Consider the following 144179-nt stretch of genomic DNA (forward strand, 5'->3'; position numbering starts at 1 on the left):
TCCACATCACCAACTGAAACGATGCACAGTACAGAAATAGCAATGCGGATGAATCACAGGGTCTAAAGATGCAACAGGGATATGTACATGTTTAGGAAGCAGCAGAAGATGCTTCACAATCTTAAAAGGCAAGACAACCTTATGAATGTCTTAAGGTCACGTAAAATTGAGAAGAATAGGCTCATCTTTAAATATAGCATTGTTGGAGACTGGAACCATCTTATCCAGCCAAATTATCAAAGCCAATATCATAGCGTCTTTGAAAAACCCACCAGATGAGATCCTCAGGTCAATTAGTTGCTAAAACCTAAGTGCACTAGTGAGGCCAAATGGCTTCTTTAGGGTGCAAACATTTGTTTCTTCTTAAGCATGTCAAAGATGTGCAGTCCTGATCCCACTAAGTATACTAGCAGTGTCTGATAAAATCTTTACTTCAAATGTCTCACTCAGTTACCTTATAGGGACAAGTGCTTTTATTCTGAAATGACAAGGAACCCCTATTATTGCACATAGAGGCAATTCAACTGATTGTGTATTTTGTTAATGTAATTTTGGGCACCTGAACCTAGGTTTGTCACAGCAAAGAAGGTAAATACTTCTATACTCAACATATTTTAGTTTTTGGTTTTTCTTCACTGGCATTAAACGTTCACTCCTAAAAGTATTCCATTTGAGTATAAAAATATTCACTTTATTACGTCATTTGTAATTAACAAAAATCACTGGAAGGGGGTGAAAACTGCTACAAGTATCATCTTCTAATTATAAATGAACAGCTCAAGCCTTTTTTATTCCTATTTTAGAATCATACTAAACATAACTATACAAAAGACATGTACTGTAATTTCTCTACATAAACTGGAAGCATGGTTCACAATTATCATCTTCACAGCTAACTTACTACAGAATTAAATGGTCAGATGTAATCCCAAAAGAAAAATGTTTTTTTCTGTTCACTTCAGGAATTAAGTGGGACTACCTAATTCTCTTGACACATTACAATTACAGATTTTGTCAACAGTTATACAGCTGTACACTAAAATGTGTTGTGTTTTCTGTTTCACTGCAATAGCTGACCCAAAGTTAAAAAGAACAAAAACTTCAGGTAAGTAGGTGCTTTAGAATTTTACTTTCATATTTCTTACCACATTGTTCTTTCATCGTGCGTATTCTGCTTTGCCGTTCATGAATATATACAGCAGCTTGGACAAAGACCAATCAAACTGTGCTCTGTATGTACAGTAGCTGAGCCCTAAGGAGATGGAATCATTTATTGAAATTGTACTTGTCTGTGTTCACCGGGTATAGTATTGCTGTATATAATTTTTGCCAGCAGAGAAACAAAATTATCCCCTTAACTTTTGCGAACTTAACCCAGAAGACAACGTTTTACATTTACTGGTATTATTTTAAAAATCTTATTTTATTACAAATTACAAATACAATACTAAAAGTGTTTACTTAAAAGTTAAACCACCATTGGAATAATCTTGATTTCAAAACTCTTGGAACAGGTGCTGTATAAGCTCTCACAGCAGGTATAACATTAGATAGAAATGATCTTTGCAAGACCACAACATTATATTTAGAACATGAATTATTACAGTGTGTAATCCATAATTCTGGTCATTTGCTTTATTCCATATGATAACCATAATGTTTTCCATGCTTGTTCTGTTATTACTGCTAGTGCTCATAGTGCTGTTACTTCACACATTGCTTACATCTGAATATTAATTGTGCTTTTATCTTTTCTGCAAATTCAGATGCTTTGCCTTTGACTGTCATCTTTACCTTACTTTTGTGTGTCAGACTAAGGGACTTTTGTTCGTGTAAAAAATTCTCTGACCTTTTCACAAACCTGTTTAGTACTTCAGATAATTCACTGCCATTCCATGCATAAAGTGATATTTAAAGAAGATAATAGACGTTTTACCATTTCTGTGAAAAAGATATCTCTGTCAGCCCCAAGCAGTTTGCAGATAAGACTTCTAAATCTGATATAAGGCCAGCCTTCCTCCATGTTGTAGGAAAGATTGATTGCACAAAGTCCATTAAAATAGCAAAAATGCTTTTCAGACATTAACTGCGACATTAACTGTGTGTAAAATCTTTTATAGAACTATGTAGCGGCGCAAAAATAACAGGGAAGCTGTAGTGGAGATGATGAACGTGTAACGATCAGTTCTATCCGGACCGTATGCGGACGACACAATCCAGAATAGTGAGGAAGGAATACACTAGGGAAAAGTCAGGCAGGAACGGTGCTGGTGATCCGGGGAGGTGTGACTGAGGCGAACAGTCCAGAATAAATCCAAATGGGGGAATCCAAAAACGAAAGCAAAAGGTCCAAGGCTGGGAAATCCGTCCAAACAGGAGATTAAAATCAGGTGCCGGGTCGGGACCGGCAGGGGGGACAAGGACAGGAGTAGGAAGTTAAAAACATGACGGAACCAGGCACCACCAGGTCCCGGGCTCCCACGATGCGGGGATCAGATGCAGAACCCCGGTGAACTGAGCGCCTGGCTTTTAAAGGCGAACAGAAATGGGGAAGAAACAAGGAACAGGTGGCAGGAATGATACAAACGAGGAAGGGCTGGAGCGCCCTTAGGAGGAGGTGTTGCGATCGTGACAGAATGTAATAGACTTCAAGTGAAATAAAAGGATAATGTATAACACAGCTGTTCTGTTTGCAATTTTTGCCTCTAACTCAAGTGGCCCGATGTTGTTTTATTTGTTTTGGTATGATGTCATTTTAATTGTTTTGGTACGATTTAAGGCATCAGGCATAAAATGAGTAAAGAAAATATCATTTGACCTCACTCTGAGAAAAACCCAGGATTCTTGCAGGTAGCATCTAATACATTCAGATTACTGGGGTTAACACATTGAAGTTTGTGTATAAAGTCTTCAAAATGAAGCATATGGAAGCTATGTGGAAGTCCATTTAAATTGAGCATAGGATGCAGTTCTTTACCCAAAGGGTTGTGGGGGAATGGAACAAACTGCCCAGCATTACTGTTGAAGCTGACACCCTGGCTTCTTTCAGTAAACGGTTGGATGAGATGCTTAGATCAATTACCTCTTGTTTCTAACCTTTCTGATGTCCTTAAGTTCTTATGGTTTGGTTGCTTAGATGTACCAAACCATACGCTAGATGAATTTTGCAATGTGTAACATGCAATGCAATGCAGTGCAGTGCAGTGGTGCTGTGTGAATATCAGTGTATCTGTGAACTCTTTCTGCTCGATTATCAGTTGATTATCAGTTTCCGCATTTCAGACTTAAGTTAGCTGAAGTCTTGGGACCAATGGAGCGCGTTAAGGGTTGCCAGTCCTGAACTGTTAATCATAGACGTCCATGGTGCTCATTGTTGCTGTGCTATGCTCATGTCATGCTCTAGCAGTGAATTATTGTTTTGTAGTCCATTGTCAGCATTATGTGTGAAAATTAATTTTGTAAGAATAGTCTTGATTCTGAATTCCAATATTTAATGACAAAATGAATAAGGATATTGTATATTCCTACCAAGATACCCTTTTGCCTTCTTAAAGAAAAAGAACTAACAACACAAATTAGAATGAGATATTCTTAATTGAAAGAGATGATCAGGCTAATTTCTAATTTCCCAGGCTACAGTGGATATAAAAAGCCTACACACCCTTATTGAAATTGCAGGTTTTTGTAATGTAAAGCCAGAAATCAAGATAAATCATATCAGACATGTCAGACATTTTTCCATCTTTAATGTGACCTTACAGCCAACAAAATTCAAGAGAGAAACAAGTAGATAATTATTAGGAAAAGTAATTGAAATTAAGAAACCTACAACACCCTGGTTACATAAGTGTGCACACTCTTTTATAATGGGGGCTTTGTTTAGAGTTAACCAATCACATTCAAAATCCTGTCCAAAAGTAAGCAGCATACACCTGCCATCAATGAAAGTGATTCTGATTAACCCCAAATAAAAATCAGCTTTTCCTGTAGGATTTCCTTGAAACTTTCTTGGTTGCATCGTACTGGGATAGCCAGTACGGACAGTAGGGACATTGCCAAGATCAGGACAACCCTCCAAGGTCGATGACAGGACAATGAGAAAACTTATCAGGGAGGCTACCAAGAGGCCTGCAGCAACATTAAAGGAGCTGCAGGAATTTCTGGCAGGTACTGGTCACTCCTTGCATGTGACAACAGTCTCCTGTATTCTGCACATGTCTGGGCTATGGGGTAGGGTGGCAAGATGGAAGCCATTTCTCACAAAAAAGAACATCCAAGCCTGTCTAAAAATGTCTTATGGTCTGATGAGACAAAGGTTGAAAACGTATCTAAAAGATATGTTTAACGCAAAGACAACACAGCTCATCATCCAAAAAACACTACACCTTCTGTGAAGCATGGTGGTGGCAGCATCATGCTTTGGGGTTGCTTCTCTTCAGCTGGGACAGGGGCTCTAGTCAAGATAGATGGGATAATGACTAGCTCCAAATACCAAGATATTTTGGCACAAAACCTGCTGGCCTCTGTCAGAAAGCTGAAGCTGAAGTTGAAGAGGAATTTCACCTTCCAACATGATAACAACCCAAAGCACACATCCAAGTCAACCAAGGAATGGCTTCAGAAAAGGAAGATCAAAGTCTTGGAATGGCCCAGTCAGAGCCCAGACCTCAATCCCATAGAAAACCTGTGGAATGACCTAAAGAGTGCTGTGCACAGGAGATCCCCTGCTTGAATTTTTATGCAAGGAAGAGTGGGATAAAATTGCAAAGTCCAGGTGTACAAAGTTGATTGAGACTTATTCACAAAGACTTACTGGTCTAATAAATGCAAAAGATGCTCCCACAAAGTATTAGTTGGGGGGGTGTGCACACTTATGTAACCAGGGTGTTGTAGGTTTTTTAATTTCAATTATTTTTCCTAATTATCTGTTTGTTTTTCTCTTGAATTTTGTTGGTTGCAAGGTCATATTAAAGATGAAAAAATGTCTGACATGATTTATCTTGATTTCTGGCTTTACATCACAAAAACATGCAATTTCAATAAGGGTGTGTAGACTGTTTATATCCACTGTATGTTATAAGGAATTCAATTACCCTGGGTACAATAGAATCATATGCATTGAAGACATACAAAATACATTTTGAGACTTTTTTGTAGAAGAAAATGCTTTTTTTCTGTCTGCTCTGGTGCCTTTTAGATAACCCAACAAGCTTTTTGTGCATTTCCTTAAACTATGTATTGTTTCTTTCAAGCTAGTTGTTACCTCTTTCATTATCACCAGTACATTGTTAAAGAATTTAAATTATTTTGATTTTATAACCCCATTTTCATGTTCAGTATTGTCTTAAACGTTGCATACATTTATACAATGAAGATGAGGAAAGCCTACGGCATTTCTCATATCTGCACATACAGTGCCTTGCAAAAATAGTGAGACCCTTTCACAGTTTTTACATTTTGTTGATTTAAAGGTGGCAACTTGGAAGTAGCAATTAACATTTATTATAAACATACCCTAGTCCACACATTCAAAGCAAAAACAAAGAGAAAGTTAATAGGTACTTCATCTGGAAGATAGTTAACACGATAACAGTGGTTTACATGATTTCAGAATAAATACACCTGTTTCTATAACATACCTCAGTCAGGTAGAGAAGTTAAAAAAAGATTCAGCTGTGAAGACCAAGAAGCTTTTACAACAACTGAAAAAACACAGATCAGGAGAAGGGTATAAAAACATTTCAGAGGCCCTTAATACCTCTGAGCGTTTTGAAGACAATCATTAAGATCAGGAAGGTGCCCAGATACTGCCTAGATCAAGCTATCCCTGCAAACCGGGCAGTCGGTTAAGAAGGAAAGTGGTTTCAGATGGGCACCATGAGGCGATGTTGTAAGAGTTACAGAGTGGATGAGATGGGAGAAAATGTCCATGAGTCAACAATATCCAAGTCACCCCACAAAGGGGGTTTGTATAGAACTGAAAAAATCCATCCCAAAGCCCACATGGGGTTTCTAACAAAGCACCCAAGTGATGTGGCAAAAGATACGACAAAAAAAACCTTTTTGACCTAAAAGCAAAGGGTTGCATCTTGAACAAACTCAAAATAGTGCATCACTCAGTCATCAACATTACTACTGTCAAGAATGGTGACAGCAGCATTCTGTTATAGTACTGCTTCTCATCAATAGGGACTGAGAAGTTTGTCAAGACTGATAGGAGCATAGATAGAGCAAGATACAGGCAAAGTTTAGAGGAAAACCAGCTTGAGACCTTAGAACATTGATAGAAATTCACCATTCAGCAGAACAAGGATCCAAAGCACACTATAGAAGCTTACGAATAAGAAAGTGAATCTCCTTGAGTGGCCAAGTCAAAGTCTTGAATCCTATTGAGAATTTGTTGAAGTAATCCCAGAGCAACCCGAGAGTACTCAAGTACATCTGCCAAGAAGAACGGGCAAACATTGCACCAAGGAGGCGTGCAAAGTTAGTGTTGACTTACCAGAAAGACTTGCAGCCGTTATCACTGCCAGAGTTGCGTCCATTAAATGCTTATTTAATGGGCCTGCTTATGCAATCAATGCAGTGCATATTTCAGTTCTTCTCTCTAATTTTCTTCTGACCTTTACTGTAACTTACTTTACTGTAATGTGCTGTTTATTGGAACGCTGACTTTGCTGTAACTTAGCCTTAGAAGTCTTCAGTCTGAACATTCAGTTTTTTTTAATAAATTATGAAGTTTAAAAAAATGTGCGTGCATGCATCTGAAGGATTTCGCAAGGCACTGTATATTCCACTGTGAAACGATGAGTTTGATTGTATCTGAGATTTTATTCAGTATTCCTCAAAAAGCTTTTTCTCTGTCCTCCAAAAGCACCGCCAGTATTATCAAAGGCCTCAGTAACACCCACTGCAGTACACCCAGAAACAGCAAGTACCTATAGGACAACTCCAGCTTCAACAACGAAGGAGATTGTTCACTCTGAAACAACGTCTCCCTGCATGCCATCCCAAACCAACCCATTGCCCACAGAGCCCACAGTTTCAGGTACAGGTCAGTTTTCCTTTTTTTTTAAAGTAACCATGGAGATCAGTTAAATGTAGACAATTGACAAAGGGTAGAAGTAAAAGTTATAATACCATTGTAGCTTTTGTTAACATTATAACAGACAAAACCAGTGCCCTGAAATGCATTATATAATATACCAGAATCCTGTATACCTTTAAAAATGATGTACCTGAGCATAAAAAAACATCAAATACTTAATTTGGAAAGTGACCTGTATAGCTTTCAATAAACATTTCTAGACGACACTTCATACTGTGGATTTAAAAATTGAGCTGTATGCTATTGCCTTAGCGCTGTATGCTTCCCACTCACTGGTTTCATTCCTTAGATGACTGATGTACTGAGTTTAAGTCCATTTCTTTTTTAAAGCCTAAACTGTTCACAAAGGTGGGAGGTACACACACAGAACAGTGGTAGAGTCTTAGGTGAAAGTATAATGACAATACCTGGGCTCGCTGGGCAATGCCAGTGTACTGACCATCTCTAGCGCAGGAATAACCACGCTTTGTCTTGCCATTAATGTCCTCGTATCATTTCTCCTGCAAGGTATCCATTTGTGGGGATACCTGTAATTAATTGTTTTTGACTGTGCCTATTCATGTTTTTTTGTTTGTTTGTTTGTTTGTTTTTCTGTAAACAAATATCATATTTCACCTGACAATCAGAGCTTGAAAGCCAAACAACAGAAAAGACCTTAGAATCCAAAACTACAGCAGGAGCGGAGTTTAAGATTAAGGGTCCTTCCACCTTCTCAGTTTTAACGTCTACGTCACTGCCAGCCCACTCCCCATCAGTACTGCCCTCTTCACCATCCCTGCCCTCTCCTGGAGTTAAAAAAGGCTCTGTTCAGGGAGCAGAAATTACTACTCCGCCAGCTGGTAAGATTACAACATGTTCATCTTGGTTTTTGTGTTTAATGAAGAATTCTTGCTGCCACTAAAATTATCCAAACCAACACTTGCCACTAAGTTTTGCAGAGACTCTTTAGACCTGTTTTGTTTCTGCTAAGGTTTTGTAATATACTCTAGGAAGGCAGTATATTGCTCAGCTTTATTTTAGGCTCTGGACACTCTATTAAAGATTTTGGAAGATGTTATAGCTTTATTGGTCACATTGATTTACTGGTAACTGTTAAAGCTCATTAAAGTTTAAAATCACTCTTCTAGATCGTTCGTTGTCTCAGATTATGAATATTTATTTGTAACTTAACATTATCAAGGTATTTGTTTTGTAATTGAATAGAATCATTCCTGTCTCCTATCTTATTGTGGGAAGAGAAGCAAAAAGATTATAAGAGGCCAGATAAAAAGCTCAACTAGTACTGTCCATGAAGCTGTTCAGACTATTTCAAATGGATGAATCTGTATATGACTTTTCTACATAACATCCCATGCTGAACTTTCTTCACTCTAAAAGTACATTTTGGCCCTCTTTGTGCAAAAAGTTTGTGAAAGATGAAGACTACCTTCCTTATTTTCACAGAGGCTAAAGCACTGTTTCCCATTGATTATTTTAGAAGGAATGAACATTTTGATTTTCAGCAAAACCAGGACAAAGTTAAAATGGCTAGGTAGTTTGTTCCATGCTCCTACAGTTATTTCATTGTATTGAACTCACAAAAAAAACATTGAAAAATTGAATTTATCTCTGAAAGAAGACATCTAACACAGTTCTCTGTCACCCTGTCATATTCCCAGCTCTATTCCTACCTTACGCCTTGGGCTTAACATTGCTGGAGTCATCCTTGTTTCAGATGTGATGCTTTTGGCTTTCATCATTTCTGTTTCACCTGCATCCTTCTGGTTGTGATTTGGTGTGACTGGTTTGTTTCTGTCTCATCCATTCTTTTACGTTATTTTTAAAGTTTGTTAAAAATGTAAGTCAAAAAGGTCTTTTAATAACCACTGTATGAAATCAGTACTGCTGGTGTTTTTGTCCCATTAATTAATATTCTTTATAATACTTGTATTATGGTTCCTGGATTTTATTATCAACTCCATTCACCTGTCTCATCTGTCTCATCATCTCCTTTAAAATCTTCTAAGAGATTTGAATTTTGCATTTTTCTGTCTTTGTAAAGATAATTATGGATATCTTGTTTGGGCTATCAGCACAAATAAACTTATGCTTAAATTTGTTTCATTTTAGCAAAAGTAATTTATAGATCTGAGCTTTGTATCCATGTGGAGCAAATATTCCCACAGATTTAAATCAGCTCTGGGATGGCAGTGACTTCGAACACATCTTGCTTGTGTAAACAATCTGTCAACAGTTGGTAGTTACTGTAAATTAATCAGTGGTATACCACTCTAGCATAATAAAATGTTTCAAAAACATTATGATCATTGGTTACTCGGTAGATACAAACAAGAGCAAATAGTCAATAACATCACAGTTACTGAATTCCTTAATCATCACAGCATTCTTTCTGATATCTTCAACAACATACTTTAAAATGCATGTGGCTGCTGGGATATCTTAACTTTGCTTTGTGTTTTATTCACATGATGCTGTAGAGTAATATCGCTCCAGTTTCCAAATCAGATTTTGTTAAGTTGCAGTCCTAGAATACTAAGAAGAGTGAGAAATAACACTTGGTTATTTAAATCACGAACTGAGTCATTTTGACTCAGAATATTATTTTTGCAACCAAAGAAAAACAACTCAGGATGTTTTGGTTTTAATTTGAGTAATTATATATAAATGAGACACTGTCGCTTGACTGCATGTTGAATTGGTACAAACAGAGGTGAGGTTTCAGATACTTTTACACTGATTTTGGTTAATACGCTTGTTTCTGCCAGCTTCATCTGTTTTGATTCTTATTTTTTCAGAAATCTCTGTCTCCTCAGTTACTGGTGCTATAGCTGGAGGTAAGCAAAAACAAAATTATTTCTAGAGCAGCAAACGACTAATTATTGCTGCATTGCTGCATTGTTGGTTAGTAATTTTTTCTTTCATTGTTTTTTTCCCAGTAGGAACCACATTCATAGTGATCATTCTCGCATCCACAGTCATGTTTTATGTGTGGAGGATATACCGGTAAGAGAATTAATGTTGCATTACTATATAGGTCTTAAAGCTTCCGTGCAGCCTCAATAAGGGACCCTATTGCGTTATATCAGTTCAGACAACAAGCAGCTCATTATTTTCATGAGGTTTTCAAATGACTCATACACATTTGGTCACAGAAGGGCGAGGGTTAATAAAGTCAATCTGACTTAAACTGAGTCCTTTCAACATCCCATTTCACAATGGAAAAAGGCTCTTTCGGATGTAATATTTTCTCTTTGACATATACTGTTTTTTATATAATAAAATAAATTTAATAGAACTTGCTAGGCTCCTCCTAGTTTCCAGTGTTGTCAGTGAGTAATGCAGCACTCTTCCAGTTGGTGCTGATTTTCCTGTTAGGCGCAGTGGAGCTGACAGTGTGTCGAGTACTGAATGGCTCCATTGGGTGAGGGTGTTGAAAGACCGAAGAGATGTGAAAGATGGGTGTGGTGGGTGAGGAGTATCACACAAGATTATCTATCATTTTAAAACTGGGCACGATGTAATAATCAGCTGAGATCAGTTGCTCCGGTTCTTGAAGGAGACTCCCACTTGTCTACGATTAGTAACTTTTATCAAAAAGCTTTTATGCCGAAAGTGATTGGGCCCTGCCGCGAAAAACAAATGGGGCCACATTTATGCTTAAAACTAAATTTGGCAGCATCTGTATACCACTGTATCACAGGCCTGAATAAAATCGCAGGTACTGTATGGATCAAATGAGAGCTCCTCTTTCTTTTAAGCCATCCCAGGTCGAGGACCCCCGTCATGCCATCAGAACTCCAACCCATCTCTAAACCACTTAACAACAAAGACGTCACCTTGAACGTGCCAGAAAATGAAGATGAGGAATAACATATTCATTAAAACGGCAAATGTTAGTGTAACACATTGTTTGTAAATAATTGTGCTGCTGTCAAAACCCTTTTGTGATACGACTGCCTGCTCTGCATTAGTAATCATTATGAACTTGGAATATGAGAGCTTTTATTAGCTTGGGATGAGGGTTTACCTAAACAGCAATGAAATGTTATTTATTTTATATTTATTCAAAACTGTACTCTCTCTGTACAATAACCCCATATTGCATTTAATGGGCTCTTGCAAAAATATCACACACAGAGTCCCAGATAAAAGCAACATGGAAATATTTAGACTATTACCTAATATTGTAATGTGTGATGACAGTGTCATGACTCGTTAAGTTTTCTGCCGATCATGGTGCAGTAATAGGATCCCTTCTCTCAATTCCTATGTCAGTAGTCTAGTTTATTTTGGAAGGGCAGAATCATGTGTTTTGTTCATAGTAATTTGTGTCTTTTTCCACAGGTTGTACTGCATAAATACAAAATGAACTGCCATAGATTATATGAGCTTTCCCTGCTAAAATATTACTCAATGATATGAGGACAAGTCAATCTCTCATCCTAGCGTTAATCCCGCATCAGCAGGGTCCGCTTGTCGGCATGCCCGTCTCCATTTGGTGGTTTGAACCAAATCTTTGAGCTGACGTTGCCATTAAATGAGGACAAGTCAATAAATAAGTGAATTTTACTATCACTTAGAGTATGTAATACTCTACTGTCTATAGGTAGTACATAAGAAGTTGAAGTGGAAACTGTGAGTATCTGACTTCTCTGAATGTGGTACATGTACTGTAGTTGTGGAGTACAGTTGACTGCCCTACTACAAGAGTATGGAGAAGCAATGTGTCATTAGATTCTACTTAGTAAAGGTGCCAGAAGTGCTCTCTGTTGATCATAGACATTATTGTGAATCTGCCAGTATATTCTGCAGATCCACTGCACCAGGTGACACATCACCATTAATGAAACCCGTGTTCATCATTATGAACCTGAGAGTAAACGGCTGTAAATGCCATGGAAACACCAAAGAGCAGCACCAGAAAGGTCACTGTCAGGACAGTGACGATGACAATATTCTGGGACCCAAATAGATTAAAGGATCTTGTTGTCAGCTAGTCAACTACAGTAGTGTGACTTCTGCAAACAAAACAGAGCCCAGCAGGATGCACACAGAATCGCACAACAGTCACCATTAGTACCATTCTCCAGCAGGACAACACATGTCCACAGATGGTAAGGGGTACATTGCGATGATTAAATCAACACCTTACCCAGTTTGCAATCTACATCTCATACCATTGGATATTCATCTATTTATCTAAAGGATGTCAGAAGCTTATAACTATGTTAATTAGTTGGATAATTCAAAATGTACCTGTTGATTTACCCTTCAATTGGAAAATGTTTTACTTTTTTAAGAATTACCAAATTGGGTAAATATATTTTTTTAAATTGAGAAGTTCAGATAAGTAAAATCAGTATTAAGAATTTTGGTTTATATGAGGGTCGTTGGAGCTCAGAAAGAATTGTCCCTTCTTCATAGGTGTAACACACGTAACAATGCTTATTCTTTTTGTATACCAATAAAAGTCCAAATAGTTCTTCTTTTGCCTCCCAATTTTGAATGGTCAAAACAAAATTTGGTTACCACTAAACATCTTGTACTTTAGGTAGAAAAAATTGTAAGTAGAGATCTCAAGATTAACTGATGTTAAAATAAATGAACTGAACTGAATTTACGCTGTTGTCACATTTTGGGCACTAGCACACAGTGAACCACAGTTAAATATAGACGCCCATGAAGAGTGTGTTTATAACCATTTATAAACCAGATGACATTTGAAGATAAGATATACCACAAACAAGGAATGGTGCTCTTGATATATTATTATAATATATTATAATATTGTGATGCGAACCATACAAAGTGTGTTGAGAGCAACATTAACATCAATTTTCCAAAGAGGCAAAAACACCTCAGTTCCTACTTCTTGCTTTGAAGCTTTTGAGATCTGCAAATGTCACTATATTCTTAGACGCCTCAATAGCCACGTCCACTAACCATAACAGTATGAACACAGTTAATGCAATGGATTTCTTAAGAATCAACGATAATACACATGATACGAAGTAAGCGGAAACCTCAGGACTGTTGTTGTAGCCTACAATTCTATGTTTTTGAGGAACGGAACTACCATTCTATTTTTTTTACGCTGACAACTTCATGTCTTTCAAGAAATGGGCAGTAAAATCTTTGGCTCCATTAATTGCTAGCAGCCAAATGTGCAAGATTAGTATGACTAAACGTCAGACAGACACTCTGTGAGAAGTGTTATTGCTATTTTTTTTGCACAGGAAATGGAAATTATACATAGATGTCTGCCACCTCAGCATGGAAGTGATCACCATGATCACATATCATGAAAGAACAATCATTGATATTCATAGTATCAACAACAGATAGATAGCGTGTATTCTGCAATGCAACTGACCCAAGATATCAAACCCATGATCTGCCGTTTCAAACACTGCAGATAGATTTTACAAAACAAAAACAGACTACATAATATATAACAGACTCACAGCAAAGCAGTTTCAGTACTACAATCAAAATAGGCCTAAAAAACAGGATATGCATTGTACTTAAGTCCTATTAACAGAAAACTTGAACTGCATAATAAGAATGAGCATATTATGCATTCAAGAGGGTCAATACTTTTTGCTGTGATGTAGAAGTTAGCTTTGCTACCTAGTGACTATTGGGTCTTTGGCTTAGTTCTAGACTCAGGTGTCTTGTGTGAAACTTTAACTCCTTTCTGTGTTAGTACATTGTTTTTTGCCAGGTGTTTTCTGTTCTTTCTATATCCCAAACATATTCTGCTAAGTCTTAATGGTTTCTCTAAGTTGATCCTCTTGTATTTATCCTTCAAGAAGGCACTTATTCACCCCACGTCATCACCTGACCATGATCAGAGCGGCTTTGATTCCTCTTTTACATCCTGTACACAAAGTATGAGGATACACAAAAAGACACTACTCTGGCATTTTACCTTTGTAACTGATTTGACTCCAGCAGCACTTGTAATGGGAGCTACCCTCTCCTCTCTGTAGGCTGCAGTCAGTTTCACATAAGAAAATGATCATGTTTAGGTAGTGCGGATAGGGACTCATAACTGGAAGTAAAAAAAATGTGCTATGGTATCTCGCAATTGCGACTTAAAAACTCAGAATTACGAGTTCATGTCTCACAATTGCGACTTAAAATCTCTTAATTCCAACTTCATTTCTCTTATTTATGAATTTATATCTCACAAATGAGACTTCATATCTCACAATTTTGATGTCACTTCTGGCGCCATCAATGAACGTAGCCAGGCCAGGTTGCTCATCTGGCAAAAGAAACCCATTTACTTTTGTGGATGAAGTATTTCGCCGAAATAACTAACAGATTAATAATAAGAACAGATCCTTTATTCGAATCAGATCTTAATATACAAATATATATTTGTACCCTTCCTTCTGAATATTGGTCATAATTGTCCTGTAATTATGTTTTGTATTCCTCCATATATTCTCTGTTGTCATGGTGATGACTCTCTTACCACACAGTCATCTGCCTCCCTCCTTCAGACTATTTTAAAAACTTATACCTTCTTGTGTCTCCTTTTGGAATGCTATATTTAGGAATATAAATTGGAAATTATTTTGGACAATTGCTGATAGATACTGTCTTACAAATAAAGTTAAAGAAATTTCATTTAAAATTGTTCATAGATTTTATCCTGTCAAATTGACATTTTCTAGATTTAAACATGAACAAGATGACGTGTATTTTGTAATAATGAGAAGGAATCTTTGTTACATTTTTTTGTTAATTGCATATATACAAAATTGTTTTGGATAGATTCGCAAAATGTTGTTGTTAAACATTTAACGGTAAATGTTAAATTGAAAGATTTTGATATTTTATATTTTTATATTTAGATCTGATTTGGATAAAGGATATGTTCTTATTATTAATCTGTTAATTATTTTGCCGAAATGCTTCATCCACAAAAGTAAATGGTCCCTCTATTAATGCTTTTTAAGTACAATCCACTATTCCATCAGGGTACTATGGAAGCCTCCCTGGCGGAAATGGGATTCCATAAAATTTGTGTAATTAATTTGATTTTTATCAGGGCACTTGACAAGACAAGTCTTCAGGCCTGTAGATCGGCCGGCATACAGGTTGTACGATCTGGTTTCAGTGAGGTGACGGCACCGCCCTCCCCTGCGCATAACAGGGATGTTGGCCGCCGGGGCTAAAGAAGGTCTCCTTTAGCTCAGCTGGCAAGACCTGGGTTCGAGCACAATGCGGTGAGGGACGAGCTAGAGTGGGAGCAGCGAGGGCACAAGCCCTAGAACCCTAATCCATTACAATAACCAAAGGACATACAATGAAAAGTGGGCTATTATGAAGTCGCAAATGTGAGATAAAAAGTCGCAATTCTTAGATACAAAGTCGCAATTGCCAGATACCATAGCGTGGTTTTTTTTACTCCCTGGAGGAAATGGGCTTCCATAGGGTCACCTGAAGAAGACTCCACAGCCGAAACGTTGTGTTTCTTTTCTCCTCTTTTCAGCATGGAATAAACCTTATTTAACGTCATCCGCTAGGTGTTGGCTAACTCTTTTGGCTAATTTTGTCAGAACATTATAAAATCACAGAAAGCCTTCTAAAAAGAAAACTTACTGTATAATATCCTGTATTTGTATTCATTACTGCTGTTGCTTGTTAAAAAAAACTAACAAGTTAATTAAGCAATACTTACCTTTCCTAACTTCATGCTAACACCTAGAATCATATTGCTGTGCAGATGATCAACTAGTTTGGTTCTAATTATGACATCTTTTCAACTATCAATTTTCCAGTCAGTGGGTGTCACCCCTTTGTTGAACTGAGATAAGATGCTCCTGTAAAAACCTGCTGGAGTGTCCCAGCACCTAATTGACTTTTTGAAATAGTCTGAAGGAGGGAGGCAGATGACTGTGTGGTAAGAGAGTCATCACCATGACATCAGAGAATATATGGAGGAATACAAAACATAATTATAGGACATTTATAACCAACCTTCAGGAGGAAGGGTACAAATAGATAGAAGGGTATTAATAGGTATATAAATCGAAGGTAAATAATTTAAAGGGAAGAAGAAGTGGCTAATAGCTGTGGAAGGTTCTGGACAATTGGCTTCACATTTAATTAAACAACTTTTAATGAAATTATTCATATTCCACCCATCCCTTGCTCTCAGTGCTTCAACAAATTACAATAAAAAGAAGAAATTATGAAGAAATTATATATACATAAAACCATACTTTTAGACTGAACCTGTAGATGACATAGTTGACATTCAATAAAGAGGTTGTTGGGGACAAGTACTTAATAACATCTTAAAACTTGTAAATACTATATTGATGCCTGTTTGCTGTTTGTCAGAAGCTTAGCAATGCTCCGAATTTCTGGGAAAATAGGCTCCTTCTGAAAGTGTTGTTAGAAGTTGTTATTAACTTTGCAGAATAATGATAGCTGAATCAGATATTAAACTATGCTGCTGACAGTTGACAATTATTCTGGCATTCGTCCTATGAAGAGGACTGCCAAGCCTAGTGTCTTGAGTCAACTCCAGTACCAGCTTGCTCACTTTTGTTCCACCAAAATATATCCATTAGTTTTAGCTCAATTCAATTTAATTTATTTTTATATAGCGCTTTTCACAAGGTTGCCCCAAGGCACTTAACAAAGCTTTGTGATAATATATGAGATTACAATACAGAAAGAGAAAACACCAGAAGACAACAGAGGAGAGGACCAAAAACTCCTCTGTAAGGAGAAAAAAACCCTCTAGAGGTCCAAGGTCAACTGGTTGCCCAACCCCTCTGGGAATGCTAACATTATACAATTCTAAAGAAAAGTACTAAATGTGGAGTATTAGGTCTTCCATCATGTCCTTCTGTGTGCCAGTACTCCATGCAGATCTCTGTAGACCAGCAAATCCTCCTAAACGATAGCTGTATTCGCGGTGTCCCTCTTGGATCCATGGCAGTGATGCAGCATCCAACTCAGATGGTGCCCAGCCCAGGTGCCATCCGGACATGTGGGGAGGAGAATAGGATAGTTTGGTCAGAACAGATGTATGTACCTGGAAAGCCAACACTGAGACACACAATGGCATGTACAGCAGCACCAGCAGCCATCGTTACAACAAGCTATGATGTAAGGTATGAGTAGGCTAGGCTGAAGTGATAGGCTTTCAGTCAGGATTTAAATCCTGAGATTGACTCTGCATCCAGTATGTAAACTGGCAGACTATTCCATAAACTAGGGGCCCTGTAGCTAAAGGCTTTACCACCAGCTGTTTTTTTATTAATATGTGGAATAATAAGAAGACCTGCATTCTGTGATCTAAGTGGGAGACTTGGATTGTATGCATTAATCAACTCCATTTAATAGACAGGTGCCTGACCTCTGAGAGCCTTATAAGTAAGTAAAAGAATTCTGAAGTCTGCCCTGAACCTAACCAATGGAGAGAGCTAAGTATAGGTGTTATGTGGTCATACTTTCTACTCCTGGTAACAATTCTAGCTGCTGCGTTTTGAATGCGCTATAAGGTGTTGAAGATGGGATAGGGGCTCCCTGATAGCAGGGCATTACAGTAATCTAATCTGCTGTATACAAAAGCATGTATTTGTTCCTCTGTGTCTTGAATGGAAAGAAAATAGCTTAGTTTTGCAATGTTTCTTAACTGCAGGAAGCAGGCCTTCGAAACTGCATTAACAGTATCAGTATTAAACTAAAACAGTATTTTAGTTGACCAGTAATTTCATACATTATCAGCTGTCTGCAGTGTGGGAAACTGTTGGAACTGAATATTTGCTCTGTTCTGCCTAGACGTTTTTCAGGGGGTGGATGAAATGAGTCACCTTATTTACACAATATGTTCTTGTGCTTCTGTGTGCATCCTCTGCTCCTCCTCAGGTAAATGTTTTGGTTGTAAATGTAATGTTGTTACTTTTTGCTTTTTATGTGTGGAAATCTGATTCAAAGATTTGTAAAGATCTGCTTGTTTTACGGAAGTATAAACCTTAAGTTTATACTCTAAATAAATAATATTTTTACACTTTATTTGACAATCTTTTCATATTTTACAGCATATGTTGATGTTGCATCAAATCACCGTGCTGGAAAACATGGAAATCATCACAGCGTATTTGGGCACAAGAGTTAATAATTGCACTGCAGTCTTTTTCAGACAGGTATTTTAGCAAAGCACTATGGCTGTTACTACACACTATTAATCTTGGGTGTGAAAAATCTCTCTTTTTTTTAAAGAGACTGTCCTATAACCATACAGTACTAACTTTGGAGCATATTTTCTTCAGATATTTAAAAAAATACATACAGAAAGTGATCAGTTGTAAAATACGCTTAAATCAGTCATTCTAATCATAAAAGCTAGACCTTAACATTACAGTAAAGATGCTTGCAAGAAATAAAAATACAAGATTGCTATAGAAATTCAAGGATTTACATTTGTTTTCAGATTTCGATTTGGAGAGTTGAGGCAACTCTAGAGCTGTGCAGAGTTCTTCTCAGGGCTCTGGATTCATAACTTAAGGAAGGAAAGATTACAATTGTACTCTAGAGCAAAGTACTTGACTCACATTGTGTGAGTACAATGTACAGCTGTATAAAAAGATACACATTTAGGTAGCTGTACATTCTTGTGTCAGCATAATAAATGAATTATCATTGACATATTGCAGAAAAAGGGAAAGACTGGTGGAAAAACTGGCAGATGTTCACCCTCAAGATGTTCATCCTCAAGACCAGACAAGCAAGCACAGCCAAAAAATGTTAAATCACTGGAAATATACAAACATGTCTCTACAATGAATCCTCAACTTTCAGGCTAAAGTCTGAGGCTGTAAGACTGTACAAGACAAAAATCACAGTCAACTGTGAGGAGTGCAGGAAAAACAAAATAAAATAACGTCAATCCATTTTGTATGAATACTACTTGAACAGTTAAACAAGAGTGGAAAAAACAATTAGTCAATAAGGATACGGTAAGTACAATGAACAGGATCTAAGCTAAGGCTTCTGTTGAGAGTGTACTACAGTACATCAGAAAGTAAATTATTTTTCCAGTTTTTTGGAACACAAATGTATTGGTTGCCAATATACTGTACTCTCTTGGTATATCACTGGTGTATTTGTGGTAGTATGACCATCCAAAAAATTCAGCCATCTATTCTCTAACCATTTCATCCAACACAAGGTCGCGGGGGAGCCAGAGCCTATCTCGGCAAGTATTGGGCACAAGGCAGGATATACCCCAAACAGGATGCCAGTCCATTGCAGGACTAACGCACAGACACAAACACAGACATGCACACACACACACACCTGTACTAAGCCAATTGTCCCAGAAGCATTTAATCTATCAGTATGTCTTTGGGCTGTGGGAGGAAATGGGAACACCTGGATGAAACCCATGGAAATACGAGGATAAAACACAATGTCCACACAAATAGCACTCCAGCAATTGAACCCAGGGCCCCATAGTCATGTGCTTCTAAAAAAACCTATGTTGATCTAACCCTAACCCCAAAATAGTGGGTTAGTCTACTTCCAGCTGAAATGTCAGTCCTACTAGCCGTTCTCAAACATCCGTGGAGATACACTAGGTGACCACTCAGACTACAGCAGCTGATGCAACACTACATGAGATGAGGGCTGTGGTGAACTACAGCTCTTGGAAGGTTCCAGGACATCTCATTTGTTGTCACTGTGGTCACATTTGGAGATGGTTATGGCCAGGGAAGAATCCTGATGCACATCTCATGTTTTGGGAAACATAGCTTCATTGAGGTCCATCTGATGTTTTGAAACACTCCATAATAATCTCTAATATTATGTTAGAACAGTATATGCACATATAGAGTGACGTTCAAAATATTCATATATTTTATTTTGATTGCTAGAGTATATAACAAATACTATGATATGAACTTAGAACTACTGCTGCTGCGAGCTGCTTTAATCATGGCCCGTAGATGTTCTTCAAAGAGACAACAAAAAAACAGCAGCACATTTGGCACATTTGAAAATACAATTTCTTTCCAAGGAGGTGTCAAATTTAATAACTTTGCAGTATCCCATTACGTCTTGCCAAACATCACAAGCAAGAGACCCTATTTAACTGTTCTGTACGTGCTGATGCAGGTTCTGTCGTGAGAGCAGGCAGAAGGGATGAAACAGTTATATATTAATGCACAGAGTATTGCATTCAAGAAAGAGCCAGCCTGGACAAGAGACTAAAACTAAAAACAACATAAAGGGAACTGCTGCAGGACCATTATTTTTGTAAAGTAAGGCCAGTAGTGCTGTATAATATTAAAAAAAATATTGTATAATCTGAAAACACATTAATTACAAAATACATTCATTATGTTTCAGAAATACAAATATTGCTAATAAATTCATGATTATCTTGAGAGGAACAATAAACATAGCTAATGTATTTTCCTGTCTGAATGGAGGTGGAGCTCTAGATATCACACATGAAAGTGTAGTGGCAGCAGCTCAGCAGCTATTTTTTGCACAACAGAGATGGAGACTGGATATAGAATGCTCACGTATTCAGTCACCAAAACAGCAATCTGCCCCAAGGGAGTGCTTTGTGACAGGGTCTTGAAGAAATTGCATGAAAACCAATAATTTTGGAGAGTGACAGAATCACAAATCAAGAAAAATTCAAGGAGTCACAAAAGAAAACAATTACATGGCAGTGCTAGAGCTAGATGGTGACTCCAATTGGCTTGCAGCCCACTGTGGGAATACAAATCTAACTTAACAAGCATTAAAGGGAGTTTTGTGAACCCTGACTCAAGCAGGAGTGTACAGTCTGTACCAGCCATGTGAATATAAAGCATTTTGATTCTCTATAGCAGGCTGATGTCCTAGTTCCACACATCAGACACAATGATCATGACAGCAGTAGACACTTAGACTCACTGAACTGCCTGAATGTTTCTGAGAGTCAGGTCAATATATCTAATGCAACAATTAAGACTTGAGTCCTTCGAAATACGTCTATAATTCTCTGATTCTCTATTGGAGCAAGTAAAGGTTTATTCCATGCTGAAAAGAGAAGAAAAGAAACACAACGTTTCATGGAGCCTTCTTTGTGTGTGTGTGTGTGTGTGTGTGTGTGTGTGTGTGTGGGTGTGTGTGGGGGGGTGTTTCTTTTCTTCTCTTTTCAGCATGGAATAAACTTTTACTTGTTCCTTTGCATTCTCTATTACTGCAGAGGTCAAATATTTGAATCAAGTCAGGGATTTGCAAAAGCCGTGGGAATCATTTTGCTCTGGTATAAAGAGTCAACGTGAAACATATTAATCAACATGAAATTGAATGGGTCCCAGCTGTTTGTGTATGGGAGGCTGGCAGCAGTCCCATTAAAAGCCTATTCAAGTGTCAATTCAAAATGTTTTTTTTATTAAAAAGCCTTCACAAATATGTTCCCTTTCTGGTGAATTTTACTATACATATTGTTGCAACCTTTTTTTTAGAATGTTGTTGTAACTGCCCAGACCAATTTTGTGTTTTTAGCCCATAGTGCAAAGGAGTATCTCCTGTTCTCAGTATCAGACCTGTTCTGTTTTAAATGCAAATCCATGTATTTCCATGACTTGTATTCTGTATCCTGTTGCACCGTCGATTCTGTAAAAATTCACTGAGTTGACTTTTAATGTCTTTATAAATTGGGATTATGTGAATCAAATACTAGGTGGTGTGGTGCACAGTGGTTAGCATTGCTGCCTCACAGCACCAGGTGGCTGGGTTCAATTCCAGGAGTGCAAGTCTGTGTGGGTTACCTAAGGGACAGATGTCACTGTACAGAGTCACTTACTGTATATGATCACAAGGCAGAGGAAGGTGTGTACCTAGCTACACATCACATCAGGCAGGAGCAGATTATTACGCATCGCTACCCAGGACACTGCACGAGTAGAGCTACATCAGGGTAAGGATTTTCATCTTCCAGTTGCCACCTTCGGAATGTAAGTCTTAAATAGTGCTTTTACATTAGAGGTTGTGCCGTTGCCGTAACAGGCTTTAAACTGCTGTACTTAAGGGTTTGAGGCTTCCATTTAATTAAAGCTGTACGATTAAACATTACATACTGTAGCTCTACACCTGTACCTCCACTGTGACATGAATACATTCGCTAGATATTATCTGGAAAATATACCGACTCCTATCAGCATGGATCACCAGCTGTCTAGAAAATGGACGATAGTGGTTACTACATGGCACCTCTAATGAGAGCAGTGGAGTGGCATGAAAGAAGTAAGACCACAAAGGTTGTTACAAAGCAATAACTACCCCACGATATGTAAAAAAAATAACTTCCCAATGCCTTCTGATGAAGTTCTTGTTTACAGATGAGAATGCTTGCAATTCCAGATGCTCAAAAGACCAAAACTCTTGCATTAACACTATTCTTTCTGCAAGGCTTTCCTATCAGGCAATTCTGAATTTAGTACTTGATTACTCATGCTAATTTTAGCAGTATTTGCTATTATTACAAAGCAATCATAATTAAGAATGCACATTAATATATTTTAAACTGAGTGAGACTTTCCACACTTCCTGTAGACTAGGGTTAACCCAAATCCTGGTTCAGGAATGTCAATCTGTCTGGACCTGTTCCGGATATCTAAACCACCAGTGAATGAGGAGCTGGGAGAAGTGGCTAAATTAGTGCCATTAAACCACACAAACAGCTCCTTCAGCTGGGCTGAAAACCTCCTGACACATTGGCCCCTCCAGGACCAGAATTGATGACCCCTACTGTGGATTACAAGGGAAATAATGAAAAGAAAATGTGGCCCAAGGAAAAGGGGGGGTTGTCTGGTAAGCCGAGTGAGAACGACAAATATGTGGGTTGAAAGAAAAGGCTAGATGAGGCCGCCAGGCAAGGAAGTTGAAGGAGGTACAGTTGAAAACATGAAAGGTTTCACATTACAGGGAAGAGGCAAAGCAGCAACCTTTCTCAGCGGATGTCAAGCAGCGATGCTGTGCGGCAAAGGGCAGAGACTGCTACAGGGCACTATCAGTGAACACAAAGACGAGACCAGTAACACAACCGCTGGAGATTCCAAGTGCATTAGACAAGTTCAAACATGCTCAAAGAATCCAGAGCTTCATCCATCCATTTTCTAACCGCTTTATTTATTACAGGGCCACGGGGGAACCAGAGCCTATCCAGGCAAGCAACAAGCACGAGCAAGGAGTTCCAAAACCGCACTTGAAAACTGGAAGCAAATCATGCTCTTGCTTTTCAAATGGGGAAAGTAGTCAATTTTAGAGGCAAATGAAACAACATTTTTGCCAGCAGCCATACCACCCTGCAACTCATAGCTGGCAACCCACTGAAGCTCAGCAGGTGTGAGCCTGGTCAGTACCTGGATGGGAAACCTCCTGGGAAAGCTAAGGTTGCTGCTGGAAGAGGTGTTAGTGGGACCAGTGGGGGGCGCTCACCCTGTGGGTCCTAATACCCCAGTATAATGATGGGGACACTTTACTATAAAAAAGGCGCCATTCTTCAAATGAGATGTAAAACTGAGGTCCTGACTCACCATGGTCATCAAATATCCATGGGGGTTTCTTAAAAAAAAAAGTAGGGGTTTAACCCTAGTTACACTTTCCAAATTTCCACCTGGCCTTTACATATCGTGGCCTCCTAATGATCCTCAATCACTGTTCTCCTCCTCACTCATAGCTGGTGTGTGGTGAGCATACTGGAGCACCCTGGCTGCTGTCACATCATGGGGGCTGCACACTGGTGGTAATGGAGAGGAGTCCCCATTGTCTGTAAAGTGCTTTGAATGGAATGTGCTATATAAGGATAAGGAATATTTTTGTGTGAATTATATGAGTTTACAGCAGTTCACAGTAGCATTCAAAAGCACCTAATGAATAAATACATCGTTTTTCATAAGAAATAGGCAAAAATATCCCTTTATTTTATGTTTAAGAATACAAATAAACATGAAAACATGTCAATGAGCAAGAGAGACAACTTTAAAACAACAACGTTTTAGACGCAAAGGCTTTAGTGGAAAGCACCTTCTGTGGAGATTCGGGAAGTTTAAAACAGAGCAAGCAACAAGGCGATGTTCACTGGTAGGGCCACACGCTCCTCTGTATAGGGCATCAATGTCGTGAGCTCGGGGGGACCGATCAAGTAAGTCATTGGCCCCAGACGCTGGTCAACACACGTAGTGCAGAAGGGCCCTCCTGCATCCACTCTGTCACCCTGCCAACAGAAAACACATAGCAGTGGGCTATAAAGGCCACATAAAGACAAATACCGCTGCCATGGGAGATCATAAAAGCACAAACTGGACAATGCTAGTGAATACACCATCACTGGCGCCTACCCCATTCTTTATTTTCAGAATACTTATTAACATACTGTCTACATGTACATGATACAGTTAATCAGGTAGAATTCTCATTCGCTGATCACAATGACTCATCGGGGGAATTATTAAACCAAAAGAGTCTCAGTTTAGCAATCACTGTCCTGTCACATCCACGCTAGAATGATCAGTTGCACCCTGAGCAGACTCAAAAACAAAATGAAGAAATCAAACTCAGTCATTAAGCCCTCACAGAACTGGAAAACCGACTTACAGTAAAAGGATTTTGTGTACTTTCTTAAAAAAAACATGCGTACACACCTTTATAAACTAACATTTCCAATAGAATATTTTTTACAAAATGCAAGATTATATATACTGTATATAGTTGTAGAAAATAAGGAACAATGACATTAAAAGAGTAAATGAAATTTAAATCATACATATTTAATCGGGATTTTCTGCATCGTAAGGACAGCTTCTTCTCTCACTGGGTTCTGACAGTCCCGGACAGCACACAGAGGGAGTTGGCCGTCCGTGACGAGGTTACTAGTCATTTCGGAGCGTAAGAAGTACTCCTACATTGACAAATTCAAAACAATGAGGATTAGAACCACAATCAGCAACTTAAGCTTCCCAGGAGGTCTCCCATCCAGGTACTGGCCAGGCTCACACCTGCTTAGCTTCAGTGGGTTACTATTTGTGAGTTGCACAGTAATATGCTTCTGGCTGGCTAACAATACAGCTGCTGACTAACAGTACAGATAAAGATAAAATATACAGAATCTTTCAAAGATTCTGTATTAACTACTCTAGCCATTCTAAAACCACCCATATGGAACAGTCAAATCCCATCTGATCTGATTCGCCGATGAAAACCTGCATCAGGTAGGAAATCGTGTAACCCTCATGTGTCTTTCAAACTGTGTGTGTTACCAATATGAGGTTTATTTAATCCTGTTTGTATTTCAGGCTGGCAGTAAGGTCTTTGTGTCAACAGGTGGATACATAGCTCTTATTCATATAGATCCCTGCCCTCTTAGGAGCTCCTAACAGCTGGCTAGCTGCACAAGACAGATCTGAGCAAACCATAATATATTTGAAGTCATATATTTGCTTCTAGGGGCTTGCCTTGTTAGACTGATGAATTTAGCGATAGTAAGACTCTTGTGTGAAAGAGAAAATTAAACCTCAGTGGTAAGTCTTCCTAAGCTCATATTAAAGATGTAGTAAAAAGTGACCTTGTAAAACTGTTAACAATAAAGCAAATTACAACTGTTGGCAAGTTAAGATAACTCTGCTAAATAAAGGAAAAGGATGGGATTGATTTATGATTAAAAGATTAAATGACCTCACTGCCATTCCTCTGCTCCAATTTTAGTGTTGTGGAAGCCAGTAAAGACTTTCAACAAAATGAGGTGCTTCTCTTATTCCACCTGAGAAAAATAACACATTTTGCTCACTCACCCCAGCCAGGGTGAGGATATTTTCTAAAGATTTAGTCATCACTAGGTTTTTTCGGGCCCGTGTCACAGCTACGTACAGCAGGTTCCACTCATCATCAGGAACAGAACCTAAAGGGCAAGACAGAGCATGTGACCAGTCGTTTCTTTTCTTCCTCAGCTCAGCTCTGCTACAGACCAAACTAGAAACAGCCACAATATGATTAGTTAACTTCTGGTATCTGGTGTAAGTCCTGGTTAGTTTTGTTTACTTGACCGTATTTGTAAGGCTTTCTAATGTTAAATAGTGGGCAGGCATGTGCTTCACCTGCTGAGAAATGATCACCTAAATGATGTGATAAAAAGGAATACGGACTGATTTAGCTATTAATAAGGGAAATCATCCTCACTACCTTTTGACAATTTCTAAACTTTACTAAAAGGGCACAATGCCACATTTTAGTTTTTATAAATTCCAACTCCACTGTTACTTTTGCTTATATTTTCATTATCTTTCTGATTCCGTAAGACAATGTTTCCAAAATCACTTCTTAAGACCCAGTTTAAAGTGACAGAAAAATACTTAAAGCTAAATGAATTCTTTACATTAAATGGGAAATTTTCACTAAATTAAAAAAGTAGAAATTTAAATGTAAAACTGGTACAACTACAATTCATTTTCCTCAGTGCAACAGGTCTTGAACTATTAATTCAGCAAATGAACCTTGTCAGATATGCTGTATATCTTCAACACTAAAGTTAGAAGAGTTTTGGTAAAAACATTTTCAAGCAGTTCATAAATTCATTCCTCGTAATCGTAACTGTTAAAATGTTTACAATGCTTGCTGTAAAAAATGAGAAAAATGTTGTTTTATGAAATGTTTTACATGCTCCAAAGTCTCAAAAAAAATCTGAAAAAGATAGCCGTTAATAAACACCTCCCATTCAAAACACATACTTTTACAGCTTTGCAAAGACTCTAGCCTAATATAGTGAAATGTGTCCCATTCAAAACTGTTGTTCCAATTTCTCTCATACTTACCATCTCCAAATCTTGGCAGACGCTGAAGATTATGTCTGGCGCAGGGGACTTTGATGAAGTCATCTGTGACTACCACTGTGTCAAATTCTAGTCCTTTGGCTTTGTGAACTGTTCCCAGAATAAAATCTTCAGATAAAGGGAAGAAAAAAAATTGCTATTATAATGGTGTAGACACAATGTGTGCAGAAAGTATTGACCTCTATTGTATTTTGCCACATTTTGCTGTGTTACAACTGGAAAACGTGACATACAGTACTTATACAGTCTTGCCATCTTAGTCCATGAAACATCCTCTACAATTTTAAAGTGTTTAAAAGTTTGAAACTAAAAAAAATAAAAGCACTAAAAATCTTCATTGGAAAAGTACTCACCCTCTTAGCATTAACACTCCTTAATTAGCTCTATCTCAATTAGTTGCCTTCACAATTTGCACAGTACATTGACTGGAATCCACCTGTGTGCAATTAAAGTCGTTTACCACTCAGACTGAGCATACCCGTCTTTGTAAGGTGAAATACTCCTGTCTGTGTGAGTTTCCACCTTTGGACAATTCATACAAAGAAATGCGAAGATAACAACTAAGGAACAGAGTTATAGACTGACAAGAGTGAGGTGAGGGATTTCAAAGGCACTGAGTATCACATGGAGCACTGTTAAATCAACTATCAGGAAGTGGAGAATGCTTCAACAGTTAAAAGTACTAAGAATCTTCAACAACCAGGTCATCTTCCAAAACTCAGCAGCCGGGCAAAAAGGACATTGAATAGAGAAGCAGTTAAGGGGCTGAAAACAACCGTCAAAGACCTACAATGTCTTTGTTCTCTGAAATTGGGACAGAGATTCGTATTTCAACAGGGCAGTGTTGAAAACCAACCCTTGAGTGTCTTAAAAACAAGCAGGGGGAGGTCCTTGAGCAGCCTAGTCAAAGGCCAGACTTAAATCCCATAGAAAATCTGTGGCAGGAACTGAAGATTGCTGTACACCATTGCCACAATGGAGCAATTTTGCAAGGAAGAGAGGATGAAAATTAAACCCACAAGATGTGAAAAGCTGGCTACAACATACCGCAGAAGACTTGAAGCTGCGATTGCTGGAAAAGAGGGAGCACCTAAATATTAAATGCTGAAGGGCTCAGGGGGTGAATACTTGTCCAATCTGGATTTTTCTTCAAATTTTCTTTTACAATAATGATGATGCCCCATCAAAATGTTAAGTATGTTTTGTTAATCATACAAAAAAAAAATCCTGTACAAATGACTTGCAATTTGAGGTTGTTAACAGAGCAAAATGTGGTAGGTCACTTTAACAATTAAGAAAAAGAGGAACTACTAGTACACAAGATATAAATTGTATTAATATAATATAAATATTGAATAAACGGCACTGGAAAAAAAATTAACGTTTGATAAGAGATGTCTTTTTGATGCACAATTTTGGATTTTACTTACCTGCAGAGGCTGGGTCTGAGACAGAGCAATTCTCTATCCTATTCACTAATTCGGGAATACGGTGATTGTACTTCTCAACCATGGTAATCTTTCCTTCCAGTTCTCCGTCTTCAGCTGTGGAAGCATACTCCTTCAGGCCTTTGTAACCACGAAGTGAGCTGCGGCAAAAATTCCGGATAAACTTGTCAACTATTTCCAGGTTTTCTGCAGAAAGAAGAGGAATTTGATTAAAGAAACAACAATGGAGATATCTAAACAGAAATTATTGGTAGTACATATACCATATGTGTGTATTTATTACATTTGGAAAGGCCCTTTTATATTAAATAATAACGTTAACAATACCTGTAATGCTTACTGCTTATAATTTCTTGAACATTTGGTTCAAAGTATATATTTGTGCATGCTCTGCTGGCACTACACAGTCTTTTTAAAAAAGAGTTACATAATAAATAAAAAGAGAAATATGAAGCACATCTTACTTTGCTTACGTTCCTCCTCAGGCTGCAAAAGAATCCAGATGTCTAAAATCTTTCTTAATCCAAAATTATCCACACCCTGAGAAAAAGACAGATTTAAAATCCTGGTCAAGAATTTACAGTACAGGGTCCACATGCAGTAAATCCTTTATTGAGTTGATTTCCACAACAAAGTTACAGCAATGTATTTTTAGTGAGATAACATTAATGCATAAATTCTGCAACAACACATTGGCACACATGGTTTTTAGGGCTAGATAAAAAAATATATATGTTCAGGCATTTCTGTCTTTAAAAATGAAAGATTCCAGCAGGCCCATGAGTAACAGCTGTAGACAGCTTTCCCCTTTTCAAGCTGTGGATTCACCTGGAGTGTTTCTATCAAAGCTCACTGGAAGGAATTTTTTGTTTGCAACATGGAACTGTTTTAGTAGACCTGCCACAAGCCCTTCATAAATCTCACCATGGATGATGTTGCAACTAAGGTATTTGCGATTGCTACCGCTAAGCAAAATGACTGCAAAGAGACACAGTAAACATGCCAAAGGAGTGCTGGAAGGGACTGTGGGCCCTGTACAGGGACTAAAGAGAAAAACCTTGTTCCTCTGAGCTCCTGCGGAGGACTGGACTACGCAGTTGCAGAACCGGGCCAGGGTAAGAGTGCAAAAGTGTTTTCCTCATGATGCATTAACTCTCCATAATGACTTCCAGAAGGCATAAAGCCTCTCCTTCTCTCGGCCTAAGCCATGATTTCATCTTCTCCAAACACTAAATCACAGTTCACTGGGAGGTCAAGCTTTTGAAGAAGGCATCTTTAAAGCATAAGCAGAGTTTAAGATTTTTTTCTGATTTCATGATTGATATGAAATGAGAATAATAAGTACAGATATATAACAGGTATCAGCTTTAGTAACATAAGAATTAACATCAACCTGTGGCTGCCGTAGGGGCAGGCACTGAGGAGATGCTCACATTGCCTGTTGACGTATCTTGCCTTGAATATGATTATGGCACATACTGTACATTGTGCTAACACGCTGTTGAGAAAATAATACAGTACAGTACAGTTGCTTTCCTGAAAGTTGCTTTCAATACACGGCACAACGATTGTCAGTCATACAGCGACTCTGTGTAAAAAGGCTGGGCTGCTTGCATTAGTCTCTCAAAATTGAGTTCACACAGCAGTGGAAAGATCTGAGATAAGGGCATGTGTGATGTGGTTTGGGACGAAATCTGAAGGAACTCACGTGCAACTGTATACTTTCTGTGAACTTGGGTGTAATATTTCACTTTGAATCTATCATCTCAGATAGGTAAGAACGAAAACAGTCACAAAAATAAACCATGGGTAGCAAACACTGTTTGAAGAGAACAATGTGGCACAAGCTTTGATCAAGCAGGATATTACAGGGAGATCAGTACCTGGTGAAAGGTATAACAATAGAATTGGTTTTTATAATATGAATAAACTCAAACCTCTATAATACTCACACCAACAATGTGAATTTTCGGGGGCGGATTACACTCAGTTACTCTCACAGCCTCATCAAACACCGTTGTATTTGAACGGGATAGAATTGCAACCTTCCCTGCTGTGGTTCCAGTAACACTCCCTGTTTCAAACAGTACAAAGGAAAACCTCAAACAGATTAGACAAGCATCCTGATGCATGTAAAAATAGCAACTATGTATCTTTAGATAGACTGCTCAAAGTTAGACATGTCAGGCCACATTAAGATAAGCCCTAATAACGGCAAAACAGCTATTTGTTTAATCTGCAACTAAAAATACACAAAAAATGTTTTTTTTTTATTTGAAGTCCTGCCCCTCGGTGTTGTGAAATAGTCAGAACTGCTGAATATGCGCTCGCAAGATTCATACAAACAACACCTTTGGAAAAAATCATAAAGAGAACTTTCTCCTTTTTATCCACAGTAATCACACACAGTTTTCCAAACCAAATGTTTTTTTTACCCCCAAACGAATTCAAGTTTGTTTCAAGAATTATTTTGGATGTTTGAGTCTTGAGGTGTTAAAGCAAGAGAACAGAAAACAAAATCCGGGAGCACTCTCAAAATTCCACCAACTGTTGTATACATTTCCTTGATTACTTTGACCTGTAAGTTTATAACCTGAACAGCCAATTACTGACCACATATACACTCTACATCTATAATTTGTATATAAACAGTTGTGACTGCAAACAAAAGAGAAGCACGGAGAGATTCACAACAGAACATCAGAAAAGCATGGGGCCTTCAGATTGACTGCACCAGGAAAGGACAGGCTGAGCTCTGTGATCCCGGGTTCGAGGGTGGGTTGTGTCACGAGGTGACTGTGACCAGGGCTCCACAAGCAGCTGTGCACAAATGACTGGGTGCTGCTGTCAGTAGGCTGGAATTAGTCATCCAGGGCTCTCCACAGCGATCCCTACGGCCTCCAGGGCTCAATCCAGGCACCCTGGGAGACTTGCGTGTCTCCCTCCCTTATGGGGCTGAGGTGCCTGTGACATGTTAAAAGAGGGTTGGCTGGAAGATAGATGGGAGTGTCTGCCTATGTTTTCTCATTCGCCCTCGAGCGCGGTCTCGGGATTCACAGCTGAGCACTGAGACATGAAAAAGGAACAACTGGCTATCTCAAATCTGTGGGTACAGCACAGATGGCTTCAAAACTATTGTTTTTAAAAAAGAAAAACATGCCCGCTTGTACATTTTACTCTGCGATAGTTATCGCCTTTTCTTTAAAATCCAAAGTTTTTATTTCTTATTTTTGCAAGACCTCCAGATGTTTCCATAGTTCATCATTTAGCAGACTCCCTACATTATATTTACATATTATATTTACCTTCCTGATTTCCACCAACAAGCGTTTTCTTCACCTTTTTGCAAATGTCTAATATCGTGGCTCCAATGTAAGCAATTTCTGGGCCAAATCTGAAGCTCTAAGCAAAAAAAAACAACAACAAAAAAGACAATATACATTTTCTGCGACAATAAGTATTTTTACTTTAAGAGAGGTCAATTTCACAGTGATAATTTGGAAATCAGAGACAATTTTGCATTTCTGACCAGCCCTCATCCAAGAATAAGACCAGCTCCTAAAACGTAATTTAAAGTAATATTCCGAATGTACTTGGCATCTTGCAAAATGACTATTCATCACTACTAAATTGATTACTTTGGTAATCACGTTAATCATTATTGAGTTTTCCATTATTGAGATTGAGATTTTTAGTTTCCAGGACTTAAGCCAATAACTAGATGGAGAAAACATATTTGTTCACACTGGAAGTCATATGATCTTTAAAGAACTATAGGAAGATAGGCAGGTTTTTATTTGGGTACAGCTCACCTGAATATTTACTGTACATCTAGGAAGAGGCTAATAGAAAACAAAATTACATCTATTGGAGTCTTTGGTAGACATTGTATCATGTCTCAAAATATCATTAAGTATTAAAAAAGGACTTCAGCTTCTTCTGAACTGAATGCAAAATGTGTCCTACTGCAGTTTAGATGTCAGAATTCTTACGGATGCCCTGTTGAAAACTGATCATACAGTATGTCTGAGATTTCTCACTTGTTTTCAGGCCACTTTATCTTGTGTAGTCATTTTCCATAATTTGAAACTCAGATTGCAATCACCCACAGAACAGGAGAAATGCGAGTCAAAAATATCCTGAAGGCCCCTGTGTTTGTGGTGCATCAATTTTAACTGTTGGTAAGGTAAAGTAATCAGGTTCACTGTCTACTGTTTCTGTAGTAACCGGGTATGTTGTTATAAATCTCTTTAGGTTTTGTTAAAACTTGTTACCTCCGTTATGCATTTTTCTCTCTCTGCTTCACTGCAGCACGACCTTGTACATCCTAGGCATTTAGCCAGAACATTGGTATTGAAGTCCAATAAGTCTTGTGCACTTTATCTTACTATTTAATAACTCACTGCAGCTGCCACACCACATATTTTGGCTCTTATCTTATACTCATATATTTCTCAGACTATAAAAAAATAGCAATTAATTGCTCTTAATACAGATTTTATTTTGCTGTTGCATGTGTGAGAGAAGATTATAAAAGCAGTTTGTAGCCTGTACTCTGAAGGGAAATGTCTACTGAAGCTCATCCTGGTTGAGCTTTCAAGATGACCAGTTTTGGGAACTCCCCTCTAAACATCCTGACAAGGTGATGATTTTACTATCATCTCTGCTTTCTCAAGAGTGTCATTAATTCACTTCACTCACATTTATATCCATAGAAAATAACTCCAAGTGGAGTGAACATATACTGATAGAAAAAAGAAACACAACATTTTCTGGAATGAGAATACTATAGTTATAGCTTATGTACTTTCACAAAAAGTTGTCAATTTGTTTTAAGCCCTGTGACCAGCAATACAGATTGTGCAGTGAGCCATTGCAACTTGCCAATCACATGAAAGCTCGTTAGGTGCACTTTCACCCAACGAGGTCCAGGTGGAACAATGCCTGATCAGGTCACCTTTAAAAAGGCCTTAATTCAAAGCTTAGGTCACTGCAAGAAAAGGCCACACTTAGTCAGTTTTCTGTGCATTCCATAATGCTTCCAATGTCACCAGAAGCAAGGGAGAGGGCCATTGGCATGCTGCAGGCAGGCATGTCATGTGCCAGTGTTGCCAGACACTATGGAATGAGCCGCTCCACTGTGTCCCGACTGCAGAGATGGTTTCAGCAGAGCAGCAGGACAGATGGCCGTCCAAGATCCGGTCGCCCTCGAGTGACCACACCAGAGCAGGACCGACACATCAGACTGGTCCATCTGAGAGATCGCTTCAGATCTGCCACCAGTACTGCTGCTGAAACTGCCGGCAGACACAATGCCCGCATCAGTGACAGGACAGTGAGGCTCCATGCTGCTGGCCTCAGAGCACGGCGACCTGTCAGAGGCCCTCTGCTCACAACTCCTAGACGTCACACCCAACTGGCTTGGGCCAGACAGAGGCTGTGATGGACTCGTCAGCAGTGGCAACAGGTCCTCTTCACGGATGAGTCACTCTTCTGCCTGTTCCACGCAGATGGGAGGGCCAGAGTGTGGAGGAGGAGGTGTTGTGTTTCTTTTTTTCATCAGCATATTTGTACGAGTGTTGTATGACTGACAGACAGCATGAAATCTGACAAAGGAGGAAACTAAACATCAAGTCATCACATTTTAATTATTCAGATTTATGGTTTTAAGCCTTTAAATATCATAACTTTCTAGTTTAGACTTCAAACTAAATATATTAAATTGATAAAACTTAGCAGTGGTACCTGTGTTAGGTAGTAAATGTGCGTGTGTGATACTTCATTCAAGGCATTGACAGCACCTCTGAACGTGTAGATCTGCTGATGAGGGTCTCCTACCAGTATTTTTCCACAGGGCTGAGACAAAACTATGTCCATGATTGCTGAAAGTGGAATATTAAATAATTTTTAAAAAGTTAACAGTTTTGTTAGAGGCCACAGTTATTAAATTAGCAGGAATGAAAATAAAATTGCATATAGCAATATATATATAAAAACATTTAGATTCAGACTTTTAACAGATGCATCATGACTTTTCATGAGTTTTCTGTACCTGGAGTGCAATCTTGAGCTTCATCAATGAAAATAGCATCGTATCTGCAGAGCCGAGGTCTTTGAAGCTGCCACAGCTTCAAGTATCCTACAGGAAAAAATAAACAATTTGAGGGAAAGGCCTGCTCCTGAATTCATTTCAACACAAAAACAAGGTTAATACATCACATTACATCTTAAGAGTTCTCCATTTCTGCAATATACATAATGAAACACGACAAAACATCGTCCATTCCAAGAATTACATTCTTGAAAATGACAGCAATCTACAAAAACACAATGTGCAAACACTAACTTAAAAGGGACAAAACAGGGTCATGATTTTAGTGAACATAGTCATATCTTTTATGCCCTACTTGAGTAACTGAGGCTGTATGCTTGCTATTGGTATGACTGAGGGTTAAGGTTGCGAGATATTATCCTCTCATACCACACCTTAACAAGCACCCAGCCCGCCTGACCTAAAAAAGCAGTCAAGAACTGCCAGTACCATGTATCAGAATATGTTGAAACAGGGCGTAGATAGCACTGCTATCTGCGGATCGCATAACTGGTATCTAGGTACATATAAAGTTAAAAAAAGAGGTAAGGACCCTAAATAACTTCCATTTTAGAGGTAATAAGTTTGCCTTATTATTAGGGAAGGATACTTTTCTATAGCTAATGAAGAACACCTGAATCTGATGTAAGCAAGATTAAAGGATTACTTTTTCCAGCAAGCACATATACACATGTACCAGTTATGTGAACCCCTGATTACTACAACGATTGCTGCCATCGTGGTCCTCGTTATATTCCTCTTTTACCATCATGTGTCATGTAGTGGCCTTGTTCCCTTGTTCCTTTCAACTCCTTCATCCTCTCCCAGATGCCATCGGTATCGTGGACAATTTTCTGTCATGGAAAAATTTAAAATATATATATTTAAAAATGGCATTTACATGTTCTCTTTTCATTATAAATTTTGTCTCAAATATGTACAGAACTTACAGAGTTGGTACTGAACTTTCCCCCCACACTGCTTTACTTAAACATTTAAGGCTGTGGTTCACTGCCTCCTGTTTTCTGTTTCTAATGTAGTAGTTCACTCTTTTTGCACATAGTAATACCTGTATTTGCATTAATGTAAATGTGCCATCTCCTGTCCAGTTTTGATTCCATTTTAAGTCATTTCAAATTTCCCTTATTGTTATCATGGTTTTATTTTCAGATTTGAATTATAAATGACTCGAATACATCTTAAAAAGAAACATAATTGAAAATGGCTGGAATAGTAGCAATAATAACAGTATTTATTAAAGATAGTAACCAATAGTTAGATTTCAACCTTAATGAATAACGCATCAAAAAGGTCATCATTATTTATGCATGTAAGAAAAATCCAATATACTAGTTTTGGATATTGTTAAAATGTGTTTGGTGCCATTTTTATTTGGTTGTTCTTGACTGACTGTGATAGTCATCTACATACACCCTTTCTGTGCATTTGCTGTAAAACACTGTCATTTTCTTAAAATAATGAGTTTATGTTTTTTTGTGCAGTCATAAGTAACAAGTTTGTTTTCATGCTCAGTATAGATTTGTGTGCCAGAAATGACTAGCTATAATGATAAAATGATCATACTATACCAATTTCTCTTCATGCTCCACAAAAGCATATTGTCCATTTGTGTTTTTGTACCGCATTGGGACATGATCCACACTTATGGTGTCATCAGCGGAGGCGAAGAAAGTTTTCAGAGTCTGGGTGACGAGCTTGGCTCGCACAAACCCACCCCTGCCTTTAGGCAGAATCCAGGCCACAGTGAACGGGTTCAGACTGTACGGGTTCAGTTTCTTCAGCTTGTGATATCTAGTTATGAGAAACCCAAGTTACTTCGCCTCCATCTCAGTTCAAAGAGAATGACTTTAAACAAATGGACAACGCTCATATCTAATAAATTGCTAATACTGTAAATCTGTAATAATTATTATTTTTTGTTGAAGAGTTACCATATTAAACCATTCTGTGACGGAAGTCATGTGCCTCTTAATATTAAAAGCCACATAGATAAATACAGAAAATTAAAGAAATATAATATAAACGTTAATATTAATGACAATATGGGTAAGCAAATTTTTGGGGCATTTAAAAATGAGACAATTGTTACTTCAATTTGTTATAACAATCACTTACTTTAGGAAGTTTTTTTGCAAAAAATGTGCTGTATTTCACTGTACAAATTAGCTGTATTTCACATTTTCATGAAGGGAACATTAAAAAAATAATAATTCTTTAATTGATTAACAGAATTGACAACTATACTTTCATCAGAAAAGTTCCTTATGACTTTGTGTTTTACTATCCCATGTGGCATCCAAACCCATAATCACACATTTTGCATGTCTGTGACCCACACAGGGTTTGTAACATTAACAACAAGGACTGTGCACAAAGAGCACCTTCCCCTGCAAAATGTACCATTTTATGAAAAATGGAAATATAAGTTCCTAATATTTAAAAAAAAAAGCTGTTTTTTTTAAATCTTATTAGGGGTAAACTGCAAATGTGTTATTATAAATCCATCCAAAATATGACCCCAGATATCTTAGTATATCTGAAATGAGTTCCTGGTGCTCACTTGAATCCGACTTCTCTGAAGGCCAGGGAGTGGATGGTCTTGCAGTCCACATTGCTAGTGAAGACCTGAGAGGCTTGCGTGGCCACAGACTTGTTGAAAGCTGCATACAAAAAACGCAGACGTGGCCTCTGCTTGGCGTACTCTATCAGTGTGGACGTCTTTCCAGTGCCTAAAAATAAAACGTTTTGATCCTCTTCATTTGGTTTTATCATAGTCAACCGTGACCTTTACTTTAAACAAGAACACTTTTATGGGTGAAAGAAGTTAAATGTCAACACAATCCTTAAAGAAAAAAAAAGTTAATATTAGAAGCAATTACAGCTGTGAGTCTTTTTGGATAAGTCTCCAATGAACCTAAAACCAACTTTGCATGCCAGGATGGTACAAATTTGACCTATTCTTTGCAGGCTTGCTCAGTAGCCCTCCAGATGTGGATGGACACATATTATTGCACACAGAGACTAATTTTTGTGACTTTTCAAAGCAATGTTGTGCTCCTGGTGAATAATCCTTAAGCTGTTCAGTTCAAGCTATCAAGTTTTGATTTAAAAAAAATATCACTTTAAAAAATGTCAATAGATAATTTGGAATTCAACAACATTGGACAAATACCGTCGTAGGGAATTTTAGGCACAAGTTGTACAACTGATCTCATCTGATTCTCCCATTTGCTTAACCAATTCTAGCTTTGTAATAGGATTTTTTAGTCCTGTACACGTTGTTTTTTGGGCACCTGCTCTTTTAAATGGGTTGCAAATATAAATTAAAACACCTTGTAAACTGATTATATTCTGTGATGCTAGTTATGTTCAAATGGTGCTCAGTTTTACTGCCTTAAAAACAAAGTCAAGAGCTTAGCTTCAGTGGTTTTATAACAAAGTCTTTGTAACAATTACTAATGTAAGAGCGCCCTCTGTCAGCATGTTTTAACAAACACAAAATACTGAAACCTGCTGTGTAAAGGCAATACGCTGAATGCAGAAACTAAGGTATAGTAAATCTTTCACAGTAGTATTTCAAGACGCCATTAATACACCAAAAAAGTGATCATTTTTGCTCTGCTCTAGTGTGAAAGCACTATTCCTTGTTCGTACCTGCAAATGCCATAATTTTGACAACGTGTCTAGAATCAATGTCATGATTCAGGATCTGCTGCTGTTCATGGGTTACTCTGATTTCTGCCGTGGGAGTGACTCTGAAATAGATAAAGCCCAGTTAATAAAGGAAAAGTAACAATTTTGTTAAAAATGCCTGCGCCCTTAGCCGCGCAAAGTCTACTCTATGTTCGTGTTTTCCACAATAATAATTTCCCTTAATGAAAATGCAAATAAAAAAAATACACCACCTGATACCTGGAGGGTAAGGCAAGCAATCTCCTTGAAATTTCCTTATGCTGCTTTAATAAAGTCTGCTACCCAGCTAAAACCAGCTTTAGTGTCAATCCCAACTCTCCTTTGCAGCTCCCAGAAGATCACTTTTATCGACAGGTATGGATCTCCAAGAGACACAAACACTGCTATTCTTGGCAAGTGTGGAGAAATAGGTTTTCACTAAAAACTTATAAAGTAGAAAACCGATCAATCACGTTCATAGTATTTTCTTAAACCACAAAAACATCCTTAATACTTGTGATGTATACAGTAAGTGCATTTGTATAGGACAAAAATTACTTGAAAATGATATCTATGTTTTTCCTTTCTTCACACAGAAAAGCATTTTGCGTTAAATTCAACATCTGCTTTCCTTTGTATTTTCTATTTGGTGTGTAGTGTTCAGATCAGGGTGAAGCAAATTTCTATCGGGATGAAGGGAGGCACTCACTCATTCGCTATGATCTTTCACAGCCATTACGTTGGTAACTTTGGTGACGAAACAGTTCTAAAATCCTCACCCAGGCTGATACAGCGTTTCGCTGCCAGATTCCCCTCTCTGTCCGGCTTCCCCAGGGCGCGTAGGACAATTCTCCAACAGGTGCAGAACGTAAAACACGTTGTAATGCAGCCTAAAAAGTGAACACATTGAAAAAATTAAAACACTTAATCCCATCATTTACTTCAGCAAGAATAAGGAGAAAGAAATTGAACATCTACCAAAACCTCTGTCCACTATCACAGATCTCTTATGGACACTACTGTCAGTGACGTAGCTGCCAATATCTCCAGCACTGAGTACTACCGATGACACTGAGGGGCCATTCATGCTAAGCAGGCACCTTCCTTTAAACAAAGATGGAGAGGTATTCATGAAGCCATGCGTCACATTTGGGAGATACATATTTCAGTGGGGAAGATTTTTAGAGGGAAAGATATCATGAAGTCAGTAGGTAAGATGATGTTTACAGCAGGGAACAGGTCAAAGGAATCAAGATTTGAAAATGTGAAGTTAAAACAATTGCATACACTACACAGTATGGTACGGAAATGCATCAAAGCGATTCTTAAAGAAGGCTTCTCAGGCAAAACATTGTGTCTCTTTTGTTGTCTTTTCAGCATGGAATAAATCTTTACTACTCCTTAAAGACATTTTCTATCAGTACATCTTATAAACAATCTTGACCGAAAACGTTTGTACTCTTAAAATCGCCTTTCAAGACTTATAAAGCAAGGATGGATGGAAAGTGTGGATGAAATTACAATCAATGCCACGGCGGCATGGCCTTCCTAAATCCAAAACCTAATTTTTCAGTGTTGTTGCTACTTCCTTTTATCGGACTCTAGCAGCACCCTGCTCTTAATGAACATCATTACATTTTGGGGGAAAAAAAATAGGAAAAAGGAAAGGAAAAGGAAAAAGCAGCATGCATTTAAAAAGAGCTTTATACTAGCTCTTGTCTGGGGAGGAATGCATCTCCTGGCCCCCCGGCTGTGCACAACATGTCCTACCTGTTGCTGATGCTGATCCCATTCTCCCTCATGGCCAGGAGCAGCGTGGCCATGCAGTACAGAAACTCCGAGATCTCGGAGAGGGAAAGGGTGGACGCTGGGCTCCTCAGGCAGGACACCATGGCCTGCACATGCTTCACGCCGTGAGCCAGAAGAACGATGAGAGCCATGGTCGCCCAGGCGTTCACAGCCTGAAGCCATCGAGACACGACGTGTCGGTCAGGGCACTTGTCAAGTCTGCCTGAAGCGCAGATCTAAATGCTTTCAGCACTTAAAGAAACGGGCGGGGGAACTCGAGAAACTGGCTATGTGAGGCTGTGGTGGGAATCACAAGATCCAATAAATGCCATCAGTGATTTGTTTTTGTCTGGCCTGTGACTCCAGATCCAAGATGGGAGGGCCCAGAAACCTTAGCCACTTCGTTTCCACCAACCTGGGACAGCAGCCCATCTCTAACTCACTGCCTGGAGGGGGAGCAACTACTGTGTCTGTGACATTCTGAGGATTTTGTTTTTCTCTGCCCCAAGCCTACTCTACATCTAGATCAACACACAGGCTCGTGCTGCAATACACGGTTAGCTTCCAACTTCTAACTTAACTTCTAACACTTAACTTCTAACTGTTAGGTTTTGTGAAGGCTGCTACGGTACATGAAAGATTGCTAGATTAAAGATTTTTTTTAATTTCAAAATGAACCTCCTTGCTGACATGCTACGTGATACATACTTCTCACTTGGCACTGGCTTTGGAGTTGTTCAATTCAACTCCAAGTGTTCAACTTTGATGACCTGTTTTAGAAAGCCATGGAAAACACTAATAACATGATAACAAAAAAAAACACATTCCTAAGCAAGCAGTCACCGAAAAAAAAGAACACAAAAAAAGTCTGCAAAAGAACACTATTAAAGTTGAAGATTGAGGCAAATACATTTTAAATCAGAATCACAAATTATTTAGTGTTTTAAGACCTCTTCATTTGGACGTGCCAACTGTTCATCAATTCAGTGCCCCTCACAAGAGAGTCAGCACCTAACAGGGAAATGACTTGTCCCTCACAGGTAAGACTCTGAAGGTTTTAGGCAGGTTGCAGGATTCACTGATGTACAGTAAGCCAATCATAACTTAGTTGGCCACATTTTCTACACGGGGATTCTGAGTCATTCTCAGGTATGAAGGTAAACCCGGGCTCAAATCAGGGATATCTTAGGGCCTCCTGTGTGACTCAATAACTAAGCACTTCCCCAAGCAGTGGGGCACAATTGGCTCAGCACCATTGAGGGTACGGTGGCAGAAGTCTGCTAGGGGTCTCTCGGTGCTCTGCCCCCTCTTGTGGCTGCCAAGGTGCTTGCAGGCACATGGTGCTGTAAGTGAGGGACACACTTCAGTGTTCAAACCTGTGGTATGGGGCTGTGGTGTGGTTCACAGCTTTGAGCCGAGAAGTGAAAAACACACAATTTAGCGTCTAACAAAAATAATTAATGATTCATGATTGCTCACACCTGAAGAAGACTCCACGGCTGAAACGTTGCATTTTCTTTCTTCTCTTTTCAGCATGGAATAAACCTATTACTTTCTCCTTTGCAGCCTACGCATGCCAACGCTGCTACCCACCTGAACTAATTCATGATTCTAAACTACTAAAAAAGATATTTTGACTGCATTCCAAAAGTAAATCTTTCTGGTTAAACTCCTAAAAGACGAACTGGAATAGTACCTACCCCATCGATTTGTTTTAATTCAGGTGTCCTGGCCTTCATACATGCTTCAGCCTGAGCATATAAAGGATGAGCTTTCAAACACCTCTGTACGCTTGTTGGCTGTGCACTTCGCCTGTGCTTAAACCTGGACATGTATCTGTTCACACAAAGGGAAACAAGGACACTAGTTAAGAACTCTTGAGTCCTCTGGTAGATGACAAAGAGCAAAACAGGCTGTACCTAAATACACACAAGTCGAGACATACAAAAGTGTGACTTAACCCCATACTACAAAAACCAGACTAGACAATCAGATAAGTATTCTGAATTTGTTACTGTAAATTTAAAGGTGAAATGCAACAACTTGCTTTTTTTTGCATTTTCTCTATTGAACAGTATATTTAAAGACAGAACAAAGATTGCTTTCAAGCTTATGAAGGCAAGGCTCTCACTCAATGATTTACGCTCATCGGCAGAGTAAAAGTGGCTACTTACTTTACCAGATTCACCAGACATGAGTTCTCATCGGTTGTGATGTGATCCGCAGTGAGGATTGCCTTAACCTCCTCCACAGCCTGACACATCCCCTTTCTGTACTGGTAGTACAGCTTTTTCCAGGGTACAAACTGCAAACAAACAATAATAAGACACCTTTATTATAAAATGGTTCAACACTTCTGTGTGCTTCGGTGATGTAGTGCTTAGCATTGCTGCTTTGCTGTACTGGGGCCCCAGGTTCAATTCTGGGGTGGCGTCTGTGTGGAGTTTGCATGTTCTCTCGGCGTTGCATGGGGTTTTATAAGATCACTTTATTGGCCATATACAATTTCTTGTATTAGGAATTTGGCTTTTGCACACCCCAACTTGCTCTCCATGAGACACACAGACAGGGAGAGAAGCTTGGGGTCAGAGCGCAGGGTCAGCCACTTATACTGCGCCCCTTGAGCAGTTGGGGTTAAGGGCCTTGCCCAGGGGCCCAATGAAGTAGGATTCCTCTGCCGGACGCAGGAAATGATCCGGCAGATCCTTAGCCACAGAGCCACCGCTCCGCCCCCTTTGCACACAGTGCAAAGACATACTGGTAAGTACTGGTACATACTGGTAAGTTAGTCTGTGTCTGCCCTCCTGCTCAGGCTGCATCCTACCTCACTGCTGAGCTACTCATTCAACCGTCAATGCCAGATTCCTCTCAAAGCTCAGATTTAAGCACTATAATGAATAACTCTATAGTTAGGCATTATACCAATAATTTAAAATAAGACTCTTCAATCTTATTCTTACATTTAAAATCACAAAGGATAGGCTCAACAGCCTACTAATATTTTCCTCCAATGCCGAAGAATGTCAATATTAAAGTGTGATGTTATGAGAACTAACCAAAGGGTCGTGAACTATGGCCCTCCAGCGCTGGCAGACGAGGCTGATGTGTCGGTACAGGTCCTCCGCTGGCAGGTGACTGAAGATGACGGTGAGGATCTCCTCAGGCAGATGGCCAATGTGTCCCGAAGGCTCCTGCTTGCCCTCGGTGCTCCCCAGTAGTCCGTAATGAACGTCAGGGAGCGAATCCACAGGTATTTCCTCGTCCTCTTTTTTCACACGGTCAGGCCGCAGGCAGTCGGGAGCTCCACGGTCAGCCCCCGGCTGTTGCGCCCAGCTGCTGCACCCCGCACTGTCGCCGCCCAGGCACGCTGACGAGCGCTTTAGGCCCTGTCTCAGATCGGCCTCTCTGAAACCCGGCTCTTCTTTAAAGTCCTCCATGACGACATCCCCAGGGTTGAAATTCAACATGTCATCCTCCGCGGCGAAATCGCCACCGCAGCCCTCCTCCGTCTTCACTCCTTTGGCCATCTTACGAGGGCTGACCCCTGTTACCCGGAAGAAGTCTTTAATGCCCCTCTGTTTCAGATGGTCATTTACACCTATGTGCACAAAACAAAGGCTTAAAATCCAACTTTTACTCTTACCTAAAGGAAGACGTTAATAGCAACAAGGTTAAACATTAGCCCTGGCAGCAACAGTTTTATGTGAAAGCATATTCAGTTAAGTAACAAAACACCCCCACAGATCAGAGAATACCAAGTGAGATAACATGGCTTTTTAATTTTTTTTGTGAACTACTAGATGACATGTAAATATGCTTTAACATAACAGACCTATTCCTCCACCAAACTATATACAGAAAATTAAAGAAGGCAAACACTGTAGTCCCTTATCAGTGCGGGTTTGCCAGTATTTAACTTTTGAAATTGTGTTGTACTCAGGACTAATAATGTCTGATTATTGTACTACCTTGGGTGGGGTTGTGGGAGTAAAGTACAAGCTGGCCAGCCACGCTTAAGCCAAAAGAAATAACTGGATAGGATCCCTGGATGAATTAGCTACTCACCACCAAACACACTAAATGGGCCAAATGACTCCCTCTCACTTCTAATCTTTTTATGGTCTTTGTCTTCAATATTTTACTTTTTTTTTAAACTATTGTCTCTCTCTTCAATCTTGCACTCATACATCTACATAATATGCAAAGATATATATATATAACCTACTGTCCATTTATATATACGCTAGTATACACATATAATCCACAGTGAAAATATTTAATCTTACAGTCAACTCCTTAAAGAAGGAATGTCAGAACTATCTTGTGAAATAGGTAATCAGCTAATAAAGTAACCGCACAGTACCTTTCCTTGGGTAAAGTCCCCTGTGGAGAGCCTTGCTGGTATGAGGTGTGCTGAAGGGCCTGGTAAGGGACAGACTCCCCTGCAGGCTACGCTCAAGGACTGCACAGTCATAAGCACTCAAGTGCCTTCTTTTGGCCTTCCCTAGCTCACAGCAAAACAAACTGCTCAGACCAGGTATTGCCACTGATATAATGGGTCAAACTGTACACGAAAAATCACATATTGATCCCTACAAGACAATATCACATTCCCTTCTTTGTAATGCCTGTTTGGAGAAGTGAGGAGGGATTAAACAGCAATAGGAATCTTAGGCAGTCTAAACATATAAACACAGGAAAAACGCAAGATGTCTCAATCCAGCACTAGTGATTTTCATTCCATCTAAGCTTTCGATCACTTACATTAATGGTTAAATGAATATGTTTAAACAGTCAAAGGTAACATTCCCAAATATTTTATGTACAGCTTATTTTAATAATACCCAGAAGGCTTATGGAATCGTTAACCTCAATAACATTACAGTAAGTTAGATGCCACAGCTTTATACACCACTACAATTACAAAAAAAAAAGGGGGAAAAAAACTGTAGTTACCTCTGATTGCCGTTTCCATGGTGCTTCATGGTGGTGACGTCCAAAACACCAGTGCGGAACACATGGGTGACTCTGGAGCAAACCAAGAGTGACACAGTGCAGTTCCTGCACTGATGTATCACACAGCCCTGTTTAACTAGCGTGCAAAATAACTGGCATGTTTAAATAGTTTGCAAAACAATGTCTAAAACAGAGGGGATATTTAAAAGTTTGCAACAACAGAATTCACAAATCTCAAAATAGATATACCATGCTACATTTTTCAACAATTTTTTTAATGTATTACAGTATAACATTAGTACAGCCATCACCTGAAGGTGAAGCAATTCCGACGCCACACTGCACTCAGATTTACTGTTTGCATGCAAAGCCATTCCACAGCTCTTTTGTGCCATAAACACAGAGCTTGCCCCTTAAGTCTTAATGCATAACCGAAATGTCTAAAGGCTTTCGCTTTGCATAATTGTGTTTGAACTTTTTTTTTTAACTTTTCAAAACAGAATAACAACACATGTAAAAATCATTCAGAGCCTGGAAGCTCACATAGGTAGTTAAACGAAAATTTCAGCAGGACAGGATAAGCCATTGAACCTTGTGTCACAGTATTTAGGTGCTTCGGTGAATAAAAAAGAATCAATGAATGCAAATATGTGTGACCTAAAAGTACCTCAGTCTACACCCAACTGCACCAGAAGGCAGCATGCAGACCTGCCACAAAAAGCTGCCATGCCACTCCCAGTTAACAGCGTCTAACACAGGCCTGCCCAAAGACACTGGCACTACAGACTGGCACTGCATCTGTGACAGACAGGGCTAGCAAACTTCAGGTGGACCTGTCAGTATTGCGCAAACTGAATGTGGAAAAGGTGCTGTACCTGCTTTTTAAAAGAACGGAAACTAGTGTCTGAGTGTTTTTTGTTCATTGCTATGGAGACCGGAAAAAAAAATCACTGTGAACTTTGAAAACACACCTTACAAAAAAAATGCATTCATTTTCTAACTGCTTCTTCCAATTCCGGGTCACAGCGGAGCTGGAGCCTATCCCATCAAGCAACAGGTGAAGGGGCAGGGTACGCCTTGGACAGGACACCAGTCCATCACAGGGCACACACAGACACTCACACCAGGGCCAGTTCTCCCAGAAGCCAGTTAACCTACCAGTATGTCTCTGGACTGGGGGGGGGAGACTGAGGCACCTGGAGGAAACCCACATGAACACTGGGAGAAGATAATTACTACACACGGATAGCGGAGCAGGAGTTGAGTCCAGCGCTAAGAAGCAGTACTGCTAATCACTGCGACACCGTGTCACCTGATGGAAAATATTTATTTTACTTTGTAAATATTAAAATTCTTTATAATTACTTTGTATTTGTTTTTGTAACCTTGGTACAACCAACTTAATTGCATACAAGGAGTATGCATTTAACTGTAGGATGCACACGCTCACCCCAGTTGTAACGGCGAGGTTACAAATACTACTTTTCATCTCAGTGGACATGTCTGCGCTTGATCACTGTTTAGGCCCAAATGCAATTAACACATTAATGTGACATTTTCATTAAAGTTTTATGTTTTCATGGCAAGGAAAACATCAGCCAACTTGATCGCAGCCTAGCCATTATTATTTTCAAGCATTATACTTTCAACAAGCTAATAGACAACGACGTGTGACTGTCAGCTAGGCGTTCACTCCGAATCAAACTAGAACTAATACAAATTTTCAGTGGAGTCTGATAAGCAGCAATTCCTGAAGTCCAGAGATGACAATATTTTAAGGAATCCAAAATCCAAAATAAAAAGCCCTTTTAACAAATTAAAAATCAACATAGAACGGAACAAGCTTAGAGAATATTTTTTGTTTCCTCACCTGTAAACTTTGATGTTCTGCTGTGAATAAATAATACCAATTACAGTCCTGACAATATAGACGTTTCCCTTCCTCTTTCAATATGACGTTTACCACACTTCCAACTGCGGGACACCCAGACTGACCAATGAGAACGCCTTTCGTCATGCAGGTTGAACCTATGATAGGTGACGTTTTTCTTGTTTTACCCGCCTTCCTTGACGTAGTAATGTCGTACTTATCGCATGGCATTTGCTGCGCTGATCAAACGGTTTAGCTTGGAGAAAAAAATACGTTTTGTTGGAAGACTGGAAGATACATCCAAATGTGATATTCATTTTTGGATCTATAGCTGTTAGTAATTTCATTTTGGTGAAGACGCTTTTCTGCTGGAAGTGCTATTTCGTATAGTAAAACTGTCAGTGTATAACGCAGGGATGTTTTTTTGTTGGCCGGCTTGTAACTCAACTAGCCAGCCTCTTAACTGCAATGTATCTGATACAGTCGTATTACGATAGGCAATGAAAAGATGAAATAAGCATTTTTAACTTACCTTTTCTGGGTGACATGCTAGCTTACACGCCGTGCAGCAATCAAGAACTAACAAACTGGAATTTACAAAAGCGGAAATATTCCATTTGCAATTGCAATTTTATTTTTTCCAATGAGTTACATTATCACAAGGGAAAAATATGTGTTAAAGTTCGTATAATCACAAATTTGTATTTAACAATAGATGCACCTTGCCAATGAACTAAATGATTGACTTTTATTACAGCATGGGGGAGGAAGGTACACTCAAATACCTGGTCAAGTTAACGCAAGAGGGACAATTGTCTCTAATCAGAAAGGAGTTAAGTGAAAAGGAGAACATTCAGAATTTGATCAAAAAGAAACATTTCGGAAAATCTGGAGACACGTTGCTACATTATGCTGCCAGACACGGTCACCTGGAAGTCTTAAAGTTTTTAATGGAAGACACCGGTTTGGACGTAGAGCTACATAACAGCGATTACAAGACGGCTCTGCACGAAGCGGCGTCAATGGGTCACAGGGAATGCGTGGTGTATCTCATTGCGAAAGGGGCGAATATAGACAGTTTAAAGAAGGCAGACTGGTAAGACTTTGATTAATGATGAATTAGGTCGTACAACCACAGTTTGTGTTATTGTTGGAAATCCCAGCCTGCAGCTCCTTCAGCAAATCACCCGTAATGGCTACATGGACGCACAGTTTTCATTGTGTTCGGCATACTGCAGTACTTGGACATAATACAGTACACTGCATACACTCTGGACACATAGCAGCTCTATTTATATTGAGTTTTGTCTGAGTTTATTTTATTCAATGTCTATTGCATTATTATCTATTACTATGTAACCTTATTTCGTAATCTTATTTTTGTGATTTTTATCTCCCCCGGTGAGCTCGTAGAAAAGACATTTCATTGTCAGTAACTACTGCTACATGCTGTATTGATGTGCATTTGATAAATAAACCTTGATGATTTTTTAGCACTTACACGCATTTTGATTGAAAAGGTGCAAGTAGGATCACTCTTTGCATACAGTCTGACAGTAATTCATCATGCCAGAGTAAGTAGTGAAGATGAATAGTGAATGACGTAATTTGGGAGACTTTTTTAACTAGTGATGTATATTGTAGACAAACACCACTTACAGAGAGACTATATATCGATACAAAACAGGTTTAGTCACACCCGAAGAGGGCTCATCAGAGATTTAATCTTTACTTGTTCCTAACTAAAATAGTTCTAACTTTTGAAAAATGTTATAGCTAAATGGCTGTTAAAAGTAGCCTACATTTTGTTCAACAAGTTATACGGTCTTGTTATATGTTTAAAACATGATGAAATTAGAAATTAGTCCACAGTTGTCCACCAGGGGGCTTCCTGAAGAATAACAGCAAACCCCTTGCTGTTCCGGTTTAGAAAAATAACAAGAGTACGACACTTCTGTATTTACCGTCCAGAAATCAAACTGAACAAATCTGGTACATGAAGAAAACCTGGAGTCTGTTCGACTCTTAATCTCTCATTCTGAATATCCAGCAATGTGTGCACAATGCCCCCTTAACATTTAACATAAAGACCCGAGCCCCGGATTTTTAATTTGCTCGGGCTGTAAGAACTGATCCAAGCTGTTAGCATCTGCCCCTTGGCATTAATAACATGAGTTATTAGTATGCAAGAATTAGCATACAGGCTTGCTTTCATGGTAATAAATAGAATTTCAAGTTCTAAGAGCACCTGATGATTCTTTGTTTTTTTTTATTCTAAACTAAAGTAGAAGTTACTTAGTCTGTGGTGTCCCATTTGACAATGCCAAGTCTAGTCAATGTGGCTGATTAGTACAGGCCTTTTCTATTCACAGAAACTGCTGCAAATGTGTACTCAAAAACACATTCTTGTCAAGTGGTTCTTTTTTTATTATTTCAGCCCACAGCACCAATAAGACAAGTCAGTGATGCAGTTCTCACGAGTAGCACTTCACACTCAGTTGGTGAGCCACATGCAGTAGGTCACCCTTGTGTAGCATCATGTGGATGATACTGTTGCCTCAAGGTCATGCGAATCCAGCAGTGCCTAATTGTGCAACACCATTGCAAAACCCATTCACAAAGCTGTGCACCAAATGGGCTCATTTACTTGTTGGATCACATAGGAACCAGAGTGAAATGTGTTTTGCCTTAAAAAATATCAGATCAAGAATTATTTACCTACCAAAAATCTTAAAACCTGTGTAAATGTGGGTCATTCTATGTTAATATGTTTGTAATCCAAATTATAGTCCCTTTTAAGAATTTAACACATCGTTAGTTTTTCTCTCGCCTTGCAGGACGCCTCTCATGATGGCCTGTACAAGGAGAAACCTTGATGTTATCAAAGAATTGATTGAAAATGGAGCAAATCCAGCACTGAAGAACAAAGATGGTTGGAACTCTTTCCACATTGCATGCCGAGAAGGAGAACCCTGGATCATACAGTACCTGCTGGACACCTGCCCAGGAGTGTGGAAGACAGAGAGCAAGACTCTCAGAACTCCACTGCACACTGCAGGTAAATCAAGAATGAACAGATCTGTCTTCACACATGTATCTTCTTCATAGGCATGAATACACAGACGGTTTTATGCAGTACCTAAAAGATTGACAATAAAGAATTATGTGTATTATTAGATGGGGATATTTTTAGCCAAAATGCCCTATCTATGGATGTTGTTCTCAAATAAGTAGTTATCCTAATGTGTTAAGTCTACAGCTCCTGGTGTAATGTATTCCAAATGAATTATTTCATCGTGCGCTAAGTATCTATGTTGTATGAGTGTAATAGAATTATTCATTATTCAAAGTAAATTAAAAACAGATCAAAGATTAAGACTGTTAAAGGGGAATGAGAGTGATAAGATCACCCCCAGCTGATCTTATCACTGCCTTAATGGTAGTTGTCTAAAGATAAGTGGTATATATTACATAAACTCAAAACATTGATCATCTGTATAAAAAAATCTAATTCTATTGCTGGAGGCAAACAGCAGATTGCAAAAAAAAAATCAGAAAAGTGAGAACTGCCAAAACAAACAGCTAAGCCTGGAAAAATACAAATGATGTCACGCTGCTCGGGGTAATCAATGCATATAAATCCCTGTAAGCACTGAAAGGCAGGCACAAATTCAGAAACTGTCAGTATGTGAAATGTTCGTGAATCAGAGGATTTCACTTTTGCCGAAATTAAGCTGCTGTATGCAATATAGTGTCTAGGAAGGGGAATAAATTGATATGAATGTCTTGAAATGAGGAGTTTTTTAACATAAGTAATAAGCAAGGTACTGTGGTAGTGAAACTCAATTCAGAGAGTAGCGAGCATCTGAGCTTAAAAAGACCAAAAAAAAGTTACTTAATGGGGAAAAAAAATAGAATATTTCACACCTGTCTCCTGACCACACTTGAGCTTTAAGTACAAATATATTCAACCCTTCACATAGATGTGCAATAATTATATTTCAATAATCTCTGGGCTGTGGGTTTGAAAATTGTACATCTGTTAACCAAACCCTATTTATGACGTCTGCATTGGTAACAAAGGCAGAGTTGGATAGCAGAGCTAACAGAGGTCATAAAGTTAAAAGTTGAGGTCAGGTGGATATCAGTAGATATAAGAAAGTACTGTAAATTAAATCTGTTAAATGTGTTACCTAAAGCTGATGTGTTCTAAATAGCAAAGGTATCACAGTTTGTCTTATTTGTGCCTCCAAAAGCATTTTTTTCAGAAGGCATTGGAATTATGAGTTCCATTATGAATGGAATAACAGAATTATTATGGATTTATTTTAAAGTCCTACTTTTTCTTTCTAGCAATGCATGGATGTGAAGAGGTTGTTAATATACTGCTCGACAGGTAAGTTTGATAACTGATTGCTCACATTTGAATACAGATAAACAAGCCTATGGATTTCAAAACGGATTGTGTTAAGGTCTTCCATAGTTAGCACTACTTATGCAGGGCAGTGACATGGGCGAGGTTAGCAGGCCAAACAGAGAAAAACAATGTGATTTCTGTGCCAGGAACAGCAATGTGATGACAATGTAATGCTGAATTGTCTAATACGTGATCCTGTTTATTCAATAATACCGAGTAACAGGATAGCTGAATTAAGTAAATTAACTGAAACAAGATCTGAGCTGCTGTAGTATATTAAACCAATTTTTCTGAACATCATACAATATTTTACAAGCTGGTTGATAATGGAGGCTAATGATGGGGGGGGGTATCAGCCATTTCTGTGTATGACTGTTAACTGAATCAATGACTTAATATCAAGTGATTTAAGAGTAGTACTGTAGTTTGCGTTTTCATCTATTGTTTTGTATGGGCATATTTGTAACTGTAGCATTCATTTTCAGATGCAATTATGAACCTGACTACAGAGACAGCTGTGGAGTGACTCCTTTTATGGATGCTGTAAGAAATGGTCACATTTCAATTGCAAAAAGCTTGATGGAAAAACACCAGGTAGGTGATTAGAGAACCTGTTTTTCCAGCTTACTCACCTTGCTTGCAGATTTAGGTAGATAGTGCCTTTATGAGATTTTTTTTTATCATTTGGCACTTCACGGCTGGAATTTTTGGTTTTGTTTAAAATAGTCTTCATATATTGTAGGAATGCTGTATTTCATAAAAAAATAACTTGTTAACTGTTTATGTAACAATAGATACAGGCAACGGGCCATACTGTAGCTAGAGAACAGCTACACTCCCTTTCCAAAGTAACACGTTTTGTGACCGGAATGCCTGAAATCAAGACGCATTAAATTAGAATTTATATTATCTTTGTTTATGCATTGTAACACAAGACCTCCAAGTGAAAAATAAATGCTCAAATGTTCTGAAAAGTAATTACAAATGAAAGCCTAGAAAATGTGATCCCTTTGCATTCTATTGTGGCTAGCAGAGACTCCGGGCTGTGCACGTCTACTGGTAGTGCATAAAATAAACAGTTCAAGTAGGAAGCTGCGTCAGCATGCGTAGGCTGCAGAGGACACACACCTGAAAGGCGCACACACCCGAAGAAGGCTCCACAGCCGAAAAGTTGTGTTTCTTTTCCTCTCTTTTCAGCATGGAATAAACCTTTACTTGTTCCTTTCCATAAAATAAACACCCATTTTCTAACCTCTTCATCCAATTCGAGGGGGAACTGGAGCCCGTTTACCGGCAAGCAACGGTTGCAAGTCCAATCCATCGCAGAGGAGACAGAGACACACACGCAAATACAGCTCATACTCCCACACCAGGCCACTTGTTCCAGAAACCAATGATGTGGTGCGTTAAGTGTGTATTTTCTTTGTATTTGTGATTATTAGGCTTCTTTCACAGCTGTGGATAACCTGGGAGCTCAGCCCTTACACCAGGCAGCAGTCACTGCTCAGGAAGATGCACTGCGCTTCCTTGTCAAGGACCTGGGCGTGAACGTGAATGAAAAAGCCACTGACATCAAGCTGACAGCTCTACACTATGCTGCAAAGGTGAGTGCCTTTCATATTTCTACCACTTTACAGAAGAACGTTTACAATAAGGTGTTATTCTAGGGCTCCATCTGTCATGATGAGTTTCAAGCAGGTTACTGAAGCAAGTATCCAACCTTTACATAAAATAAATATAAGTAAGGGGTTCAGCTTCACCCGCTCTGAAGCTTGGCAGAGCAGCTTGTTCCAGATTTCCACAGTCCTTGGTATAAAAGAGTGCCTCCTATTTTCAGTTTGTGCACTTCTTTGTAGTTTCCACACTAGGTCTCCAATTTATATTTCACTGTCGTTTCCGACAGTGTCAGCTGACTGTGTCAGTGGCTTTGAAGACTTTGAATACTTGGTCAGGTCCCCATGTTCTCTTCACTGTTCATTACAAAAATGTTCAGTTGTTTTAGGGGTTTCCAGTACTGTTCCTGAAGGTTCAGCATGTTTGTGGGTTATCTAGGTCTGCTTAAAGTCAACAGCATCTGAACTGGTCTGATTAAAGCCAATAATCAGACCAATTGACAACCCTTGTTTAAAAATTTCCAGATATCGACTCCCCAACTCCAAAACCAACAGATTTAAGTTCTGATTCATACAGTTTTTTTCTTCTGTCCATCTGTACACCAACACTGCTGCTGTAAAACACTTACCCCCCGCCCGGGATAATAAGGACTCTCTCTCTAATGATCTGATTGTTGTGAAGGGTTGAGTTGGAATAAAAACCTGCCAGCACACCAACCCTCCAGGACCAGGGTTGATACAGTACCTCTTTATTTTGCCCTTGGGTATAGGATATTCCTTTGATCCTGGGAATGAATTTGTTCACTCTTCTACGGATTGATTTCAGAGAAGTGTCTTTTTTGTGTTGCGGTGATTAAAATCATTCACAATAGTCTCAATGAGGTTTTACTATTCTATTGTCCTATTTTAACATAACATCTCTCTATTTATATAAATTTGATCTATATATATGCTACCATTCTGTTTGACTAATTTATAGCTTCCCTACCATGTCTAGAAGATGTAAGTTACATTAGCATAAACAACTACGTTTTTACCCAAGTATTTTAATGGGATATATTTCTACTTGTCTACATTAGAACATGTCTTTTTTGGTCTTTTAAATAATTTTTCATTTGCAATTTATTATTTCTTTTCTGTAGCTGGGTTTTTTTTATTTAACTATTTTATTCCATGCTTTCTTTCTCCATATATTTATCCTTACTGATCCATTAAACCATTTTGTCCACTGCGTTTTATCCTTCAGTTAACTTGTAGGATACATTTATTCTTGCTTAAAGCAGACCAGATTTGAATTATTTCCACTCAGCCACTACTTATTTCATATCTCTCTTATCCGATTGTGGTTTTCATAAACATATTCTTGCTTCATAACCTGTTTTCATTAAATTGTACACTTTTGTTTTGGACTTGACCAAGAGCATTTTCTTCAAATCATACCAAATTATGATCACAGTTCCCCAGTGGTTTTCTTACCCCTGTATGCCTTGCTCTATCTTGTTTAAAGAGATGGTATCAATACTAACTTTCATGTACAGTTTGTTCTCTGACAAACTGAGTAGGATAGTAAACATTAGTCATGGCTCTCTTATTTACAGCTGTTGACATACTGTACTCATTGGTTATTCCCAGTCTTTGTGAGGTTAGTTTACTTATGTAAAAGAATTTTGTTTATGTAGACGTACCATTTACTGTACCTTTTCTAGACAATGTAGGGAAGCATTTAAAAAGTGGAACCTACATGCTTGGGCATTTAAAATTGAGAACAGGAGGGATTTCTTTACCCAAACAGTTGAGTAGATACCCTGATAAAAAACTGATTTGAGATCCATGGATCAATTAACTGCTCACTGCCAAAACATTTGAATGGTTTCTTCTTGTTTTTATAACTTTTCTTGTGTTTCTAATTAAAATCTACCGTGATAAATACTTATGACGTGCATTTAGTTGTTAGTAGTTACTCCCAATGCTTCACCTTTTGATTTTTTTTCTACATCTGATTCATGCACTTTGAGATCCTTGATTTATTTAGGTTAATTCTGTGTGCCTGAATGCTCTTTGATTGTGTAGTGTTACACCTCCAACACTTTCAGCTTTCCTCTTTCTCCATAATGATGTTTATCCACCAAAATCTTCCACCCTCTCCTGGCCGTGTTTTTGATTTTCTTTTCTTAAAACTTCTGACATTTAGGTTTGTTTTTCTTTTGCGTTCCGATTTCAAGAAAAAATATCATAGAACCCTGGTGATTATCTGTCTGTAATGGACTGTTGAGTTTGGTATATGTTATCCTAAATCTATGGTGATGTGTTGTTATTAGAGGACGTGTAATGTGTACTGCTTGTTTTAACAATGGTTGAGTCCATAATATTAGTATGATAGGTTTTGTACATATTTTAAAAATGAATAAGCTTCCTGTTATTTTTGTAAAATGTGAAATTGTTTTTAAGCATTTGTTATGGCCCTGAACATTCATTTCCTGTAAATAATCTATAAGTTTGATTTCAAAGTTTTATGTGTCTCAAAACACATTCTTTTTATATGTTCCTTGTCTTGTCAATTGTACATTTCCTGATGTAGGTTTTGACTGCATAATGCTGATTATTGCTTAGCTTAAATAGTTTAATAATAATAATTGCTTACACTTATATAGCACTTTTCTGGACATTCCATTCAAAGCGCTTTACAGGTAATGGGGACTCCCCTCCACCACCACCAATTTTTAAGCAGAAATATCAGTGCCTTGACTGTAAATCTTTGACTTAATATACCATTATTTGGTAACCTTGTAATTAACCTATAGCGGAATGGTCATTCAGATATAAAGTGGAATAAACTCTCATTTTACGCACATTACACAATCTATTTACAGTAAAACAATACATTTAAATTGCAACTTGCACCTTAACCACAGATTAGTGCTGAAACTCACTGAAGATGAAGTGTAGATGTAGAACAACAAAAATTATTTATGGCTGTTTAACGAAATAGTTGTAAGTCTCGGTGATAGTGGAAAATCACCTACTCTACTTCTTCTTTTTCAAACAGTATTATTCCGTTCTGGCAGTAGCAACTTTAGACAACCGCACCAAGAGGTTTCATTTCCTTTATTTATTTTAAACAAATATTTGACAAAATGTGGTGGGTTGAGAACTCCATATACAAAAAGCCTTTGCTGATCTGCAAAGAAAACCCAGCCTGGGCAGGGCCTGCACTTCGTGTTTCACCCTGCTCAACAATCCCAATCTGAAAGAGGAGAGGGCTCTGCTGCCCTTGGCCTCTCTTCCTGATCATATCTTGGGAGTCAGTATGACCCCTCGCATTCATTTTATTGGTGACCTGACACTCGATATAGACGTTTGTATGAAATATGCAGTAGCCTATGATCTTAGCAATTAGCATTTCTGGTCTTTGAGGTCACTCCTGTGAAGTGCAGGCTGAGCTTTGTCACCCAGATGTCACAGGTTCGACCCTGGGCCACATCACTAGCCAGCTATGATGGGGATTCCATTCTACGGTGGTACACTGTTCACTCAGTACCACTGGTAGTAAGGCTTGGATGAGGCCTACAGGGCTGTCTCGACTCCCAGTCAAACAGAGACTCCTACAATTTCCCAGGATCCTGCAGGATCTCATTGACATTAATTCATTCAGTGAAGGATGTGCCTTTCTTTCAGCTGGCACTGAATCTTTCCTCGGAACACTGTGTAACTCTCACCTTCCGACAAGCTACAGTATAAGATAAATGGCTGAACTGGTAGGCAGGTCAGAGGTGGAGGTGCAGACGTGTGTGTGTTTCATTGTAAGCGGAGGTGTAAAAATACTATTGGTGATTCCAAGTTGGTGGGTCTCTAAATGTTAAAAAAAAAAATTGAAAATTGAAACCTTTTATTTACAGGAGGGTCACAGCAATGCGATGAAGACACTAATTTCATTAGGAGCTGACCTCCTAGCTAAGGATGCAAAGGGAAGATCAGGTAAGTAGACTTTTTTTCCCCCAAATTGATAGTGCATGTGGACATGTGAGCAAGCAACATTTTGCCTGTATCATTTCCCTCTTTTCCCCACAATCAATCATGAGTCCTAAAACAAAGATGAACAATGTTTTTAAATGGGCTGAACTAATGTTGTTTTCTGATCCCATGTGGGAATAAGTTTGCACCAAAATTCCCAAGGAAAAAGTAACCACTACTAGGTTGTATCAATTGTAGTATTTCAAAGTTTGCAGAATACTCTTGAAACAACTTTACATGTACATTTCATTGTTCTTACATAACAGTATTTTACTTTAACTGACTTTATTTCACAAACTGTTGTATGTTTGTTTGTACTGCACTTGCCTATACAACACAGAATGGTGCTGTATGAGCGTTAGGGCAATACAGCTTAGATGAAGTAGATTTTATGTTCCTTAGTTTTTCATTCTTGTTTTTTATTTTATTTTTAAATATCAAACTTCGCAATTTTCATTTCTATTTAACTGAAAAAACGAATCGATAAAACATATAGAGTACTGTGCTGGGGCTACATATATGATAATTCTGTGTGCATTGGAAGAAGTCTTGAACACAGCTTTACTTAATGCTTTTAACTCCATTGGCTCTTGACTCTTTATTTTTGCACATGGTCTAATATAACGTATTCAGGGTGAGGATCAACAGTGCATGAATGTATTGCCTAACTTTGGTTGTAGAAATGAACACTATAATGCCTCATCACAATCTGGACGTGAACTAAAAAATATAAGTCTTATGGAGTGGATAATTATCAATACTTGAGGCTTTAAATGAAATTAACCACACCATTAGTCTTAAGTGATCAGAGGAGATGGATCACTCACATAATAGCTTCCCATTCAGTGACTTGAAATCGTTGATGAAGTCCCAACCACTTAATATCACATATTGTCTGAGTGATGGTCATTCAGAATCCTTCCATCACACCATGACCCCTCTAGCACTCATCTTTGCCCCCTTGTGCATGTCCTCCAGCCCTGTCTTTCTGCAGGTTCTGTTTAGCTCCTTCATTTCCCGAAACAGACCTCCTTGAAGCATAGTGTCAGTCCTAACCCCACTCGACGCTTTTTCCTTCAAATGCTTATTTTAACGAACTGAAGCACTTTTTACCCCTTTACAACATGTTTAAACGAAGATTTTATACCAACCTTTAAAAAATGCTACACTTGGAATTTCACTTGGAGTCTCTTTTTCTAGTATTCTTTTAAGAAAACATAAAGCAGTATTCTTATATAACTAAGGTGAAGAAGTGTGAGTGGCATTATTGTGCTTACTATACACATAACCTTAAAAATGGGTTTAAATAAAGGATTGGAACAAAGGTATATCCTGATTTCAACTGGAATTATGATCAGAATATTACTGGTTCATGGACCATAAGACATATCCTGCAGCAGAAAAGCAATAATAATATAATTTCTTAAGATTTGTTTATTCATTCTATCCTAAGAATCCTTTAAAACAAATCCTAGCATGTTCATGTAATCTTCATGTTATTTTGTGTGTATATTTCTCAGTAAAAGTATAAAGCTAAATTCTTGCTAGATCAACCCATCATTTTATTTATTTCATTAAACGCATTTAAAAGGTAATGTTTACTTTTATTGTCCTAAAAAAAGAATAAAAAGCAAGACACAAGAGCTTATGAACTGAACTAGTCATGATGCTGGTTTTCTTTGTTTCTCTTTCCAGTGCTACACATGGCTTGTGCCGGCCAGCATGCAGAGGCTGTGAGAATTCTCTTGCAGGCAGGCTTGAGCGATACAAAAGACTCCTCTGGAACAACAGCAAAACATTTCATTAAGAAACCGGATGTGCTGAAAGTTTTTGAAGAGGTCCTTGGATCCTAATCAACCCAAACTAAACTAGGCACACATTGGGTTTTATTTTTTGGTATAGTGAATAAACTGTGGAAGAAGAAAACAAAGTAATCTTAGTTTGGGCTTTTCGAGTGACCCAAGAGGAAAAGAAACGTAGCTTGGGCCTTCTGAAAAGGAAAAGGCATCCGGCCAAGTGCAAGTTCTGCTCTATGTCACTAGCCGACCGAGACCAGGATTTCCCACACGGTAGAGCACAACCGACTGATCGCCAGGGAGACAGCGTGGGGTTAGTTTGCCAGGGTGCTTTTGGCTCTCAGCAACACATCAATCCTTTGCTGGCTCTCCAGCAATCGGCTCTGAACCTCCAGTTTGGGGCCATGGTGCCTGAAACAGGTTCAAATACCACTAGCTTGAAGTCAGAGGTGTCTGCCTGCACTTCTTCATTTTCCCCCCTGTGTGCAATGGTGGGGTTTGTAGATGCATGCCCAGATAAAAATAGCATACAAATGGCTTTTTCAAACTGAGCATGTATAACAAAATAATTGGAGATTCTAAATCATTCTACAAAAAGAATCTTTGTTGCTTCGCTTTGACCTGGGAAAGTAAAAAGCAAAGACCAAAGCCAGGCAATCTCATAGTTTCCATGATATGCCAATCTCTGGTCATGTACCAAACCATCTGTTACAGAAGGCCCAGTATATTTGTAAAGCCGAAATATGTACTAAAAGTACAACAATGCCGAAGTAATGATAAGGAGGCAGGAAGCAGGAGAGAAGGAGTATCACCACTTGGGGAGAACTGGAGGAGAGGTGAGAAGTCAAAGCCTGCAAATGAATTGAGAGCCCTAGAAGGAGACGAGTCTGTCGTTGAGAGAAGGGGGAAGGTGTGACCTAGTTTCAGAAAAATGTTGGTTCCGGATGTCTTTTTGCAATAAGAATTCCGAAACACCTGTGTGAGGACACAGACAGAAAGAAAAAATTGTGAAATGGGGAATTATCGGTTTAGAGAGATCTTGGATCTTCACAGCTCTGACATGTTCCCTGAAAAGGTCTCCCAGTCTCCTTCCAGTCTCACCAATATAAATAGCTGGGCGTTTTCAGCAAGAAATGCAGTCAGAAAAGAGGGTACCAGTAGAGGGGTCATCCTGTAAGACGGGGAAGTTCTCATAAATGGTCCTGGAAATAGAAAGGGTGTTAGGGTGGTATTATAACCTGCTAATAATGCACACTTTACAACCAATCTTAAACACTTTATGGAATAAGGTTTTCCAAAATGAAAGTAAGGGTACTTGTATAGAATGACAATGGTCTGCATTTAACATCAATACATAGTGATCTTTTTACAAAATGATCAAATGTGTTAGTTGAGGGAGGAGCATTTTTCCTTGGGTTAAGTCACTGAGCTCAAGTCATGTGATTTAATAACAAATCCAGGTGGTCAGTGTTGCCAACATGAGTTAATCAAGGGTCTATGTAAACGGTCATTTAGAAAGATACGATTTTAATTAATGCATGAGGAGTAAAAGACATGACCTCGTCGCACTGGAAGATCACTTGTCTGTGACGTACATTTCCTGGAGAATGAGATGTTCTGTTTCAGCAATCAGGAGAGTCATCCAGAGACACCAGGAATGTGTCTCTTTAGGCAATCTATCAGTGTCTGATCCATCATTTTCAGACTTCAATGGCTAGAGAATGAGACCTTCCTGAAAGAAATATCTCGTTTCAGCAGAACGACTGCTTGCTGTCTGCATTGACAATGATCTACAGGTTCAGTGGTAACATTAACAAATGAGAGACAAATTTGCTGACTGCTGTTAGCTAGAGACCATTAGATGTGGTGGCAGAGAATGTGGTGGAGTGTTTTCTTCGCTGATGGAATTCCATCAGAGTTGATGGACAATGATGTATGTGGACAAATTGTGATAAATGTTTTACTAACTGTTGCCTTGTTTTTTGAGTCAGTATGGTGGGCAGTGGAAGTGTGAGTGGAGGAATCTCCATTACTGCAAAAAAGCCCTTGGTGCAGAATCTGTAGTACCCAAAGGATATTTGACAGATCCTTCAACTGTTTCCCATTCCCGTAGCAGCCAAGATGAAAGAGTCGCTATTCCTGCAGGACGATACATGGTTGGCCAGTGTTTGTGAGCTAGTTGCAGGTGTTAGAGGAGGAGTGGTACACATCCCAGATCAGGGACTGAGCAGGTCTGCGCATTAACACTCGACTGCATGTAATCCTAAAGGAAGTTTTACCCAATATGAACTGTTTAATGTTTTAATTATGGCAGTGTAATGGAAACTTATCATAGTTGTTAGATCTCCAGTTTTATTCAAAATTAAATCCTTTAGACCTGAGTGTTGTTTCTTTTGTGCATCAGGAGCCTGTGCTGATCAATGACAAGGCATGATCTCTTACAGCACTGCCAATTCAAACCTTCAATACTTTAAACATCTCATAAAAACATGATACTTTTTAATTAACATGCTAATTAATGAGACTGCTTTTTGATTTTCAGTCTACATTATGATTTCAGTACTATACCAGTTCCTACTGTGTTCACATATTTATATTAATTTAGATTGACTTTATTGAACTGTATACAATAACATTATGTATCTTAGAAATACAGCAAGTATTTGTACAGTGGAGTAGAGTGGACTCAGCAAATGAGCACAAATACAATTCAAGTATTTTCCACAAAAGTAACATTTCCAGAGATAACAAAAATGCAGTACGTTTAATAGCTTTTATTATAAGCGATTTACTTGCTTGATCCATATTATCTCGCATATCAGGAAAATAGTGGTCTTTATTTGCCTTTAGATTTACTGTAATTAAAATTCACAGTGAAGGTCTATATTTCAGTTTTTCAGAAAATGGTATCCGTGATCAGCCTATTAAATGAACTCATGCATTGAAATGAAGAGGAATGTGCTAAATAGTTTTGCAGTCAAGGCTATTGATGAGTCTTATCTAGTTTTAAGTGAAATCTGTTAATTTAAGAAAGCTTTCCAAGTTGTAATGTTGCAATCTTCTGCACACATGGATGTGTTTTCTGCCACATGCAACTGTTATATATATTCAAAAACACAGACAGAAATGTTGACGGCTACTGTGGAAAGTGAAACTTTTGACATTTTGTAGACAAAGAGAACCAAGAGAACATATTTGGGAATAATGACTACACAAATCAGAGTGCACTACACTAGCTCAAATAACTAAGCAAAAATTCAACCAGCTCCCCTCTTGAAACTCGACAGTTATTTGACTTGAGATACTATATATCAGTGATTCGCTGTCTCGGGTGCAGGAACCCCTGGGGTACCAAAAGGTCACTGGTAAATTCTAGCTACATCCTCAGAAGATGCAAAGACATTCCACAGCTGATAGTATTATTTCTGTTAATCAAACTTCCATGACAGCTTGGAATGACCACCTGACACTTAAGACCTTAACAGTGTAAATTTGCTGTTGCTGTTATCATTGTAAGATGTTACGTGGATAGAAGAGATATAGAGCGTCACAGAGAGAAAAATGGCTGTATTAATCTTAAGTTGCATTGAACGGCCAGTGTCTCTCTACAGTAAGTGTTGATGAACCTGGTTCTCTTTTTTTTTCTTTGAATGGTCATTCATTAATGGCCCTCCTAGCTCAGGCACTGGAAATTGGCACACCAATCAGAGGTGACGTTGGTTTGCAAAACAGGTTCATCTGTACCTGTGATCGGGAGGGGGGGCTCTGGAACGGGGTGCGAATACACAATGCATCATTACACCTGGCCATCTGCCTACAGCCAGGTAATCAAGGAGCCCTGAGCAGTTAACTGGCAGTTACAACACTTTTACAACACAGTTAAGGAAGGAAACTGGCAGACTTTCAGGGAGTCAGAGCTGAGGTTCACAGATCTCTCCCAGCCAGTATTTCCCCCATTTCACCTCTAACAGCCATGATCATGCAGTTCTCTCCATCTGCATCCTCACAGAGGGGTTTAGAACTGCCAGTTTCCCTCTCTCCCTAACACCTGAAGAAGACTCCAATTGTGTCTCTTTTCTTTTTTTTTCCGCCATGGAATAAACGGGGAAAGTTATATTTATCCATTCCTCATCGTCCGGTCACTTTCACCCCCCCCTGGGGATATGTCACAAGCTTGAGGAATTGCTGTGTTATGGGGTTACATTTGTGTGGAGGATTGAAATATTGTAATAAAATGGGATATTATAAATGACAACTGCCTTGCCTAGCACCCTCTAGAATCTCTTGGGGGCGTAGTCAGCGAAGGAGCAGAAGCAGTGTCTGCCTTTAGTGGTCACCATTCCCTGACACTCTGCACGACCTTCTGACATTTAAGACCTTACCACTGGGTTATTATCATTGTAACTATTCCACTTTTTCTTTTAAATAGACGTTCTTGACAGAAAAAATGGAATTAAGATATTCCGCAGGTAAAAGAGGTATCCAGTCCTTGGGATGTTGTTATTGATTTATTTGGCTGACGCTATTATCCAAATCAGCTTACAAAAGTACCAATTTACATAGCTGGGCATTTAAAACAAACTAATTTGAGCAAAATACCATGCTCATTTATACCACCAATTGTGCTGATATAACCCAGGAGCCCTTACCACCACCCCCTCAGGAGAATTTAAGCAGGTATGAGCCTGGTCAGTACCTGGATAGGAGACCTCCTGGGAAAAGCTAAGGTTGCTGCTGGAAGAGGTATTAGTGGGGCCAGCAGGGGGCTCACCCTGTGGTCTGTGTGGGTCCTAATGCCCCAGTATAGTGACGGGGACACTATACTGTAAAAAGGTGCTGTCCCTTGGATGACATGTAAAAGTGAGGTCCTGACTCTCTGTGGTCATTAAAAATCCCAGGGTGTTTCTCAAAAAGAGTAGGGTGTAACCCTGGCGTCCTGGCCAGATTTCCCATTGGCCCTTACCAATCATGGCCTCCTACTAATCCCCATCTATGAACAGGCTTCATCACTCTGCTCTCCTCCCCACTGATAGCTGATGTGTGGTGAGCATTCTTGTGCACTTTGGCTGCTGTTGCATTATCCAGGTGGGGCTACAGATTGGTGGTGGTGGAGGGGAGTCCTCATTACCTGTAAAGCGCTTTTTGCGAGTGGAGTGTCCAGAAAAGCACTATATAAGTGTAAGCAATTACTATTATTATTAACATTAAAAAAGCTCTGCAAAAAATAGTCTTGACATGGAGTACGGTTTGAACGTTCAGATAGATAGATAACACTTTATTGATCCCGAATGAAAATAGATGTTTTGCGATACCATTGCGAGTGTGGACGTCAAACCCACGCTTTGATTTTCCATCCCCATCTGATGTCGCAAAAGAACCTCTTTATATACTGGTGCAGACAAAATCAGCTTCACCACAGGCTACACTTGTTTCGGTGGTTTCCCGCTGCTGCAAGAGAATTGCAGCCTCAAATCCGATCACCTCTATCGCAGCACAGGCCCTCCCCAGCCTCGCACTGGCCACCAGCCTTTCCGCGCCCGCTTCCCCGACCGCAAGCGAGGCGCAGCCCCGCTCGCCCAGTGATTGACAGCGCGGCGGCTCCTCCCCCTGCGGCCGGGCGGAACTGTTTGACGTCGAGCAGCTCCTTTCACTTCCCCAGCTTCGCTGTTCTCCATTTTCTACAGACCCGAGCGGCTATCGAGGGGAGAGGCAAAGAAGAAAAAATGAATGAAGAATATGATGTAATCGTCCTGGGAACTGGACTGACGGTGAGAAAAGAGTCGGGATGCCGTTGCTAGCAGGGGGCCGAGTGTACATGCATGTTTATTTTTATATAACAGGAGAGTGAGGGGTTGATCTTTGCAGCTGTAAGCACTGTGTTGGGCCTGAACTCCTCGTAGGCCTTGTTTTTCTTCAGCTGAGTCAGGCTTAAAGGAGCGGGCTGGGATCGCACAAGCCTCTTTCCATGCGATCTGTGCCCTGGGATACTTCCAGCAGCTGGATTTATCTTTCGGCACATTGTTAGTTGGAGGAGAGGAAGCCTTGTTCGGGGATGAAGGAGCTCCTTTATGTCGGATTCCCCCGCAGTCCGGGCGGTGTGAAAAGCTGAGCTGTCCACTGGCAGGAGCGCAGAAGTGTTTTTTTTCCCGTACACGTTACTGGGCAGTTCTGCTCTTTGGACACTTAAGCTGATTGAGCTGTTAGGGGTGAATTACAGACATGGTGGGGGTTCATAGTCGTTGCTGAAATGATTGTGTGCGCCCAACGGGACGGTGATTTGGGTGGAGACGAGTCGTTTCCTATTTCTCGCCCAGCCTTGCTGTGCTGCAGTTGTACAGTGTTCGGCTTTCGGCAAACAGTCGGCGCCCTGAACTGCAAATGTTGTCGTCATCTCATCCTAGTTAAGTCGAAAGTCAGTAGGTTTTGAGTTTTGTTTTTGTTTTGTTTTTTTGGCTTTTTATGGAGAAAACGCCAGCTACGGATGTAGCAGTAATGATTGAGTGCAATGCCCCATTGATGATTCTAGCCTGTAGTTTAAGAAGAAACCCTTCCTTTATGTGTAAGCCTGTGTAGTTCGTGCATTTGGCATGCAACTGTATTGAAGATAGCTTCTGTAAATGTACTTCTCACTCTGCGAGGATGTGTTCCCTGATGGGGGAAAAAAAAACATACTTTTCTTCAGCGTCATTATAAATTATGACAAAAAAGGACAAATCAACTCCTCTGTTATTGTTTCCTAAAAAATTGAACTTTCATCTCTTCTAATTTATTTAGCAAAAGACGCCACAAGTTTCTATGGTTAACAGTAAACTCGCCTTGTGCAAGGAGGAACATTGTCTTGCACACACTGTAAATCTGGAATCTGCCAGGCCTCTATGCTTGTGGTTTTATATTTGGGACAATTCTCTATTTAAATATTGTATTCTCTAATTTGCTTACACTTTGAACACAGTTGCATGTGAAAGGAAACCCTCTTGATTTGAGTCCTACTGTTTTTAGAAACTCTGCTACATGTTTTGGTTCTAGATGTTAGTTCACTGTCAAGGGTGAACTTGAAATGCCATGTATGTATGCAAATCCCATGTACATATGCAAATAATCACCTGTAGTGGAATGTACTAAGAAGTTGGTTTCTGTCCCTTACAGAGATCCATCTCTGAATTAGAATGATATATTAAGCCTCATCTTATGCCATCTCTTGTTTTAATTATTTGGTTTACCCTAACCCAAAAAGTAACACTTGTACCAGATCTCTCAGAAGTGGGTCACCAGCCACAGACAAAATCTCCACATAGAAAGCAACAAGAGAGCACTCTGTGTCTTGAAGAATGAAGTATCAAGTAGTATAGAATTAAGTCACTAATACATTCTAAAGAGCTGTAAAATAGTCTCATTCGAAACAGTAGCAGCTGTTAAAAAAGCAGTACTCATCTTGGACAGTTGCACAGACTTAGTCTCACTGTTTACTTTGCACTAAGCACTAATCTGGCACTCTGGTATGATTTGCAATGCTTCTTGAGTAAAGATTAAGTTTATCCAGTTGTGGTGTGAAAAGAAAAAGATAAGGAAGTGTTATTTTACATAACCCAGTTCCTATTCTAAGTTTGTCAGAGCATGTCACATCGGTAGTACGTTGGATAAAGAGACAAACGTTTATTGTTAATCCTGCCGACATTGACAGGAGATCTGAGAATGTTGTAATATAGCTTAAGGGAAGAGTCACTTTTAATTGGAACCGATGATGGTTTTGCCAAGCATTGCCGGTGAATCGGTAGGTTTGAGGAAAGTGTCCTTTAAAGAGGGGTAACTGGATAACCTACTTGGAGCGAAACAGTCGCATGTGGCCGTGAAAGCAGTGCACAGCAGGCTGGTTCAAGATGACACTGCTCCAGCCCAAACAAAAGACCTTCTTTGTAGTAGGAAGATGGAAGAAAGTAGAGTCTGCAGGTCTGTTTATGTTTTCAGCAACAATCTGAAATTCTTTGAACTGATGGTGTAACAAGGGGGAATTCCTCACAGTGTCTTCCTCGGTGTGATTGGTGCTTCCCCAGTGTGCTGATGTGCACAATGAAGGTTGAAGTTAATCCTTTTTAAACCTTTTTTTTTTAAGAAGCTGTGTTTTTTATTCACAGGAATAATATAATTACTATGTCATCTGTTGTGAGCACTATCTTTATTTGTCACTATTTGTATGTGGGGCGGGGCAGTACAGTGACTTTGTGGCTAAGGATTTGCGCCTGTGGCTGGTTCAAATCCTGTGGCCGGCAGAGGAATCCTACTCCATTGGGCCCCTGAGCAAGGCCCTTAACCCCCAATTGCTCCAGGGGCGCTGTATAAATGGCTGACACTGCACTCTGACCCCAAGCTTCTCTCTCCCTGTCTGAGTGCCTGTGTGTCTCATGGAGAGCAAGCTGGGTTATGTGAAAAGACAAATTCCTAATGCAAGAAATTGTATAGGGCTAATAAAGTGATCTTATCTTATTGACTTGGCATAGGATTCTTCTGGGGAAAAGATAAGAATTCTGGCTTTGCATTTAAACAATGCAAGTTGGCAATACAGAGTAGAAAAATGTTAAGAATCTAGCAGTACATTTCTCTTTCTTACAATAAATGTCTCTTGTCTTGGTTGATGTTATTCAGAATTATAAAATTCCCCGTGCAGAAAATGCTTATGTGATGGTAAACATTGTCTGGTATGTATGTCTGGGTGTTTGAATTAAACCATAACTCCAAGAGCTGTATGTTAATTTTCCTGTAGCTGGAGTGCAGTCCTCTCATTTAATCAGTTTGCTCTGTTGTGTGATTGATCTTCATGAAGTGCAACAATGTTCTTTCTTTGCATTGTATGAATTATCTTTTAACTATATGTCTTCATACTTGAGAAAGCACGGACAATGTGTGAAAGATTGAGGTGGAAAAAAAACTAAGGTGAATTCAGGGCCCTGTGCATGAAAATACATCCTCAATTTCCGGTCTTTTTTCCTTTCTACAGTAATGTACAGATACAGTATGTCTTGCAGAAATGACTGATAAGTTTAATCACATTTTTTCAGAACAGTGTGCACAAAGATGCATTAAATCTGCAATTGCCTCATCTGCTGGAAAAGATGGAATGAAACACACTAGTTCCCAGATGCTTTTCTAATGTAATTGTCATTATAATACTGCCTGACACGTGGCATGGAGGCTTTCATACCTTGTTTATACAGTTTGTGTAAAACATAATACTTTAAACATTAATTTAATGAATGTGCTTTTGGGGTTAGAGTCCACATCAAGCTGTAATAGACAATAAATCCTATACTTTGCTCCCCCCTGCATCCACGGAAAGTGGATAAATATTAACCAGGAGGTGGACATAATGTCTGAATTCATCAGCTTATGCTGCTCTCTCATTTTCCTAGTGAAGTCATTCAGTAGGTTTGTTCTGCTATAAACACCTCGCCGATATGCAGAGGTGATGAACTGTTCACAATAAGAGACCCTCACTCTGTAGCCTATCAGGGAGGTGCTGTGCTATTTGTTAATATGTATTTGTAACATCTATCGGTTTTGTCTTTCATTTTTAATATTTATTTTTACTTCGTAGTGTATAATTAGGTTAGAAGGGTATGTTAGTCTTATATCTTTCAATAAAAAATGGGAATTTGTCCCTTGTAATGATTGTTCCAGAGTGTTTTTCAGCAGGAAGTGGGGGAGTCACCACCCACAGAGCTACACTGGCTGCAGAAGGCTTATGATCCTTAGAGAGCAAGCCAACAGTACTGCAACACAGAGATACAAACAGGCTGGTCAGCTGTCCATCACTGTAGTGCTGAATAATCTGTCCCTGTGGCGTTAGTTTTCTGATCTTGCCGTTTTATCCTAATGAAAAACCCTAATGAGCACGACAGCAATGTTGAGATGCTAACTGGCGTATAAAAACTGACCTTTGGACTGTACAGGGCAAAAAAAAATCTTGTGCATAGTTCTAACTTACAAATAATCGTACCTAAAAATCTCTGGAAATTAGAAATGACATTTGCATATTTACATATTTGGAAATCTTCGACATCCTTCCCATTGTGCCATTTGGTTGGTGCTGCAGTCTCTTGGGGCAGCCTACCCTCTACAGGTGCAGGAAGTTAGGCTAGGATTTCTTGGACATGAAAATGAGCTCTCTGCATCATTTTAATTTCTAGCAGGTCCTTGTGTTACGCGCAGTTATCTCTTTTTTTCTCAAGAACGTTTTATTGCTCCTTTTTTTTATAACGGTGATAATGTGATTGTGCTACTGTTTTAATTTTCTTTCGTCCAACTGTGTACCAATTCTGACTTGCTGCTGTGAAGGTCAAGGAAGAACACTTTCTAGCCATTAAATGACTCATGGTCTATTTACAAGCCCTGATGTTTTCATCTTTATAATGATCATAAGGCAGCAGAAATCAGAAGCTGAATTTTGTTTGTGGTGGCCCAGTGGCTTCTGCATAAGTACCTCAGTTTATTTTTGTGGCATTTAAAAATAACACTGGACATTAAACCTTTTCTTAATTTGTTTTAATCAGAATATCATTTTCATGGGCTCATACTAATAACAGTTCTGACCTTATTAATCGTGGTTTGAGGTTATTTTTGTACTTTTAAATTCTGGTTAATTTCTAACAGAAGTGAAATTCATGGGAGGAGGCCTTGTTGTTTTGGGTGCTTCCCGTTACAAAAGAAAAAAAAGGTTATTGTTTGTTAGCTTGCTCCCTCTCTTTGCTAGAGGCTGGTGTTATTAATCTTGTTCAAATGTAGGAAATATGCTTCCTAGGCCTTGTCACGAAGTTCATTGCTTTAAACAGTTAAATTCAGACTTCAGAGGAATGTGTGCGTTATCTCGAGTGTGCCGTGAGAAATGTTTCTGGAACTCAGCCTTTTCATTGGCCTTCCAAGCCTTTTATCTTCCTTCAGCACCAGTTATCCGCAACCTCAGTTGTCTTGGATTATTCCACTGGTGGCGTTGATCACCGTGACATGGAAATTGTACCTCATTTTGCTCCCTTACCGAATGTAATAACTCCGAATTACATTCAGAAATCAAACACTCTGAAACCATGACGAGTCTTTTGTAGTTTCACAACATAATTTGACATTTACAATCCAAATTACTTTTTAATCTTTGGAAGAAAATCCATTTATTGTAGATTTGATCATTTATCTGATTTAAAACGCTCACTAGACTTGAGAAACTCTCAAATGGTTTGCTAGCATGCTGCCTGTGATTAAGAATGATTAGGCCTTGATTCACTGTGCACATAGGTCCAGCATTGGTGAGCATCAGCTGCGTAAGGGGCTGCATATGTTTATCCATATTCCTTTGAAATATATTTTTAAATTCTGCCAGTATATTTCTGAATATATCTGGGGGTGATTGCTTGGGTCTGAGAGCTGTGTTTGGTCTTCAGGTTTGAGGCTGACCAGTTTTGGCTTTGAGGGTGTAAATACCTCAAAGCTAAATAATATTGTGTTATTATTGGATGTTATAAGCAAGCATATAAATGTAGGAGTGTGCGTTTCAAAGTATTTTGGGCTATTCAGAGTGACTGCCTGTGTGTAACTTGGAGTGTCAGTACAAAACAATCCATCCTGCAGTTGTAGGTTTATTTAAAGTTAAATTAAAAATGCATTTTGCTCAAATAACCCCTTAAGGGCAGGTTGATGTTTCCAAAATACATGAAAATATATGCCCTTCTTCATCACACCCAGTCCTAGTTTGTCCATGCTATGGTAAGGTCTTTCCAGGCCTGACAAGTAATGTTCCAGTCACATGACTGGCTGCACCGTTCCAGCCTAATCTTATTAGGATTTACTTGAATGGGAACTTTTATTTATTGTTAATAGTAAGAATTAAGTATTGTATTTCCGGTCATGTGTTCTCTTTTCCGAGTTAAATCTTATCACTTCCTCAGAAACCTTGCTGCCCGTTTCACCAACTTTTAAGTTTCTGCAGCCAATCCTAAAGTCCAAATTCCTTGGAGTAAATCAACTGTGATTTGATTAAAGCATTTTTTTAAGTACAGATGTCACTAGATACTAAGACCATGTTTAGTTTATCGAAAGTGTGCTTGGATGTCTTTTTACATTAAAGTTGCTGCAGGAATCTTAAATGGGAGCCTGCAAGCCAACAACAGTATTATCATTCTAATAGAAAACAGATTCGCTTACCATTGCAGCAGACTGGGAATGTATCCCGTGTGTCTCACTCTCTTTTTTGCAGGGTATTTTTCATTGATGTAAGTATTGATTAGATGGAGAAGAGCAGAAAAAAGTACTGTTGGAGGTTTTCTTTTTCAGAGAGTAACAGGAAGTGATTCAGGCTGTTTGGGTCAGCTGTACAGATATATATATATATGACTTGAGAAAGTAGTTTTCATTTGGCATGCATATTGAACAGTCAAGCTCATGAAAGGCCTTCTGACACTCAATCATATGTTTCATACAGCTTTTGAAGTTGCAGTGGTATCCAGTATTGGTACTTAGCAATTATCTGATCTCTGCAATCCTTCGACACTTGATTAACAGCAAAACGATGGTCATGAATATTATTCAATATCTTTAAATCTTCCAGTTCATATAAATGCTTTGTACTTACGCACTATTTTTTTTTAAGAATTAGATGGTTAGCATTCTTTCCTAGCTTTATAATTTATTTGTAAAATACGTTAGGGTTTAGGATATTTGTATTAAAATCTGAGGAGGTTCAAGCGAAGATCTCCATTGGCTGGAAAGGAACCAGTAAAGGTTCATTCCACGCTGAAAAGCACAAAGAAGAAATTAAATGTTTTGGTTGAGCCTTGTTCCAGGTTCAGGTGTCTTGCTCAGACATGCTCAGATGTTGACACCTGTTTCTGGTTCTGTTTCTGCTTTCAGCGTTGAATTAACCTTAACTTTGTAGTAACCTGACGACTGGGGATTTACCAGTGACTCAGACTCTTCTGGTTATTAGAATGGTATCTCCCTTTGTTGAATGTCTGGTTGTGGTGTTTCTTATGTAATGCAGTATTAATGTACTTTCTCCTCGATTGCAGGAATGTATCCTTTCAGGCATTATGTCTGTGAAGGGCAAGAAGGTGCTTCACATGGACCGCAACTCGTACTATGGTGGAGAAAGTGCATCCATCACCCCCTTGGAAGATGTAAGAACAGTCATGCCTCTTGCTGTTTAAAGATTCCTGAATGTCTCAGTCTTGAATGCTGTGTTTTTAAAACGCTGGAAATGGACAAGTACTTCTGCTCCTGTCCAGGTGGAAATCACCTACAGACTGTAGGGGAAAACAGCAGAATTTGCTCATCCCTGCTGAATTCAGTGCTTTTTGTGTGATGTGAACTTTTGGACAGTATCATATTATACCATTGCAAAAGGCACTAGTGTATCTGTGAATTACATGCACACTAAAAACGGTGCAGATTCATGAAACATCTTTATGGACAGATTTGTATGGGGGAACATGGGCCTACTCATGCCATCTGCATTCATCATTGCTATAACAACTGGACCTTCAGTCACTCCTTTCTAGAGATATAAGTGCACATCACATTTCAAACTGAAATAGACAAAAACCCATTTCCGGTTTTTAACCATACTAAAGGTAATGACTATCGGCAAACAAAATCAATAATGAGTGTCATTTTTAAAAAAGCCTAAGTATTATATTTGAGGCCTTTACTCTGTGTACAAATCCAGCTCTCATTTTTGTATCGTCACTGATGCTATTCCCTGTGGACTGCCAAAAAGCAACGGGCAGTCAGTATTCACAAAGTCAGGACCTGGCCAGCTAAATTCACGCACAGATTAAAAGTGCGCAGCAATTTCGGTGATGATTTTCCACGGCATTTACCGTAGATAATGCCAAGTTATATGAGCAGAGTTTCCCCGTCGATTCTGTCTGCAACTGCTTATGCTTTTGCAAAACGTTCCATTTGAGATGCTCGCGTGTCTTTCATGGGCACTGACCTGCTGCTCTTGTGGTGGCCTCAGTGACTGCGTCGCAAACCACAGTGTGAGGAAATGGCAGCTGCGCATCGTCTTTAGAACGGAACTGTTGAATAAAAACATGACCCTCTGGCTTTTTTTTAAACTGGTGGTTACCTGCAGATTCTAGAAAATCGATTTTTCAGCACAGGCTGCAGTAAGATTCGCAGTGTCCAATGTATTAACACTTTGTTTTATGAAGGTTTGAAGCACAAAAACAGGAGCTTTCCACCCATGCCTGCACCTGTCTGGGTGATTAATAGCGGTCTTTTTTTCTCCCCCTAGCTGTACAAACGGTTCAGCCTACCTGGAAACCCACCAGAGTCGATGGGAAAGGGAAGAGACTGGAATGTAGACTTGATTCCCAAGTTCCTCATGGCCAATGGTGATGATAATGATGATTCCTTGCTTTAATATTCCAAAAGATTCCAAAGCACCTTATATGTAGAAGATGAGCCACTGTTCTAGGTGGAGAAGTGAAGAATTGTTTTTTCTAGTCATATTAATGTGGTGATGACTGTACTACATCTTAAGCTGTTTTTACCTACTCTTTACACATGTTTTTTATACCTTTAATTGAAAGTATCAATTTAAATTTAATCCAGTTACGCTGTTTAAAATCGTTAAGGATTAATTGTTCTTTTAATACATTAGCAATTTCCTTATGTATCTAACTGTTTAAAACTGGTGACAGAAACACGAAGAGTTTGAACACTAAATCCATTTCATATAGACTGCCATACTGAAGCCTAAGACCCATTAAATACAATTGTGTGTTGTGACCATCAAGGATTTACTCAAAGCCTCCACTAGTGTTTTTTGTAGTATTATAACTATCTTTGATTGCTATATTAACATAGCTTATCTGGGCACAAAGAAACCAAGCAATCTTTAAATAACATGATGTAATCATAACATTAAATAACAATGTGATCCCAGTCACTCAAGCTAAAGTATAAGTGTTGTAGTAGCTAATCCATTGTATTTACTAGTCACATGTAATTGGCTAATTGTCAGCTGTTCTTTGTCATTAATTCCTTTCCACATGTCCTCAAGGCTAAAAGGCTGTTTTTTATACTACTTAGTCCAAATTTTTTAGGAGTGATTAAATTGATGGTCTAAAACTAAAAGGGTATACATTCAGTAAGAGGCTGTCATAGAATTATCTGCATAAAAAACAAAAGGCAGCAAATAGGAATTGCAGCGGTTAGTACTCTAAACTGTTTGTTAACAAAAGAACCAATAGCTGCAGTCTTTGAAATCCGTTTACACAAAATTATCCGCCTCTTGATATGTCTGGATGGGATTATTGGTACTACTGCTTTATACTGAACTCTAGCATTGCATTTAAAGTAGAAAAATTGAAAACTTCTCCTTTTTGTTTAGGTCAGCTTGTCAGGATGTTGCTGATCACTCAAGTGACGCGTTACCTTGACTTCAAGGTCATTGAGGGCAGCTTTGTCTATAAAGCTGGGAAGATTTACAAAGTCCCTTCCACTGAAACAGAAGCCTTGGCATCCAGTAAGTACACAAGGCCGCACTCAGTGTTCAGGGGCTTCTATATTTATTAGGTAAAAAAAGCAAAGACCTGGGTAATTTATCCAACTACACTAAAAGTGAAGGGTCTGATAATGACAGATGTTTCCAAACCGTATGCTGATGTTTGAAGCAGCAATAAAAAAAGGATGATTTGTAAGGAGAGCAGGAACTTTTATGCTGATAGAAAAATATAGGAATTTCAGTTATTGTGTTTTTCGTTAATGTGAGTCATTTTGGATAATTGAATATTCATGACATTTGATACTCAATTTGGCATTGACCGTAGGCATGAAAAGATCTCGGCCTTGCTGGTAATCTCCGTTTGTTCCTTGCGTTAGATTTGATGGGGTTGTTTGAAAAGCGACGATTCCGAAAGTTTTTAGTGTTTGTTGCCAACTTCGACGAGAACGATCCTAAAACCCTGGAGGGCGTGGATCCAAAGAAGACTACAATGCGAGACGTTTACAAGAAGTTTGACTTGGGCCAGGATGTCATTGACTTCACGGGCCACGCCCTTGCTCTGTACAGGACTGACGAGTGAGTGGCGCGTTTGGATATTTCAAAAATGTCTTGCTGGATCCAAGTGTGAAATCTTTAAAAAAATCTTTTGAACTGTGGGAAATAAGCTAATTAAATTGGTAGGTCCCTTCCGTGAAGTTGAAAAATAACCCAGCTAAAAGATATTAAGTTTTAATTCCCTTATATTTAGTTAAGGTGAGCAACTGCAGAGAGTAGTCTCAGTATACATCACTGTACTGAGTGCTATAGGAAGATAAACATATTCTTTATTATTTTGATTATCTGTTTTGCTGTATATTTGTTGTTTATAGCCTTCTGTTACTTCTGTTTTGTTTGGCATCTGTATGTATTAGAAGCTCAATGTAGTCCGAATATGTCATTATTGCCCTATAAAATCAATAAATTTCCCTATGTATTGTTTGGTTGTCGGAAGATTAGCATAAAACATCTGTATTCCACTTAAATTGCAAGTGAGTATTTTGTTTTTCTCCCTAGGTATTTGGACCAGCCCTGCCTTGAATCAATAAACAGGATTAAGCTTTACAGTGAGTCTTTGGCCAGATATGGCAAAAGCCCTTACCTTTACCCTCTGTACGGTCTTGGAGAGTTGCCACAAGGTTTTGCAAGGTAAGACACATGCAAATATTTCATTTATGGAAGGTGGTTATACTCTCTGTACCTACTCATGGGACCTTGGTCTGTTTTTCAGATTAAGTGCCATATATGGAGGAACCTACATGCTGAACAAACCCATTGAAGAGATCGTCATTGAGGATGGAAAAGTTGTTGGAGTTAAATCCGAGGGCGAGGTAATGACGATACTTTGGAAAAGCTGTCATTTTAATACTGCTTTCTGGCATTCAAACTTCTGACGTTCTTCATAATCTCCAGTACTGAATCTTCAGCGTTAGTATCTTTCATATTAAAACATGTTTTTAGAGGAAAAATGTCCATAGTGAAAAGCCAAGTATATCCCTCACCCCCAATTTTCTCCCTAGAAATTAGTCGTATTTGATTGGGATAAAATAAGGAATAAGGGGTTGGTAATGTATCTTGTATTTTGAGGGAAACTGCTTTTGAACGAACATGTTGTTATTAGCTCTTCCAGTTTTTTATTGGGTAATACTTTAAAGAATTATTACATCTCTACCAAATCATCTGGAAAGTGGTGTTTTTGACTCCATCTCTTGTTTTCCTGTCCCCCAGTTTACTTCAGATAAATGCTTTAAGTACTGTTAGTGGCTTTGAAAATACCTTTAGTGGTTTCCAGGAGTCACACTAGATTCTTCCTTCACGTTTTTATTTGGCAGATTGCTCGCTGTAAGCAGCTGATCTGTGATCCCAGCTATGTTAGTGACCGGGTGACAAAGGTGGGTCAGGTGATCCGCCTCATCTGCATTTTGAACCACCCCATCAAAAACACAAGTGACGCCAACTCGTGCCAGATCATCATTCCACAGAACCAGGTCAACAGGAAATCTGGTGGGTACCCATTGAGTAATCCCACTGCTGACACCATGTACCAGGTGTCCCCAGAAATGCTGTAGTGTGCAGAATGTTCAGAAAATTGTTTAATGATCTCAGTTTTTGATCATAGAGTTTAAAACCTGGAAATATGTTATTAAGGTGATTGATGTAGATCTGTTGGGCTCTTTATAATACCATATATTATACCTGCACAATGCAGCAGTCTGTACATCTGCTATTGCACATTGAAGGAAACCAGTTTTTGCTTTTTAAAACTTATACAAGTGAAAACTCAAATAGGAATATTATTTGATTATGTAAATGTTTACGGATGTTTCTGTTGACTATAGAGTAAAAATATGGGTCTTAACCAATATTGTCCGCTAGTTTAATTGTTGTGATAGACTGAAGGAATATTCTGCATGCTCATTTGTCCTTTAGATAACATTTTCATAAAGCCTCTGCAAATGAGATCCATTTAGAAAATGTGAATTTGTGATTTATACTTGTTTGCTTTTTCCAACTAAAAAAAGCAAACTATTTTTATAAAATTTAACAATTGTTTGCTTCTTCCAACTGAATATTCACTTAAACAAGGACTGGGGACACTTGATTACCCTGAGATTCAATGACTTTGGATTCACAATTTTTAAAAACATTTTGGTTCTGGAAATTGAGGTTTCCTGATCTTTTTGAACTAATGGTTCTTATACTTGCCTTCACAGATATCTACGTATGCATGATTTCCTTTGCACACAATGTTGCGGCACAGGGAAAATACATTGCCATTGTGAGCACTACAGTGGAGACCAGCGATCCGGAGAAAGAGATCAAGCCTGCTTTGGACCTTCTTGAGCCCATTGAACAGAAGTATGTGCTCTCAGTTTCTAACTTTCCCCTAGACTAATAAATTCACCTGCTGAAGTTGACTTTCAGAGTCTTTGAAATATTTTCTCCAGAGTACAATTTTTAAAATTGTTGATCTTTTTTTTCCCCCAACAGGTTTGTCAGCATCAGTGATCAATATGCTCCAACTGACTTGGGAACTGAAAGCCAGGTCAGTGTTTCATTTTACTGCTGCATTTTGACCCTGCTGTAGGTCTGGCCTGAGAAGAGATGGTTGATGATGGTGTCCAGAATGTGTGAAGTCCGACACAATGTCGAAGGAGTACATGCTGTTGTGCTTTTCCAGGTTGCCTTAAATACCCAACTGCTCGAATGTTTTATCATGTCATCTTGCAGGGAAGATGAAGGTTATTTAATAGAAAACTCAAAGGAATCGAGTCAGTATAAAATGCCATAATTAATAATAATCATTTCTTACACTTATATAGCACTTTCCTGGACTCTGTACTCAAAGTGCTTTACAGCTACTGGGGACTCCCCTCCACCACCAATGTGTAGCCCTTATCTAGATTATGTGATGGCAGCCATAGTGCGCCAGTACACTCACCACACATCTGCTATCAGTGGGGAGGAATACAGAGTGATGAAGCCAATTTATAGATGGGCCAAGGGGGAAATCTGGCCAGTACACCGGGGTTACACACCTACATACAGTGAGTAGGCTAAGCACAAGCAGGTGAACAGCTAGGCTCATGCAGGTAGTGTTGTCCACATGCTTGCAGGGAATATGGTTTGATGTAATATTCCATTGTCTACAGCATGAAGGGCTGGTAGATAATACTCTGTCTCTGGATTGTGTTGCTACTATGGACAGTTTGAGCAATATGTCACTCAAAGTACTTTGAAAAGATCATTTGTGGGAGTGATGATTAATGGCCATTAACTGTTTAACATGTTTGACCAGATCTTCATTTCGCGTTCCTATGATGCCACCACTCACTTTGAGACCACCTGTGACGACATCAAAGACATCTACAAGAGGATGATCGGCACAGAATTTGACTTTGCAGAAATGGAGCGTAAGAAGACTGACATCTTTGGAGACGTTGATCAGTAAAAGAGTGATGCACTCCCAAAACAATATTACCGACGACCATAATCTACAAGTATTGGCTGATTCAAGTATATGTTCTGTCCATTAAGGAATTTAATGAACTGCGTAAATTTGTATTGTGGGGCCTGCTTTTTATAATCACGTTTTGACAAGTATTGCACTGATCCTAGGTTAATAACCACCATTTATCTTGAGATCATGTACTCGGTTAAGTGATAACTGAGGGGTTCTGTCCAAAGATGCCAAATTATGTTTTATTCAATATCCATGTGGTTATGAAAAGCATATTCGGTAGTAGTTTTTACATTTAACTTCCCATGAAAGATTGAAACCTAGGCAGTCCATTTGTATACATGAGTATTATATACATGTAACAAAGTGATAACAAAAATACTATTCATTGAGAAGTGTTTCCAAGAAAAATTTGGAACTATTTTCCCAAAGCATCTTAAAATATTTTGCCATTGTCAGTAGCCAATATCTTTCCTGTAACACTGAGTTCACTGTCAAAATGATGAAGCATACTGATAAGATCCATACTCTGTTCTGCTGTATCCAAATCTTCCCATACAAAAGAGCAGGACACAGCATTATACTTATACTAAAAATACTGTTCATAGCAGTTTGAGTAACGCACTGTACGTAAGGATTACTTTCTCTCTCCTTTAAACCAATAAAAACTGAACGAATAAAAGCAGGCAAGATGTGACTGCCTTCTATGTATTGTTCTTCTTAATTTACATGGACCAAACTGCAACGTGGTATTATGACGACGGAGCCAGGTGTAGGAACATCACGGATGTTTCAAAAGCTGAAACAATTTCTGTACTCCAAAGTAAAGAAGTCATGAAAAATGAACCTGTGTTTAATGATGAAGTAACTTCTGCTTGTGTGTCCATGTTTATGCATGAAAGGGTTTTTTTTTTGTCTGGATTTTTTAACAAATGGTTTTCTGAAGCAATTCCAGAAAAGGTTCATTACCTGACCTGCTATCCTGCACTAGATACTACCTTACTTGAGAGGCACATCACCTAGTCACAGTTGTATTGCAGTATTCAGCAGGGTTAGTGTTTCCATTGTAATGATGATCTAGTAATGAACTATTATAAATGTAAAAGACAGCTAGAAAAATGACCATGAATAACTGTCATTGTGGAATTAAGCTGATGATATAGTGTACTGTTGTATCAGTCATTTTGGAATATCATCATCATCTTCTGTTTAATCCTGATGAGAGTCCTGGTAGTAACAGGCTGGGCAGAGTAGACCAGACTTCCCTTTTCTGAGCAACAGCTCCTCCTGAGGGACTCCCCGGCATCTGAGAGAGAGAATCCCTGCAGCGTGTGCTGGATCTGCCCCAAAGTCTCTTCCCAGTGCGTCATGCCCTGTCCACCTGCAGCAGGTGGCGCGTAGAGGAGCTTCCTTTCCAGATGCTTGAGTCACTCGACTGAAGTCTCAATCCGGAGGAGTGGTGACTCCAAGGTCCTCCTGTACCGCCCATCTCCTCACCCCGTCATGCAGAGTAGGTCTGCAGGCCTCCGGAGAAACCTCATTCTTTCAGTCACTACTTACATCTCATGACCACAGGTGAGGACAGAGATGTAGACTGACCAGAAAACCATTACATTTTCTTGAAAACTCAGCTCCATCTTCGCCACCAAATTCAGTACAGAGTTCTCATCACTACAGCTGCTCCACCAATGAATGATGAGTCAATATTCAAAAATGCATTTTAAAAAAATATACATTATTTTGTTTAATAGCATCACTGTTGTCAACAGCATCCCCAAGAAGTCTAAATATTCTCCATGTTGATAAAGTGCAATTAAAAGTACTGCATCTAAGTGTAGTGCCCTGTTCCAGTTTCATAATGGTGAGAATTGCCCAAAACACCATGCAAACTCACAATTTATTTGGACTGTAGTTATTTTTTTGTCAAGTGGCAGTATACTGGGACCGAAAATTCTTTCTGTTCTTTGGGAACTGCCTCTTGCACACTCAAGAGGTGGAAAGACCTGTAATGGATTGAACAGACACTCTAAGCAACAGAAACTACAAGAATTGTATCCTTTGTTCTGTAGCACAAGTGAACTACAGTCCAAGAAGTCCCAAAATGGACATCACTTCATCAAGATAACAGATAAGGATAGAAGTGCAGACTCCTAATGTCTATGAACATTCTAGGAAAGGAATTAATTGTTAATTATATCTGGTAGGGAAGCTTTCTGAAAATGAAGGATAAAGCAGATCAAAAATGAATACTGGAAATTTTTAAAGACATCCTATCCTAGTCCTTGAGGAACTACAGATCTTACAGATTTTACTCAGGCTGTTAATTTGACAATTAGACCTTTTTAATAATTCATAGCACTCAAAACTCTTGGGGACTAAGAATAACAAATAGCTGACAAATCGACATTTTGGTCTAATTAAACAGGTACCAATATAAGTGGTACAAATTAGATCAGATGGAATGAAACAAGACCATTTAATCAGAAAGAAGAGCCAGCATGGCTAAAATAGCTCTAAAGAAGGTTAAATCTAAGCTGTCCTTGTCTTTCAAAAGCTGTAAATGTGTTTGAAGAATACAAAAATGACAAAGATGTATTTATAAACTTGACAATTTATTGCCATTACTTTATTACATTAAACTAATGGATAGCATTTAACATATAAAGGGTGTTCACTGTACAAGTTGTTAAAATAATTAAAAGCAATATGTTAGAACTGAGGTATGTTTTTTTTTTATTTGAACTTATCACTGGATACCAGATTAAAAATAACGCTCCACACAAAATATATATATACAATGTTATTTTTAAGCTTTAGCCCTTTTAGTTAATAAAGGGCAAGTTGACTTTTTAACTGATCTGTGACAAATCACTTCAGAATTATTTTTTGACAGTCAAGAATTCTGAAAATCACTGCAGGACATTTTTTATGTTGATATAGTTAAAATATACAGCTAATTTCTGTCTCTGTACTGCCCAAGCACAACCGTTTGTAATCATTCATCTTACAGGTATATCTGATGCATAGACGTCTCTGTCAGTTACAACTACGTAGAGCTTATGAATTTTATAATTAAGGCTTTTTATACTGCCACATCTAAAATATTTTTAAAATACTGAATGCAACCAGCTTGTTTCTTTTTTCATTATGGTGTATTAGAGTTGAACTGGAGCAGGACAAAAGTCTAGTTCTAAAAGCAGACAAGTCTTGAGGAAAATAAGATGCCCCTATACATGCTGTTTCTGAAATAACAGCTCCAGTCTTTGTGACCACTACAGAAAATTCCCATCTTGAAAAACAAAAACATTACATTCCTGAAATACAGTACATTGTACTAATATTTTATCAAAGTTAGTCAGCACTGTACTTAAGAGGTACACTTTGACGTCTAATGTCACCCAATGTCTTACCAGAACCACCACCAGTTCCCCCAAAATGCTGAGCTGTTATTGCTTTTTTTAATTACACTAAAATATAACAGGAAGAAAAATTGTGCAATACAAATCATATTTTTGTCCTCTACACTTTCTATAAATTACATACAACAGTCTTTTGTCTGTTAATTCTCATGTCAACATCAGGTCAGATTGCATATCCAGAGCATTAGGCATTCAGAGATTTATGTACAGTATATAAATATATTATGCAAAGAAACAAGTAATAGGTTTATTCCACGCTGAAAAAAAGAAGAAAGAAAACGTTTCGGCCGTGGAGCCTTCTTCAGGTGAGAGGTGTGACATGGCCGAAACGTTGTTTTCTTTCTTCTTTTTTTCAGCATGGAATAAACCTATTACTTGTTCCTTTGCAGCCTACGCATGCTGACGCAGCTCCCCACCTGAACTACTATAAATATGTCTGTTGAAAGTTGAAGCTATAGTTGTATTCCCTTCTATTAGTATCCTGAGGAGGACATTAATTATCTCCATATAACAACAGAAATATTCTCATTCCAGTGATGATTGTGGAGTACTCCTATGTTCGTAATGTCATTTTTATAAAGCCCAATGCCCATATGCAAGCACACATTATACAAGGATTATATAGAAATAATTGATTTTAAAAAATGATAAGGATATCAATTTCAGAAATGACTTGTTTCAGAATTACACAACCCTCCCCCAAGATGGTTAATTTACAAACACTATGGTTGAAACATCAGGGAAATACATTTTTATGATAAATAATGGTAAGCACTGCCTATTTTAAATTTGTTACAGCAGTGCTATATTACAATTCGAAGAGATTAAAGTTTCGAAGTGTGGGACACCGTTACTGCAATTGACTGGACATGGAGAACAAATGACATACTGCTTGTGACTTAAAATATTAAAACACATATTTAAGTATGTTTAAACAAAATCAAGCCTGATTTTTGTCTCCATGCTATATTACAGTAACTGTCATAAGAAGTATTATGGATGAGTGGACTATTTTACAGATTATTGTATAGCCATTGAGCATACTGATCCCCATTTGATACCTGAAGTGATAGTATAGGAGGCAATATAAACTGAACCCAAGCACTTCTTTGAGTGATTTCTGAGATCTCTGTCTTATTTTTAAGTTTAATAACGTACGGGGATTGCCATCTGATGGACTAAAGTGCCATCAAGTGCGTCTCCAGTCCTGCTTTGTGCTTCTACAATAAGCTCTTGGTTTCTGTGTCCCTTACCAGGACTACGAAGTTCTGGTAATGGATAGAGGTCAAGGGGAATTGTATCAACACTTATTTGAAAACCTAGAATTTTATCAGCGTTTCAGTATATTGATATTCCTTTACCCAAAGTCATTCTAGAACAGATGCTGTTCAGATGAAAAAATAAAGAATATGTTGTTCACCTTGTGAGGATATTTAAAAGAGGTGCACTCCATGGCCTTTGGACTTTACAATACCATGTTGCATGAGATTCTGTAAAATCACATAAGGCTTTCAAGAATGCTCAACACCAAGATAGCTACAATACAGGGACATTCTTCTTCCTTTAGTAATGAAATATTATTACAACAAAAATATATATACAGGTTATTGTGTTTCTGACAGACCAGTAAATCTATTACCCTCCTTCTTCTTAGAGCAGCTTATATAATGCAACTAAACAAACATTTGAGCGCCACAACACAGCAGCAATGATTTCTCTCAAAGGTTTTCAAGAATTCATAAATCTGACAATAAACAGCAGGAAAAAAATAAATGTGCAGCATATTTTAAAATGCAAAAAGTGTTAATATAGCATATGAATACAGAAAAGTTAAATCTAGTAAGAAGTGAGCAGGACCAGTCCGTACAGAACAGCCTTACAGTCCATTGTAAATCCTTTCATTTACAGGCAGGAAATCACTGTCACCAGTCTTCATCTTGTACCCTTGTCCAGACTGTGTTAAAGCCACCCTGTTACAGAAGTATGAGGTGACCACTACAATTTCAATCGTGTTGTTTGTATATCTTGAAAAAGAAGCATGCTGTTTATAAATTAACCTTGAATAAAACCATACTTGCTATAAATTATCCCCCTTGTAAAAAATATATCTTAAAAAATGATAAACCATTTGGTCCAAGTCCAAGTTTTTTTTCCTCTAAATCTATTTACAGAATAGCTATTATAGAACAGAACCTCATCCACAAACATGTGGGTATGCCTTCTGAATAAAATTTACAATACTTAAAATCAAAATATAAATTCAATTTAGGAAAACAAATATGAGAACATTTTATGTTTATGTTTTATGTTTACTTTATGAGAACATTTCATGCTGGAACATGTAGGTTCAATTGAAAATAAGTATTTCAACAGGGGTCATGCTGCTTTTATGTATGATAAAGACATTATCTGTCCCTTCGATTGTGCAGACTGAAAACAGCAAGGAGTTTCCTTACAGTGTCTTCATGAAAGGCGTATTGCTTCCAATTGATATCAAACCTCCTGTAAATAGCTGCCAGGGCTTATAGTGTGTCAAAAGACAAATGACAATTCCACAATGATGGGAAGATAAAATAATAACTGGCAATTCTAACTTAAAACTCTGAAAATCACTACACTTAACACAGCAGTGTGAAACATTATTAGTGCATCCCAAGATTCTTAGGTGCATCCACGCTGGACTCCATTTCTGTCACACACAATTAGGGAATTGGGTAACTCAATTACATACCACTGTGCTTTGTTAATATATCAGCATTGAAAAAAAGCCTCCAAATTGCTGTAGTGTGTTCTGAGTCTTCAGGATAGGACTGTTCCCAGGTCAGGACATAGTTACCAGCTATTAATTTTCTTTGAAAGGAATTCCAAGCAGTTCAACTAGCATGGGCAGCCACTTGAAGTACAGGCATCACTAGGTTGAGAGTGAAACTTATAATTGAGACATGATTCTTCTCCATTCAGTGTGAATTCACTTGTCAGGTGCTTAAGAGCTCACAATGTTGGCTCTGCAGGGGTCAGAGGAACACATCTAGGAGTCTCAATCTCCCCCAAACAGGTACAGATGTTGATTGACAGTAGGGTCTTCAGACTAGTGATTCCAAACAAGCTAGGCACATCATAAATCCAAGTTCAATTTTTATCTTTTTTAAATGGATTCAGAAGTTTTTTGAACTCATAAAGGAAATAAGACGGGAATGGAAGGCTGGGGGGATTTCATGGGCACCTTCTGAAAAACCGATAAGAAATACAAAACTCAATATAAAACTTTTATATTATCAGGGCTGCACAACTTCTAGTACAAAATGCAACAGCTATTTACAACAAAACCAGTTGTATTATTAGGTTTTTACGCTTTGAAATATGTAAAAAAAAGTGTTTATGTTTGTCGCTAAAATCCCATGTTTTCCAAAGGTATCTTCGGGTTTGTCTAGGGAAAAAAAAGAAAAATACCATGTCACGATGATTAACTTACTACAAATAACAAGCCGTATTACAAATACTATACAAAACATACTACGCATAACAGAAAACATTTAATAAAAATTCAGGTCATAAACAATAGTTTTAAAATTGAATCTAAGAAAAAGTACTGTGACAATATTTTCAAGAAAATAGACAGCACATTCATAAATGACTATGGAACTGGGCGAGAGACTATCGGAATACATTTGATAACGGAGAGAAGTGAAGACGATCTCGTGATGCAGGGATGTTGTGTCAACTAATAGGAAAGAGAGACTGATCTGAAGTGGCACGACTGAAAACAGAAAAATATTAAATTGTGTTTTATGCTCTCAGTAAGAGCTGTCTCCTCTTCCCTTGAACCAGTCTTTTGATTCATTGTATTATTTCCATTTTTTATTACTAGTGTCAAGAACTGATCATAGGAAGCTTATGCAGAACATTGCCACATTTGCAGCTGTGCTTTTTACTACGTTATACATTTGTCTCAACAGAACAGCTGCTGTCGGTTGGTATCGACAAGATGGAGGAGATACAGGCTACAAAAACATTTACTTGAAAAAAAAAATTACAAAGCACCGATCTGCACATCCTTTACTTTGGCAGTCCTTGTGTTTTAAAGGGTGATTCTGATGTGAATCAAAGTTTAAAAAAATGTACATAAAGGCCAACTATTACATTCCTGTAGCAATCCATGTGTTTACAACTGGAACAACTCTTAATAAGGATTAGTCCTATTAAACAGTGTAATACTTAATTCTGTTATGTCACTTTTTAGACCAAATCAGATTTGGACAAGACATAAAACCCAGAACCTAACCCTGTACGGATTCCCATAATGATCTGCTTTTTAAAGAATGATTTTGGGTCTTGAATATCCATGAGCACAGAAATTAAGATGTTGAAGGTGTGTGACACCAGCAAGACTCTGCCTAGATTGAGCTGTCCCTCCAAACTGGATATCTGAGCAAGAAGGAGACTGATCAGAGGCTACCAAGAGGTGAATGGTCTAACATTGAAGGAGCTACAGGCTTTTATGGCCAAGACTGATCAAAGAGTGTATGTGACCACAATATCCCAAGCGCTCCACAGATCTCGCCTGTATGGCAGCTGGACAAGAAGGAAGTCATTACTGAAAACCAAAAAATATTATATGATACTATATTTTTATTTGATACTGCAAACATGTGACAAAACATTTTGTGGTCCAATGAAACTAAAATTGACATTTTTGGCCTAGATGTAAGGCATTATGTTTGGAGGAAACCACAGCACATCACTCAAAGAACACCGTCCCTACTGTGAAGAATGGTAGTGGCAGCATCATGTTATGGGGATGTTTCTCATCTACAGGGACTTGTCAGGACAGAAGGGAAAATTAATGAAGCAAAGTACAGAAAAGTCCCTAAAGGGATAACTTGCTACCCTTCTACGAGAAAGCTGAACTGAGACAGATGTTCACCTTTCAGCATGACAACAACCCAAAGCAAACAGCCAATGCCACAGATTTTTAATTGCTTAGTCACGGTGTCTATATTAGTTCAAAGTTCAAATATTAGTTCAAAGTAGAAGCTATGTGAACAGCTGTGAATATCCAAGACAATGTTATTCATTTGCCAAATATCTGCTAAATCCAAGATGTTATGCAATTCCTTTGATGCTTTTCTTCTCCTCATTCTTATATCATCTGCAAATTTTAATACTCTGCTTATTAGATCAGAATCTATATCAGAAATCTAATTACTGATATAGATCAAGAAGAGAAGAAGGCTTATACTAGATGCTTATACTATTGTACATGTTTTGGGAGTTACACATTACCCTGATTTCAGGAAGTCAGCAAGGTGATTAAGATGGAGAACGCCACCTCACCTGTTATGAAAACAGCAAACCTTGCAGTGATATGTTGCACTTGCAACCGTAACAAGCAGCTGAAGTAGTCAGGTCGCTCTTGTGAAATCAGGTCACACTCATGGTATGGAAGAACTTCTACGATATCAGCTTCTTGACAGCAGTCTATGAAGTGTTGCTTGGTATGATCTTCTATGCTTGTTCTGTGGGAATTATAACATTTAACGTTTACTCTGTAAATGAAGATTTCAGAATTCGTTGAATTTAGAATGAAGTGGAGTAGCCAGACGACTCCCCCAGCCCACCCACCTTCAAGTAACTAATCTTTTAACACATCACAGGCAACAACAGCGCCAGCGCAGTTTCATCTCCGGCTGAGGCAACAACCCCACGCCGGCAGACATTGGGGAGGCCGCAGAGATCACTAAACCAGTGGTGCCTTGCAACTTGGGGAATCTCAGTCACAGTCGGCTAGTGACATGATCCAGGCTCAAACCAGACACCTGGTTTGTACGGCTAAACCTGTGCTCAGTTGAATGTCTTTACCGATCGACCCACTCTGAAGGCCACACATGATCATTTTTAAAGAAATATTTGCTGTTCTGGTGATTTCAGTTTTTGCTGAAGTTGTATCTACCCAAAAAAGTCAACAAACCTTGTACAAACTCAGCAAACTCAGTGGTACAGGAGCTTTAAAGTAAGGCTGGCAAAAACAAACATTGGCATACTTCATCAAGAAACAATTCAAAAAGGACATTTAAAAACTCTGTAAAGGGTGAAAAATCCTCTCAGAACCAGATTTTACAAAACAAAACTTCACTACATTAATTCCTCACTATACGTGCAACCTCTATACAAGTTTTTATGTGAGATGCAGTAATCAGTAATCTACCTGTTTTTTTAAGTAACAAGCAGATTTTCACTCTTAAGAGCTGGGCTCTTGTAAAGCACTGCCATGATTCTTTTCATACATCTTCTTGGATAAGGAATTTACTTATGTTTTAACATTTTATAACAAAATATCATTTGTTGAGCGCATACATTACAGGATATTAATTAGTGCTCACGCATTTGATCACAACTGTAACGAGGCAACTACTGCACACGCAGGAGTGTTACCATTTTCCTACCTATTGATTATGCACCAACTAATACCTTTAAGCATTTTACTCAAATAATTAATCAGCAATCGTTTTCATAACGAGGTACTGTTCTGTGCTGTATTAAGGTGACATTTGGGTGTTTGAGGGAACATGTTTGAGTTCTGGAACCTATCGGGAAATATCACAGTTTCTGAGGAACGAATTTGTCATGCATAACAAGAGATTACCGTAAAATGCTTTTGTAGCCATTACACACAACTACTATAGTCAAGGAAGCTAAAAAAAATTGTAACCAAATAAAAATTGCCATTGATTCCATTTTACCTTCCATTTTCTTTGAGCCTTCTGCAGTCTTTGTAGTGCAGAAACCACTTCCACTTTCCATTCTGACCCAGTTCCTCCAGGACGCTCACCATTTTCTTGAAATGATCTGTTATGGTAAAAGACAAAAACTCACAGAGTTAATAAAATCTCATCGTATGTCTTATTTTCAGTCATCATCAATATCTTACTGGTTGCCAGTACTCTTTCTGAACCAGTCACATGGTTTACTGCAACTATAAAATGCTCAGCAGGAAATCCTGTCACTGATACCGATTCAAAAATCTGGGTTGAAACAACACAGACAAAGATTACTGGTCATAATGTATCAGAATAAGCACTGTATCTATGCATGTTCCTGATTATTGAAAACATAATGACACTACAAATGTTTCTTTAGAAATTGCACAAAATATTAATTTTAGCATATAAATACTGTTTGCACTTAATGTTAAAAAACATAACAGTAAAGGAATTAGTCAATAGTAATTTTGAAGGATAAAAAAATACCATTTACTGAAGAGAGTAATCTTGCTCTGAATGAAATTAACCAGCTTGTGAAACAGGTAAAACTAACTACATTTCTGAATAATTCATCCAGTGTGGTAGTGCCTAGAAAAGCAAGAACTCCACTTAAAAAAGGAATTCCTCTTTCCAAAAGAAATGGGCAAAGAGAAATTGAAAATGGGATTTGAAAAACAGCCATTTAAATATAGAGGGGAAAGAACATACTTAGTTTTTCTCTTACACATAATCACAACTTGTGATCGGTCTCGGTCACTTTGCTGCCTGCTGCTCTCATACCTAGTGTTAGCGTGTCCAGCACTGCGCCATCACACACCACAAACCCCCCTCTGGTGAACAGCTCCTGATAAGTGCAGTTCAGAATGTCGTCAGGGCAATCTACCCCAGCAAACAAAACATCTGGCATCTTCTTTAGGTCCAACAAGTGTGGAATCTAGTCAGCAGAGGAAAAGAAATGTACAATTAGGTTAATGCAACAGAATGTTTAGTGCATAAAGTGACACAAACCTTCTTGAAGTCTACAAGACTTGCTTTCTATTCAACAGTAGTGAGCCGGATATACCTGCCTGACGCCTAACTGTTCCACTCGAGAATATATTGCAAAATCAAACCACAAAGCTATAACTTGTGAGAGATTGGCTGAATCCTCAGAATTATCCTCTTCAACAGTTATATGGAGTCTATCAACATTTTCTTTGATGCTGGTAGATTTTTTAACAGCACATCCAACTTATTTTCCTCAAACTAATATAATTCATGCTGCGGATGTAAAAGAGATTAACATGGTTTGATAAGGATAATACAAAGAGAGCAACTTCCAAGAACCAAAATGGAAATCCTAGAAGTAGCCATGATTGCCAAAAAAAGAACCCCCTCCAAATAAACTGTTATTAAGCAAAGAAGCATGAGAAAAATAACACCACAAGGAAAAAACAAAAATGGCAAGATACAAAATCTCCTGAGTACTTTCTGAATACATGGATGTTAAAATGCTCTCAATGAAAAGCGGCCTGAATTAGTTATTTGATGAAATATACATCTCTATTGCTTTTAGTGTTTAAAAATATTATGTTTAAAAAAGGTCTAATTTTGACACCAATCACTGCACTCTGTATGCAAGAACACACCATCAGATTTCTCCATCCTTACTTTGCAGATGTTTGCCGAGATATCTTCATTCCTGATGACCATTAGCAGAGGGGATGAAGAACACTGATCAAGCTGACTGAACTGGGATGGCTGTACACCCACATGACCTTCCGCCTTTAGCGCCTCCTACATCATCAACAAAATATTTGTAGATGTTTAGAGGCAAAAGTTACATTAAAAAAAAACACGGTTGTATTTCAGGAAGAAAATAACCATCAATAATAGCACAGATAAAGTTACATTTGTTTTTAAGAAATGCGATCAAAAGCGTGACTGTTAGTTTCTAGTCTATTGTCTAAAAAAACTCTTATGGAAAAGTAAAACCCATTAATATCTGAGACTAATGTTCTCAAGGCACAGACTTCTTGGATTATTGTGACAGTGAAGTGAAATTTGGCAATTTTGTGGCACGCTATTGAAAATCTGCATTTCAGATCAAAAGATAAATATGAGGCAAAAATACAGAATGTCAGTTTTTATTTCTGAATATATCAAATGATATCCATCTAAATACCAGAAAATCCTGCAACCTCTCAGCAACACTGTACAAATTCACTCTTTAAACAAGTTTTTAAAAGTCAGAAAATAATGAATACAGTAGAAACATTTTAAAAACAATTGCAAGCACAAATTGCAAGTGTTTCTTATAGTTTTCTTTTATGTAAATGTTGTTTTTCATATCAGACACTGGTAAGACCGAAACTGTCTTATGAAAAATTGAATCAAAGATACTCTGAGAGCAATTAATAAAACTTTCTTTGATAAACCAATTTATCAATACTGTACCTACCATGCATTTGCACAAGGGTAGAAAGGGACACAATTTTATGAACAGGACTGTTTCTTGTAATAAGTGAAATGCTGAGATGCCCTTCTTTTAGCAAGGGGGGTGGTGTTCCCTTTTGTTTCAAAGATCAACATATACAGAGTATCTTTTTATATCCTATAGCTTTTCTGCTAATACAGTAGGGTCTCAATATATGCGAACATTTGCAAATTCTCTTCTTCACAATTTGGTCTGGCCAATGTGGTCTTTTATGAAGAAAAGCAGAGTAGAATGAAATCAAGCAGATGATTGTTAAGAGCAAATTAACTGCGCCGAAGACTAGGATCATGACCAAATGCATTAATTATCATATAAGGGTGAGTTACTTATGTCTTGTACCCTTACACACTATGTAAGATTGCTACGTTAGAGGAGATGTATAGGGGTGGACTTGGCTATATGCAAATGTGGCTATTCACAATGATTCTTTCCACAATCCCTCACAAATGAAGCCCTACTGCAACTCATAGTCTTACAAAAAGAGTGCTTACCTTTGTTTTTTCAAAGAAGGTATCCACTTTTGTTTCAAGGATATAGAATCTGTACTTAGTCTTGAGTGATTGCCTGACTACAGAATTCAGGTTAGTGTGTAAGCAGTCAAACATACTGAATTTGAGCTTGTGAAAAACGTCAACTGTCCTTGTTTTAGACTGTAGGAAGTCCTTTTCTTCCTTGTCCATTTCTGAAATAGTCTGTTGCTGAAATTTTGTACCAGAGCAAACAGCATTCATCATGGACCTGTATGATTTAGAACATTTTTCTGATATATTTGACAGTTCTTCATGATGTCCTTCTATTCCATTTAGATATGAAGGTTTCTTAAGGCAGAGAACAGCCTTGCTAGAAAATAAAGGCTTGAAATTATCCTTGACCTCTTTCGTGTCTGATTCAAGAGGCATGTCCCTACTGTTTTCGGAAACATCACCCAATTTGGACATTGAATTGTCTGCCACAGATGAGAAATTGCTCCATGAAGACAGACTGGAGAATTTGGACGGACTGGCACTTTTGGTCTTCTTAAGGATTTGGTGAATCTTTTCTGAAAAAATCAAGTACTCCAAATCCAAAGAAGCCTGCGTCAGATCAGGCTTAGTTAGATGCATTTGCTCCCACTTTTCAAGGAAGCTTTTGAGGTGCCGATCTTCTTTTTTCTCATTTTGGACTGTCCTAATATGTCCAGCCACTCTGTGTGTTATGACTGGGTAATTGTCATATGTTTTTCGCACGCCCCAACAGTCAGACATAGTGACAGTGGAGGGGACAGGTGAGTCAATCTCATCTGACACACATTCAGAACACTTGCTGTTGGCATCTGGCTCAGGAGTTTGGGAGTCCATCATATCACCTTCTTGACTTTTCTCTCCTGCATCTGCATAAGCCAAAGACATTACCCTGTCTTGTTTTTGGTCCAAGAATCCAGTGTTTCTTATAACTGTGCTTTCTTGATCTTCACGATGTAAGCTTTTATCCGACAGATTGAAATGTAAATCTCTTTCTAAATATTGGCTGTCAGCACTTTTTTCTTCTTCCACTGATTTTGTAAGCCTTTCATTTCCTTGTTCCTGGATCCCACAAGGTAATGAATCTATCTCCAGGTATTTACTGGCATTATCTTCTTTAGATTTACTACAAGAGAGATCCATTATGGAAGTGACATTGTTTATAGTTTCTGTTGGTTTAGAAACATTGTTTGTATCATATCCATCTTGTGTGGTTGAGGGTGTTTTAAATTGATCAGAAGAACTCTCAGTCTCTAGGAATATGCAACTCTGGTCAGGAGATACACTATTCAAAGTTTCAGTTAATTTGAGAGTAATATGACTTAATTTCCCTTCTTGCACATAGCTGTTCCTAGTTTTTTCCATTTTGTCACCCGTGACAGTTGGTACATTAACCAAGTGAAAAGCAGACAACAGAAACTCAGACTTTGCCAATGTCCTGTGTAATCCATTGAATTGTTTCCTTTTAGAAATGCACAGATTTGCTATTCTGTTACATAATTCAACGTATACACTATCAGTTCCCAAGAGTTTGGTCATATCTGTCATTTCTGGGTTATCATCATAAACATCATCTTCCTCTTCCTTCTCTCCATTTACGTCAGTATCTGACATATCATCACTGGATCTGGAATTCTAGAGAAAAAGATTTAAAAATGTAAAAGGCATATGACAGAGGAATAGGGTGTTGGTAAGAGTCACTGCATGAGTTCCAGAAACAGTAAAACAAAAAATTCCAGAACAGTAGACCCAGCTATCGTGTATTTTGGAACACAGAAAAAAATCCTGGCTTCTTATCTTTCCTTAACCTATGCAATATGATGAAAATAATCTTACAAACTGCAGATTTAGGAAGTAGGTAACAGAATCATCCCCATAGATGAGCATGGAAAAGTGGATAAGAACGGGGCTATTTTTAACACTTTGCAATTGGGTAATAACAGTTTTCAAAAACATGAAAAGGTTTTCTTACCTTATCTACAAAATGGCTACCTGTTCCCACAGATAAGTTGTCTGTATGGTGCACCTGTGTATCCTTTACAGAACCTTCAATTCTGCTTTGTGTGAAGCAATTCTTGTCTTGAGCTCCTTGCTCTGAGTTGCTGGTGGAGTTGGAGAGATCCTCCTGAGGGCGTTTTGGAACACTCAGATCCAAAGCTTCATCACATGGCCTGGAGACATCTACGGCACCACAATTCAGTTCCACATGGTTTCCCTCTTTCTTACTTTCTTCCCTAAGATCCAGCAGCTCACCTTGATGAGGATTTAAAGGTAGCTGTATTACAGATGGTTGTGTTCCAAATGTGTGCTGTTCATCAGAGCTAGATTTGGAAGACAGGTCATTTTCTGAGACGTCTTTAACTGGTAACATCTCAGGTCTGTTTTTATTTTGGTCACCATTTTCAGAATCACTCAGGTCAGTCTGGAAAAACCTCATTGTTGACCTGCTATAAAACAGGCCAATCCACATATGAAGAATAAGGTGGACCTGCTCATAACTTTCCTCAATATTGCAATCCCAAGGGCTGTAAGTAAAGAAATGAGCAGACAAAGAAAACAGATGGTTAAAAAAACATAACTAATTATATAACGAATATGCAGTCTTTTAGAAGTCTTGAGTTGAAACACAAAACCTAGGAAGACATTGGTAAAGAACAAAGCTGACAAACGAAAGGAGGCAATATTGACCATCTTTCTTGTTTAAATACAAGAAAGCAAGAATATGACATAAATATTCCTGTTGTACAGTAGAGGAACAGGGATGTGCAGCTCTCATATGAACAGAAACAACTCTTTAGTTTCAATATAAAAATGGATTTAAGTACTTTGGAAGCACCAAAACAGCAGTCCTCAAAAACTATACTGATGTGACCTATCAAATCATGTCAAATCTTGATATTATGGTAATGGTAATGATACATACCCATGAAGAGCTCGAGCCACAGTTTTATCAAGAGGATCATTTGTAAATTTGCTGTCCAGCTTGAAATCATATTCCTCTTTCCACTCTCGTGATACATAAAGAACTCCGTTTTTTTCAAACACAAGTCGAGAGCGACTTTCAAGTCCATCAGAGTGGCATTCCTGTTCGTTTTCAGAAATACTTGCTTCTTGTCGGCTTTTTTCATGATAGGGTGCCTCTTTATTTCGGAGCAGTAAAGGCCCTCCAATTGAGGCAATGTTGTCCATATTTTCAGCTTGGCTTCTGGAGGACTCGGCGCAATCAGTGGAAACCGATGGAGGCACACCTGCCAAACCCAACAGTAAATAGGATGGGGGCAGTGAGTAAGAATGTTCTTTGGAAATTATATTAAGAATCAGCTCTTCGGTCACTGCAAGTCCCTGGGGAAATGGGGACCTGAGGAGTTTAGGACTGGTAGAATTGCTTAACAACATTTGCTGCACAGTTCCACTGTCGCCCACCCTTGTTTGCCCATGTTCCGTTTCAACCACTACATTTTGGGACTGGTCTTCTTGTATTAAAACTTTACTACTGGAGCTAAGAGCTAAATCAGCCAGTAAGGTCAGTGCATCTGAAGACTGACAAATGTTTGCACTTTCCATATCATGGTTTGTAGCACTCAGGTGAGTATTTTCACTTCTCACCAGATCCCTATAACCAGTAGTTCTGAGTTCCTTTGATTGAGTTTTTGCTATATTTTCAGTGTCAAATGAATCTGATGTTTCAAAATTCAACCATCCTGTAACAAAAGAAAAAAAGAAAAAGGGCATGAAAACAAAAAATAAAACATTATAAATAAAGATTACATTAGGGCAATGTCACAGAAAAGGCTATACTACTGCTTTTCCCTTATAGAATTATGTTGTCTAACAATACAAATCAATGTATTACTAGCATGTTTTTAAGAAAGCAGTAACAACAACAACAACAACAACAACAACAACAACAATAATCTAAGCATTTTTGCAAAGTTTAGGGAATAAAATGTAAAATAATTTTACAAAAAAATGCTTCTGTAAGCATGATAATTCACATTAAAAATATATAATGATCGAACATCCAAAAACATCTTCAGACCATGTAAAAAAACGTAACTAATTTTAACATTTTGCTATATTTTCATTCGAGAGATGAGAGCAGCTGAAACAGTCATTTTTTTAAGTGACCGTCATTTTTAGCATGAGGCAACAGCAGACAATGAGAAGAAAAGATAAGCAAGGACAAATTTTAAGACACCAGTGTCCCAGCTCTGTTATCTTTTGTTTTTCCTTCATTGGTAATAAGAAACTGCTCAGACCACTCCATGTGATATAGGCCTTACGTGTACTTTATCCCTTACTTTGCTACTTGGGGGATGAAGTAACAAAATAACACCTTTTTTGTAACAAAAAATAAAAAGTAATAAATCCTACCATTCCCTTTCACGTAGTCGGGTATCCTGTTCTTCATTCGTTTTTTGAAAGGTTTTAAGATCTTCTGTTTCTTCATTTCCGGTGAAGCATTCGGTGGTGTTGTGCTTTTGGGCGACTTTAACACATCTTCAGATGTTACTGCCGACTTTGAAGAATCTTTTACCTTAGCCGCTTTTTTCCTTTCACATACCTGGGCCTTTGCACCTTCTTCTGGCTTTGAGGTTTGCTCTGATAAGGTAGTGTCAACAGGCAGTGTGTTCGTGTCCATGGGAGTGACAGGGCCAACCTTAATAAGCTCGGGATCTATCTTGACATCACCGTTTCTCTTCTTTTTTTGAGGACACTGCTTACTCACAACAGGCGTATCTTCAGGATCCGCTGCAGTGGCCTTTTGTCTCAGAGGACACAAAGGTTTCTTTCGCTTTCTTAGCCTCACAAATTGGCTTACATTACTGCTGGATTGCAAGGCTTCCCCTTGCTCCTCTTCTCTGTCACACTGCCTCTCAGACGCCACTTTGCTCTCCACTTCTACATGCGGACCAAGCTTGTCTGGACCATCAGGATTTGCTATTTCCCCAGAGTCTTGAGATTCTACTCCTTCTGTCTGGGAGGCATCTAGTGAATCAGCAGCCATTTTTTCTTCACACAGAGTCTTGCCCTCCTCTGTAGCTATTCTTGTTTGTTTCGGGAATTCAAAATCTCCCAAAACGAAGCTTGAGCCATGTGGAATAAAAACCTTTCCGCAGTCAGTTATGATGTTTTTTAACCCATAGCTGTTGTCGCCTTTCATTTTTCTTTTAGGGGGATGCGAGTCACTAACGTTTTTTCCTTTGGCATTGTATCTAGTGATCTTTTGATTTACAGTTTTCAAGATCTTCAACTTTGTATTGCTGTTCCTTGTAATTCGTTTACTGGAAGCTTTTCTAGATGAAGTTGTGCGTTTTTGTTGGGCTCCAGCACATAAAACATCCTTTCTCAGCAAATAATTAGCTTTCGTACCAGATGAGACATTTGTATCTCCAGAGGAGCTTACACAAGTAGACTCTGTGATTGGGCTCTTACCCGCATCCTGTAGGCTTTCCAGAGTGACCTTTTCATTTGTAGGTTCTAACAAGTTTAGTCCATTCTCTGTGGAGCTCTCATCATGGTCTGTCGGCATGTCACCTGAAATGGGTTTGGTTGGAGTTGCTACCTTCGGATTAAATTGCTCTTTGCACGTTACAGCAGTACCTGTCTTTTCAATGCCTTCTAGTACAACCACACACTCCAGAAATCGTTCCTGAGATTCCTCGATTTTTGTCTCACAACTCATTTCGTCCTCAGAAACAGCATGTTCTGCCTGAGCTATGTCATTGAACTCTGGACTTCTTCTCACTTCTCCATGTGAATCACCATCTGTCCAAAAGTCTGACTGTAAAACCTCTGGAGATGAAAGAGAGTAATACACATTCTCACAGTGGTCATCTTCAACATCCATGGCATCCTCCTGATTTACAGCCAGCAACTCCAGAGCTTTTGATACTGAAAGGTTATAAGCATCAGGATTTCTAAAGTACGACTGTAAGTGTGAAACAGTCATTTTATGACATTCTGTAGCTCTATAAAGGTGTTTATAAGTCCTGGGTACATCGAAATGGTCAGATAAGACAGGTGGTTCTTTTCCAGTAATATCAACAATTCCTGGCCGGTTTAATGTCACGTAGTCTTGGAAATGTTGTTCGATCAAGCTGCAAGGTGACACATTCTGGTCTGATTGGAATTCCTCAGCTTTCTTCAGTGCATAGTTTAGCCCTGGTAAGATCTGAATTACATCAGAGAAAATTGGATATTCAGACACTGGAAACTTCACATCTGCAATAAAAATAAACAAATTAGCAACATTCCATACAAATATTCTTGATCTTCAATACAAAACTTAATTTGTAACAAATGCAAAAACACATAACATAGGACTGAATTTAGCTTTAAAAAAACATACTGTAGATCTTCTTACAGATTCTGATTCACAAATATTAAGCTAATTGTTCTGGAAGAGATCTACAGTGTCCATTTCCTATTAGATTTACATAATTGAATAACCTTAACACATTTCCTTATGCTTAATAGGTATTATGAAATGTCCCAAGTGCGTTTTAAAACACTGTGAAATGCATATATTTAACTTACCTTTCTGCACTGTTCTTGAGTTAGGAAATACAAATAGGCACTGTAATATTTCTTCCTTCTCTGTTGTGCTTTCTGTAAGACAAATTGAGAAACACATACATGTTTTTTCTCCTCTAAACAAAAATACCCCAAAAATATCTAAAAATACAACAAAAATTAAAATCACAAAAATAAACTTCCAGAGATCTGTTCATAATGTCAATCTATAGTGTGGAATGTTTGTCTTTTTTGTAAGAATCTAAGTGACATTTGTTTGTCAATATTTGTAATAAAATGATTATCTTTTATTCATTAAAAACTAAAACTAAACACGTTTTTAATATTTTATACAAATTTTCAAAGCAGCCAAAGTGTTCTGTCAACAAAATATTGAATAAACTACACAAAAATATCTGGTAAAAACAGAACTACTAAAACTTTTCAAAAGATAGTTTTTAAAAAGTTTACTCCTTACCTTCAAATGTGAGAAAGCAAGATGGTAACAATATAAGGACACCACAATCATTCAGCAGTAGAATGAATGCCTACAAATACATACAACACATTATTCAGATCTTGAAAATTGATTCAAGATTCAAAACTGACAATACATGACGATACTTTATTGCCATGTGAAAAAAACCTGATTGTAATTTACCCCAGTGTAGCCCCCAAAAATAAAAACAATTCACGTGACACTTACACATATACAGTATGCATTACTCATGCAAACACATTTAAATTCAAAGTTTAAAATTAGAAATGACATGCTCTGTTACACTCATATTTATATTTACTCCCATATAATGCTTGCAACATCCAAGATATACATATTGAGGTGCCTAATGGCCTATACATACTGGAGATGCTATTTCAGACTGAACAACACTACATCACTACATTTGATACTTTGAAACCTCCTCTCCAGAGGGAGAAGCTTAAAAAAGGAGCTGGTAGGGTTGAAGGGTTCAGTGGACACCTTCTGAGCTTTCCGTTTGATATGGCTGTCATAAAAAGAGACTACAGAGGGAAGACTGTGTCCAGTCATCTTGAATGCTGTCTATATGTGCAGCCTTTTCTTAGGCAGTTGTATTGCCATAGTGCACTGTTATCGAGAAGGTGACCACACTCTCAATCACAGTTCTATAGAAGGGCATCACTGCTTCCTAATTAACTCCAAACGTTCTCAACTGTCGTAGGGAGTACAGCCTCTGATGGGCTCTCTTCATGATGAGGCTGCTGTTAACTTCAGTGGCATCACTTCAGAGACACTCTCCACAGACTGCCTATTAATATCAAATGATTACAGATCAACTCTGCCCCTACAAAAGACCTCCACCAGCTCTTCGGTCTTATCAGTGCTTAGGATTGTGATTATGGCATACGTCATACAGGGATCAATTAAAATGAAAATAAGGAAGGCCAGAGTCAACATCTGTCTGAATGCAGACAAGGGAAATCTCTTTTTTACAGATGTCATTAAACAAATGTTGCAATGCTAATCCATGAGGTTTAATTTCAAAGGTTAGGTTAAGTATTCAAAAAAAATCACAAGAATGCACGACCAATTCATTTTAAGAGGACAGGTGAGAGACTAATTTATTGTCCATGACTTCACTGCACATTACAATAATTTGTTTTCTACCACAAAACTATGTATTACTTGGTCGTTGGAAAATGGCAAATGTGGTCAGTAAGCAATCTGCAATGACAGTCATATGGCAACAGAGAAATGCAAAGAGATGAAAGAAGCAAAGTACCAAATCCAGACTAAAAGACATTTGAGGAAATGCAAGTGAACGTTAATCTTAAATTGTGACTTTTCACTAATTGCATAACAAACAGTCAATCGTGGTCCTGAAGGACGCAAATGTTTTTCAAATTTCAAATTGCACATCATTTTAAATTTCTTGACTAGAAAAAAAGACAAGTGATGCCACTGTATGCTCTGACAGCACAGACTGAGTTCAAACTGCAAGTTGCATGTTTTGCCAATGGTAACCAGGCAGTGAAGGAATTCTTCTTCCATATCATATAGTTGGAGCATATTTAAGTCTATTTATTACTATTTGAGATAACACGCACAAGCTTTCTTGTCCAGCAGGTTCTCATGTATAATCTCAGAAGAATGTGTGTTTTTCTCTTGATTGCTTGCACTGTCTCCATCTCACATTCTCCTGTTCTGTTCACACGCATCTGGTTAACTTATTCAGCCGTTCTGGCATTCACTGTTTTAGTCAGCCTCAGAGAGTCTGAAGTGTGAAAAGGGCTGGTACTGTATGGCTCTTTTTAAATCTCATCTCACGCATACACACTGACAAAGTGTGTAAACCTTTTCTCATAAGTATTCTTTATCTTGTTTCATGAGATCACAGCCTTCTTGCCTTCTAGGAGAAATTCAATTGTTAATGATCTCTGTTCAATATACTTTCTGAATATGACTGGGAAACAACTGCATGTGAGATACCAGGTACATAAACTTTTTTGGTTTCTTTGTTCTACTGTTTAACAGTATTATCTTTCTATTTACTTATATATTATAATACTTCCCAAAATGCTGTTTGTTCACTTCTAAACTTACCAAGCCTTTCTGTTTCAGCTCTTCAATTAGGGCACGAAGGGAACAATCCTCTTCTGATGATGGTTGCACTTCATACAGACTGCAGTAAACTCCATCCAGGAATACTGCGGAATTTAATTAAAGAACACCTAGGTAGGTAGGCTTTATAATTAACACAATTATATATATTATAATTATAAATATATAATTAGGATATAAACGATTGCATCTAAAACCCATATGGTTGACTAAATGCATACATAAAAATACAGTCCTGAAGTCAGTCTACCAGTTTACTTGAGAGAAGATTTTTTGTATAGTATCCAATAGGCAGCCCTTGTATCTTCTAGTTGCATTATATATTTTAGAGAAACACTTCTCATTGTTTAGTATCAGTTTTAGAGGGCAGACTCACACTGTACAGAAACCACAACTAAACTGCTGTCTCGCTGTTATTTTGTAGTAGGGTTGGTTCACCATAAGGCACGAATGAAACTAGTTTTTGGAGGGTAGAAAACTTGCCCTTTTTGGGCGGTGATAAACAGGTGTGCAGCCAACAAATATATGCTCTTAGATGGTTATGAATGGGCAAAGATAGATGACAACACTCCGGTGAATGTGTGGGACAGAATGCGACATATGCAAAAATGTGGATTTTGGGAAACGTTTACAATTCTCCATTTTTGGATGCCTGCCTTTAGTGTCTGATGAAACAATGGAGAAAACTTCCAGAAAGTGAGTCACGGACCAGACAGCAGCACATTTCATGAATTCAGCCTGTTTCCTGATTGATTTCCTTTTACCACATTTTTAATTGTCTATTAAAGACAAAGAGGGGGGCTGTGAATTCCCAATAGGGGAAATGCATTTCAAAATAAACTAAATTAATGACAGGATTGTTGACTTTACTTAATAACTCCCTAATTATAACAGGTGACCAATAATTTACCACAGCTAGTGTCAGTTTGGGATATATCATTATTAGTACTTCCCAGTATCACTGCCATCACACACCTGATTTATGACCTACAGTATATGATCTATATGCCAACACTCAATTCACAAAAGTGATGAGTTTCCTGAAAGTAATTTGTTAAACAAACATGAACTTCCCATTAATTAATGCCAATATTTAGATATACAACTTGAGATGATAATAACATGTTAATAATAGTAAAAGCATATAAATGAAATGTGTAGTACTTGTAGGTATATATTACAACAAGACAGGACTCTCTCAAGCAAACATACTGTATAGGACCAAGGAGAAAAGGTTGTCAAGGCAACAGTCAACTTTGATGATTCACTCTCTGGCAGAAGTAGATTGAGGTAGATGACCAAGAATATTATGAAGGACGAGATATTTTCAGATGGCAATTATAAAAATGCTTTGTGTAGCTTAAAGCATGTAACAATATAGCACAAAGATGGCAAGTGGCTGCGTGGGGGCTGATGAGCAGAGCTGATAGTCTCTTCATTACACGTACTGAAAAAGGAAACGTAATTTTACTTTGGATTAATCTGTAAATTTGTTAATTGAATGTTTTGCAAAACAAGGAGTTTGTGTGGTGGTGCTCGCATGTCTCACACCAACTCTTTTGGAAATTTGCTTCAAATACTTTGTGCAGAGTCTCTTGGAAAAACTGAAGGCTAGTGTAGTTCATTATAAAATGAGCTAAATCATGCTTTTCAACTGCATAAGGATTATGTCTATGCAATCACTAGATAACCAGCCTCTGACATCTAAGGCTAATGAATAACTGATATTTTTGCACAAATCAACACAACTGTAAAACGTTTTTTTACAGTTTCAAATAAAGATTCATCTCAAAGTATCTAAGTGTCAAACTGTGCTATACATTATTGTATGTGTTATACATCAATTTGGACATTTGAATTGCACTACAGGTATCTTCCACCTTGCATAACCAAGTTTACAAATTGTTTATCTTCTTAAGAAGCTGCTACCAAAGCAAACAGAATTTTGTAAACATTAAGAACATGAATTTTTATAGAAAACACTGCCTCTTTCCTTTTTTAAATGTGTTTAAGTTTTAAACTATGATATTAACTATAATGCTTGTATGCAGCACAAAACATGTTCATTCAAGTGTAAAAGAAAAACTGGTACAACAACACTGTAAAACACAGCCCCAGATTCAAAGTGAACTTTTGCAAACAAGTTTTTAGAAATGTTGTGAGAGTCACATGGTGTACACATGTAGACATGCCTACTGTATATGTGTGACCATACAGTGAATAATTATGTGCCTATAAGAAGAGCCTTTACTTAACTGGTTCCATTCTTTACCCGTCTGCTCCTACTTTTCTTAGTACCACTATCCACAGTCTCCTCTGTGTATTGTAATTGTGTTTTATCTTGTGTATTCTTTTTATTTATTGTTGTTGTCATTCTATAAAGCACTTTGAGAAGCCACCTTTAAAGGCGCTATATAAAATCAAGTTTATTATTATTATAATGTTTTCTATGGTGCCTTATTGTCTCAATACCTATAGCTGTCATTATGACATGGACTGGGCCTGCAGTAGTTGGTGCTCCTGATTTTTCAACAAACAACATGCAAGAATTTATCAATGGTGGATAAAACTTTGCTCAAAACCATACCTGCTTCAAGCTCCAGTTTTGTGACAGCCATATTGTCATTTCTTTACATATTTGTCTTTTATTGAACATAGCGTTAACGTTGTATGTAGTAGAAGTCGACCTGGATAAGGCACTGTGCTAAACAAATACACAGACCTAATTGTAATTGAAAACGGCTGTGGTTAACATTAATTTGACTTAGATGTTTTTGTGATTGTGTACGATTGGAAATTTTTACCTTCAGCTGTAATGGAGGTTTCAAAGACTGACTGTGGTAATGTATTCTTCAGATCTGAAATCCTCATAACACTGTGTATTTTCAAAATCTCTGGTCTAGAAAAACAAAGCAACATTTAACCTTTCATATATTCTTTTAGTATTACACAACCGAATATTAAATAAAAGACATGAAAAAATACAACTAAAAATTATACCAGTACACAGTAGCACTAATTATGTTTCTTAAAAATAAACATTAATATTTACAGTGTATCCTTTTCTATATTCATATGAAGAGGAAAGGTTTACTACAGAAGTAATAAAATAAATATTCCTAGTGACTTACAGCTTGATTGGTGTTATTACATCTGAAGCAGATCTCAGTGATACATGATAAATAGGGGAGTGATTACTGATCTGGATCTTGCCTCTCCATGGGTAGTAATGACAGGCTGCAAATAGAAACCGAGAGATTAGGAATCCTGGAAACAGTGAAAGATTTTGCTACAAAATAACTGAATAAAAATTACTCTTCATCAAATAAAAAGATATCTTACCTGCTTTGTCTTGACTAGCACTAGAGATGGGAAAAAAGAAAACATTTACAAAATTACTCTTTAGAAAAACAGCATAAAAACGTAATAAACTAAAAGGAGATACAAACTGATTAACTGCTGAAAGCCGAGTTAGTATCATACCTTTTTTCACTGAACACGGAGACTGTGGGCTTAGATTCACCATAAACAAAGCCAACGATGGCAAATGGACACACTTGCCGGGGACACGTAACCGCAACTCCATTCTTTAGTTCATACATGTAATACTGAAAAGGAACCACAAACAGGTCTTACTGTCCAAAGGCAATAGGGACCCAGGTAGTCTTCAATTTTAATTTCTGTTTTCTATGCTTAAACTATGCAGCCTGCAGTTCTTGCACATGCTGTACAGAGGAGGTGTCATTCTGCCAGGAACATAAATCCAGTACATTACAGAACTAACAAAATGACCCTCAAGGAATCATTCCAGGTTTGTTTTGGCAGTGGGAGAGCTGGGTGAAAGCTGGAAGTGGGGCATTGAGTTCAATGCCTCTTTATTTTAAACCCTCCGGTATAAGTCAAAGCACACAATTGCAGGAGCCACAAAACTGAAGTCTATTCAAATTGAAGGTAAAGGTCCAGTATGTGTCACGCAAAATGTGGGGCATATGATCCAGTTTTTAATGATACTTTAACCAGTGCCAGATGTTAGTAAAAATGAAAACTCACCTGAGTACGTTCATAAGCTTGGAAAGAACTTGTTGTTGACGACACGGTCTCAATTAGTTCAGAAACATGACAATCATAACCAGTAGAAGGTTTTGTATACTTCTGGGTATAATTTTCTGTCACTGCTTTTACTCTACCCTGTAAAGATATTCAATCACATCATCTTAATTGCATGTATGTATTTAAAATCTGTGGGTAGATTTCAAACATGCAGCCCAAACTTTTGCATACAACTGTAAGCAAACACCACAACTATAATATACAATATTTAAACCAATAGATCCTGGATGAGTTTAGTTAAGAATGCTAACACCTCTTAACATTTTACAAAATAGCCTTAAGAAAACAAGTAAATTTCATTTTACAAAAACTATTAAAGGCCACATAAGAGAAATGACATTTAGTCTTTGAGAAGCTTTACTTGCCGTAACCATAAACTCTACATTAAACAGTAGCAACATTAACATCAATAATAATCATAAGAAATAGAAGAGAAATGGGTAACGCTTTATTTGAATGTTGGTGCATAGGGGGTTCACAACCCTCTCGACTGCCAGACAAAACTTTATAATACTTTCTATGATGCAATGCTAAAACAAAATGTAATTTGCGCATGTTACTATAAAACATTATATACGTGACTACAACATCTTGTGTAGTAGTTATGAAAGGATTATCAAGGTCATTATGCAGCAGCATTGAAATAAAACATTACCAGTACTGTAAGTTCTCTTACCTTTGTGACTTTGAAAGCCACAATGCAGCCAGATTTCCCATGGTACCACGGACTGAAGTGCAGACAGTCAGAGTACTTAGAGATGTAAACACCTTTAAAAAGAAAGAGACAATTAGTCCAGCAATACCAATTGGGCAGTATAGAAACATAAAGGAATAATAGCTTGGAGGGCATCAGTATACATGAAAGTTCAGAGGTTATCTCTGGATCAGTCAACCAGCTGGAACTGAAGCAATGGTATAGTACTTCTGCTCTGAAGTAAAAAAAAATGCCTATAAAGAATTTACTGTTGTATTCACCCCTGCTTTGTAACTCCTGTTAATCTGTAAACCCTGCACTACAGATCTGTGATTTACTATTTGATCGAAGTCTTGATCTTCACTAATTCTTTCCCTGGAGAAAGTAGACCAGCCCAATATATACACATTTTTCAATAAACGTAATAAATGCTGAGGCAATTTTGGCAAGAAATCAATTGAAAAAAAGAGTATATACTGCAGACCATGGATTTGCACTAAAAAAATAAACTAAAACTTAAAACTGCTGACAATGTATCTTTAGTTACTAACAAATACATGTAAAACAATCACTGTGTTTTGCACAAATTTGTTTTTGTTTTATAAGGTCAATCAAATAGCTCTGAACTAACCGTTATTCTGGCAATAAGAGTTCAGTTGCTTTCCTTGAGTTACTCACATGGCATCAAGATATGTTTGAATATGTCTCGGGTGCATTTTAAAAATATGCCAGTTACATTTCACAAAAAATGAGACGTTTAAAATGCACTAATAAACAACATTCATTAGGAAAAGGATGCATATACATAGGAACACCCTAGATTCTGACAAATAAAGTTCAGAACAAATGGGGTCTTTTGTAGGAACAATGTCACATATTTCCTGTTTGACAGATACAAGGCAGTGCTTTATTTTCACTTTCATTTGTGAAAGCAGATCAGTAATGAAAGCAGTAATGAAAAGAGCAGCTTGGTAAGTTGTTTTAATTCAATTCAAAATATGTTTAACACTCTTAATTGTTAAATATCTGACAGAATAGAAAGGTAGGAGGCAGAAAGTGGGTTAGGTTCATAACTTCTGTAATAAAAAAGATAAATCTACTGTTTTCTCATTGCAATTCCACCATAAAAAGGTTTACCTAGGTGTACTTTACATAATACAGCACAATAGTGTGGTAAACTATAGTGAACTTCATACAACCTCTTGTTTTCAGAATAGTATTCTGAATATTTATTTTGTGAAATAAAGTATTATTCTTGGTTAACAGTAATTGCTAAGATGTTTTCAGTTTCCTTTTGGAAACAGGAAGAAAATTAGGCTTGGCTACAGCACAAATCAAAAACAGGTTTCAGTTTCACTTATAATTATGCAAAGGAAAAAATGTGAAAATAAACAGCATGCATTTGTATTAAGGTATTTTGGACTTCTAATTTAACTTTCACCCACTGTTGCTGTCTATATTTTGGAAACTAGAAAGTGTCAGTACATAGACACGATAGCAAAGTGATAAAGTACATTCTTCACAAAAAGTAGTTAGGCCAGCACCTGAATCAAAATAAGAACTTCAAAGCAACACAGGAATGGAACTTGCATTAAATGGTTGGAGTGCAAAAAGCAGAGAAGCACTGATACAGTAGCTGTGTGTGCATTATGCAGTATGTTTACAAATGTAACAATACTGGGTCTCAACTGCTTTGTAAAGTTACTCAAATTGTTTAAGTTAAGTGAAAAGGGTTTTGGAGACTTATATTTTTCCTGTGAAATATTACATGGTATGATTTTTAAAGCAAGAAGGCAGACATGTCCAGATTGGAACTGTACATGCAGTCAGTCGCCTTTTCTGTTTAAAATATGATTCAAGACATGACAGGCAGATAAATATGACTGGCAGATGTGATGTAAGTGTGATTTGCAAATTCACACTTTTGCATGATCAAGTCAGGCAACGTACAATCAAGATAACAACTCTGACTATAGAGTCATGCTCTGATCTGATCACGATGGCAGATTAATTTTTCTAGATCACAATGCCTGTGGGCCTGTAGGGTGGCATGTCAGTTAGCACTGCTGCCCCAGAGCTCATTCATCCTGCATTCAATTCCACTGCAGAGGCACACTGTGGAGCCTGCAAAGTCTCTCTCTGGGCATGTGAGTTTTCTGCAGGTGATCCAGTTTCCTCCAATAGTCAAAGGCTGTCTAATTGTACCCCACATGCTTCTCAGTGTGTGTGTGAGAGAGGGAAACAGCCCTGCAATGAACTGGAATCCCATCTGAGTATCCCATCTTGTACAAATTGTCTGTTGAGTTAGGCTCCGGCTCACTGTTACCAAGGGGATTGGTAATCTCATTATTTCTTTGCCAGTATTCAGGTAGTAAGGCATTTAAAGGGAAAGCCAGAGAGATCTTTCTGGTTGCAACATTGTTTTTCCTACTCTATATTGACCAGATGGGCACATGTGGACTTTCGATACTATACCGTTTTCTAAATTCCATTCCTTTTGCACATGCTTGCCTGGCTAAGCGGTCCATTGTCTTCAAGTGTACAGATTGTGAATGTCTGCATGTACTACTACTGCAATAACTCCAAACACAAAGGAAACGCACGTGAACAAAATAAAAAGGCAAGCAATAATAAGTTAGGAAATCATACCCTTTGAAGGATCCCCAAGTGTGGAGCATGAACTATGTCCGACTTGTAAACCAGTTTCGGAGAGCAGCTTTGCCTTGAAACATTAAACAAAGATAAAATTGAATGGCACCACAGAATGTTGCACTAACATAACAAAGGAATGAGCCATTGTTGAATTATGCAGTTTACCTCATTCTCATTATCAAACAAGAGAAAACCAAATGACTCTTTCAGCTCTTCATCTTTATATCCCTGTTCCTTCTTTTCTGTCCTGCAGGCATCGTACTGTTAACATGAGTGAGAAAAACATGTCATGTTTGTTAGGTTTGGTAAAACAATATTTGATTTAATTAACCAGATTGGTCAATTGTGAACAAATATATATTTACAATAATAACTTGGAGATCTTCTACATATACAGTTGGGTACTTTGTTTCAAGCATTTTGTACAAGGAAACAATAATTTAAAAATTATAAGTGTATAAAATGATTACCTTCTCCAGAAGGACTTGGTTTTTTATTAGATATGCAGTGCTGTACAGGAAACAGTTTACAGAGTCTGGATACATGTACGAATTCTGCAGTACAGGCAGAATGACTTGTTCAAAGGTACTTGACCCAGGCAGTACGGATTCCAAGAGACCTAGAGAAGAAAAAAGATACCAGTTACTAGAATCTGTCACTGACAATTTGACTTTGTATAAAAAGTTGAATTTTAAACTCAGACTTACAACCAAATGGTGAAATGGACAGTTTTGTTTTGAAACAACAGGCTTTTTTCCCAATTGGGAAATACTTCATTTACTGTAACTAAAACCCTTCAACTTTTAACGTGAACATTTAACATGAAACAGGAACATACTGAAATTGAGGCTTTCTGTTTCCAGTTTTCCATACATTTTCTTCAAGGCAAGACCCTCTTTTTTTATCAAAACTCTCAAGCTTCAAGATTTCAAGCCTTCATGGTAAAGTGGAAAAGCCACTGCCAGCTCTGCTGCTTTCTGCATCACCTAGGGTCCACTTTGAGGGGTACTTCTTTCTCTAACATTTGTGATCCTCTTCACAAGCGCTGCTTCTATCATAGTTGCTATGCTAGTCCAACCTCCTTATGTCTTGAAAATACCCTGCTTCCTAGAGTCACCAAGTACCCTTCCTTCTTCCTCAACCCGTGCTGATGACAACAATTCTCCGCCTCCTTGCCCTCCGTATCCATAATTTCTCCCTTTTGCACATCTACTGTCCCACTAAGAATTAGAAAGATCTTACAGCGCAGCACTCCAAGGCTTTTTCTTCTTCAGGGAGAAGGAATCTTTACACTAAACTCAAGTACTCAAGCACATTTCTGCACCAGCATGGTCACACGTCTCCCAGCAATTGATTTCTATACACTACGCACTACCTACCTATCCAGCCACATCTCCCGGTTTGCAACGCTTCCAGCAGCTGAATCCACCTTCAAGCCTTTGTCCCTTTTTCAAGCGCAACAATAGGTAAAGTCAGCAACGGAAGACCATCCTCGACATGCCTTGAAAACAATTACTCTTGAAAACAAATGCCTTGCTTGCTTTAGTCACTATGCTGTCCTCCATCTGCCTTGGCCCATACCAATGATATTGCCCCTCCTCCACAAGCCTATCCTTCTCTCTCTACCCTCCTGTGCTCCTCACTGAGTTCACTCCACCCTTTGTCTTTTCTTCTGTTTTACTTTTTTCAATCGTCATGTCTATTTCCCATGTGTCTAATGCCCCAGCAATGTCTTCTGTGCTTCAGCTCCTTTCCATCCCCATCCTCTTTCTGCTGTCCCATAGGAACCTTCTCTTCCCTGCTGAAGAGGGTGCTGCATTGGCCACCAAATCTCTTTTCCCTTCCCATGGTCCTTGTCAAGTCCACCCCATTTCTCTTCACTTTCACTTCACTGTCTGTTGTCCTATGGCCTCAGCACTGTCTCCTCTCCTTTACCTATCAGCCTCTTTATCTCAACACGTAGGCCCAGCCTGCTTGACCAATGATGCTCAGCTTGCCCCTGACTGGGCCAAAGTTCAGGTCAATGCTGGTCAGGCAGCTGAGGAAATGGCCCTCCACCCTCTAATCAGCTTCACTCATGGGCTTGGCTCTCTACGTTAGTGTGCCAGACACCTGCCTACGGCAGAAATGGTTTGCAGCCCAATGTGCTTTGCATTTCTAATTTAATGGTTGGTACCAAATGGTTTATAGGCTTTGGGATAACTTCTTGCTTTACAAGCATCATCATCTATTGCCTTTACTTAGGATTTACAGTTGTGAGAAAAAGTTTGTGAACCCTTTGGAATTATCTGGATTTCTGCATGAATGGCTCCTAAAATGTGGTCTGATCTTCATCTAAGTCATAATAATAAATAAAGATGGTCTTATTTAACAAACAACATACACAACATTTTACATTGTCATATCTTTATTGAACAAATGGTTTAAACAATCAAGGTCAATGATGGGAAAAGTATGTGAACCTCTCGGTTAATGACATCTTGAAAAGAGGGTAATTGGAGTCGGGTGTTCCAATCAATTCAGATGTGGGTTTGACCTGCCCTGCCATATAAAAAAAATCACACTATTTTGGTTACCTGCTCTTCACAACAGAATTCTGTTGAAGTGCAATATGGCCCGATCAAAAGAGATTTCAGAGGACCTCGGAAGAAGAGTTGTTAAAGCTCATAAGACTGGAAAGGGTTACAAAAGGATTTCTAAAGACTTGGGCCTCCATCAGTCCACAGTCAGGCAGATACTTTACAAATGGAAGAAATTCAGCACTGTTGCTACTCTCCCTAGGAGTGGGCGTCCTACAAAGATCAGTGCAAGGGCACGCCGTACAATCCTCAAACAGGTGACAAAGAACCCTAGGGTGACAGCTAAGGATCTGCAGGCATCTCTTACACTTGATAATGTCTGTGTTCATGAGTCTACCATAAGAAAAACACTGAACGAGAGTGGTGTTCATGGGAGGTTACCACAGAGGAAACCACTGCTCTCCACAAAGACTTTGCTGCCCATCTCAAGTTTGCTAAAGACCACCTGGATGTTCCACAGCACTACTGGAACAATGTTCTGTGGACAGATGAGACATAAGTTGAACTTTTTGGTAAATGTACACAGCGTTATGTTCGGAGAACAAAACACTTCATACTAACACCAAATCCTCATCCCAGCTGTGAAGCATGGTGGACGAAGTATAATGGTGTGGGGTTGCTTTGCTGCCTCAGGGCCTGGATGGCTTGCAATCATTGAGGGACCAATGAATTCCAAGTTGTATCAGGAAATTCTACAGCAGAATGTCAGGGCGTCTGTCTGTGATCTAAAACTCAAAAGAAGTTGGGTCATGCAACATGACAGTGATCCAAAATACAGGAGTAAATCAACAACAGAGTGGCAAAAAACAGAAGAAATTCCATATCTTAGAATGGCCAAGTCAGAGTCCTGACCTCAATCCTATTGAAATGCTGTGGCGTGATCTGAAGCAGGCCATTCAACCAAGACATCCCAAAAACATACATGAACAGAAACAGTTTTGTATAGAGTAATGGGCCAAAATACCTCCTGTCCGCTGTGCAGGTCTGATCAGCAGCTACAGAAAGCGTTTGGTTGAGGTTATTGCCAATAAAGGGGGCTCCACTAATTATTAAATATAAGGCATCACATACTTTTTCCCCATCAATCACCTTGATTGTTTAAACCATTTGTTCAATAAAGATATGGCAATGTAAAATGTTGTGTGTGTTGTTTGGTAAATAAGACTGTCTTTATTACTATGACTTAGATCAGGGGTGGGGAACCTTTTTTCTGCCATGGGCCATTTGGATATTTATAACATCATTTGCGGTCCATACAATATTATCAATTTAAAATTAGCCTGCTATATTTGGTCAAACATTTAATTAACTCACCCCTAATGTGATGGCTAGAACTGCTTCTCTTTGGTGAGGCGTGTGATGTTAGCTGGTATTGATGATGTTGCTACTTGCAACTGCTTTTCCAGGTTTGCGTCGGTCAGTCTGGAGCACAGTCGATCAAACAGCCAGTTGCTATCATTGAGCTCCCTGACAGGTTTTCCCTTCACCTCCATGAACTGCTTGACTTCATCCCGCAGTTCGTAAAACACAGTGTGTTAACACTTTCGCAACGTGTACACTCCCAGCCTGCCTGGCACTGACTGTCCTCTGAGTCACCGCAATACAGCCAGATGGGCCGCGGGCAGCTGACGAGAAGCATGCGTGTCTGTCCCGTCATGTTATCACGATATCACGATAAAAATTTTCATATTAGTCAATATCGATAATTATCACGATAAATGTCAAATCATTATTTCTTTCAAGTTTAAAGGCAGATTTTTTCTCCTGAGTGAAAGTTGAAGAAACCAGACAGTTAACTGGTAAATTAAACAACTCTTTATTTTAAGAACACAACACTTGCCAAACAGCAGAAACATTAAACAAATCTGTTAGCTGCCCGGTCTGCAACACGCACTCACGCAGTATTTAGTGCGCATGCGCAAACATGCAAACAGAAACATATATATCTAACTTTTTTTAAAATTATATCGAGGAAAATTATATCGCGATAATTATCGTTATCGAATTATCGCCCATCTCCACGCCTGCGGTTGCCTTGGCAGGGCCAGAACAAATGATTCCAGACGTTCCCCACCCCTGACTTAGATGAAGATCAGATCACATTTTAGGAGCCATTCATGCAGAAATCCATATACTTCCTAAGGGTTCACAAACATTTGCTAACAATTGTACTAACAAACATAGGCTGAGGACCCTGTTCCTGCAGCAAGGCAACAGCATCATTTTGCTATAATGCCTTCTGTCTCTCAGGACTTTTTCACAGGTGCCACATTACCCACAGGCTACTGGTCTCGTGCATCTTCTCCGATTCCTGGTTTTACAACCTATATCTTATCATCATCCCCTCCCATCTTAGGTTTCCCAAAAAGAGCCAAAATCCATCCTCATTCACTCACTCGTATACCCGTAAAACACATTTTAATAAGGGGACTTTAATTCTTTGCACATCACAAACCTTCTCTAACATTTCAACTGATTTTCGATCTGTAACTAATTCTCAATACACGCTGTTCATATTCCCAATTAATCAAAACAGTTTTGCAAACGCACCCTCCGAGAAAACGTCTAGTATCTCCCCCGCTGCATACTGCGTCACTTTCTTGGATCAATATTCTCCAGAGCTCCACACCTGAAATGTACGCTCACTTTTCTTCAATTCAATCCTTGCATTTAGTTTTCTCAAACCTCACTTTTACTACCACCTATTACCCTTATCTCGTCTGACCTACTACTTATCAACAAAACTGGCAGTTAGCGACTTATCACCATTTTCACGAACCAGAGATTAAACCAACTTCAATGCTGGGTGCATCTGGCCACTGCTCCCAACTGGCACATCGTCCTTCACTGCTCATGTTGCCGTCAATAAATCCTGGTGTCTTGACATTTACTGAGCTTACATCCAACCCAATGCACTGTAAGCAAGTTCACAGTTTTCTGCACTAGTGTTATGGGATTCTCATTTGTTCCCCTTCTCATCCATGATCAAAACTACTCAATAGAGCAACATGTCCAGATCTTCTTACTCTCTTTGATTACATTGGAAATGTTAATTAACGTTAATAATTCTGACGACCTTTCAGTCTCTCTTATACTTTCAATCTGCTAACTATATCTCCGTTTATATAATACCTTTAGATGTAAAAACTTTAAAATTCTGGATCACCATTATGGGGTGTCTATTGGTTCCTGCGGGGTTCCAACCACCTCAACCTTGAACACGATTAGTCGTTTTCATCAGGCAAAATAAAGGAAATTCTCTATGAGCTACCGACTTTTTCAAGTAGTGACTCAAGAGCTGCTGGCCCCTTGACTCACCAACCTTTTTAAACAACCTTTTTTTTAAAACAGTACCAGTCTATATAGCAAATGCTTGTCAGAAAATTGATGAGGTAGCAGCGCTGAGATTTTATTTTTAATCTTTTTGGCTTTGTCAAATCATGATGCTCACCATCTTTCACCGAGAAGTTAGTATAGTCATATTAGGAGTGAGAGTAATACGTTGAACTTCTTTTAATAAATAAACCATTTTGTGCTGTATCTATACGTCTTCTAAGATGGAGAGTCGGGCATTTTTATATTTCTGACATCTGACAGATTCTCTCAAAGGCATCAACCAAGTCTACCCAACCCAAGTCAAATGGTCATCTTCAGAGATGACGTAACAGGGAAATATAAGTCAACATACAGTTGCATACCTTTCCTAACAGTTGCCATTATACTATTAGCCTTAAATTTCTAAATACACACAACAAAAAGCAATGGATTGAGATTTTTGTGGATTCTTTAATAACCAACCTCAATTTGTGTTCGATGACCATTTGAGATCAATTACACACCCAAAATCTAATGAGCTAGATAGATCAAATGGCCTTCCCTTGTTTGTAATGTTTTTAACTTAATCACTTAACTTCATCGTAATTCTACAGTCTATTCTGACTAATTTATGTGGAAGCTTAGCCTACTGGAAACAAATTATAGCAATTATTGACAATGATAATAAACTCTTTAAAACAAAATAACACTCTTATTTTGTAATTTTGGATGGAGATAATAAAGATTTTGACACTGACAACTTTTTAAAGTGTGTTTTAGCAGTTCCGCTATTACGTAGTTCATCGTTTATTTACAGAAATAAGATTTATAGCAGCTTGAACACTTAAAATTTACACTAACACATGGAATATGGAGAAATACACAACTGCAGTGCTTTACAATACACACATAAAGCACATAAAACAAAATTATTTCAGATTTATAAAAGAGCAGACGAACTACACAGCTATTACACAACAAATCAGGTGGAGAAATGAAAAAATATTTCCCTCAACTGAATTGAGAGGACATAGTAAACATAGGTAAACCAGGTTAAGAAAGTCCAAGAAGCTAGCACATTTTACAGTACAGTGTCCATAATGAGGCACTGGGATGAAATATTAGGCCCAGGGGTGAGAGAAATTGCACCCCCTACTGGTCCACAAGCACCACTTACAACACCAATATGGTTTTACTTAAATTTCCCATACATGTACCAACCAAGTTGAGTCTGGTCTTTGGTCAGACCTCACTCTTAGCTACAGGTTTTTGAATATTGAGCTGTCTTCATAAATGAAATGAGTGTTGAGGCATCGTCCTAACAGCCATATACAGTCATAACCACTCACGCAATACTGTAAACACACATAGAGCTCTTTAACCTTTAAACACACTCTTTAACCACATTAGTCACCAGATTCTTAATTTCCTACTTCATACCGAACCACGTAAAACACACTGATTATCTGAATATGGTCAATGTTTGCAAAGCATTATTGTATTTTATTAGCTGGGCTTCCGATGCTCTATATTCAATACTGAACAGGGGAAGGACGGCACAATACACGTGCTCTCTCATGTAACGCAGTCCTAAACCTTTTCAAAATCTTAACGACGCCACGAAGAAGAAAAAAACTAGAAAAAACGGGACACTCTTTGTTTTTGGATGCAAGTTAAGACAGCAACATATCTGGTAAAAATTAGTTCCATTTGAAACGCCACCTCGTTACTGCATTCAGCCTTTTCTTTATAATACCACAATTAAATCTCAATAACTGTTAAGACAAACGCTATAAGTACGTCAACAGTAATAATAGCAATACTGATGGTTTAGGCCAGATTCTCACCTGCTTCACACGTTGCTGTGTCGTTTTTCTCATTTTCCATGGTACAGAACTTTAGTCTTTTTACTCAACCAGCGAGTCGTTTCCCTTTTCCCCCCTTGAAAAACGACATCGGTCAGTTCGTATGTCTTTTGTGTCAAACAGCATTCCGGAGCTTTCTGAAAACATCACAGAACTCCCGAAGTCGAAAAGTTATTATCTCACTGTAGGCCTGTATTCCTTGTGCAATATAACCACATTTGATCGCTTCATCCCAAAGGACTGTCAGTCTAGCTTTCTGTCGAAAAGTATGCAGTAACCAGGAAGAGGTGTAAAGAACGTCCTAAAACCTCCGAGACATTAGCAAGCGATTTCAGGTTTTTGGTTTTGTTTCGTTTTTTCAGTCTTTAACCGCAACAGTCAAACAAATCACCGTGCGCGACTATTCCGCAATAAGATCGTTTCCTCTGGCTCCAGGAGATGAAGTTATGAATGCCGCAAAACGAAAAAGAAACAGAAACTTCGTTTTTCACTACGCGTACCCATTTTGTAAGCATACGACAGAGAAGCCTTCCTGCGCAAACTGAGCACGTAGTTAAAAAAGGGGTTGTGTTTCCTGGCAGCACAGGATGTAGTTTAAAACAGGGAAGCAGTCACGGTACTGAATAGAAAAGAAATAGCACTGTAAAACGGCGGCGACTGATTAAAAAAAAACACGTATATTGTAATATAATCAGGATGATTCTGCGAAAACGGACGTTTTTGTGAGTTTATACAACGTCTCTTAACATTTATTTCTAATGCGTGCTAAATAAAGCGCAATATTTAACACGTAGCACAAACCAGGACTAAAATTATCGCAAACTTAATAGAACACCGTATGGCTTTCAATTTCTGAATACGTCGTGAAATTTTAAATAAAATCAGATGTTTTTTTGTTGTTTTTGTTGCTTTTCAAAAACGTTACAGTGTCGGCCACGTGGCGCGGTTAGGACCTATCGCTTAATTTGCACAACTATAAACCCCAACCTAGCGTCTCGCAACATAAACGTTGCTGGGGTACAGTTAAGGCATTGTGTAAACCAGTTTGGAAAGGTTAAAATGACTTACAACCGAACTGGGTTTTTAGATAACCCTCATGTAAAGCAAAACAATTTTGCAAACCATTAGGTGAGAATCAGTCCAGATTTCTTATACTTGGTGTTAGGAAAAGCTACTTTTGTCAATAAATGTAGTACGTGACAGTTACAAGTTGTTTGTGTACGAGATTTACTTTTTAGAATTCACAAGCTTAGGACAAATAATTTTCCATAAAAATCCGATATAGAAAACTGAGTAGTTACTTGTAAAGAAATAAATGATCTCTTAAAATCAAATTACTCCAACTTCATTTTAATAATAAATGGTAACCCCTTATGTAAGGAGCTTGCAAAAACAATGCAGTGTAGTAGTTTTCCCCATTCTTGGTAATTATTTAAAAATAAATGTACAGTAGTCTTATTTATTTAAATCAGAGTAATTTGAATGCTCTTCTGGTCTGAGTAACTGTAACAAACTACAGTCAATATGTCATTTGAATACATAACGCCATTCCTTGCATTCTGTGCATACATTTTCAGTAGCTGCTTCATCCTTGAAGTGGCGTGGAGCTGAAATCTAATCCACGCGACAGGACTACCACCGTGGATAGGATACAGTGGAGAGCCACCTCCTACTTCAGAAAGACTTTAAGATTAAGATAATTGTATTAGCCATATACAATTTCTTATAATAGGAATTTGTATTTTTTCACAAACCCCAACTTGCTCTCCATGAGACACACAGACAGGGAGAGAAGCTTAGGGTCAGAGTGCAGGGTCAGCCATTTATACAGCACCCCTGGAGAAGTTGGGGTTAAGGGCCTTGCTCAGGAGCCCAACAGAGTAGGATTCCTCTGCTGGCCGCGGGATACGAACCAGCAGCCTTCCACTCACAGGCGCAGATCTATAGCCACAGAGCCAGCCATCCCATGCCTCTTCTATAACACGCAGCAAACAGTGTGCTGTTGGTAGAGACCACCAGGGAAAAAAAGCAGTTGGAAAGTGATGTCTGGGCTTCTTTACAGGAGGTGGTTACTATTTAACCACACAAAGTCACCTGTCTGTGAAGAAATTAGAGAAGATGCTCTTTGAACATGAGAGGAAGCCATTTTGCCTACTTAGTTGCTAGTTAATAATTGCTCTGAAGATCTCATCCAGCGAGTGTACAATGTGTACATACAAATCCAAGAAATATAGATGATATTGTACTGTAGTATGCATTGCATCTAAATGTATGTTAAAGTAGGCAGCAGTGTTAGCATGCTTAGGCTGCAAAGGAAGTTTTTAAACATTTAGTCTGGTCTTTTCTTAAACGACCAACAGGATTTATATTTCCCAAATCAATTATTTTTTTAGAGGGAGTGCTATATGAAGCAGAAAAAATGAAAAATTATTAAGCAATGTATTTGAAGTAAGTAAACCCCAAGTTTGTGTATCACAATTAAAGGGGTAATTGGAATCAGTTATTTAAATTATTAGGTAACAAACAAGGACTGAGTTTGGACACCTGCCTCCTATATAATGGTCAGAAACATTGTGAGTTTGGTCTTTATATGTAAAAGAAATATATATTCCAATCAGTATGTTGTTTAATGGAAAGCACCCATGGTTAAAATATTTTAAAAAATACTCAATATACTTCAATTCAAAACAACAAACTGTAATATTGAAGTTTGACAGTTGGTTAGAATGTTGACGCAGGTACTGTACACAGTACATGACCTTAGCTCAGAAGTAAATGAGGAAGACCAACTGTAAGTGTATCCTGGGTCTTTATAAGATAAGATTAGATCACTTTATTGGCCATTTACAATTTCTTGTATTAGGAATTTGTCTTTTCACATACCCCAACTTGCTCTCCATGAGACACACAGACAGGGAGAGAAGCTTGGGGTCAGAGCACAGGGTCAGACATTCAGACGGCACCCCTGGAGCAGTTGGGGTTAAGGGCCTTGCTCAGGGGCCCAACGGAGTAGGATTCTTGCAGGATACGAACTGGCAGCCTTCCGGCCACAGGCGCAGATCCTTAGCCACAAAGCCACTGCGCTGCCCCTCTTTTTTTATTTCTCCTAATTTAACAGTAACACTACTAATTCAACACTAATGACATAAAATGTCATTTGAATACATCAAGATTTTCCTTGCATTCCATTCATCCATTTTCAGTAACTGCGTAATTCTTGGAGTGACATGGACAGCTGAAATCTAATCCACCAGGCAGGACAACCACCATAGACTGGATTCAGTTTTTCTGGATTTGAGTGGAGAGCTAGCTCCCACTTCAGAAAGACTTTATATGGCCATATAATGTTTCTTCACTAATGCTGAGCAAACTGTTGGCAGAGGCCACCAGGAAAAGAGCAGATGGAAAGTGATTATATGAGCTCCTTTGCAGGAGGTGGTTACTATGCATCTGGACAAAAATCACCTGTATGTGACTTGGAATGCAAATGTACCTCAAAAGTAAATGATGAAAACCAATTTCAACTGTATCCCATGTCTTAATTTATTCTAATTTAACAGTATTACTACCTGTTACTTGTGTTTCTGCCTGAGACTTGTAACAGACCCCATACAGGTTTTAAGAAACCTTCTAATGCCATGCTTAAAAAGATTTCAGAAGACTATGTAAAATTGGTAGTTGATGCTCGTCACTCTGGACAGGGTTGCAAAACCATTTCTATTTGAGGCTCTACACATCCATAGTCAAAGAGTCAATGAATGGAAATTATTCAAGATCATGGTGACACTACCCAGGACCAGTTGTTCTTCCAAGATCTCCGTAATTTAACCCAGAAAATCGTCTAGAATGTCACAAAGCACCCTAGAGTAACATCGAAGGATCTACACACCTCTCTGATTGTGGATAGTGCCAGTGTACATGTCTGAGTTATCAGGAAAAGACTGAATGGGAACGTTTTTTTGGGAAATATAGACAGTAAGAACCTACTGCTCTCTACAAAGGACATTGTCACCCTTCTGAAGTTTGCCAAAGAGCACTTGGACGATCTACAAGACAATTTGAAGAATGTTTTCTGAACAGATGAGTCAAAAGTTTTCTGGCCACAATAAGAACTGTTTTGTGTGGCGAAAACCATTACCTTGTCTTCCAGCAGAAGAACCTTCCCAACGTCTAGCATGGCGGTAGGAGTATTATGGCTTACTTTGCTACCTCAGGACCTGGGCAGCTTGTCATCATTGACAGGACCATGAATTTGGCATTGTATCAGCAATTTCTGGAGGAGAATATCAGACCGTCCATTCGTCAGCTGAAGGTGAATGCAAAGTGTCCTACAGCAAGACAATGATCTTAAACACACAAGCAGATCTACAATAGAATGGCTAAAGGAGATTGCATTTAGCATTTTAGGGAGTGCAAGTCAAAGTCTGGACCTAAAAGTCATGTTGAATGGTTATGGCAGGACCTTGAGAGGTATCACTTCCTTGGTAAATAACTGAGTGACATATTCAATTAATACATTAACCTTTTCCCTTTCATTAAAAGCAGTATAGATTTCCCATTATCATCTCTGAGTCACTTTACTCCATCCTTTACTGTTACCATGTCCTTTATTACTACGTTTTATTATTCTTTTGCTGTTGTAACACTGAGAAGAGATTTTATCAATTATTTTATCCTCCGTTGCAATTTTTGGCTTTTCAGATATCTTTTAGTATCTATGATGACTTCATTTCAAGAAATGTCCTTTTTTAATGTTTTTGTTGCAGTTTTTCTAGATTGCTAAGACAATTTGAATGCAACTGTGGCTCACATCATCAAAACTAAAATGAGCAAAACAAACATTTTTTTTCTCAAACTAAGTAATCTATCATTGCTTTCCCAGAAAATCCAAATGTCAGTCTCCTTTTGTGGTAAACAATAAAAATGATGCTCTACAGATGACATAAAAATGAAGAGGTGGAGGAAGACTGCAGAGAGGTGAGGTGCCAAAAAGAAATATGAATGGGCATTGTTGATCATGTAATAAACCATGGTCATTCACTGCGTGAGGCCAGGCCAGAGGCTTGTTCAGCTGTAGAATCAATTATTGGACTTGAGAATAGGTAAGAGATTGTATACTGTATAAACTCGATGGACAGTAATACATTAGTAAATAAAATCCATTTTTGGAGTTTTTTCTCTTTGATATTTATGGAGTCATTTTTTGTCCAGTAGAAATCTATTTTTTTAATTTATAGAACTGACAGAAAACCCTGTCCTGGTGGACAAGGCAAGGTTTTCAATGTTGAACAGGAGGCAGCAATTGTTGACATGGTGCTTGCAAACAATGCCATGTTGTTGTTTTTTTTCAAAATCAACTTTATTGCACAAGATACATTAATCATGCAATGAGTACATACTCTCGCAAAGCACAAACTCTCTAGTACGTTATAGTAAAGTTCTTAAAGGTGTTTGTCCTTTTTCAATCTGTGCACGTGGTTGCTGGGGCTTGATTTGCACAAAAAGAGTCCCTCCAAGACCTACCACTTTCTGTTGTCCGTCTCTTTTCCCTGTCCTGGAACTGAAACTGCAGTTGCCCAGTTCTCTGCAGGAGCTCAAAGGAACAGGTTTTTCCTCCTTTATCCCTATACAGGGCCCACAGTCCCTTCCAGCACTCCTTTGGTTTTGCACTTCATTCTCCCTCTGAGGTTTGCGAGCATCCTCTCCTCCAGCTCCCTCGCTCCCCACTCTGTGCTGGAGGAGTGTTCCTCATGTTCCACAGTCCTTGTTTTATTAGGAACACCAGCAGCCATAGCAAGTATTGTGTCCCTTTTGTCTAATCCAATCGGTGCCAGCCCCAGCAGTTTATATTGGTAGCTTAGCATCGTTCCCGCTCCCAGGAGTATTGTCCGTTCTGACCCATGCTGCTTTGGTGAAGAAACAGCTCCAGGTCACTTCCTCCTGCGTATCCTCGAAAAATGTGTCCCGGGGGAATGTGGGTTCCTGGTGAGCGAGTGTCTGTAGCGGACCTCTCTGATTGCCAGCCTCTGGTGCACGTCCATCCAGTTAAGGTCTTTGAACTTGTTGTTGAGTTCCTTTGGCTGCGTCCTTTCCCAGACTTGTCTGAGAACCTGCAGCCACTCTCTGGCAACAAGTTGGCCTCTCACCTCTTTGTACAGGGCCCTGTGGCTGGTGCAGAGCTCTGGTTGTCTCATGGTTTCTTGCCTCCGGCTCCATTTGACAGGGTGGGTGTAGGTCTCCGGTCGCTTTTCTGCTTTTGGTTCTGTGTTTGTCACTGGATCAGGTGCCTCATAGAGAAGGAGAACCACAACCTGACGAAGTACTGGTACCTGTGGCTGAGCGAATCTTGCAACACCTGACAGAGGTTGCAGAAAAAGATGCAGTCGAGTTTTAGGGGGAAAAGCAGCACGTCTCTTCCCCCCTTCCTCGACCACCTGATGCATCCAGTTTCTTGTGACGTGCTCGTACCTGCCACTCTAGACAAACTTGAAGACCATTCCTTGCATCTTGCAAACAATTCCATATTCCTTTAATATGTAGGCTTCTGGGAAATCTGGCCCTAGATTGTGTATGGGTTGGTGTGTCTGCCCTGTGATGGACTGGTGTTCTGGCCAGGGTGTGCCCTGCATTGTGCCTGTTGCTTTCCAGGATAGGCTCCAGCTCCCTCGTGACCTACCTCATGTAAATATCTTTATCCTTATCCCTAATAATAAATCTTTACACTTATATAGCGCTTTTCTGGACAATCCTCTCTAAAGGGCTTTACAGGCTCCCCACCACCACCAATGTGCAGCTCCCACCTGGATGATGCGACGGCAGCCATAGTGCACCAGTCTGCTCATCACACATCACACATCACACAATTTTGGCCAGGACACCCCTACTCTTTTCGAGAAACGCCCTGGGATTTTTAATGACCACAGAGAGTCAGGACCTCGGTTTTACATTTCATCCGAAGGACAGCAACATGAAGCACAAAGACAGAAAGAAAGGAGATGCCCCCTGCTTTAATAGAGGGAAGGCTCGATTGGGTGAGCCTTGAGGGGAAAGGTTAGAGGTTACTGGATCAGTCCATTCCAGGGGGGTGGGGAGGTGAGCAGATTTCTACAGAATGTCATTGTTTTCCATCAGTCGTATAACAATAGGATTAAATAATGCATGAAGTGGAGTTTTATCAATGCCTTTTACTGCTTTAACATGCTGATCAGCGGGATCCACCTGATTGATCTCTCTGTTGCCTATTCTTTTTTGAGAGACAGTGTGATTGAAGTAAAAACACCCACATCATTCTTATACATCAAGGTCTTTATATAAACATTAAATAGCGTTTAGGACTTACTGGGTTGTTTGTTTAGGTGAGGAAATGTCACATGTGATGTTCTACAAGATTTAACATGAACATGCATTCCATAGCAAAAGCAAATGACCGTGTTAAGCACATTTTGAATAAGCAGTTTATATAATTGGTGTATATATATATATTAAGGCGACATTCTGTATAAAACATTACCAGTAACAAACCGGGGGCCGTTTGTTCATGTCATTATAAACACGAGTAGTGAAATTTGAATGTATATGGAAAACAACTACCAAGCACTTTGCAATACGTTACACATACCCTCGTCTAGAACCTTGAAATTAATGTGACACAAATTTATTTTTACGCTCAACGGAGAGCTTTAAAGTGCTTACTTAAAGGTCTACTTCATAGTATTCACTGACCCCTGCCTTTCCCCATTCATATTTTGTTTCCCATATTGCCAGCTGTGCATATTTCCCAGATCACAAATCTACATTGTGTTTTATTTTCAAATCGGCAAATATTAAAAATATTTTTTGCATGTGCAAAACATTTCAGTTTGGAATCGTCTCGTCTTGCCAAATTAAAAAGGTTCATTTAGCAACAGTAGACGCCTGAAAATGTTCAAACTACTTTTCCCATGAAGCCTTGTGCACATTGTATCCTGTAACCCTTGACTTTGACGATTCAAAATAGTCGGACCACGTGATTCTTTACCATCAGTGTATAAACAGCTTTGTATGTATATTATACTAAAATAGTTTATTGTTTGGTTTTGTGCATAGCGGTAAAAGAACGTGTTAATGGAAACCAGCACGGCAAGAGTGAACATAGGAGACATTGGTGAGTTACACAGATCTGGACTAGAGTTCAGCTGTTCTGCTGTCCAATTTGAAAAACACGCACCAGCTACCTGATTCCAATACATGCGTGCCTGTATAGACCTTGTTTTGGGAACATGGGTTGCTTGTGATAGTCAGGAAGTATTTAAATCTTATTATCGGTTAAGAACAACTACAACACTCAAGTAAAATATTATCTAGCTGTGTTTTTTACTGCTGTAGGCAAGGATTAGGAATTCATACAGACGTGTATATTACAGTAGTATTACAGTATGTGTGAAGACAGTTAATGTTCTATCTCGAAACAGTGTTATTGTATCAAAAGTGACACAGTCAAAGGTGTAAAAAAATAAGGCATTGTTTAGCTTAATTGCATCACAATATACGCTTGAGAAAAGGCAGTTCGTGTGACGTTATGCAGAGTGCAATGGCTTGTTTACAAGGACAAGCTGTAAAACCGGTTGCACAAGATCTTAATATCTAGTTACAGGGTGTGAACCATGTCAGTGTGCTGCTTCATGATAACAACTTGTAATGCCAGTGGCAATCTCAGGCACATCACTAGGTGTGGATAATGTTCCTAAGAGTAACATGTAATGGTGCCTCAGTTTGCAAGATTATGATTCTGGTTTGTAAATGTTGTTTAAGTCAGTTAGGAACAACGTCACAGCAAGATCGTAGTACCACGTATCCAGCTTCTTCAGTAGGATACCTCTGGCAACAATTTACTAAAGCACAGGTGATCATTGATCAGAAGCTGCTATTGCCATAATAGTTCAGGTGGGTAGCTGCATCAGCATGTGTAGGCTGGAACAAGTAATAGGTTTATTCCATGCTGAAAAGAGAGGAAAGAAAACACAATGTTTTGACCGTGGAGCCTTCTTCAGGTGTGAGAAAGACAGGGCAGTAAGCAAAGGTAATGTAGCCGGAGAACAAAAGCTGGGAGAGAGGAGGGGCCGCAGGCGGGAGCAGGGGACAGACAGAGTGGCCAGTCAGGATAGGTGTGGAGAGGTGTGAAATGAAAACAACAATGAATAGAGAAAATTTAGAAGAAAATGAGTCTGTTGTTGGGAGAGGGGGAAAGGTGTGATTCTAGCTGCAGGATAATTTTAGTTTCAGTAGTCTTTCTGATGTAGGAGTTAGGAAAACCATCTTTGAGAACACAGATGGAGAGATTAGTGTGATCATGGCTGTCAGAGGTGAAATGAGAAACAATAGGCTCTGAGAAATCTTAAATCTTCACAGCCCTAACATGTTCTCTGAAATGGTCTCCGAGTCTCCTTCCTGTTTCTCCAATGTAGATGGCTGGGCATTTACTGCAAGAGATACAGTAAACAAGGTTGCTGGAGGTACAAGATGTCATCTGAGTGATCCGGAATTGTCCTGAGGGGCCTTGAATAAGTGTGGTGTTAGATATGTAAGGCCGAAATATTGCCATAATAGTGTAACCACACTAGAGAAAGACCTGTAGAATAATGACAAAATTTGAATTTGTGTATTTTTAACTTGTTAAATTATACTGGGCTGAAATGTCCAATATTAACTAACTTTAATTTAAGAATGCACTTTTATTTGTTTACTCAAATGTCTGTAAGCTGCTGTGTTAAACTGGAGTTTTCAGTACTCAGTTGTTTTTTTATTTTACCTGCAAAAGGTTTAATTGAGAGCCACAGTCAACATTATTGTAATTTTTTTTTAAATTTTACAGACACAATATAATAAATGAAGGAGGTTTTTCAAGAACAAATTCCCTGAATTCTGCATTCCAACACTTAAGCCTGAAAATTGACCTTGAGTAGCCTGGTCTTGGGAGAGCCTGTCACATTCTGTATATTTGAGTTCAGTAGAAGGAAGAGGTACAGTTTTCAGCCCATCTTGCTCATCTGGGTGTTAGTAACTAATTAATCTGAGCATCCTCTCTATTTTTTTTCAAGAATTGCTTGCTTATTTGCTTGCCTAATTGCTTTTGCCTTTGCCCATAGGGTTCTGGGCTGATCGAACCGCAGTGCACGAGGCAGCCAGCCATGGGCAGGCCCTGCAGCTGAAGCAGCTGATCGAGAGCGGCGCCTGTGTGAACGTGGTCACCATCGACTCCATCACGCCACTTCATGAAGCCTGCCTGCAAGGCCAGACTCACTGCGCCAGGTTACTGCTGGCAGCAGGCGCACAGGTGAGACTTCCTTTTAATCTTGATATCATATTGCCACTTTTTTGCCACAATTAGAATAATTAAAAGGTTCCCTGCATTTTACCTATTGTCAAATCTGGTGTAAGTAGGTCTACAGCATTATTTAGATGGTAAATACATATATCTGGATGCAGTGAGAGCATGTATTGTATCATTTTTGTTAAATATTATTTTGTTTACGTTTATTATAAAAAGATGTTTTGAACAATTGCTAGTGGTCTTCACATCACCATATGCAAAAATGTTGCCATTTCCGTTTTCCAAAGTACTTTTTGTAGTGACACCGTGAAATAAACAAGCAACGGATCTGCAAACATAGTCTAAAAGTGTTGAAGTATGCCAATGTAATATTAATTCCGCAAGCAGCGATTTCAGGAGAATTGGATTGATTGCGGTGTGATGTTTGTGTTTTTAGGTTGATGCAAGAAACATCGATGGCAGTACTCCTTTGTGTGACGCCTGTGCCGCTGGAAGTATAGAGTGCGTGAAGTTACTTTTAGAACATGGAGCCAAAGTAAATCCTGCTCTGTTTACTGCTTCTCCTCTTCATGAGGCCTGCATGAGTGGTAATATACACTTTACTGGTCATTCAAATCATCTCACCTGGTTTCAACCTCTCTTCTTTACAGTTGCTGCATGTGTATTGCTTTCCGGAAAAATATGTTTCTCTTTGGATATGTGCTGTCCTCTGTCAACAGCCATAGCCAGGCAAAATATTCTCTCAGGCCATTTTAAAAATATCAGGCAAAAGATGATGTTGTTATGGAGACCGCAAACTCTGATCTGTTGACGACGAAAAACTACTATATCTGTGATGAGGGGGGCTCAGGAACTTGTGGCTGTGACATCACTTGGAAATTTGACAAAAATAAACATAAATAAATACCATCAACATACACAGGCAATTCTGAATGAATCCCCGAGAAAGTTTCCCAGTAAATCCAGTTCCTGGGGCTCCTTCACACACATCCTGTGCCAGGAATGAGCTACCTTCTCATTAAATGGAGTCTTCTTAGTGCAGTTGTAATCAGCATCAGCAGGCAAGATGCTTTGAAGCTTTCACAGTTCTCATGCAGATAATTCATATTACAGCTGCTGTCCAACACAGGAATTTGCATTGAATTATTTTTGTTCCGCATTAATAAGGAAGTCAGTCTGTTAGGGGTGGGTCAGCCTTTTAGAGCACAGCTTTTATTCTTTACAGTTTTTATTCTGTGAATTTTACTTAGCATGACAAATTCACCAAGAGAAAGCTGATGATGCCGCACTGTTCTGTAACATTACACCCATGCAGTACAGCAGCTATTGTTGTTGCAAGTACAAAGTGTTCAACAAATGATTCACATTTGCAACTTCAGTAATGGTTATAATAGTTATTACACTCATAGTGCCTTTCTTATTTATTTATGCTATCAATGAAATGGAAAACAAACATCATATAAATGAAAGATTTCTAGATTGGATTAATGTGTCCTGCTGAACAAATAAAAAACGTTATGATGGTGGATTTTTGATTATTCCTCCATTTCTCTTGGTGCTCCAGACCTCTTGGATTTTGTTTGTGAGCGGCCATCTTGAGTTTAAACCACGATTGATTGCACTAATGCGTGGAGATTGAGATGCCCGGTTGGGAACACTTCTTTGCCAGTTTGGATGTACAGTAATGTGATGATGGCATCGTTTTTTTTTTTACACCAAACATAAGATTGATAAGCATGTCTGAAAAGTTTTTTAACAATGAACACAACAGTGGAAGGTGTTAGACTCAGCTTTTCTTTTATGGGCACCCACAATTTGTGGATGTCAATGATTGTCTGCTGCAGTCTTTAAAAAAGTCTGCGAACTTAACAGTGATGATGCATCCTACTACTTACTGAATGTCTTCCATTTATTACCTCCTTTTACAAACCTTTGGAGGCCTCTCCATAGCCTTGGGGCTTTCAGTGCACGTCCAGAGAGGAGAATGTTATTATACGTTTGTTTTTGTTGGATTTTAATGAAAGAAACAATTCTGTGCATTACAATTACAGTATAATTACATTTAATTACATGTATTAAAGGCTATTACATTTTTAGAATTGTTTCTTACGTAAGATATTGTCCAATGCAGAACCCACTCTGTCGTATTGTGTTTTTTTGTATTTCATCTGGGGTATGAATAAATCTGGAAGGCACTGCATACTTTTACTGAGAGTAAAATTTACTGCATTTACATTTGTTTTTCAGAATACATCAAACCAAAGTACTTGACTTATCATTTAAAAGTTCTTTGCGTTAAGAAATATTATGGATATTTTCCCTTTCCAGGTAACTCAGATTGTGTTAGACTTATGATCTCAGAAGGGGCCAAGCTGGAGGCCCATGACTGCCATTTTGGAACTCCACTGCACGTTGCCTGTGCCAGAGAGCATGTGGACTGCGTCAAGGTGCTGCTGAATGCAGGTAGACTTCAAGTGTCTTATAGTGCCTGCTATAAAAAAAATACTCATTTAAATTTTAATATGTGTTACTTCACGTAAGAAACACTTAAAGGCAAGCATCGTAGTACTCGGAGAACCTCTACAATGCATCTAGGGGTGATAAAAAGTTCCGAAAAACAGCTCCTAATTTTGAATGAATTCCATAAGACAACTATTGAGATTTCCAAACTTGGGGATCCCTTTACTCATGCCGTACTTCCTTTGTGCATACATGTACTGCAACATTTTAAAAAAGGAATATGTGTTTTTACTTTCAATCATCGATTGATTAACAACTTTGAATACAATATTAGGAGACTCTGATGTCCATCTGTCCACTGTGTCCTTTGAGGGTCATAGAGAGCCAGAGCCTAAGTCAGCAATCACCTAGGCTCAACACAGGACTACATTATAGATGGGACTCCACTGCACCACAGGCACGCATTCACTGCAATAGTCATCTGTGTGTCGAATATTTCAGGACTCATGGGCCTTTAATTATTCGTCAGAGTTAAGATGACCAAAAACTCTTAAAACACATACATTGTAATGACTGTATGCTTGTGAATTGCCACAGGTCAGTGCAAGGCAGGGAACACCTGGAATGCTGAAATAGCACTTATCTTCACATGGTGGCTAGGTCAGCATCATGCATTGACCCCTCTGTCATCAGATCTTAACCCAGCAACTATGCAGATTCAGCTGAGTTGACATAGACCATAATCAGATAGGATTATTAACATGGCACTGGCATTACAGAATGAATAAAGGGTCAGTTATGGTGGTCAGGTGCTTCTGGGAGGCTGTGTGGGAAAGATGAGTATACTCTGAGTCTTTGGTCCAGACCAGGCGAGTAGAGAGATCCGCTGAAAGCACCGGTCTTCCAGATGTCTGGGGAACCAGCAGCTTTGAAACCAGACAGGCAGCTTTCCCCTGAAGAGCTGGAGGGAGCCTCAGCCTCTCTCACCTCCAGTCTGCCTGCTGGCTCTCTTTGGCCACACTGTGGTGGAGCAGGTTGATGTTAGCTGGGCTATCGCCCTCTGGTGGCTGTACCATAGTGTTGCGTTCTACCTTGTGAAATGTGGCCTCCCGTGCTGTTTCCATCTCTCTATTTCTCCTGTCGTTTTTTTTTCTTGCTCCCGCGTGCAGAAGAAGATCATGATCATGGTGTGCTGACACATATGTTCCCATCTGCATGGATGTGTTTTATGGTGGACAGTTCACTCTTAAAGCACCTGACTTGCATGCAAGTGATTTGTACCCCATATTATATTTAAACTTAGTTAGAAATTTACAGTGACCTGGTATCACAGTTAAAATGTATTGAATGTACAGAACGTCAAAATCCGGCTTGATGTTTATCTGGAATCTGGCATTACCTTTCAATAGAGCTTCAGCATACATACAGTAGAACTGAACAATGACCAATACCCAGTATATAACGTTAATGTTTAATGTTAAGAAATCTCTCTAAAGAAAACACTTGTAAACTGTAAACTTCAAATGTTATACCGCTGTTACAAATGTACTGTACAGATGTACAGTTATTTATTTTTTACTACCAAGTATGGAATGTATGAATTTGCCAACTATGCATTGTACGTGTAGGCCTCTTCTTTCCAGACTCACTAGTATGGTATTTTGAATTTTTGCTTATAAATTGTGTCTAAATGAAGCACATTTGATTTTGTATGTTTGTCTGAAATTCTTGCTGTTTTTGGAGGCATCGGTACCTTTCTGTCTTTTAAAATAAAATATTTTCATTAAAAAATGTCGGTGCCGCAATAATGAAGATTGAATATGTGTGATCTGTTTTACAAGGTGCAAAGGTGAATGCAGCCAAACTTCATGAGACAGCTCTTCATCATGCAGCCAAAGTAAAGAATGTGGACTTAATTGAAATGCTGGTTGAATTTGGAGGGAATGTGTATGCCAGGGATAACCAGGGTAAAAAGCCAATGGACTATACCAGAGCTGGCTCTCCACCTTTACTCTGCCTGCAGTTTTATGAAAGTAAGTTTTTAGTGTTTATTGTGCTTTCATTACCCGAAATAACTTTCTTAGTTTTGTATCTATATTATTCCAGCGTTTGGTAATATAGACTCTACTAAAATTATATTAGTGCTTTCTTGTTCGTCACTAAATAAGATTATTTTTTTAAAACAAAATTAAAATCGCCAGATATGTTGGATTAGCATGTTATGTGATTTCCGTATTTACCCCAATGCAGCACACAGGGAAGAAAGTGTAAAACTAGGCAAATTTGCTCTGTCCTGCCACTATTTAGCCTTGTTAAAAATGTCATAGGCAACACAGCAAAGGTTTAGTGCCGCATAGGATGCTGCATGGTTCACAGTGTCATCAACAGTCATCAGGTCCCATCTGACACTAGATGGCGCTTAGCCTACTGCACACTGCCAGTAGAGGAATTGCCTCACAGGAACCTAGTACATGACCCAGGCTTGAACTTGTGATCATAGTGCTCAGCCTGCACTCGTGTCAGATCCCTTACTGTTTGAGCAATTCAGGAGGCCCCCATAGGATCAATTTAACAGGTTCTAGTTTGGTTAGGAGAGTTAAACCACCATTGTCATCCTTCTTAAAGTTGGGAGCCAGCTGTACTTCATCGCACAGTAATCCCTCACTATACCGGCAACTGCTATAATTGAGTTTTTATTCATATGAGTAGTAGTCATTCCTGCCTGTTTTTTTTTCATTTAACAAGTAGATTTTCACTCTGACAAGCTGGGCTCTCGTAAAGCATTCTTCTTTTTTGGGTTCTTCGCAGATGATATTTTTTTTTACATTTTAACTTTTATATAATAAAGGCTTGAGTGTGTTAAGTGCATATAGTACAGGATAGTACCTAATGTTTATTCATTTGCTAATGACTACAGTACTGTAAGTGAGCAGGAGTCTTACTGTTCTCCTGCCTATTGTTTAAGCATCAAGCACATTATTTGAATAATTAACCAGGATTGTTATTGTTTTCATGCTTATGTGCAGTGTGCAGTTTTCAAGGAACAAATTAAGCTCTTATAAGGAGGGATTACTGTAGTTGGTTGATACTTTGGTTAGCAGCTTGCTGACGTTGTCTGCGAATATTTTTATTAACAGTGTCGTGGGCATGTGATAAAACAATGAGATTGCACTTGTTTTGAAAAGGATGGTTTTTTTAATACTTAAAGATGCGACTTTAAACTATGAAATTGTTTATTAAGTTTTTCGCCTTTATTCACAAGTTTTCTGTCCTACTGCAGGAAACCCACTGAGCTTGCAGCAGCTGAGTAGGGTCAGTCTGAGGAAAGCCCTGGGGACAACAGGCCTTGAAGTAGTAGCCCAGCTCAATATCCCACAGAGAATAATCAACTACCTCTCTTACCTATGAACTCAGCTGCGGGAATGGAGCTGCAGTATACTTGAACACTACGGTGCAATATCACTGTTAAAGCTAAACATGTAATAGTACAGGTACTGTAGAAAGATCTCTGCATATCAGGCTTCAGTGTTATGATGGTATACCTTCATCTTTACAGTGCAAAACCAGCAGAAAATGTTCTAGAATACATCAGTGGTGAATCACTTTTTCTGTTTTAGTACAATATCAACTGTCAATCTAAAAGCCTATAATTCTAATTAATTCTGATATGTAGTGTAGGATTAAATTGTATTTTGAGATCAGACAAATGGTCGAATTCAGTTTTATGTATGACTGAGAAATAAAAGAAATGGGATCATAAATAGAAATAGTTTTTCCTCATGTAACTTATATACAGTGTTTAGATATTGCCTGGCACATACCAGTTGTACACCCAGAGTGGAAATTAATGGAAAACTGGTTAAGGTCCGAGGTCTGAAGGAAAGTTCTGGTGGCAAATTTGTGAAACAACAAAGTAATATGTATAGCAACAGGACAAATTCTTTGAAAGCCAGAGCAAACACAGAAATGATTAGTGAGACATAGGTAAAATTGCTGCAATGCTATTTCTTGAGTAGCTTCTAAAGCAGTACATCAGAAGCATTGATATGGGACAGTTTAAACAGTACAGACTTACCTAACACTTTAAGGAAGTGAAAAGAAATACTTAGGGCCCTGTTTATTTTGGTATTGCTATGGTGACCTTTCAGTATTACTTTAATGTACCGAATGTTTTTGGTGTGTTTTATAGTTACTTGACTGGAATGTTGGCATGTTTTATTTCTTAAAATGAAATGGTAAGGCTTTTTTTCTGTACCTAATGGATACTTCCATAAAAGTATCCAATTTCATTCTTAGAAAAGAGTATCCTGATATACAAAGTCGGACTGGATTCACAGTATTTTAGGTTTGTAAATTATCTCTATTCTAAAGTAAATAATTCATTATTGAAGTGTCATCTTCAATTTGCATTTCAATTCCTTCATTGCAATAAACAGGTACAGTGATACTTAAAACATATAAATATAAAAGTGTTCATTTTCTTTTTTGTTCAAGCTACAAGTTATTTATAATATTTAACAAGCAACTATGTATATGTTTTCCCAGTTTACAAGAGAGTAATAGTGGGGATGAAAGCATGATTAATACTTAATAATGAACAAAAACAACCTCATTACACTAAAACCGGGTGGCAGCTCGACTGAAGAACCCATTCAGATTTTTCAGGAAGTTCAATTGTATGTACAGTAGGTGATTTAAAACCATATTGCTACTTGTTCCTCTTGTAAGCATGTCTAGTTCACTTTATATGTCTTGGAAATTTAATGAAAAAATGATTCTTGCTTATACTATGGCAATATTTTAAGCTTTAGGTTTATTGATGTAAATTTGCAAGCTCTGAAAAAAGTTAAACTATTTGAAGTTTTAAGTACTGAAACTATGTGAAATGCTAAATTGAAATGAACAACGGTTTTATTATAACTACCGTGTTGGTAGTTTTAAATTCTGGGCTAAATACCATAAGGAAACCTGAATAAATTTAGTACTTGAGAACAGTAAACAATATATAATAAAATACCAACTTTTCTTAGTTCCTTTGTCCTGCACATTTAAAAAAAGCCTCTAGTCATTTATAGTTAGATTACAAATCATATAATAAATTATAAAACAGCAATATATGTCTTTTTAAAAGGTGTGACGAGATCACCAATTGGTCACAAAAACAGCACAGATACAGTCACACCCTCTCATTCCTGACCTCAGTGATGCCCTGATATTCTTGTCATTAGTGCTGTGTGATCTAGGTCACTGCTGACGAGTTGATCTTTAATGTTCTTGAAATCAAGGAAAGACGTAGTGGAAACTGCATCAGAAAGGGTAATATCTGAGGTCTTGATCTGAGTGTTTTTCCTTTCAGCCAGTCCAACAGGAAACACCCTCTATAACAACGTCTGTTTTCTGTCTCAGAATCCTGGTTATTCTAAAAATATACTTTCTCAAAACCCTCATATGATTTTGGTTTTCTTTGAAAGAAAAGGCTTCCTTAGAAAAGTGCAACATATTCTCTGATCCATGAAAGCGAGCACTTCTATTTAACTTAAATTGTAGGATTTAAGCTATTAAACACAATATTTAAAATGTGTAATTCTTAATGTCTTTATGAATGAATTTAATCGTAATTTTGTTCATATCATTAGGGTTATCATATACAAGTTTAGAATATGCAGTGATGTAAAACCAATCTTGTCAACTTGAAACTGGGTTCCTTTAAGCCAAAAATGTGAAATCTCCTTTGAATCCTGGCAAATAACATTTGTGTTACTTTCCAATGTATTGAATATCTTTGTTATACAGTATAACAAGAAATACACTGTGTACACCACATTTACTACAGAAATAAATGATCTAATGGCATTCTGATTACCAACACTTTTTGTCAACACTTTTTTATTTTGCTCCATGAGAGAAAAAATGTTCAGTCATTTCCTGGATGGACACATTACTGTATTAGCATTGTGTAAATCCTATAACACTGCAAATTAAAGTAATTATATGAATGTTCCCATTGTACTATAAACAGATACTATAGTTCAGATGCTGAGACTTGAAATAAAAAGTCATCTAACATGTATAAAACAGTTTATACAAAATAACACGAGTAGTGCACAAATTAAGTATTGGTATCATGTATAGCATGTCAGATATACCTTAAGTGGGAACAAATTGAAGCTGTTTAAATTGTTTTGCTACTGCACTGTTTCTGTATATTATTATTACTGTTGGTCTTCCTTTACCAGTTACAAAGCATCTAATACCTGTTGTAGAATAATTGTAATTGATATATCACTGACATTATCATTTTCAAATAAAGATATATCTTTCAGAAACAGAATGCTGTTATTTGCTTGATACTTTCCTATTAAAAAGTTTAATACAGTTAAATGAATAATACTTTGTATTTTTTAACTATGGTATAATAACCGGCAAGCAGATTTGATGACAAAATATATTTTATTGAATTCTGCATGTTTGGGATCTCTACTTATTCACTGAAACATGATCATTTAACACAAAAGGGTCCAGGTTTAGTGAAGCGTGTTTGTAGTTTCCATAACTGTGCCACTAGATGGGGTGAAAGTTGTACAGAAGTTAACAAAATCTCCATGGACAAGCTTTCTGATTTGATGTTTTTTTATTTTAGTTAAAAAGTCTAATTTAATGGTCCTGATCTTGTGGACCATTTGGTTTTATTCTTGTAATTATTTATATTATTGGAAAATAACTATTGGATGGCAACCTACAAGTAAAATACACAAATATATTAGTCTATGGCTAAGGAAACAGATTAAGATTTTTCACTAATTGTGGACAAGCCTTGAGCTACGAATACCAAACATATGGCTTCATGTCTCTTTTACTTAAAAATAAAAAAATAAATTGCTTACACTTCATGACACGAAAACAGTGCACTTTACTTAATGACAGCTTTGGAGTAAAACACTGTCCTCAGAGTGAATATGTTGTCCTCAAAGGAATGTTCCTGAAGTCTGAAGCCCATTTAAAAAGATAAACATAATTTTCAAGTTTGATGGTTCATTTATGCCTTCTGGAAGAATGCAGATCATTCCACTTCTGGTTCAGAGTTTCAGAAATGGAAAGCAGATGTCTTTCATGTAAATGGGCCCAGTTTTTTAAGTCCACACACGACAGGCTCTTATAATGGCTGTCTGGGAAGATGTACAGTTTGCAACTGAGAAAACACCGAGCTAAAACATGGATGATATATAAACATTTAAAGGGGAGAGTTAATTCAACCTCTAGGTGATAACATTAATTGCAGTCACATCTTTATACTTGTGTTTATCTTTCATGCATTTGGCATTGTTGGACTGTGAAGAATGATGTTATTCGTCTAGATGAATGTGATATTTTCTTTTTGTGAGAAACCTTTTCCATGCTAGTGTGCAGCATTTGTGTCTTTTAGTGCCGTCTATCTAGGTGATTAGCTCATGTACAATGAAAAACACAAAAAAATGTATAGTTGGATTGCAAAAAAAGCCAGTCTTGTAGTGTTCTATGGTCTCTGTAGTAAAGCTGGAGTCATTTTTCCAAGTAATAAGCAATAAAACTTGATTTTCAGTCAAGCGAAACTGCATGAATAAAGAAGGAAATTCATGCTTATTTGAAACACATGCAAAGACTTATAATTATAAGAAAAATATTATGACATTTCAAATTGTTTTAAAAGCTTCCATTTTTATAGATTACTTAGTTTTGCACATGGCTAACTTAACCATAACCCACAACATGGTGGAAAATCTAGGATATTTTCTTGTATCAGTTTAGGGGTATAAACCTTTGATTGTTTTAATTGGGATTTGAAAGTCTTCAAAGTCCAAATATATGTAACACAAAGAATGGACTAAAGAACGTTTATCAATCATAGTATATTTTTTCTTTCTTCTTTACAGCATGGGATAACCTTTGCCTTCGGGATGCCATTTCAGAGGGTCTGTGGATGAAATAGGGTGTGAAGTATTTTCAAAGTTTTTCAAAGGCTTGAAAGGGGAATATGTCATCCTTCCACTGTTCATTTGTGTTGAGGTTTACTGGCTTTGATAACTGAGGTCTGTGGTCTTTTTCTTCACACAAGATGCTCAAACTGTTACATAAGGATTCCCAGACTGAACTCTGTCAGCAAACAAAATTAACTTCCAGATTCATTATATGTGTGTCAAAATCTTGGCTGTATGCTAGTTCTTCTTTAATTGGTCCCTGAATAGTCAGTCTGGTTTATTTCTGACCGTTCTGATGACTTCAATACAATGAATATACAGTGCCTTGCACAAACATTCAGACACTTGCAGTTTTCACATTCTGTTGCTTTTAATTTTGTAGCAATGGCAATTCAAAGTAGATATTAATATTTGTTATATATACAGTACAACCTACTCCACACAAAGCAAAAAAGAAAAAGAAGTCATTTGGTAATTAATACAAAAGGTAAGTTACAATTGCAGAATTTATCAAATCATTGGCAAACCAAAATTAATTTGTGTGCACAATATTTTTGTGGCCAGTATTGTGGCAAATATTTCGTGTGACCTCTGGCTGTGTACAATAATACTGGTTTTCGTAATTTTAGAAGAAATACACTCTGTAAGGTACCTTCATCAGGTAGTGAATTTTAAGGAAAGGTTCATCCATGAAAACCAAGGAGCTTTCAAAACAACTAAGAGATAAACCTCTGTAAAGCCACAGATCAGGGGTTAGGATATGAACGCATTTCAAAGACCCTTAATATCTCTTTCAGTATGGTCAAGTCAATCATTAAGAACTGGAAGGCACCTAGACAGTGCAGGTATACCTCCCAATACCTCTTTCATCATGGTAATGTTAATCATTAAAAATTGATCTAGACACTACCTAGAAGATCAAGCTGTTTCTCCAATGAGAGCAGCCAGGCAAAGAGAAAAATGGTTAGGGGTTCCCTGCAAGGCTGACAGTGACATGGGCTGAGATGGCCAGATGAGAGAAAAGGTCTATGTCTCAGCAATATCACTGTCACTGCAAAAAAACTGGCCTGTAGGCAACTGGTAAAAAAAAACATCATCTCAAGTCCTGCATGGTGTGTGTAACAAAACTCCTAGCTAATACTGCAACCATGTGACAAAAGGTTTTGTTTTCACACAAGCTAAAAGTGGAACTTTTTGATCTACAGGAAAAAGGCAATACATCTGGCAAACTCAACACAGCGCATCACCATCCCAGCTTTTAAGCATGGTGGTGGCATCCTTGTGTCATAGTTCTGTTCTGTTCTCTTCAGCAGGGACTGAGAAGCTTGTTAAGACTGATGGGAACATAGATGGAGCAAAGCACAAGCAAATGTAGCAAAAACATGCTTCTAACCTAAAACTGGGACAAAAAAATACTTTTCAGAAGAACAATGATCCAAGGCACAAGACCAAAGCTACAGTAGAGTTACTATAAGAAAGTGAATGCCCTTGAGGGGCCAAATCCTGATTTGATTCCTACTGACACTCTGTGGAAAGACTTGAAAACTGCCATCCCAAGCAATTTGAGAGAGCTTCAGCAAATATGCCAAGAAAAATGGACAAAAATCACACCAATCTGTTGTGAAAGGTTGGTAGAAGCTGACCCAAAAAGACTTGTTTTCACTGCTAAAAATACTTCCACAAAATATGGTGTACATAAGTCTAAATACATATGCGAACAAGATATTTCAGTTTTTAGCTTTATTGTTTGCTGAAATTTACTGCAACCTATCTTATCCGTAGAAGTCTTCACTTTGAGGGCTGCAATTTTCAATGAATTCCTGTCAGTGATGAGTTAAAGTTAGCTCTCCCCGGTAGTCTCAGGTATTAGGAGCTCTGGTATTAACCAGTAGTGAAGCAGTTCCAGGGCAGATGTCATCCTCGCACTGCCACCACCATGGTCGCCATGGCAACGTTTCTTTTCGCCACACGTAGCCAGTGACTCACGGTTTCACAACTACCCAAGTTTATTTTGTGGGGTTTTAGCTGACCTGCAGCTGGGTTTCTTTTGTCGGTCCAGCTTTTACAATGCTCTGAGGAGACTGTAATCTGAAATCTATAACCAACACCCAGGGCATGGTCATTCCAGAACAGGACGCCCAGCCTTCGGTGACACCATGAGCTGATCAGGGTCCCAGGAAGAGTCATGTTTTAACCATTACCATTACCTAAATCTTAACTTGGAGGCTAGAGTACCGTAAATTAAACCATGAACCTAAACTGTTAACCTTGAAACCAGTATGAGATCCTAACCATTACTTGATCACAAACCAACACATACCCTTGAGAATGCGTCCACCACCACACTCCACCCATCACCCTTAATCATAATTAAACACAACAGAGCTATAGCTGTAACTGTTAGTCCTTAAACCATGTAACCTAAACCATATGTATAACCTTGTAGTCTCTAGACATAGCCACCAGGTGTGTTCTCCAGATATTAGCCGTGCATTTTCATGGAATGCAATGCCCCCTGGGATTCTTCCACAAACATGTTTTCCCATTCGCCATTCCAGGGAAAACTCTCAGCAGGATGCTGAGGTCAGGGCTTCCATTTCCCCAGGCTCCCAGTCCGGGGAGTGCTCCTCTGATACCATGAGGAGCTATCCACAGCAGGATCCCTGAAATCTTCACTCACAGACTTCAGGCTCAGGGGTCCTTAATAGCCGGCTCCCGTACACTGTGGGCTTATGACTCAGGACCTTTCTCTCTTCCCTTAACTGCGCAACCTCCCCTTACAGCCCTACCGCCACCATGTTACAGTATCTGACCATGCTGTCACTATCTTCACAATGGCAAAAAAAACTTTGTGTGACTCGAAAGACTTTACACAGCTTACATTTCTACCCCAGAAGCTGCCACTTTTCTGTCAGAAAGACTACGTGTTCTCGAATGGAGCTACAAAGCATTTGATGCACTTGGTAAAGCAGAAAATGTTCATTAATATAAAGCAAGACAGCTTTAATGTTTTTTGTACTTTAAATAATTTGTGTTTGATTTGTGGTACCATACTGTATGATATGCTAGTTTTTGTCTGCTTCCTTCTAAAAGCGCAATACAAAAATTTGCCTTGTCTTTGTGAATGTAGAAAGCATTCATAGTGTAACCCGGTGAATTCACACCTAAACATTTCTGCTTCAGCAAATATCTGTCTGAGCAGTCCCCCCCCATGTTTCCTCCACTATAATCAGAACAGAATGTCCTTCAGTGTGTTTTTATTCACTGCTTGTTCTCTTACAACTTCTAATTAGGCATTTATCACCTTTAGAAATTGTACCATTAAAGCGTTCTTTCAACAGTACTTTATAAAAAAGACATTAGATTTGCTGCTGTTGTCCTCAGTTTTTTTAAACCTTTTTTCTACAAGGAATATTTTTGATAGCAGAAACCCAACAGGGGCTTTTATGTAGATTCCATAGACAACACTTTTGCACCTAGTGTTAATTTTCTTAGTTTGTCAAAAATCAATTTTCTAGAACAGTCCTGGCAATTCTGTTTATCATTGTTTGTCTTCATGTTTTACATTTCCTGGGACGTCAGCCTATGTTTCAATCACAGGAGGTTCTTGCCCACTTCCACCTACCTACTGAAAAAGAAACCAGCACTGATGTCTTGCAGGTCTCTTAGCCCTTGGCCACGCCACACCAGCTTCCACCTACTCCTTCCAGTCACAGCTGTCTGCTCCCGGCTCTTCTGTCTTCTCTCTAAGTGCAACTTTTTCCATGCAAGCCTCTCCAGTTTGACCCCCTTACACCTTGGAAACAGCCCAAATCGTCATGCGACCTTTCCTTCTTCCTCATTCGGTCCCGTTGACACCACACCTCCATGGAGCTCCAGCACAAGTGCTCCCTCCAGGGCCGGGCCGCCCTCTATGTTCGTCCTTTCTTTCTCTCACCCCACCTGCTGTTCACCAGGAGTTTGAAGGAAAAGGAGAGTGTAAAAACAATCATTAAAAACATATTTTGCTTTCTCATGATACTATTTTGTATTTGCTTGAGCCAGACCTTACTCTGCAACAACGTGGCTGCTTCCCATACATGCTCAAAGGAAACCAAACTACAATGTTGTTATTTACCCTTCCTTTATCCACCTCTTCACTCTATCCACAGAAGCACACCTGATCACTGATGCTTGCCCCACAGCTCAGTCTGCATCAGATCTGGGCTACTTGTTCACAGCTTTCACTGATCCACAGGGCGACAACCCTCTATTTCTCCCCCTTACCTACATTTCCCCCTGGTGTCCAAGAGGGCATGGTGGGAGCCCCCAACCCCCCCTTGAATCTTCTCCTCCCTTGTTGTCTGCCAAGAACCCTGAAGAAGAGAGAAGTCACCTTCTCTCATGCCAGTTTGAAAAAGCCCTTCTTCAATTTCAACTATTCTGAACGTCACGGAAAACCACCAGTCCACTGGAGTTGCCTTGACATTAGCCATGCTCTTCCAGCTCTTTCTGATTATGTCATTCATCCTGTGAGCTCCAGGAAAACTGTGCCCTCTGGGCTGCACCCCGACCCCTTCTCTATGTTTTATATATCTTCTCGCCCCTTTGATCTCCCACAGTTTGCAATCTCTGCCTTCTTCTACATCTGACCTACCACACCTTCAGCCCCAGCTCTACTTTTGCTGTTAGTCTTTCTTTTCCCTATTCCATTCTCCCTGCTGTCCTCACAGGAGCCATCCCAAACAACTAATGCTTACTCTTCCCCCTTTGTGGACCACTCAACTCTCAACCACTCTCATTCGTCTTCGCCTTCCCTGGTGCCCGCACTCTGTGGCCCAGGCAATGGCAGGGATGGGTTCACATCTCTTCTTCCCCTCCCCTCTGCTGTTTAACCTGGTATCTCCCCCTGACTTTGTCCCCCAAACTCTTCCACCTAAAGCCCCAGTGGCCCAAGCATCCTAGGCTCTGACCTTCCCATATGCTCCAGGTTCCTGCACTCCTTTCACAGCCTGCCTCTTTTTCAGCAGCTCCTCCGCCTGTTTTCAGTTCTGCAGCCCCAACCCTCGAGGTCAGGGCCAACGCTCACCTGCATCAGTGGAGACATCGCGCACCTCTTCCCCTGTTCTGCAGCAGCCTGTCTGATCGTTGATGCCTTTTCTTCCTGTCCCCCCTGTTCATTCCATTATTTCCTTACTTCAGGATCAGCCCTTGACATATATCCAACCACACTTATTCTGGTTAAAGCCTTGCATCATTTACAAATACCCATCCAACCCAGATTAATTTCTTTCATTGATGCTCCCCCTGTTGAAGGTTCCTCAACCTCCACTCAGGTGATTTTTCCAGATGTCAGAGTTCCATTCCTTCAGTATGGAGGACTTAAGCAATTTCCTTCATTTGGGTCTCTAGGGGGCCTCATTCTCACCTTGACACATGACTTGACTCCTTGCCACAAACAAAGCTTGGCTGCATAAAGTCAGTTCTCACCTGATAATTATTTTCTAATTCAAAACAAACTCTTAAACATTCTTACTCACGCTACGCAATATGCATTGTCCCTTGTGTCTATTGTTTCTTCTCAAGCTTGTTTCCTCTGCACCACTGTATTAAGCTGGTTCCCACTTGCACAACAAATTAAAGATGTCTCCTCCTCTTGGAGCAATAAATGGCATCAGTTTCTATACAGACTGCCCTCTGTCTCCCAGAGACCCCTATCTTTTCACTGGCGATGCATATCCATTAACTTAGTGTCCTTACAGAGGAAAACAATTCATGGCACCTGGGCCTCATGAATCTTCTACGATAGCTTTGTAGCATTTTCAGAACTCTACTGCTGTATAGTACCCTTTTCGAACTAGTTGTACTTTTTGGGAATTCCTCTTGGATCCAGATTCTGTCTTCATCCAGTAATTTATCTATGATACACATTATAAATAAAAGTGCTTTAAATCATCCCAGATGTCTTAACCAGGTTTTCTATCTGTAGCCAGTTCTTAAGGTGCACTCTTTGTATTCCCTGTTACACTAACCGGTCTGCAGGGCCCCCCTTTCAGAAATTCAGGACCTCCAATGCTACTTTAAACCTTTTCAGAAGTCACATTCCAGTAATTCCCATTCTTATCCTCTGTACACTGCATCACTTGCTCAGATCACTTATCTAGCGTTATCCTTCCGTTTACTTTCCACCAATTCATTGCATCAAAACAGTCTCAACAATTAATCATTCCAACATCCTATTTTCTGCTACCTGTAAGTTACATGAATCTCAGGTGGCCGTCCCTTCTGACCCACTCAACAGTGAGTGACTAGCCATAGGTTCCTACACTACTTCCTAACCTCCTCAATGCACTAAATAAGTTTCAGGAAAGCGGACTTCAGCTCCAGATTGACACAGCACTCTTCACTGCTTATCATCCCTTGAAGGCTGCTCCCCATAATTTATAGAGATGAAATTCGAACCCAATGCACTCTAAGGACCCTAACCATGTTCCGTAATTACGGAATCTGCTTTGGTGTTCTCACTCGGTCCCCTTCTTCTTCCTTACTCAGAGCAGTGTGCCCCAGGCTTCCCTTCAGTCCTTTCATTTCCCCTCTTATGCGTCCGGTCTGCTAACTGTACCCTCCTTCATATTCTCTCTTTAGTCTTTGTGATTAAAGACTTCTGCATTAGTGTTATGGAGTCTTTCTTGTTTGTCGTCCTCCTCAGCCAGGTAAATCACACTGTGAGAATCAACACCACCTCTTTGCCTTCATTAGAGTTTGGCCACCCTACTGAACTCTCGGCATGCAGGGCTAATAAAACAATCTTACAGTGTGGCTTTGGCACTGCAGCTCTGCCTTTAGAATTCTTGCATCATGACAAAAGTATTTGAAAAGTTAGTACAGGATATAAAAAAGAGTTATATAGCAGTTCTAAAGTAAAGCAGTTTATTTAAAGACACCTTTGCCATCTAAGGCTTTGAAACTAAAAATTCAGTGCTGTACATTAATATACAACTCTTCATTTAGAACCACGTGTTTTTTTATTTGAAGATGATTTTTTGGTTGTTGCTGGCTAGAAGCCATTGAGTTATTCTAGGTGTGGAGTCCTAGCTTTATTAGTTACATAGTTTCTCTATCATTACACAATTATGATGTCCCTCCTGGCTGAGTGAAGCAGACTGGATTTACCAGTGAGAGAGTGTGTGTGTGATGTCCCGCTTCATGCACATGAATGGGTGATAAATTTAACCACAGCGACAGCTGCCATGTTCCTTAGTACAAGCAGCGAGCTCTGGCTTCCAAGTTTGTAAACACGCTCTATCACACTTGTGGCCTTCAGGGACTTTCAAGTGGTTCTTTCTTGTCCCTGCGCCCTCCCAGCAAGCTGTAGCAAAGAGAGGTCACAAGACCTTACCTCTGAGGAGAATGTGCTACACAGCAAGAGGCCCCTGAATGTGCAGCTGGCAAACCTATCATTTCTAAACATCTGACAACAGCCTCTTCATTCTAAACAGACCTTTGAGATCTCTGGTGAATTCTTCACATATTTATTTAAGGATAAACACGGGGTTTAGTCTTAGCAGAGTCAATGGAAGAGGCTGAAAACTAGGTGTCCCCACGCAGCATACAGTGTGCTGACTTAAAGGAAAACATTGTGTTCGGCCTCCCAGTCATACTACTCAAGAAAATGGGTTAATGTAGAGCAGCAGTCTTCAGGCCTATTAGTGTTTTGTTTCTGATTATTTGCAGTATCATAATGAATCTTGAATGAATGGTTTACTGGTGTATTACTGACCAAGTACGAAAATTCAGTTTGCTTTAGGACTGGTATCAATTTATAAAAACAATTTATCAAAAATTAC

General features: G+C 38.6%; 6 protein-coding genes across 18 annotated transcripts in view; 4 read left to right on the forward strand and 2 right to left on the reverse strand.

Annotated features, from left to right (window-relative positions):
* il15ra (interleukin 15 receptor subunit alpha) overlaps positions 1-12724 on the forward strand; it is a 19258-nt gene extending 6534 nt beyond the window's left edge. Inside the window, exons 3-8 of one of the 3 annotated variants that reach the window (XM_088924343.1) lie at positions 1073-1105; positions 6875-7054; positions 7735-7947; positions 9904-9942; positions 10045-10111; positions 10867-12724. In XM_088924343.1, coding sequence (XP_088780469.1) covers positions 1073-1105; positions 6875-7054; positions 7735-7947; positions 9904-9942; positions 10045-10111; positions 10867-10978 — 644 coding nt within the window. In that variant the 3' untranslated portion in view covers positions 10979-12724. The remainder of the gene's footprint in view (positions 1-1072; positions 1106-6874; positions 7055-7734; positions 7948-9903; positions 9943-10044; positions 10112-10866) is intronic. The other 2 variants (XM_088924344.1, XM_088924345.1) reach the window with 2 other exon arrangements.
* An 11321-nt stretch (positions 12725-24045) lies between these two features.
* On the reverse strand, positions 24046-46909 carry fbh1 (F-box DNA helicase 1). Of its 10 annotated transcripts, none has more exons than XM_088923021.1 (22): positions 46814-46909; positions 44944-45015; positions 44351-44491; positions 43044-43585; positions 42162-42292; positions 41688-41823; positions 39970-40160; positions 38979-39089; positions 38182-38282; positions 37088-37256; positions 36096-36318; positions 35273-35360; positions 34468-34554; positions 34161-34297; positions 31721-31817; positions 30368-30489; positions 28880-28955; positions 28398-28601; positions 26950-27075; positions 25933-26039; positions 24909-25043; positions 24046-24359 (listed from the first exon to the last, which is right to left on the reverse strand). In XM_088923021.1, exons 2-22 carry the CDS (start codon positions 44960-44962, stop codon positions 24192-24194), a joined length of 3111 nt encoding a protein of 1036 aa, XP_088779147.1. In that variant the 5' UTR covers positions 44963-45015; positions 46814-46909; the 3' UTR covers positions 24046-24191. The 10 variants fall into 10 exon arrangements, with proteins under 10 accessions (XP_088779147.1, XP_088779153.1, XP_088779151.1 ...); XM_088923027.1 differs by having other exon boundaries at positions 44944-45053; positions 46814-46901; XM_088923025.1 differs by having other exon boundaries at positions 44944-46139; positions 46814-46901.
* A 100-nt stretch (positions 46910-47009) lies between these two features.
* ankrd16 (ankyrin repeat domain 16) lies at positions 47010-61031 on the forward strand. The gene is made up of 7 exons (XM_088923032.1): positions 47010-47909; positions 49651-49871; positions 51167-51209; positions 51716-51824; positions 52673-52834; positions 56740-56818; positions 58550-61031. The coding sequence occupies exons 1-7, from the start codon at positions 47551-47553 to the stop codon at positions 58705-58707; spliced, it is 1131 nt and encodes a 376-aa protein (XP_088779158.1). The 5' UTR covers positions 47010-47550; the 3' UTR covers positions 58708-61031.
* A 3122-nt stretch (positions 61032-64153) lies between these two features.
* gdi2 (GDP dissociation inhibitor 2) lies at positions 64154-78824 on the forward strand. The gene is made up of 11 exons (XM_088923035.1): positions 64154-64418; positions 71700-71807; positions 72929-73028; positions 74030-74164; positions 74521-74719; positions 75197-75328; positions 75411-75510; positions 76012-76183; positions 76894-77038; positions 77171-77225; positions 77979-78824. Exons 1-11 carry the CDS (start codon positions 64374-64376, stop codon positions 78129-78131), a joined length of 1344 nt encoding a protein of 447 aa, XP_088779161.1. The 5' UTR covers positions 64154-64373; the 3' UTR covers positions 78132-78824.
* A 1911-nt stretch (positions 78825-80735) lies between these two features.
* tasor2 (transcription activation suppressor family member 2) lies at positions 80736-116132 on the reverse strand. Of its 2 annotated transcripts, none has more exons than XM_088923034.1 (22): positions 115612-116132; positions 108341-108489; positions 108036-108131; positions 107868-107940; positions 105201-105292; positions 104465-104602; positions 103898-104022; positions 103757-103776; positions 103546-103651; positions 103219-103313; positions 100397-100500; positions 98291-98360; positions 97837-97908; positions 95671-97521; positions 94220-94544; positions 93269-93821; positions 91288-92931; positions 89971-90096; positions 89101-89254; positions 88300-88405; positions 86894-87075; positions 80736-84986 (listed from the first exon to the last, which is right to left on the reverse strand). In XM_088923034.1, exons 1-22 carry the CDS (start codon positions 115649-115651, stop codon positions 84898-84900), a joined length of 6210 nt encoding a protein of 2069 aa, XP_088779160.1. In that variant the 5' UTR covers positions 115652-116132; the 3' UTR covers positions 80736-84897. The 2 variants fall into 2 exon arrangements, with proteins under 2 accessions (XP_088779160.1, XP_088779159.1); XM_088923033.1 differs by having other exon boundaries at positions 94220-94997.
* A 7506-nt stretch (positions 116133-123638) lies between these two features.
* On the forward strand, positions 123639-134723 carry LOC148829754 (ankyrin repeat and SOCS box protein 13-like). Its single transcript, XM_088923036.1, has 6 exons — positions 123639-123772; positions 125754-125941; positions 126375-126525; positions 128267-128401; positions 130240-130431; positions 131679-134723. Exons 1-6 carry the CDS (start codon positions 123733-123735, stop codon positions 131804-131806), a joined length of 834 nt encoding a protein of 277 aa, XP_088779162.1. The 5' UTR covers positions 123639-123732; the 3' UTR covers positions 131807-134723.
* Positions 134724-144179: the final 9456 nt, after the last annotated feature.

This window comes from Atractosteus spatula, chromosome 8 (genome assembly GCF_055471065.1).
Source record: "Atractosteus spatula isolate fAtrSpa1 chromosome 8, fAtrSpa1.hap1, whole genome shotgun sequence".
Classification (NCBI taxonomy): Eukaryota; Metazoa; Chordata; class Actinopteri; order Semionotiformes; family Lepisosteidae; genus Atractosteus; species Atractosteus spatula.

Bases quoted from the DNA above. Each gene is read 5' to 3' on its own strand.
- LOC148829754 (XM_088923036.1), top strand. From the start codon at position 123,733: ATGGAAACCAGCACGGCAAGAGTGAACATAGGAGACATTG. The intron at 123,773-125,753 runs GTGAGTTACACA...CTTTGCCCATAG, and splicing joins AGTGAACATAGGAGACATTG to GGTTCTGGGCTGATCGAACC. The intron at 125,942-126,374 runs GTGAGACTTCCT...TTGTGTTTTTAG, and splicing joins TGCTGGCAGCAGGCGCACAG to GTTGATGCAAGAAACATCGA.
- tasor2 (XM_088923033.1), bottom strand. From the start codon at position 115,651: ATGGAAAATGAGAAAAACGACACAGCAACGTGTGAAGCAG. The intron at 97,909-98,290 runs GTAAGGAGTAAA...TTTGTCTTACAG, and splicing joins TTGCTTTCTCACATTTGAAG to AAAGCACAACAGAGAAGGAA. The intron at 94,998-95,670 runs GTAGGATTTATT...CTTTTGTTACAG, and splicing joins CGACTACGTGAAAGGGAATG to GATGGTTGAATTTTGAAACA.
- fbh1 (XM_088923021.1), bottom strand. The intron at 39,090-39,969 runs GTAGGACATGTT...TTCACTTTTTAG, and splicing joins GGGATCAGCATCAGCAACAG to GCTGCATTACAACGTGTTTT. The intron at 25,044-25,932 runs GTGAGTGAGCAA...TTGTCAATGTAG, and splicing joins ATATCCTCACCCTGGCTGGG to GAGTACTTCTTACGCTCCGA.
- ankrd16 (XM_088923032.1), top strand. From the start codon at position 47,551: ATGATTGACTTTTATTACAGCATGGGGGAGGAAGGTACACTCAAATAC. The intron at 47,910-49,650 runs GTAAGACTTTGA...CTCGCCTTGCAG, and splicing joins AGTTTAAAGAAGGCAGACTG to GACGCCTCTCATGATGGCCT. The intron at 56,819-58,549 runs GTAAGTAGACTT...TTCTCTTTCCAG, and splicing joins GGATGCAAAGGGAAGATCAG to TGCTACACATGGCTTGTGCC.
- gdi2 (XM_088923035.1), top strand. From the start codon at position 64,374: ATGAATGAAGAATATGATGTAATCGTCCTGGGAACTGGACTGACG. The intron at 75,511-76,011 runs GTAATGACGATA...TTTATTTGGCAG, and splicing joins GAGTTAAATCCGAGGGCGAG to ATTGCTCGCTGTAAGCAGCT. The intron at 77,039-77,170 runs GTATGTGCTCTC...TTCCCCCAACAG, and splicing joins CTTGAGCCCATTGAACAGAA to GTTTGTCAGCATCAGTGATC.